Below are 144,179 nucleotides of genomic sequence, written 5' to 3' on the forward strand. Positions count from 1 at the left end.
ACACATCTGTATATGCAAACATGTGTGTTTAAGTGGACAAAATAGATAGTCTACAAGATTTATCTTTTGTTGTGTTTTAACTCAGAGATGGCTACAGAATAACAGCAATAACAATGGAGTCACTTTTATAGAGAATTGCCAGGCACTCTGTATTATGTTCTAATTAGACAGCTATAAAAATAACTTAAAATGGGAGATCCAGGAATAAAATATTACTGACAAATACTTTTCTTCTTCTCAATGCAAAATTCCAAGTGTAGAAAACTGGTAACTTACCTAAAATTCTATTGATGAAACACATTAGGAAAAGTTCAGGATCGAATGGTTGCCTGTGGAAGGCGAGATGGAATTTATCAAGTCAAACAGAAGCAGGGGTCACAGGGCCAAGAATTAAAAACAAATGCAAATCTGTGCACTGTTATTTTAAAACCAAAGAAAAGTAGGTTACACAAGCCACTTCCATTTTTAAATGCTGCCCCTCTGGTGGTACGGGAGAAACCTTTTGCCTACTTGTCCTTTTTGCTAAAGATGCTGTTTTTCCACAGAGGCAAAGGGTAATATTTGAGGAAAAGGTTTTACAGATGCATTTACAGCAAGATACTGGCGCTCAGCTCTGCACGTGGGTAAACACGTGCTATCTCACCCAGAGAAAAGTTTAGCTTGGCAGGCGTTGCTACAAAGCATGACTCTGATCCTAGAGAAAGCCAGAACTACAGAAACCCAAATCATCTCCAAAAATAACACCAAAATTAAGGCCTTGAAACTCCTCACACTTGTCATGCTGTGAAGGATGATACTTCAATGCTCAGGACCCACAGAGCTACTGAATCTTCCGGATTCTCTTTGTAAGTTCACTCCACTGACATCTCAGCCTTTAGATGAGGCTATATTCTGGGCTTGAGTTCTAGGCTGTCTGTTGTTAAATTTAAGACATACTTAGGAAAAAACATAGGACAGTATCTTTGAAATCTTAACTAGGGCAAGATTTCTCTAGGACAATCCATTGATAAAGTAAACTTCATCAAAATCTATAAAATTTTCTGCTTACAAAAAATACCTTTTAAAAGATTGAAATGCCAGACACAGAATGAGAGGAATACTTACAATTACATATATCTGAACTATAACTTATAGCTACAGAATATAAAGTACTCCTACAAATTCCATTATCAAACAGACAAACCAATATTTTAAATACTAAACAAAAGATTGAAGAGATACAAAGAGATACAAATACTCAGTAAACACATAAAAAATGTTCTGCATCACCAATCATCAGAGAAATGCCAATTAAAACAACAGTAAGATACCACAGTATACCTACTAAGATGGCAAATAAGCCCAAACACCAATTATTGGAGACCATGAGAAGCAATTAAACTCTAGAAATTGCTGATAAGATTGTAAAAATTGTGTAACCACTCTAGAAAATGTATTGGCATCTTCTTATAAATTTGAAAAATATACTTATTCTATGGCCCAGAAATTTCACTCATAACCCAGAATAAATTATAATATATATCCACATAAAGACTTGTATACAAATATTTATAATAGTTTTGCTCATAAAACAAAAAACTAGAAAACAACTAAAACATTAATTAGCAGAAAAATACATAAACAAAGAATGCTATATTCATAGAATGGTGTACTACTTAGTAATAAAAAGGAATCAACTGATAAGCAGATGAATCTCAGAAACATGCAGAGTGAAGGGTACATAGTATATGATTCCATTTATGTAAAGTTCATGAATAGGCAAAATTATTCGTGATGATTGAAATCAGAACAGTGGGCTGGAATAAGGCACAAGGGGCTTTCTGGAGTGATGAAATATTCTATATGTTGATTTGGGTATTGATTACACAGTTGTATATGTTTGTCATAATCATTAAACTTTTTACTTACAACTATACATTTTTCTATATTTGAATATTACTTCAATTAAAAATAGTAAATACATTGCTCTAATATCCAATTTAATCACACAGAAAAATCTCAGTATGCAATCAAGATTGTGGGGGTAGGAAGAATAAAAAGTATTATGGGTGCTATTTTCCTTACAAGACATTCATTCCATTTTTAGTGAAAATTTACGTATTTCTTTATTCTTTTTTAATTTAGACATAATTGTACATATTTACAGGGTACATGTGACATTTTGATACATGCTTACGATATGTAATGATCAAATTGGGGTATTTAGGATCTCCATCACGTTAAATATTTATCATTTCTTTGGGTTGGGAACATTTCAAATCTTCTCTTCTAGCTATTTTTCCAATATATCAAAGAAATGAAAGTAACAATATCCTAAAAACTTAAATGAAAACAAATTTTATATTTTCTGGCTTCATATAAGACAGCAACACGGGGAATCATTGGACACCTGGAAAATTGTTTATCATTTAGTCTAAGAATAATTTTTTATTTTTTTACTTTTAGTTTAGTTTCAGGGGTACATATTCAGGTTTGTGGATGAAGCTAGAGGCCATTACCCTTAGTCTTAGCTAACTAATAATGATTTAACAATAAATGTGGTATGGCAGTCTATATTAAGGGCCTAGTAATGTCATCAGACTGCACAAGGCTCCAGGGACACAGGCAGCCTTCCCATACAAGTATTCTTAAGACCTTGTTCTGCAAGGAGCATTGCAGTGGCAGATGAAGATATTGGTGTCAGTAAACTTTGGGCAGTCATCTGAGGTCATTCCTACAGGTTACCTCGTAGGCAGTAGGAGAGGAGAAAAAGGCTCTTCTGGGGTCACTCTTGAGCCTACTTTGCATGTACTGACTTTATGTTAACTTTTTAAAGTACTCTGAGATTGGCATGATAATGCCACTCTCAATGTGAACCTCCTTTTCCCCTGATACATTTTATTCCAAGTGATGTGAACCACTGACGAAAAGTTGACAAGAGATTTACTTAATTATGGCAGAAATAATCTGTTCATTCCAAAGACTAAAATGCTTGACCTCACAGGACCTGTTTCCTTCCATCTGTAACAAAGAGCTGAGCCATTGTATGAAATCCAGTAGAAGGGCAGGTGAGCTGCTTTCATGAGCACATATTCCGTGGCTAGAGCTCGCTCAGGTTTGTGGTGGGGCTGGGACCTGGGATGAGGTGAGGGCTGTTTTCTAGCCAGAGCGGCCACCCTGTTTGCCTCAGCCCTGCAATTTGAACCTGGACAAAATACCCACCCTATCCCCTTCTATACCACTCCCCCACGCTATTGACTGCTGCAAATGAAATGCTATTCACTTAGAGAGAAATTGTAGAATGGATGTTTGTGGACTTCTGAGGAAAAATTTCAAGCCAACTCCTTAGTTTACAGAAGCATCTCAGTTTCCTTAAATAGAACCCCCTGGCAGGCCCTGGAGAGTTAGTATTCAGTTCTGCAAACACATTTGTGTTGGAACTAAAAACAAAATTGGGAATGATGTGGCGTGTATGCAGCAAACAGGCTCATGACACCACCACAGTTTTTGACAGCTCTGGAAAATGTTGCCTGGGGAAGGTTTAGCACTATGGACTGAATGATCTGGATAGAACAGCAGCACAAGGTTAGACAGGCATGTTAAAGAAAGCTCTGAATATATGTCCTGTGGTAAGCAAACCGTTCTTTAGTCTGTCAAATAGAAAGCCTCCCTGCAAAACCAGCAGTTTAGAAATGCATGCATTAGCCTGTGCAATGTTTTCTGAAGGTCAGGTTCAATTTCCAGGGTAAAGGTTATAATTTTGAAATATTGACAATAACTTGAAGACCCTATTTCCACCTGTGTAAACACTTTGAGACTCTGAGACACAAAATTGAGAACTATCAATTTATCCACAAAGGCCATTAGCATTGTGAGGGGAAGGAGAGGCAGCTCATGTAGTCTCTGGCGACGTGAGCTACTTTTTAGGCTGAAGAAATCCAACACCAAGCACAGCTCTTGTTGTGAAGTGATGCTTCATCCATATATGCTGAGCTTAATTGAGCTGAGCCAGAATTTAAGCTAAGGCCTTTTAACTAGAAAGTCTTTTCTCTTTGCATTAAACCAGGGATAATAACAGTTGCTCTCCTCATCATGTGTATTTGGTCGTTCTTGCATTGTATAAGGAAATACACGAGACCTAGTAATTTTTTAAAGCAATTTTATTGGCTTACGGTTCTGCAAGCTATACAGGAAGCATGGCATCAACATCTCTCAGCTTCTGCAGAAGCCTCGGGGAGCTTTTACTAGTGGTGGAAGGCGAAGAGGGAGTAGGCACATCACATGGAGAAAGCAGGAACGAGAGAGAGAAGGGAGCAGGTGCTACACACTTTTAAACAACCAGATCTCTTGAGAACTCACTCACTATCACAAGAGCAGTACCGGCCGGGCACGGTGGCTCACACCTGTAATCCCAGCACTTTGGGAGACCGAGGCAGGCAGATCATCTGAGGTCAGGAGTTAAAGACCAGCCTGACCAACATGGTGAAACCCAGTCTCTACTAAAAAGACAACAACAACAACAAAAAATTAGCTGGGCTTGGTGTTGTACACCTATCATCCCAGCTATTCAGGAGGCTGAGACAGGAGAATCACTTGAACCGGGGAGACAGAGGTTGCAGTGAGCTGAGATTGCACCATTGCACTCCAGCCTGAGCAACGACAGTGAAACTCCATCTCAAAAAAAAAGAAGAACAGCACCAAGGGGTTGGTGCTAAACCATTCACGGGAAATCTATCTTCATCATCCAGTCATCTCCCACCAGGCCCCACGTCCAACACTGGGAATATTAATCTCAATACAATATGAGATTTGGGCAGGGACACGCATTCAAACTATACCACCATGCAAGCTTATTGTGAGCATTTCATGGAAAAAAACTGCAAACTACTGAGGACTGCTATATAAACATCAGAGATAATACTGGTGATGAGGGTGCTGGTGATGACAACAAGCACAACAGCAGTGATGATGCTATTAGAAAGATGTTCGTGACTAGCTCTGAGTCCCAGAGGTGTTAGCCACTCGGTTTGGTATATGTGAGACAAAGTGTATGCGCACATGGGTGGGTGTGTGGTTAGTGAAATGGGAGGGGAGAGAAGCCAGCTGGAGAGCTGGTTATTGAAACGGACTTGAGAGAGGAAAAAATGCATCTACTTAGACTTACACTGATATTACCATAATGTCCACAGTTTAGCCTCTGTCGAACTGATCAGAAATAAGACGTGACACCAGCAACCCATGGCCTGAAGAAGACACCAGTAGAGGATATTTCCCTCTTCTGGTGCAAATGAAGAGGAAAAACTACAGTTTTCAAGTTGCCAATCGATGACATTTTGATCATGTCCCAATTTGTTTTTCCTTCTGTCATTTGAAATTTTCTACTTTCATGTTATATTTGATAAAGGGAGACTCCACTCCTGAAAAAATTATCTACTGCTAGATGAGTTGCTGTAATCTAGTTGGTGGCAATGACAAATGTCAAATGATAATGTTGATTCTCATTGTACCAAGTCAGCACATTTGCATGCTAGGCTCTGAGCTCTAACGATTCACTATGATTTTTTCCCACCTCTGTGTAATGTCTCTACTTCCCAACTCACAAGAAATTATATGAACAATTATAAGGCATCGATCTTTGCATATATCAATGTAAGAATTAAAAATTTTTAAAAATTCTAGTAAAATACAATCTCTTATATTAATTTATCATTTTAAATTTTCAGGAGAGAGAGTTGAGGTCTCAGTATTTAAAGAACAACTTAAAATCAAAATGGTATTAAACCAGAAAAGCAAGACTACAGCTCATGTATTCTGACTAACATCACCATCAGCTTTCCTCTGAACCATGAAGCTTCTTTCAAAACATCAATCAAAGTTAAGCAAAATCTTGAAGGAAAGGCTATATTAATTCTTATTACCAGGCATCAATGGAAAGCAGCACGACTTTAATGGAATTTCAATAATATTTTTTAACTTTTAGGCTAGAATGTAAAGCTCATTCTGCTACATGCACAATAAAGGATCAAAGAGGGTTGAACACTTATCCAGATATGCCCATTGATTTTTGGGAGGCTGAGGTGGTTGGATCACCTGAGGTCAGGAGTTCGAGACCAGCCTGGCCAACATGGTGAAACTCCTTCTCTACTAAAAAAAAAAAAAAAAATTAAAAAAAAAATTAGCCGGGTGTGGTGGTGTGTGCCTGTAATCCCAGCTACTTGGGAGGCTGAGGCAGAAGAATTGCTTGAACCTGGGAGGCAGAAGTTACAGTGAGCTGAGATCACGCCACTGCACTCCAGCCTGGGCAACAAGAGCGAAACTCTGTCTCAAAAAACAAAACAAAACAAAACAAAATCAATATTAGGCTGTTGCTTTATGTCCAGAAAATAGGTACCAATTGCCAGCAACATGTTGTGGTGGAAGCTGGGAACACCTGGTAAACTCTCAGACTCTCCGGGCCACACAGCCAGGTCTGGACCCTAGCTCCTCCTCTTAGGTCTTGTGTAACATTAGGCAAGTTATATATCCTCTTAAATCTCAGATTACCTATTTGTCAAATGGGGAAGCCAATTGTATTTACTCTCTCAGGATTGCTGAAATGGGTGATGGTTGTATACAATTGTGTGGTACATAAAGGGCACATAATGAAGGTTAGTTATCAATTTTAAAGGGAAAAGGACGTTTGACTAGAAGTCTGAAACTTGTGTTCCCATCTCCTAAATTAGCTGTCATTTTGAGCAAGTAACTTAAATTCTATGAGCCCCAGTTTCCTTATTTGCACATTGAACGGCTTGGGTTGGTGGCGTCTGTCTGTCCTTTAGGACTTTTTTAGTTACAAGTGACATAAAAATCAGTCAAAACATGCCTACATGAAAAACTATTTATTTTCTCATGTAATGGAAAATTCTAAGTGCTAGCTTAAGGAATGGCTAACTGCGGAGCCCACATGATGGCATCAAGACTCGGTTTCTATCTGTGTGTTCTTCTTGTCATCACACAGGCTTCACAAAGCAAGCAGAACCTGAGAGCAGGAGGCATGAAATAGCAGCAGCATACAAATACTTCACAGGTTGTCATGAAGATTGAATGAGTTAAAAAACATAAAGCCCTTAGAACCCTGCCCTAGCACCTACCATGTGCTCAGTAAGAGTTAGCTGTTAGTATTATTTGCCCACAAGCTCCACCTGAGGGCAAGATGATGAATGCAGCTCCAGAATTTACATTCTTTCAGATGTATGCCTAAGGGAGAAGAATACTTACCTGAGTCCCAGAAGTCTCAGCAAATTTTTATGTCTTCTAATGACTTTGAGAGAACTTTTACATTCCTGAATATTAGATTTTGATTGAACAGACCAGAGCCATAGTGTGTAAATGCGCCCAGTTCACCCATCATTGGCTCCACTGACAATGACAGTATTATTCTCTAGCATTTTTGAAAAAGAGATGCAGTTTGCGAGAAATGACACAAGTTGTAAAAGCCTAAGATTTTGGCATCACACACATACACACACACGCACACACACACACATGAGTAACACATACATATACTCAAATGTCAATATAAAGGGATTTATTTTTCTTAAAGTCCTATGTCAGATTAAGTTATTGTTTATAGAAATATCTATGGCAGGTATAGGATTTCTCTGATCCTCTACAGTCAGGAATTAGTTTGGTTATTTTTATTTTTTGACTTTCAGATTTCAGTCTCAAATAACTACCCACACTGCCACTCCTCTGCATAAAACCCTGGTAAACAAAGCCAGGGTTGTTTGGGAAATGCATAGCATGAATCGTGTGGAGCCACTGTCTTTTATGCAGTTAGCTTTTTAATTGACTTTGCATGCATCAACTGTGCCTTCCAGTAAGCAGATACAGTTCCCAGGGATTGTCAAAAGATTCCTATCTCAAGAGCAGATCTAATCCAGTTGGTGCCATTGAGAAACCTTAAATGACAGCTTTCATCTTATTTACAAAAATTCTCTGGGTTCAGGTTACATTTTAATCCCAGTTGCTCTATCAGCTTTATGGCAGCAGAGGTGGGGGATGGGCTTGAGTGGCTGTTTTTGGCTAAGTTTTAGTTTTCTTTCCTTTTATGTAAATTATTCCTTTAAGCAGAATTCTATAACAGAGGGCACTTTCCAGGTCTAGGGGGCAGGCCGACTTTGGACTCAAACATTACCATTTCTTCTTTGATGGACAGAGAAGGCTGCAGCCTTGTGATAGAGAAACAAGTTTATCTGTGCATCTTTTTTTCAACATTACTAGGGAACATTCGATCCATTGGATACATCAGCAGATCTCCATAACCCAAAGTAAAGCTATAACCATAGTGGTGACTCATTAGCCATCGTGACTCTCCAAAATAAAGAGGGTAGCATTGTCACCATTTTTTTGGGGGAGGGGCATCCAAACCCACACTGAGCTTGTTATCCTTGGATAAAATCTCATCTAGATTCTCTACTTCCCATCCTGTCACATAGTCTGTGTGTTTGTCTGTGTATGTTTAAGAAAATGAGGCCCATCCCTTGAGTTTGGTTCTCATTTATTTCTCACATAGGATTTGGTCCATCCATTTTTACCTTTAAATACGAATAAAAGAATGTTGAGTAAGAGGGAACTACCTAATATGTACAGAACATATGCCATGCTCCATAAACACTACCTAATTGAATCCTCAACATAATCCAGGGAGTTGGTGGCTGTTATTTTTCTCATTTTACAGATGAGACCTGAGGCTCAGATGCTGGAAGTGATTCTGTCAAGATCTGACTTCTAAAAGATGACCTGAGGCCGAGCATGGTGGCTCACACCTGTAATCCCAGCACTTTGGGAAGTTGAGGTGGGTGAATCACAAGATCAGGAGATCAAGACCACCTTGGCTAACATGGTGAAACCCCGTCTTTACTAAAAAATACAAAAAAATTAGCTGGGGGTGGCAGGCACCTGTAGTTTCAGCTACTTGGGAGGCTGAGGCAGGAGAATGGCATGATCCCAGTAGGCGGACCTTGCAGTGAGCCGAGATTGTGCCACTGCACTCCAGCCTGAGTGACAGAGCAAGACTCTGTCAAAAAAAAAAAAAAAAAAAAAAAAAAAAAAAAAAAAAAAGAAAGAAAAAAAGAAAAAGAAAAAGGATGACCTGGCTGAGATTTGGACACAGATTGCCTTCTCCATCAGACCACATGGCTTCAGAGTTGGACTCTGCATAGCTCTTGCTTGTCCACCTCCCCTGCCTCTCAGCATCCTCTGTGCCTTGTCCTATCTGAGCCTAGTACATGCAGGACAGTCATTGGAGAGTTTAAAGATCAGCTATAAAAATCTTACTCACATGACATAACCGATTCAACTTTTACCCAAATCCTACTTTCACTCTTCTTGAGGAGAAGTGTAATGAAAAGTCTGGGTAACAAGGTGAGTTGCAATACTGTGGATAACAAGGTGATCAATATCAGATTATGATAGATTATGTGCTGTCCCAACAACTGATTGAAATTTCTTCCATTAGAGCTTTAACTCCAGTAACAAGTTGCCATCTAGATAGTCTGAGAATATGGTCATAGAGGGATAATGAGATAAAAGTCAAATGAGGCCAGGCGCGGTGGCTCAAGCCTGTAATCCCAGCATTTTGGGAGACTGAGACAGGCAGATCACGAGGTCAGGAGATCGAGACCATCCGGGCTAACACGGTGAAACCCCGTCTCTACTAAAAATACAAAAAACTAGCCAGGCGAGGTAGCGGGCGCCTGTAGTCCCATCTACTCAGGAGGCTGAGGCAGGAGAATGGCGTAAACCCGGGAGGCGGAGCTGGCAGTGAGCTGAGATCTGGCCACTGTACACCAGCCTGGGTGACAGAGCGAGACTCTGTCTCAAAAAAAAAAAAAAAAACAAAGTCAAATGAGCATCACACTGATCACACTGGGAGATAAGAGAAACTGCCATCTGTCCTGGGATGACTTATGTAGCCTCTCAACTCAATTTTCTCATCTGTGAAGCAGAAATAACAGTATCTTTCATCACAAGTGTAATGTAAGATTAAATGAAGAGACAGAGCCCTGGCTTTTATATATATTCAATAACAGCCATCTCTGATCAATGTTACTCCTCTGCCCAGTGCTCTCTGGGGAGAGAATGGTGAACTATGTCCAGCCTAGGCAGAATGCATGGGCCACTCTGTCAGTCACCAACCCTGATGGCTAAGGGCAATTGGAGCCCTGAGGAAGCCTCATGCTCCCAATCCTAAGGAGTTTGCAACATAACAGGTGAAAAAACTCAAGCACATGAAAGATTTAGGAAACAATAAAAAGGATATACAATCAAGTAGAGCAATGGATTAGAGCTTTGTGGATCTAAACACACAGGCACCAAGAGGAAGATGGGAGTAATGGAGTAATCTGAACCAAGTGGAATTTGTTTAAAATGGGCAAAACTTTAAGACACAGGAGGAAGGATGATAGGACTGTCCTGTAAATCCCTTTTGATACCATGGCTTGTCCTACGCAGTGCTGAGGCACCTAGGTGTTGCACACCCCAACTCTCTGATGATTGGTACATTTTGAACAGAAAAAAACCAATATCCTTAAAACTACCCTGTGAGCTTTATGTGATTCCCATTTTATATATGTGGTCCTCAGCATAGCCCAGATCCAGGCATTTCCTTTGTTTAGATGAATTAGGTTTATACTCTGCTTCCCGAACCCCTGTCCACACCCAAGGAAACCTGAAAGGCTTTCCTTCTTCTTCAGGGACAATATTGAAAGTAGTTAACAACAGTACAGGCTAAAAAATAACAGTGGTGGGAGGGTCAGGATACCTAGAGAAGGCACTTGGAGGGCCCAGTATAGAAACTATGTACTAGATGTAACAGGAGCACTTCAATATTCTCACAAACCTCTTGGTTATCCACTAATGTGCAGGAGCTGAATTCATTGGTACCCTTCTCTCTGCTTTACCTATTATCTCAGAAATGCCCATGCTGCTGATGGGCACTGTGGAAGTTTGGGAATACCAGTTACTGTTAGCATTGCTTTTACCATAATCATGCCTGGGTTTTGCCTTTGTGTGAAGAATTTCACAGTTTTCCTCAAGCTGCTAGTAATGGGTAGAGTTTTGATAATAAGCAAAAAAAGGGTCTTGGTTCTCTCACCTTCTTCAGTCTCTCATTTTCAGAGCTGCCTTGCACTTTCAGACATCATTAGCTAAAGTCCATTCCTACAATCCCCACTGCAACAAAAGCCAATAATACTTCTTAAAACTATACAATCAGTATAGATTTCTGAGAAAACTCTTGTCGTGGAGGCCTCTAAAAAGCGTTTCCTGTTCAGGATCCTCATCTGCAGAAATGACCTGGAGTTTGTCAGCCTCACTTCTTATCATGGCCCCCACATAAACAGAAAGACAAATGTAAGATGGCGCCCTAACTACGCAGCCAGAGATTGTGCAGTAAACCAGGACGCCCTGCACTCACATAGCTCTTCTGTGAAAAATGGGGTATTTTTTAATAGACTGACAGAAATAAGCCAGGTTGTATAACCACCAAAACAAACAAATAAAAAACATGCAGTTGAAGGGTAGAGACAGGCAATGTGACAGAGTTGGGGCCCCCTCCCCCTCGTTAGTGCAATCCCTTCAATTTTAGGTTAAGAGGAGTTACTGGAGTGAAGTTATTTGTATAAACCACAAGAAGGCCTCCCACCCCCACATCCTTTAACTGGATTAGGTCTGGAAAAGTTAAAATGATTTTTAAGTGTTCCATCAAAATCAGGATGCTTATCAGTCTGGTTTGGCTACCAGCCTGCATTTAGCTCCCAGTTAATCTCTGGTGCTGTTGCTTCTCTCTAGGGGAAAGAGGAGGGGTGTGCTGAGGGAGGGGTGCACATGCCCATGCTCACTGTCATAAGGGAAGATTTGCAAACAGAGTAAAAGTGGATTAACCCCTAGTGTTCCAAAGGTGTCCAGGAAAATCACTCAATTGAAATCATATCTTCAAATTCATTGGGACAGAAAAAGAAGTTTAAAACCTTAGGAGTGCCTTAGAGGCCCATGTCTCAGGAACTAGCTAAGTAAGAAAAAATCTGCTATAATCAGTTCACTTATCAGTTATGCATGAGAGGAAGAACGTCTTTAATGACTTCTTTACCTAAAGCTTGAGTTCGCTCTAATATTGCTGATGAAAGGGTGCCAGGCAATCATACAGCCATTTACAGGTCTGGGTTCAAATCACCACCCCAATTCCATTTGATATTTATGTGACTTTGGATAAGACATTGATCCCGTCTGTATCTCAATTTCACTATAAGGAAATTAAAAATACATTTCTTATTGCTTCATAGGATTGTTTTAAAACCTAAATGAAGTTCCATAATGTATGTTAACAACACATGACATATAGCATGTTCTATGTAATCATTAGTACCATTTCCTAATGGTATTTGCAGTGGGCCAAGCCCAGGGGAATCTCAACTTGAGCATAGATGGGACGTCCCTAGCTTTCAGTGTAGGAACAGGTAAAGGGAAGTTATATAAGTATGAACAATGAAAATGTCAAAACCTAGATCCCAAACAATTGTCCATTCTATGCAGGGCTTCCGCCATGGGGAGAAGGACAAGGGGAAGATAAAGCCTAGGAGATCACAGTTTGAGAAAACTCCTCAAAATTGGCAAATTCCTGGCCCTTAGCTTGTTGCGTGTCATCTCCACCAAAAACCAATCCACATGAGGGTCACCACGTATTGATTCAGTTGTATTTTTCACCTAGGCACACTCATATATTTTGAAACTTACAAGAGTTGAGGGCAGAACTGATCAGGATATATGAATTTCCTTTCCATAATCTTCAAATCCAGTTTATATTTTCTTAGTCTTCAACCTAATACCCACTTCCAGGTCCAAAAGCGACACCAAAAAAATCACTCTTTGTAAAAAATTATAAATATACTCTTAAACGAATACGAGTCACTTACTAAGGCCTCAGACTCTTCTATTGGTTGAAATTCCTCTTAAGCCTTGGAAAAGTAAGCCGGATAGGTCTTAACGTAGTATTTTTCAAAAAGTATTATTAACAAAAAGCACTATCAAATTATTTAGATTTCAGGAATGCACGTGCTAACTAACTGAACTCCTATCTCTCAAAACATCTTCATGAGAATTTCCCCAGGACTCTCAGAGTCACCAGTTTACCTAGTTGATATTTTTTTTCTGGGCAATTAAATTTGTAGCAGAAGAAAACATTCCATTTTTCTCAAGTCTTCCTGATGCCCACATTACTAACAGAAAAAGCAAAACCCCTTCTGCTCAGTTCGGCGGAATAACACTCCCCTCAAAACTTCCACTCCCTAATCCCGGAAATGAATATATTATCTCCCATGGCCAAGTGACTTTGCCAGTGATTAAGGTATGGATCTTAAAACAGGATAATTATCTCGGATTATCTAGGTGGGCCTAAGCAGTTACATAAGCCCCCATAAACAGAAATTTGTCCTGTGTAGTCAGAAAAATGCAGCAGCAGAAGAGGTAGAAGAGATGGGGATGGGGGGAGAACCAGGGATTTAAAGTATGACACCTCTATTGCATTTCTGGCTTTAAAGATGGAAGAAGGGGACCATAAGCCAAGGAACATAGTGGTTTTCCAGAATGATTCCTGGGTGACAATCAGCAAGAAAATAGGGACCTCAGTCTTTCAATCGCATGAAACTAAATTCTGCCAACAACCTGAATGATCTTGGAGAAGGATTATTCTCCCCACCTAATAAGTGTTTGCTCGGCTAACACCTTGATTCTGACCTTGTGAGACCGTGAGCAAAGAGCCCAGCCAAGGCCACCCAGACTTTTGACCTACAGATTTATGAAATAATGTTTATATTGGTTTAAAATGCTGAATTTATGGTAGTTTCTTACAGCAGTAATAGACTAATTTTCCACTAAGCATTTTCTTCTTTCCATAAAGTGGCATAAGTGAAGTCACTTATGTCCTCGTGTTTGGGGAAATTTCAGTTTTGTGTAGAACCAGAATCATTTAAGGGTAGAAAGTAGAAAGAAGAAAGAGAAAATACAGGCCTACCTCTTATTGGAAGCTCTCTCAAACAAGAATTTTCATTAAGTAGGTAAAGGATCAATACTAAAGAAAAAAGAATTCCTAAAAATCTGCTTCAGGAATTGTTAAATAATTCCAAAACAAATTAAATAAACAATTCTTTTTCTTTGGTTCCAAATTATGAAGGGTGGCTACTGTTAGAGATTTAAATAGTAACCTGGTATCTACAGCATGGAAATATATTTCAATTGAATTGCAAACCAGTATCTTATCTGACATCAGAGAAGATTTTACTAGAATGAATTTAGAATGCTTTCTTTGCCCATAGCATTTAACAGTTTGGGGAGATAAGAACTCCCTCTAAAAAAATAAAGCAGAGAGGTTTTCATAATACAGGGATTGAAAAGGAATACATTTTCTTCCTGGAAAGGGAAAATATAGCTGTGGTGTAAAAGCAAATGACTATGGTCATGCAGAGTAACTATGAGCCATACCAGTGCGAGGTTATGTAAAAATTACATCCAGTGGGTTTTATAAAGCTGGGAAATTTCACTAACACAGAAAACTCACATTGCAATAACATGGTTTTGATTATGACTTTTTGATGATGCAGCCAGTGGTAAATATTACTCATCACTTATGAGGTGTAGAAATGGGTGAACCAAGAAGTTAACTTGTGGAAGAAAAGAAGAGAAGAATTACAGTAAACAAGTTGCTATAAATTGTCAGTAAAGTAACACACAAAAATACCTACGTAAGACAGTGAAAATCTTGGTTGGAGTTGGAGTCGTGTTAGGAAAAGAGCATTGACTAAGTACAGACTATGAGTTCCTCCCTCCTAAATCTCTTGAGAAAACTAGAGATGACAATACAACAAGAATCCAGTTGAGTAGAAATGATGCTACTAATGATATCTGGTGCAAACTTGGTCTTGCCTAGGCGTGTTACATGCAAACATGCAGGCACAAACCATTTGAGGTAGACATGTCTGAGGTTTATTTGAGTTCACTGTGGTCATATTTCTTGGTGCAACTTAAACATATGTTATACATTTTTAGACCTTGTGTATCCACAAGAAACAGATGCTTCTTGGAATTACAGACATGTAGATTTATTTTGTTCAAGTCAACAAGGTGAAATAAAAGAATAGAGCATTTTAGGTGAAGCCTTTAAAATTTTTCCATCACACCATCTGCATTCCCATTCAGTCCCCAGATTACTTGAGAAAGCAGTATGGCTTCACTTTGAGGCCAAAGTTACTCAAAATCAATTACTTAAACACTGCCCCAGTGGGATTATCTGAACTTATAAGACCATGTGTGTCTATAATGTTTACAATTCCTTTTCTTATTTTTTATTTAAAAACATCTGAAGTATTTTAAGCTTTTAGAAAAGTATAGAGAATAATTTATTGAATAGCATTGTGATCATAAGAGAGCATCATTAAAATGCACTTTTTGTAAACCTTATAATCAGATCAAGTGTAATAATTGCTGAAGGTATCTGATTTGTTCCAGACCATGAATAGACACTTTAATTTTACATATTTTTTAAAGTATAGAGTTTATAGTTTGAGTTTAGCAATACCTTTGTCCCCTCTGTATACCGCTTTCTACAGAATCACCATCAGCTCATTCAACTTTCTAAACAGGAAGAAAGGAAGGCTTTGCTGGGGATTTTTAAAATATGGTTTCTTTGAGTGAAATACTTAGTATTACATCTTCGTCTCTGTGATCCTCCCTACATGAAACACTATCTTCTTTTACTTAAAATGAGTCACTCACCTTCTCCCCACACTGTAATGAGATAGTTACTACTAAGACTACTAAAGAGCTATAATACCTCCCCGCCCATCTTGACGCCTACCAAAGGATACTTCCGTGGCCTTCTTGGCTTTCCTCTGCTGTCTCCTTTAACAGGCAGTCAGTTATGCTCTCCTCCCTCCAACTGTAACCCACAGACAATACTCCTTGTCAGTGAACCCACTAATTCCTAAAGAGTATCTCCCTTCCATTCCCTGGCTCCATTTTTCTTCTTCTCACTGCCATTCCTGAGCACCCTTTAAATTATTTGCTGCCAAAGAATATACAAAATAGGTCTTTAAAAACAATCAGAGAATTAAGACCTTTCTTGAATTAAGCTTAAGTAGCCTCTTAAAAAGGTACACTACTTACTGTGTGGTAATTGTTGCTTGTTTCTGCCAATGTCTGATTAGCTTAGAATATCAGAACTTGGTAGAGCTAGCTACTCCATTTAACAGTACCTATTATGTGTAGGCATTTTACAAAGGAATGAAGTACTTTTCTGCTGCTTTTATGAATTAAAAAAAGGAGAGTTCGTTTAAAAATTAAGTAGCTTGTCCAGATTCACATAAGCGTAGCCAGGAATTGACTCCCAGTTTGTCTGTCGGAATGTGCTTTCTACTGTGTGGCATGACCTCCTAAGTAACTGGCAGTTCTGTAGTCTTTGCCTCAATGAAGAGTTGAATAGTTGAATATATAGGTTCACTCTTCATAAAAGCAAGTAACATTTCCTTTCTTCTATACCCATAATACCCATAGAATTATCCAGGTCAGTTGTCTTATAGTTCAGGCTATTGCTCAGAGATCAGACTGCAGAGATGATAAAAAATAAATTAATCACTCACTATTTGAAAAAGTTTGGAAGCATAACTTACATACTTTTTCATTCATTCGTTTTGATAAAAGAATTTCTTATATCATCCTATGTCATCAATTCTAATTCATATATGGTCAATTCCAATAGCTTGAAGAATTATCTTATAGACTAAAAGAAATTATAAGATGAATTGATGTTAAGTTAGCTTAATTCAGAACATATCTTTGGATCCATTGAGATAAATGGCTTAAAAACTGCCATGAAGATTCATCTTTAACCATTGAGTGCTTACGAATAGCTTGCATAAACTTTCCAGAGTGACTGGTTGCAAGGAGAACATGACCCCTGTCTCTTTGTTGGTGTTCCTGGCTGTTTCCCTGTACTGGTAGGAGGAAAGGAATCCATCCTTTCTTTCCATTTCAATTCAGGTCTTCTACTTCTAGGCACAATTGGAATTGGATAGTGTACACTGTAAAATCAGTATTTCTTTTTAAGAAAGTTTCTATTACATAGTATTGAACTTTCTAAAAAGTTCAATTTGGAGTCATTTTTGTTTAGGTGAAGGGTTGGGTCATGTCTCACTTCCCCCAAACTAGTTCATCCATCTCAGCCTCTGAAGCTGAAGGAATTGAATCCTGAAACATGTTTTATTGCTGTTTCTTTAGGATAGTGAAGGAGTCTTGGAATTTAACATCCCCCTGAAGCTGAAGAAGTTAAAGGCCCACTGTGTACTCTGAAATCAAAATCATCTGTTCAGGGAGGATTGAGACTTCCTGTGGAAAGTACAAACTTTAAAGGTTTCCATTTTCACTGCTCATCTAAATAATGCAGGATTTATGATTTCATACTATGTACAAGTAGGAAAGCCTCCTCTTCGATGGTAGGTTATCCCTGCAGCTTTTGTGAGTGTCGGTCAATGGGTGGAGGGGCAGGCAGCATAGATCCAGATGTGTGGGGAAACAAATGTCCTTGCCTCTCTTGTGGAACCAGGGATTTGGAGCCATGGGTATAGAGTTTGGTTTTGCACTCCAGTTCCCTTCAATTATTTTAAATGCTTCCATAAATGGCTGCTATTCTTTTAAGAGTCTTTACCTATTTCAATTTATGGAGGTCGCTTTTCTCTTATTTTGGATTATGCGTCACTGTAATACCAATGAATTAACATTTTATTTCAGGGGTCATATAAAATCTGCTTCCATACTGTTGTTTGTTTGTAGTTTTCTCTTTAAGTACTTTTTCCCTTTGTGTGTGGGGGTGGGGTAGGGTGGGGAACTAAAGCCATAATTATGTCTACCCCAAAAAATGTCAAATATATTGCACAGTACTTGTCAACAGGCATACAAGGAAGCTTCAGCAGCTAAGTTGTTTCCCACTTCTCATTTCAACAAGAAGCAAGACATCTGCAGAGCAAACTGAGGAAGCTGATAAAATCATTTCTGTCCATCTCATACAAAAATCTACATTAGCAATCAAACTCAACCTAGTTCCTTAGGTAATATCCCTATTTCTTGTACCTTTTAGACTATGTAATCAAAACAGTTTTCAGAGACACCAGAGAAGAAAATATATAAATTTGGGATCAAAACTGTGCCCTCTCAATCATTTTTCCATTTCCAAGAGGGAATAGTAACCTACAAAAATGGATTAATACATAGATGGGAATAAAGAAGAGATAGATATGGAATTCTATAATATCTTTCTCAAGAATTCGTACAGAAACATGAGGTATTGTGGCTCACGCCTGTAATCCCAGCACTTTGGGAGGCCGAGACAGGCGGATCACGAGGTCAGGAGATCGAGACCATCCTGGCTAACATGGAGAAACCCCGACTCTATTAAAAAAATGCAAAAAGTTAGCCTGGCGTGGTGGCAGGCGCCTGTAGTCACAGCTACTCAGGAGGCTGAGGCAGGAGAATGGCGTGAAACCTGGAGGCGGAGCTTGCAGTGAGCCGAGATGGCACCACTGCACTCCAGCCTGGGCGACAGAGCGAGACTCTATGTCAAAAAAAAAAAAAAAAGTAAAGAAACATGAGGTATCCTTCCAGAGAATATGCTGATATTCACACATTTATTCTATCTCTACATAATTATTTTTAAAAATCACATAAAATTACATTAATAATAACTTGGACTAAAAGAATGAAATAACACTAAACCCATCATCCTAATAATATAACCATTTTTTCTTTCTCCTTCCTAGACTATCACAATTTGTGTCTGTAATTTTAAAATGTCATTAACCATTAGGTATACATAATGCCATAGTTGAATTTTTCATTAGACTTTAAAGAACTTTTTAATGTTTCTTTAGTCAGTATTATGGTCATTTTAATGATTTTAAATAGTTCGCCTGTGTTGATGTAACATAATTTGCTTAACTATTGTTGAACATTTACCAGCTCTGTGACCTTGTTCATGTTATGGTAATGTTATAGCCCCAGTTTTGTCATCTGTTAAATGGTAGTAATAATACTTACATCATAAAGGTATCATTAAATGTCTGACATTTAAGAAGACCTCAACATATATTATGTGGTCTTTTTTTTTTTTGAGATGGAGTCTTGCTCTGCCACCCAGGCTGGAGTGCAGTGGCACGTATCTCAGCTCATTGCAACCTCCACCTCCTGGGTTCAAGCAGTTCTCCTGCCTCAGACTTCTAAGTATCTGGGATTACAGGCTTGCCCCACCACCCCGGCTAATTTTTGTGTTTTTAGTACAGACGGGGTTTCGTCATGTTGGCCAGGCTGGTCTCGAACTCCTGACCTCCTGATCTGCCCACCTTGGCCTCCCAAAGTGCTGGGATTACGGGTGTGAGCCACCACGCCCAGCCTATATTAGCTTTTAAAAGTAATTTTGATTGGAAATTTAAAACTTTTTCAGTGAATGCCTTCATTCAAGACACTTTACTTTTTCATAAAACTAATTATATTTAGAAGAGTTCTTTTTCATGGAACTAAAGGTTCTTTTTTTTTTTTTTTTTTTTTTTTTTTGAGACGGAGTCTAGCTCTGTCGCCCAGGCTGGAGTGCAGTGGTGCGATCTCCACTCACTGCAAGGTCCGCCTCCCGGGTTCACGCCATTCTCCTGCCTCAGCCTCCCATGTAGCTGGAACTACAGGTGCCCGCCACCACGCCTGGCTAATTTTTGTATTTTTAGTAGAGACGGGGTTTCACCGTGTTAGCCAGGATGGTCTTGATCTCCTCACCTCGTTATCGGCCCGTCTCGGCCTCCCAGAGTGCTGAGATTACAGGCGTGAGCCACCGCGCCCAGTTGGAACTAAAGGTTCTTTATGAACATTGTATCATCAATATCATATTTGTCAAAAGGCATCTATGAAGTATCCATTTCTGCATAACTCTGTGTAGAATATTGTTCCAAGCAAATTAAACTGGTTTGGCCATTGTAAAGAATACTATACCAAACAAATTAAATGGACTTGGTCTTTGACTATTACATTCCAAAACAGTACAATAGGAGGTACATGTATGAGCCCTGCCGGTTCAAGTATGGACTAAAATAAGCCAAGTAAGTACAACATAAAGCCATAAATGCTGTCTCACTGGAGTCCCACTAGCTCCAGGTATATAAAATTGTGAGTAAAAGACCAAACCATAAAAAAGACACATTACATGAGCAAACAACTCTAAACACTGAGCATCAGAATAAACTCTGATGGCTAATAAGCATTCAGAAGAAGAACTCAGCTCTTGTCTGAATAGCCAGCAGGGAAAGACTGGGATTTTTCCCTTGACGGCCTCAGACACTCAGAAGTGAGAAAAATAACCAGTGTGTAAATGAAGCACAAATGGACCAGGAAGCTTCATTTGTCCAGGAAGGTACCTGGAGATACAGAAGCAAGAAAAGAAACATGGAGGTGTGACAGAAAAATGAAAGTATTGTTTATTAGTATTTCCAAGGATCAATGAACAATTTTCCTATCAAACTAGCAGTCTCCCTCACAGACCCATAACTTCTCTACCTCTCTGTGCTTTAGTTAGTATGGATTCCCTTATCTGAGAGCCTTTTCCCCTGCACACGGTTTCCTAACTGAATTTCATCACCTCTCAGAAAGCCTGCCTCCTCTATAAAACCTTCCCTGATTTTCCCAGGACTAATCACATCTAATCAATTTGACAATTACTTGTGCAGGTGTGAAGGCAGAAGAGGAGGTGAGTTCTCTGTAAGGTGAGATACAGAATTAGAGGACTGAAGAGAGGGTCTTGGGACATGCTGCCATGTGAGAGATGGGGCAAAAAGAAGAAACAAGTGGAAAAGAAAGGGTGGCCAGATTAATGTCATGCCTGGAAATCTAAGGTAACATACATTTCTAAACAAGGGATGTATAAAGGGAACTGCTTCAAAGTCAAACTCAGTCTAGAACCTTTACTCATTGCCCTTTTCTCAATTGAGAATTGCTTTTGACCCTAAGACACAAAGTCAAATACCACACCACAACTGCAGTAAAGCAATCACAAGCCCTTCATGCACTACAAACGTATCTCTAAGTAGTTTCTTAGCTACTGCCCCCAACTTAAGTATCCAAGTCAAAAAGCAATGGTTCTATTATTTTAGAGTTGAGAAAATTAAAAACTGTTTTCAGAGTATTGTAAAGAGTCAGTGACAAGGATACTTTTTGTGCCTTGAAAAACTTCCATTGTGGGCATTTCATAAGAAAATGGGCTTTTGTGCCTTTCATAGATTACAGTTCCTTTATACAATGGGCTTGTCTAAGTTTCTTCCTGTTTTCCAATCAGTTAAATTTAGAACGATTGTTTCCATCTCTTATGAGATATGATGTCTAGGAAAAATGAATGCCTAGATGTGATACCAGGGCCCAGTAAGTCTGTGAAATTCTGTTGTAGCCAGGGATATCACCCAATTCCTGGGTCTTTCTCTAGGGTTTCCCATGGGCACATAGAGTATTTTCCTTCTTCGTTGCTAGTTTGCCATTTCACAATATAAAGTCCAAGTTTCTTGCTGCCTTATCACAAAATAACTCCATTTTTTAATACAAAACCGGTTATTTTTAGAGGCTCCCTTTTAATTTTTACTTTATATAACTTTAAATCAAACAATCTGATTTACTACAATATGATTATTATAGTAAAAATGGGAAAATAAATTTAAACAAAAAGGGAAAAAATACCCATTCTCCTACCATCCACAAAGAACCACTGTTAACTTTTTCATATAAGTTCTTCTAGATTTGATATATTTATAAATTAGCTATACATTATATGTTCATTTAAATATATATTACACAATTTTATTTACCTTTCCGATAAAAATTGCATGCTATTATAGGGTTCTAAAACCTGCCTTTATTTTTCCATATCAATGAGAAAACTTTTCCTACATGAATATGTGTCTACGTGACTTTCAATTGTGTAGATGGATATAGTTTATATTCTCATCTTCTATTGTTGGAGGGCTGGAAAGTCATAAATCTTATAAATAATGCCACTTTGAATTATTAGCATAATTATTAGTCCGAGCCCTGGAGACTATTTTTGCCGCTTATTCACTGTGTAACTTCAGGCAATTTACTTAAGCTATTTGACCTCATCTGTAGAATGGGGTTTCATTGGGTTTCATTGGGTTCATTCTGAAGCTTGAGTGAGTTAGCATATGCAAAGTGTTTAAAGGGTGCCTTGCCTTGTTAAAGGGTGAAGCAAAAGCTCATAAGTTAGATGTCATTCAGTCTGGTGCTAAATTTTGAGTAAAAGCTGTTATAATACAATACGACATCCCAAGTTTAAGTTCTGGGCATCCAAAAGAAAAAAAAATGCAAAAGAACCTTTGATTTTCATTAACCAGAAATTAACAGCTCTATGGTGACAGTTAAAACAGGTTCCTTTGTAGGCCACTTGAAATGCAACTATTTGTTTGGTTTCAGGCCTGTGGGATGGAAACAAATATCAGTACTTCATATGGGCCCTGGATTTTTCGAGACATTGATTGGTATGGGTGCCTTGGCATGGCTGGAAGATTGGGTCTTTTCTTGTTTCTGTGCCTGAATCAATATAGTGCAGGGATATGAACTTGTTCTGCCTTCCTATAGGCCATGCTGATTCTCCTGTGAGTACAAAAATCTCTCCCAGTTGTGGTGACCATTTCTCCAATGACTAGAAAAATGTCACATGAAAAATACAAAACAGATTTTAGAGGCAAAGAAACAACATTATCTCTATAACCTCAGTGGGCTGCTACATGGCATCCTCACAAAGATTTTTGCTGATTAATTTGAATTTGACTCTTTTAGACATTGGCTAGAAAATTCTAGCGAACAATAATCTAATCTTGAAGAAAGTCTTAGATTTAAACCTAGCTTTATTTGATTTTGGCTCTCCTTGCTCCAGTCCCAATGAATTTAATCGGAAATACTGATAACTCTTATAAGTTGATAATCCTGTTGATAAAAGAAAAGGTTAACAAGTAGGAGTGGATTTATTGACTGTCTCCCTTATACCTTCTTGGCTATATGGAAAATTATCCCACGTTGTCTAGAAAAAAAGTACAGAAACTTGTTTCGTTGCTTGTTGAATAACTTGTCTTAAAAAATACTTTGGCAGCACTTGAAATTCTAATGAAAAGCTTATAATTGTTCTCAGGCATGAACCTAGAAAAGGGCTACCTTGTCCAGTTTTTGATTTACTAGTGCACACTGTTTGATTTGCAGCGCTGAAGAATTGTTGATGCCCTTAAACAAGATGCAAGCAATACAGTAGGCAGAGAACAGAACAGCCACGCTCTGCAGGGTTTAAAGCATTGCAGCCCAAAAATGATAGGTAGAAAAATTCTCACAAATATTTTAGATGCAGGACCTTATGGTACAAGCGTAAGTTTCTTGAAATGCATCAGTGGCAGGCTGAATTGCAGCAGACCTTATGGTACAAGCGTAAGTTTCTTGAAATGCATCGGTGGCAGGCTGAATTGCAGCAGGAAATACATTTGCCAATGGGACAAAAGTAACTGCTCCAGGACCCAAAACCTAAAAGGGGAAATAGCATCCTAGAATGACCACCTACAAAGGCTATTTTGGTCTCAGTGGCTGTCATGGTCAGCTACCAACAGGTGAGGTTGTGATGTTATCACCCTATTCACTATAGGTCTAAGATATGGGTCAATACTCTCTAACTCCATTTTCATTAAAGGCCTATGATTAAATGCTGATGGCTTAGAGCTTTCATCTGTTAGTTCACTCACTTGTAACCAACTCTTCTAAGTAACTTTGGAAATGTAAAGATAAGATAGACATCCCAGCCCTGTTAGGGAGACAGACGAATAACAGATAAACTAAATAAAGTGCCATGAGTCCGCAATAAAAGTGTACACAAAGTGATACTGAGATCAAAAGAGAGTGAAAAATTCTGTCTAGAAATATACAGGTAGATTCAATAGTTGAGGTGACAATTTGGCCAGGTACTGCAAGAAAACAGGGGTTTTCTGAGAGGCGTCATTTGCAACTCTATGCAAAGTCCTGAAAGAGCCTGTTGTAGTCTGAAATGGTAAGAATTCTGAGAAAGATGAGGTTGGAGAGAATGGGGTCAGAGGATAATGGAGCTTTTAAGTCAGTTCAGAAGGATTATTCTATAGTCAACGTAGCTTTTATGCAAAAGAATGCAAAAAAAATTCTTTATTTGGTCAATAAAGGGCAGAAGTTTTGGATTCTTAGACATTCAATATTGTTGAGGTTGGAAAACATCAGATCCTACCTTCAGCATGAAATGGGAAACGTGGTTTTGTTTCTTGACCTCCCTTTCTCACCTCTCTCCTTGGGGCTCTATCTCTCTCACATTGCCTCTATGCTGCCAGTCTGCCAGGTGTAACCAAAATGTGCCAAAATATGCTGGCAAGTTTTTTGTTTGTTTTGGTTTGGTTTTATTCAGAAATATGCATTACCCTAGCTAATTTACTAAGCATTTTGTGCTTGAAGAAGATTTAATAGCAAATCTTCTCAGCTAATGTATTTTGCATTTTATTTTGGACTGTCAGTCACAGAGCTAGACAGCAGGATGAAGGTAGACATTCCAGGCCTTGTAACATGCTGCAAGAGGAGGTACTTCTCGGATGGGAGGATTTCAAGATTCCTCCAATCACAAATAGATGAATGTCTTCCTCCAGCTACTAATAAAGCTAATCTTGGGGAGGAAATTATGTTAAGGAGGTTCAAGCACAGGAAAAAGGAGCGAGCTTTGTTCTTAGGATGACTTGGTTTTGATTTGTTGTTTTTGTCACTAAGAGAATAAGTGTCCTAATTGCTTACTCTCAGTGGCATGGTAAGCTCATATATTAAAAGGGTACAATGATATAGTAGAATAGCTTTTACTAAATGATCAGAATTTCCTCTATCAACTACACTCACTGGTAAACTGAATGCCTAGCTCCAGAAGGCTAATTTCTCACATATTTCCACTACCACCAGTTTAGTTGTCTAGAGTTCATTGTGTTTGCCCCAAATTTTTTTACGCCAGTTGTTTTTTAAAGTATTTATGTACTTTAATTAAATATTATATAAATTGATAAAATGTAAGTACACATTAAGATAATACATTTTTGAAATTTAAATAGAATATGCAGGTAAGACTCCATGAAGGCGAGTCAGTAAAAAATAAATAAATAAATAAATAACAACAAAAAAAAAGATTGTTAAATTAGATATGTACAAAACCATGACAGAGATTAGGAGATAAATTATAAAATTCTTACACAATGAACATAGTTTGAAGACAGCTCTGCATTTATGCCAATACCTATGATCCACCCTCTTTCCAGTATTTTTAATTTGATTTGAAACATTCAAGAGAATTTGAATATTTCTATGTTTTATTTAAAATTTAATCTGAACCTGAACAAAAAGTTTCCCAACATAATTTTTATAAGACTTTTCACTCATAAATTTAGGGCATAAAAAAATCATCCGTTGATCTTGTTTAAAATGTAGATTATTGAGTCTTGAACCCCTAGAGATTCTGACTGGAGGTCTGGGTTGAAGCCCAGGAATATGAACTTTTAAAAAGCTCCTGAAATGATTCTGATACAGGGGTTAGAAACCCAGGATTTGACACTCTGTCTGGTGATAAAGTCCAATCTTTTTCAGCTTTGTTTTTCCTAACCACATACCTGGAGGAACATACTACACACCACCCTCCCAAAAAAGACAAAGTAAATTTTTGTTGGACAAGCATTTCACTCTCTCAAGTCATCTTGCTTTTGGATATCAGCTCTTAAAGTTTTTGCCCTATCATAATTTTCTACAATAAAAGAAAGGAAGTTTTAGAGTTAAGATTTGAAAGGTCTTACGATAGTGAGTAAAAACGTTAGCATCTAAATTATTTTAAAGTTACTTGGTATTTATTTAGTGAAAAGATCAATAAGTTTCATTGATGAAAACATAGGCAAACATTGCACATATTTTCAGAATATTTGGCTTTATCTTATAATCAGATGCTGAAGACAGGAAGGACTTCACAGGTTCACCAGGTCATTGGCTTCTTTCCATTAAGGCTGGCCCAGAACATCACAGACTAGATCTTCTATCAGGGAAATTGTGAAGTCTTAGACCCTTGTGTTATTTGTTCAATTTCTCTTCTTCCAGTAATAATTATTTTCCAATAACCCTAAACAGTTTTCTATTTAACATTTTCTCAGTATCAGTTTAATTTTAATATTTTTGTTACCATCTCAAGGATTTACCTTCTTGGGAATTCTCATGACCTCTATTGATAAACACCTTCCAGGGTTTTACAAATTGTCCTAAAGTTTATTATAAAGTTCTCCTCCTACAATCTAATCCCATGTCTGTATTCCTGCTTCATGATGCAATTAGAAAATAACATTTTGTTACTCACATAATAACTTACTTTATACTCAGAGAGAGTTTAAATAATATACAACATTATTATAAGTTTACATCCTGTTCTCCATACTATTAAAATGAAGTAGTGGCCCAGGTAATCTGATACACAAGATTTTTTTTTTTTAAGAAACAACTTCCTATTTCTCCTTGGAATGCACTAGGTTTTTTTCTCCCTCCTTTGGCAATAGGTTTACATTCCAAATTACACATTTCTGAGGTTAATATTAAACAAGTTTTCCTTTGTGTTCAATGACTGATAGTGTAGGGCCCAGCTGTATAGATTTACAAGACCTAATCCTATTTAATACTTTTTGAAATAAAAAAAAAATATCTTCAATTTTTAGTTAAAGTCCAGCACAAAAATAAACTCCCAGTTGCCTTCACTGGAAGACTAATTATGTATTCTCCTAAATTCAAAGAACTGCTTCTAATTGACCCATTAACTGTCCTCTTAGGCAATTTTCTTCTTTAAGAAAAAAACGTTTTTATTGCCTTCTGTTGGCCTACCTCTATTAAACCTAGAAACCCAGATATGAGTCCTTCTGTCTTTGTTTAGAAGCAGTGAAGCCTCTTTAGGAGTAAGTCCTGGACTGGGTACTCACATGTAAATGTAAATATCAATTGTACAATTGCTGGCCACAAAAGCCACTTGTCTTGAAAGTGAAAAAAGGTAGGTAAGTGTCCAGATGGAATGAATGGAAATTTCCAATTGCGTTTACCTTTTCATTAGCTCCTCATTCCAACCTGGGTGTGGGAGTGAGGGAGGGTTGGGGAGGGGAGCTGCACACGTTTAATCAAATATACCATCAGTTTTAGAGCTCTAAAAATTTCAGAAAGCTTGAGTTCGGTTTTTCTTTAGAAAGTGTGAGGATGGTTTTCTGCCACCCAGTTGATTTTGAAATCTCATAGATAACTGTGGAATTCTTGTTGAAATACACAGCATCCCTCCATATCATCGGTTTTCATGGGTTGCTGATATAATCAGGCTTCATCTGTCTCCAGTCATGAGTCTACAGTAGTTGCTGCTGGGTCATTGACTCACCCGACTTAGTTGATTCTGCGCTTATGTGGGGCATGTAGACAACATTCGCCACTGTCTCAGGCCACAGTCTTTTGAAGGAAACTAAATCATGCTGCCTAGATCATAAATCCTCCCTGGCTAGGCCCACCATAGATATTTACTCCTCCTGAGCCATTGTGGACAAGGAGAATACTTGTTGTCTTTTGGAATTTTACCTGAACATGAAACAGAGTCACACCTCTATTTTCACTTCCTCAAGGCTGGGGACTGCTGGAGGAGAAGGAAGGGCAGGACACGAGGCTACCTCTCAGGGACCTACCCCAACTTCTAACTCTTTATCAAACTTCTGCTTCCTTTTTTGTTCTTCTCATGCTAAGAGCCAAAAACATGGCTGATTTTTAAAATCTCATCATTGTATACCTGTTTCCTTTGAGTAAATACTTTAGAAATTCCTCAAACCCAAACGTTAGGGACTTTTAAACTACACATTTTGCCAAGGATTTGAAATTTTTGTTTTGAAGCTCAGAAGTCACAGAAGGTCTTTTTTTCTGCATTTGTTCTGCATCATGTCTTTGCTAAAGAAATGAAAGCAGAATGCTTAATTACCTGACATGGGGTAGTTAAGAGTGAAGGGGTTGCAGGTCAGTGGGGTGAGCTGGGAAGGTATAGGTGTGAGAAAATACTGGAGATAAATCACATTCTTTAGGAAAAAGACAAAAAAATTAAAATTGAATTTAAATTAAATATTTATTCCACTGCATTTACATGAAAAGAACTCATGACCTACTTCTAAGCATACTGTCATGACATTTTTATGTAATTTATAAAACAACAGTAAATATAGACTAAGGCATCACATAGATGCTACAAACATTTCACTTGACCATAAGTTGTGCCCTAAACCCATGACACACAGGTTCTAAAAAACATTACTGGAACTTTACTTTTGCATCTGACCTCTGTAAATAAAAGCTCACTCGTTTCTGAAATACTTCTTATTTTCCTCTGACAAAAATATTTTTTTAATAGGCAAACCATGAAATGCAAACAGAAGTCAAAATGAGTCCAGCAGGATGGCAAGCCTCTTTATACATAGCTTTGAAGCCTCTTGCAATAATATTAGAGGAACTAATGAAATGGGAAATGGGAAAGCTTGCAAAGTGCACCTGGTGAGCTAGCACACAGTCTCCTTCTCGTTCTCTCTCTTATATTATAAAAATGAACATGCTTAGTTCTCTTGCCAAGGGCAGCGTCCCCCCACTTATCCTGTTACATTAACATTTGTGCTGGCATTCATTTTCTGCCTGTTCTCCAGGGCTGGGTTGCCACAGTGAAACTTTGAGGTGGTCTTTCCTTGATCAGACTTCCTGCTTTCAGCTTCTGCTGGACTGCCCCCTCCTTACCTTATTCCCACATGCATGGAAGCTACATTTGAGCTAATCCTTTGGCCCAACATAGTTTGATATTTTCAACTGACCATTTCTTTGGGGAACAAAAGTAAAATAATTGAGACAAGGAGGGAGAAAATGTTACAGCACTCTCTCTACAGTATGGGTGTTTCTTTTTCACTGTCAGTTGGAAAACCACAGTTCTGGCTGCCTTTTTGTCATGGAGCAGACTATTATAGGTAAAGAACTGGCCCCCACCTCCTCCTTCCCTCCCTGCACTGCAATTTCTCTGGTTCTTTTTCTTCCCACGCTGTCATTCCAGTGACTAGCAGAGAGTGTGGAACAAGTAGCCACCATCTATGGCATTTTGAACAAAATCAATGCCTGGCACCTCACAAGGAAAGACAAGTGTTCAATAGGTTTATTAGCTCTTGATGCTACAATGCTTCAGGGGAAGGAGACAATGGGGAGTGGGATGAGTAGAGAAAGGAAAGGAAAACCCAGATGATTTTCTAAGGCATCTCAGAACTTTTGATGACTTTGCCCTGGCATGGGAAATTATTCACTGGGGTATTATGGTCTGCTTTGAAATAAATGCCTTTTATGTCCTATGGTAAAATAAATAAATAAATAACGGGGAAAACTAAACCTGCCATTTGTTCTTCTGGTACTTCAGTGCTGTTGTTTTCATGAGTCAAAATGGCCTACTAGTGAAAAAGGAGATGGTGAGGGCTGAGTGCAGGGGAAACAATAAAAATACCCCAAGTCACTTCATTTATTCTTATATCAGGGTGATGCTTCTCCTGTCCCTTTCCCAATACCTAGCTATGAAGTAAACATTCTCACCACTTGATAGAGTAGAAATTTCCTATCGATGACTTTTGGCCAAATTCCACCACAATATCAAAACAATCTTATTCTCTCCTTTGTAAGCATAATTGTATATTTCACACTCCTGCATTCTCCTGAGTAGAAGATAAACTGATCATTGAGATCAAAATGGACTCTAAAGTAAGTAGATTATAGTTAATAAAGATCCAAATGGACTATAAAGCAAGTAGATTATAGTTAATAATTGTCCTCTGTCTAGCTTTTATAAATTTGCAATAGAATAGATTATGTGCACAGTGATATTGCTAGTTTAACCTAATTGCAGGTTATAAAAAGAATCTCAGGATTTCTAAATGCTTTAAAAGGATACTTTTCAACTTTTAACATTTTATTGTTACCTTGTTTTGTCATTTCCTGAAAAGAAAAGTGATAAAGGGAAAGAATTAAGCATTTATTCTGTTTTTTCTTCTAATTTTTAATCTTTATGGGTACATAGTAGGTGTGTACATTTATGGGGCACATAAATCATTTTGATACAGGCATACAACGTGTAGTAATCACATCAGGATAAATGGAGTATTCCAATACCTCAAGCCTTCATCCTTTCTTTGTGTTACAAACATTCCAATTATACCTTTTAGTTACTTTAAAATGTGCAATACATTATTGTTGACTGTAATCATCCTATTGTGCTATCAAATACTAGATCTTATTTATTCCATCTAACTAGATTTTTGTGCCCATTAACCATCCTCATTTCCCACCCCCATCCCCCACCACAGCACAAACTCTGGTAACCATCTTTCTACTCTCCATCTCCATTAGTTCAATTATTTTAATTTTTAACTACCACAAACAAGTGACAACATGCAAAATTTATCTTTCTGTGCCTAATTTATGTCACTTAACAGAACGTCCTCCAGTTCCATCTATATTGTTGCAAATGATAGAATCTCATTCTTTTTATGGTTGAACAGTACTCCATTGTGTATACATACCACATTTTCTTTATCCATTTGTCTGTTGATGGAAACTTAGGTTGCTTCCAAGTCTTGGCTATTGTGAATAGTGCTGCCATAAACATGAGAGTGTAGATACCTCTTTGATAAACTAATTTCCTTTATTTGGGGTATATATCTAGTAGTGGGATGGCTGGATTGTAGTTCTGGTAGTTCAATTTTCAGTGTTCAGAGTAACCTTCACACTGATATCCATAGTGGCTGTACTAGTTACATCCCATAACAGTGTATGAGGGTTCCCTTTTCTCCACATTCTCACCAGCATTTGTTATTTCCTGTCTTTTGGATAAATCCATTGCAACTGGAGTAAGATATATCTCATTGTAGTTTTGATTTGCATTTCTCTGATGATCAATGATGTTGAGCATCTTTTCATATGCCTGTTTGCCATTCGTATGTCTTCAGAAATGTCTATTCAGATCTTTTGCCCATTTTTTAATCAGGTTATTAGATTTTTTCCTATAGAGTTGTTTGAGCACCTTATATATTCTGGTTTTTAATCTCTTGTAAGATGGATAGTTTTCAAGAGTTTTTCCCATTCTACCAGTTGTCTCTTCACTTTGTTAATTGTTTCCTTTACTGTGCAGAAACTTTTTAACTTGATGTGACCCCATTAGTCCATTTCTGCTTTGATTGGCTGTACTTTCGCAGTATTACTCAATAAATATTTGCCCAGATCAATGTGCTGAATCGTTTCCCCAGTGTTTTCTTTTAGAAGTTTCATAGCTTGACGTCTTATATTTAAGCCTTTAATCCATTTTAATTTCATTTTTTTATACGGTGAGAGATAGAGGTCTAGTTTCATTCTTCTGCCTATGGATATTCAGTTTTTCCAGCACCATTTATTAAAAAGACTGTCTTTTCCCAAATATGTGTTCTTGACACCCTTGTCAAAAAATGATTTCACTGTAGATGTATCAACTTATTTCTGGGTTCTCTATTTTGTTCCATTAGTCTATGTGTCTGTTTTTATGCCAGTACCATGCTGTTTTGGTTACTATTGCTCTGTAGTATAATTTGAAATAAGGCAATATGATTCCTCCAGTTTTGTTCTTTCAGACTAGGATCATTTTAGCTATTCTGGATCTTTAGTGGTTCCATATAAATTTTGGAATTATTTTTTCAATTTCTGTGAAGAATATCATTTGATAGACATTGCATTGAATCAGCAGATTTCTTTGGCTGGTATGGACATTTTAACAACACCAATTCTTCCAATCCATTAAAGAAGGAGACCACCACTCCCATTGTCTCCTTTTTCAAAAAAGCAAAAAATTAAGAAGAAGTAGAAGTGAGATCAATAGCCAGATGTCTTGGCACCAAGAACCAGGCCTGGTAGTTAAAGATCAACTGCTGACCTAACCACTAGTGTTATTTATAGATTCCAGACATTGTATGAAGAACCATTGTGAAACTTTCTGTTCTGTTCTGCTAGCCCCCATCACTGATGCGTGTAGCCTTCAGTCACATAGCCCCCACTTGCACAATGTATCACGACCCTTTCACATGGACCCCTTAGAGTTGTAAGCCTTAAAAGGGACAGGAATCTTTCAGATCTTGAGATGTGAGTCTACTGATGCTCACAGCTGATTAAAGCCTCTTCCTTCCTAAAACCAGTGTCTGAGAGGTTTTGTCTGAGACTGGTCCTGCTACGTTTCTTGGTTTCCTGACCAGGAAGCCAAGTGATTAACGGACAGCTGAGGCAGCCCCTTAGGTGGCTTAGGTCTGCCCTGTGGAGCCTCCCTGCAGGGGACTCAGGCCAGCTTAAGCAAAGCAGATCCTGAGAGCAGTCCCAGTAGGCAATTGCTCCATGGAACTCCTCACCAGAGCAATGCCTGGTAGACCCCCATGGAGGATTAACACAGCAGCTGAACACCGGGAAGGAATCGGTGCTTGGAGTCCTGACATCTGGAACACAGTAAGACCCATCTTGGAACTTGCCCACTCCACCTGAGTGGAAGCGTGGCCTGATCACCCACAGCATGCCTTTATCAACACTTTGGTTTTGGTTTTGATTTTGACTGGATTTGAACTGTTTTGGTTTTTATTTTGACTGGATTTGAACTGTTTTGGTTTTGATTTTGGTTCTGATTTTTAGATTTGAACTGTTTTGGCTTTGATTTCAGTTCTGACTGTGCTCAAATTGCTTGATGAATGAGTAACTCCTTATCCGTCCTTTGGTTTTAGTTTTAATTTTGATCTGGTGTAAATTGCTTGGTGAGTAAGTGACTTTTTGCCCCTTTTCCCTTCCCTCTTTGTAGTAAAAGTGTTGTTTTGTCCACTGAGAGAGGAAAATGGGTAAAACACAGAGTAAGCCTACCCTGTTTGGAACTATGTTAAAGAATTTCAAGAAAGGATTTAATGGGGACTATGGAACTGCTATGACACCTGGAAAGCTTAAGGCTTTGTGTGAGATAGATTGACTGGTATTAGAGGTGGGATAGCCACCAGAAGGAAGCCTAGATAGGTCCCTAGTTTCAAAGGTATGGCACAAAGTAACTGGTAAATCAGGACACCCAGATCAGTTTCCATACATAGATACTTGGTTGCAGCTAGTTTTAGACCCCCCACAGTAACTAAAAGGACAGTCAGCAGCAGTACTAGTAGCAAAGGGACAGACAGCCAAGGAAAAATCTTACTCCACCCTCCAAAGGAAGTCAGCTCCTAAGGATCTGTCCAACCCAACATCAGAGGATGCATGGTAGGAAATGGCACCAGTGATGCCCCCTCCATACCAAGAAGAGAGGCCCCCCACATTGGAGTCCACAGCACCAGAGCCTCTACAAGGTACACACACCCCAAGGCCACCTAGAATAGACAGAAGAGGATGTGAAGTCTCGGGAGAAACCCCTCCCTTGGCAGCTTGCTTGAAACCTAAAACTGGAATACAAATGCCTGTGAGAAAGCAATGGTATACTGGTACACTGGGGTAAACGGGGAGGGACATATGGTATAAAGGCGTGCCTTTGTGTGCCAACATTTTACCTCTGCTGATCTCCTCAGTTGGAAAAATAACACCCCATCCTATACCAAAAAGCCACAAGCTCTGATTGACTTTCTTCAAACTATTATCCAAACTCATAACCCCACTTAGGCTGATTGCCACTAGTTGCTCATGTACCTCTTTAACACGGATGAAAGGTGGAGAGTGCTCCAGGCAGCAACTAAGTGGCTGGAAGAGCATGTTTCAGCTGATTATCAGAACCACCAAGAGTATGTAAGGATCCAGCTACCAGGAACTGACCCTCAGTGGGATCCAAATGAGACGGAGGGCATGCAAAGGCTAAATCGATATAGGGAAGCACTCTTAGATGGGTTGAGGAGAGGAGCCCAAAAGTCCACAAACATAAACAAGGTATCTGAGGTTATCCAAGGAAAGGAAGAAAGTCCAGTGCACTTTTATGAGAGGCCTATTGTATGTACACTCCCTGTGACCCAGACAGCCCTGAAAATCAGCACATGATTAACATGGCCTTAGTAAGTCAAAGTGCAGAGGATATTAGGAGAAAGCTGCAGAAACAGACTGGGTTTGCAGATGTGAATAAGTCGTAATTACTAGAAATAGCCAACCAAGTGTTTGTAAATAGAGATGCAACGAGCTGCAGAGAGAGCCACAAAGAAGGCCAATGCCAAGCCCGGTGAAACGCTGACCTACTAGCTGCAGCTATTAGAGGGGTCTCCCAGAACGAACAAGGAAAGGGGGGGGCTCCGGGAAAAATACCCAGTCTGACCGTCCACACTTGCAACATAATCAGTGTGTCTATTGTAAAGAGATAGGACATTGGAAAGATAAGTGCTCTCAGCTGAAAGAAAAGCAAGGTGGTTTGGAGCAAAAGATCCCAGATAAGGATGAAGGAGCCTTGTTCAATCTGGCTGAGGGGTTGCTGGACTGAAGGGGACAGGGCTCAAGTGTTTCCAAGGAGCTCATGGTCAGAATGACAGCTGGGGACAAGGACACTAAGTTTCTGTTCGATACTGGTGCTGAACATTCAGTAGTGACCACCCGGGTCTCCCCTTTATCTAAAAAGACTCTTGATATAATCGGAGCAACAGGAGTTTCGACAAAGCAGGCTTTCTTTTTGCCCCAGACCTGCTCAATGGGGAGACATGAAGTGATTCACCAGTTCCTGTACCTGTCTGACTGCCCCTTGCCTTTGTTAGGAAGGGACCTGCTTAGCAAGCTGAGAGCTACTATCTGCTTTGCAAAGCAAGGCTCTTTACAACGGAAGTTGCCCGGAACAGGAGTTATCATGGCCCTGATGGTTCCCCGAGAGGAAGAATCGCGACTCTTCCTAACCGAAACAGGCAAAGAGATAGGGCCAGCTCTGGCCCAGTGGTGGCCAAAAGTCTGGGCAGAAGACAGTCCCCCCAGATTGGCAGTCAATCAAGCTCCCGTACTCACGGAAGTTAAACCAGGGGCCCAACCAGTCAGCCAAAAACAGTATCCAGTCCCCAGAGAAGCCCTGGAAGGTATCCAGGTTCATTTTAAGCACCTAAGGACTTTTGCAATTACAGTGCCTTGTCAGTCTCCATGGAACATCCCCCTCCTACCTGTTCCCAAGCCAGGGACCAAGGACTACAGGCCAGTATAGGACTTGTGCTTTGTCAATCAAGCCACGGTGACTTTACATCCAACAGTACCTAACCTGTACACATTGTTGGGGTTATTGCTAGCTGAGGACAGGCGGTTCATCTGCCTAGAACTGAAGGATACCTTCTTTAGCATCAGATTAGCTCCAGAGAGCCAGAAACTGTTTGCCTTTCAGTCGGAGGATCTGGGGTCAGGTGTCACCACTCAGTACACTTGGACCCGGCTTCCCCAAGGGTTCAAGAACTCCCCCACTTGAGGCACTGGCTCGAGACCTCCAGAAGTTCCCCACTAGAGACCTAGGCTGTGTCTTTCTCCAGTACATTGACAACCTCCTGCTGGGACACCCCACGGCAATCAGGTGCGCTAAAGTGATGGACGCCCTGCTTCAGCACCTGGAGGACTTTGGGTATAACGTGTCCAAGAAGAAAGCTCAGATCTGCAGATGGCAGGTGTGCTCCTGGGATTCACTATTCCACGGGGAGCACAGCCTGGGATCAGAAAGAAAGCAGGTCATTTGCAGCCTACTGGAGCCTAAGACCAGGAGGCAGGTGAGAGAATTCTTAGGAGCTGTGGGGTTCTGCAGGTTATGGATCCCAGGCTTTGCAGTACTGGCCAAACCTCTGTATCAAGTTACAAAGAGAGAGGCGACACGGAACTTTTTGAATGGGGATCCCAACAACAGCCAGTTTTTCATGAGTTAAAGGAAAGACTTATGTCAGCCCCAGTCTTGGGGCTACCGGAATTGACAAAGCCTTTTACACTATATGTGTCAGAGAGAGAAAAAATGACAGTCGGAGTTTTAACCCAGACTGTAGGGCACTGGCCAAGGCTGGTGACATGTCTCTCCAAGCAACTAGACGGGGTTTCTAAAGGGTGGCCCCCATGTTGCAGAGCCTTGGCAGCAACTGCCCTGCTAGCACAAGAAGCAGATAAACTAACCCTTGGGCAAAACTTGAACATAAAGACCCCCCATGCCATGGTGACTTTAATGAATACCAAAGGACATAATTGACTAACAAATGCTAGGCTAAGTACCAAAGCTTGCTCTGTGAAAACCCCCTCAAAACCATTGAAGTTTGCAACACTTTGAACCCCGCCACCTTGCTCCCAGTTTCAGAGAGCCCGGTGAAATGTGACTGTGTAGAGGCGTTGGACTCAGTTTATTCTAGCAGACCCAACTTCCGGGACCAACCTTGGACATCTATAGACTGGGAGCTGTATGTGGACGGAAGCAGCTTCATTAACCCACAGGGAGAGGGGTGGGCTGGATATGCCGTGGTAACCTTGGACACTGTTATTGAAGCCAAACTGTTGCCCCAGGGAACTTCACCCCAGAAGACCGAATTCATTGCTTTAACTCAGGCCTTGGAGCTAAGTGAAGGAAATTCTCGAGCAGACTCGGAAGCTTGCAAAGCAGCATCCAACCCCTACCGAGCATCAGTCCCAGCCCCCCTGCTCCTTCAGGCACCCCATCTAGTGCCTACTTATTCTAAAGAGGAAAGAGACTTTTTCCAGGCAGGAGGAGTACAAGCAATAAAGGAAGGATGGATCCGGTTACCAGATGGAAGAGTAGCCATGCCATAGCTAATGGGGGCTGCAATTGTGCTAGCTGTGCATGAGACCACCCATCTAGGCCAAGAGTCACTTGAAAAGTTGTTAGGCTGGTACTTCTATGTTTCACATCTGTCAACCCTTGCCAAAATAGCACAGCAATGTGTCACCTGCCAGCAGCACAAGACTAGGCAGGGTCCAACCGTCCTGCCCTGCATACAAGCTTATGGAGCAGCCCCCTTTGAAGATCTCCAAGTAGACTTCACTGAGATGCCCAAATGTGGAGGTAACAAGTATCTGCTTGTTCTAGTATGTACATATTCTGGGTGGGTAGAGGCCTATCCAACACAAACTGAAAAAGCTCATGAAGTAACCTGTGTGCTTCTCTGAGATCTCATCCCTAGGTTTGGACTGCCCTTACGGATCGACTTGGACAATGGGCTGGCATTTGTGGCTGACTTGGTACAGAAGACAACAAAAGTATTGGGGATCACATGGAAACTGCATGCCACCTACCGACCTCAGAGTTCCAGAAAGGTGGAGCAGATGAATCAGACCATCAAAAATAGTTTAGGGTAAGTGTGTCAAGAAACAGGTTTAAAGTGGGTACAGGCTCTCCCCATGGTACTGTTTAAGATCAGGTGCACCTCTTTTAAAAGAACAGGATATTCCTCTTATGAGATGTTGTGTCATAGATCCCTTCCCGTATTACGGGAGCTTCCAGGCACTCCTTGTGAGCTAGGAGAAATTGAATTATAGCAGTCTTTAGGAAAAGTTACACAAACAATTTTGACCTGAGTAAATGAAAGATGCACCATTAGCTTATTCTCCCTAGTTCACCCTTTCTCCCCAGGTGATCGAGTGTGGATCAAAAACTGGAACATAGCCCCTTTGAGGCCACAGTGTAAAGGACCCCAGACCATCATCCTGACCATCCCCACTGCTGTGAAGGTAGAAGGAATTCTGGCCTGGATCCACCACAGCTGTGTGAAACCTGTAGCACCTGAGACCTGGGAGGTGAGACCAAGCCCGGACAATTCCTGCAACGTGACTCTGAAAAAGATGACAAACCCTGTTCCAGTCACACCCAGAAGCTAACTTGTCTATGCATGCCAAAGTATGAGGAAACTCACCATGGGACTCATTTTTCTCAAAATTTGGACTTGTACAATAAGAACTTCAGCTGATTTTCCCCACGTGGAGGACCATACCCAGTGTATTCATCAGGTTACTGAGGTAGGGCAATGGGTTAAAAGAATCTTTCTGTTTTATAGTTATTAAGAATGTCTAGGAATTTTGAAAAGGACTTACTTATATAATGCCACTCAGCGTAAAGTGTGTAGACCAGGGAATGACCAACATGGTGTGTGTTACAACCCATCTGAGCCTCCTATGACCACAGTTTTTGAAATAAGATTAAAAACTGAGGACTGGGGACTCATGAAAGACACAAGTAAAGTAATAACCAAAACAGAAGAAAAACGAGTTCCCAAAAAAGTCACCTTAAGATCTGATACCCATGCAGTCATTAATAGTAACAAGCTAGGGATGGGATGTGGTTCTCTCAGTTGGGAAAAAAAGCTACAGGACAGAAAATAAGTACATTTGTCATGAATTAGGACTGTGTGGTATTGAATATAGTTATTGGTCCTGTGTCATTTGGGCCATCTGGAAAAAAGATGAAGAAGGCCCTGTTCATCTCCAAAAAGGAACTGTAATCCATTAGAATTAATAATTACTAATCCCCTAGACCCCCGCTGAAAGACAAGGGAAAATGTAAACCTAGGAATTGATGTAACTGGGCTTGATCCCTAAGTCAACATTTTAGGCCAAGGAGACATCCGCAGGCACTCTCCCAAACCAGTGTTTCAGACCTTTTATGATAAACTAAATGTGCCAGTACCAGAACTGCCAGGGAAGACAAAAAATTCGTTCCTGTAGTTAGCAGAAAATGTAGCCCATTCCCTCAACGTTACTTCCTGTTATGTATGTGGGGGAACCACTATGGGAGACCAATAACCTTGGGAGGCCCAAGAATTAGTGCCCATGGATTCAGTTCCTGATATAATTCCAGTCCATTAGACCTACACTGGTAACTTTTGGGTCTAAAAACCTCAATTATTCGGCTATACTGCACAGCTAGAGAAGGAAAAGACTTCACTATCCCTGTAGGAAGGCTCAATTACCTAGGGCCGAAGCTGTATAACAGCACAATAAGAACAGTCACCTGGTGAGGTCTAAACCATACTGAGAAGAATCCATTTTGTCAATTTACTAAGCCTCAAACTGTTTGGGCCCATCCAGAGTCTCACCAGAACTGAACGGCTCCAGCTGGACTATACTGAATATGTGGACATAGAGCCTATGCCAAGCTACCTCAGCAATGGGCAGGCAGTTGTGTCATTGGCACCATTAAGCCATCCTTTTTCCTGCTGCCCATAAAAACAGGTGAGCTCCTAGGTTTCCCTGTCTGTGCTTCCCAAGAAAAGAGGAGCACAGCCATAGACAATTGAAAAGATGACGAGTGGCTCCCTGAAAGAATCATACAGTACTATGGGTCTGCCACATGGGTACAAGACAGTTCATGGGGATACTGAACCCCCATTTACATGCTCAACCAGATTATACAGTTACAAGCTGTCTTAGAAATAATCACTAATGAAACTGGCAGAGCTTTGACTGTTCTAGCTCAGCAAGAAACCCAGATGAGAAATGCTATTTATCAAAATAGGTTAGCCCTAGACTATTTGCTAGCAGCTCAGGGAGGAGTCTGTGGAAAATTCAACCTGACCATTTGTTGTCTGCATATAGATGACCAAGGGCAAGTAGTTGAAAACATACTCAGAGACATGACAAAGCTAGCACATGTGTCTGTGCAGATTTGGCATGGATTTGATCCTGGGTCTGTATTTGGAAAATGGTTCCCAGCATTAGGAGGATTTATAACTCTTATAATAGGAGAAATAATAGTAATAGGAACCTGCTTGTTGCTCCCCTGCTTGCTGCCATTGCTCCTTCAAATAATGAAAAGCTTTGTCACGACCTTGGTTCACCAAAACACTTCACCACATGAATCACTATCGATCTGTCTTGCAGAAAGACCTAGATAGCGAGGATGAAAGTGAGAATTCCCACTAATAAGTGAGATTCTCAAAGGGGGGAATAAGGAAGGAGACCACCTCTCCCATTGTCTCCTATTTGAAAAAGGAAGCAAAGTTAAAAAGAAGCAGAAGTGAGATCAATAGTCAGATGTCTTGGTGCCAAGAACCAGGCCTGGTAGTTAAAGATCAACTCCTGACCTAACCACTAGTGTTATTTATAGATTCCAGACATTGTATGAAGAAGCATTGTGAAACTTCCTGTTCTGTTCTGCTAGCCCCCATCACTGATGCATGTAGCCCTCAGTCACGTAGTCTGCACTTGCACAATGTATCATGATCCTTTCATGTGGACCCCTTAGAGTTGTAAGCCCTTAAAAGGGACAGAAATCTTTACTTCAGGGAGCTTGGATCTTGAGACCCGAGTCTACTGATGCTGTCAGCTGATTAAAGCCCCTTCCTTCCTAAAACCCGTGTCCTAGAGGTTTTGTCTGCAACCGGTCCTGCTACATGTGAGCATGGAATTCTTTCCGTTTTTTGTATCTTCTTCAATTTCTTGCAGCAATTTTTTATAGTTTTCATTGTAGAAATCTTTCACTCCTTTGTTTAAGTTTATTCCTAGGTATTTAATTTTGTTTGAAGCTATTATAAATGGGATTACTTTCTTGATTTCTTCTTCAGATTGTTTGCTGTTAGCTTACAGAAACACTACTAACTTTTATATTTTGTATCCTGCAAGTTGACTGAATTTATCTGTTCTCATAATTCTTTGGTGGAGTCTTTAGGTGTATAAAAATCATATCATTGGCAAACAGGATAATTTTACTTCTTCCTTCCTACTTTGGAGGCCCTTTATTTCTTTCTCTTATCTGGTTGCTCTACCTAGGAATTCCAGTACTATGTTAAATAACAGTTGTGAAAGTGGGTACTTGTCATGTTCAGCATCATAGAGGAAAGACTTTCAGGTTTTCTTCATTCAGTATGATACTGACTATGGGTCTGCCATAGATGACTTTTATTGTGTTGAAATATGATCCTTCTATGCCCAGTTTTCTGAGGATTTTTATCATTTAGGGATGTTGAATTTTATCTAATGCTTTTTCAGCTTCAATGGAAATGATTATATGGTTTTTGTCTTTCATTCTGTCGATACGATGAATCACATTGATTTGCATATGTTGAACCATGTTTGCATTCCAGGGATAAATACCACTTGGTCATAATGAATGATCATTTTAGTAAGTTACTAAATTCAGCTTGCTAGCATTTTGTTGAGGAGTTTTGCATGAATGTTCACCAGAGAGATTGGGCTATAGTTTTCCTTTTTTGATGTGTCTTTTTCTGGATTTAGCATGAGGGTGGTACTGGCTCCTATACTTAGTTTGAAAGTATTCCTTCTTCCTCTATTTTTTGGAATAGTTTGAGTAGGATTGGTATTAGCTCTCCTTTAAATGTTTGCAAAATTCAGCAGTGAACCATTGGGTCCTGGACTTTTTTTTTGCTGGGATACATTTTATTACAGCTTCAGTCTCATTTTTTATTATTGGTTTATTCAGGTTTTGGATTTCTTGACTGTTCAATATTGGTAGGTTGCATTTGCCTAGGAATTCATCTATTTTTTTCTAGGTTCTCCAATTTATTGGCATATGGTTGTTCATAGTAGTCTCTAACGATCTTTTAAATTTCTGTGATACTAGTTTTAATGTCTCCTTTTTAATCTCTGATTTTATTTATTTGGGTATTCTCTCATTTTTTACTAGTAAGTCTGGTTAAATGTTTGTCAATTTTGTTTATCTTTTCAAAAAACCAACTTTTTGTTTTGTTAATATTTTGTGGGTTTCTTGTCTCAATCTCATTTATTTCTATTCTGGTCTTTATTATATCTTTTCTTCTACTAAACCCTTTTATTTTGGGTTTTGCTTACTCTTGGTTTCCTAATTCTTTAAGATTCATAGTTGGGTTGTTTATTTGAAGTTTTTCTACTTTTTGACGTAGGTACTTATTGCTATAAACTTTCATCTTAGTACTGCTTTCACTTTATCCTACAGGTTTTGGTATGTTTTGTTTGGTATTTTCAATAGTTTCAAGGAATTTTTAAATTTTCTTCTTAATTTCTTCATTGACCTACTTGTCATTCAGGAACATGTTTAATTCTCATGTGTTTGTATGGTTTCCAAACATTGTTTTATTATTGATTTCTAATTTTGTTCCATTGTGGACAGAGAAGATACTTGATATGATTTTAATTTTTTTAAATGTGTTCAGACTTGTTTTGTGACGTAACATATGGTCTGTCCTTGAAAATGGTCCATGGGCTGAGGAGAAGAATGTGTATTCTACAGCCATCGAATAAAATGTTCTGTAAATATCTTTTAGGTACATTTGGTCTGTAGTGCAGATTAAGTCTCATGTTTCTTTGTTGATTATCTGTCTGAATGATTAATCCAATGCTGAAAGCAGGATGTGGAAATCTCCACCTATTATTGTACTGGGGGTCTATCTCTTTAGTTCTAATACTAGTTGCTTTATATGTCTGAGAGGACCAGTATTGGGTGCATATATATTTACAATTGCTATGTCCTCTAGCTGAATTGATTCCTTTATCATTATATAAATGAACTTCTTTGTCTCTTTTTTATAGTTTTGTCTTGGAATCTATCTTATCTAGTATAAAATAGCTACTTTTTCTCTTTTTTGGTTTCTATTTGCATGAAATATCTTTTTCTATCCCCTTATTTTTAGTCTATGCATTTTTTTGTTGTTGCTGTTTTCTTAGGAGGTTTCATTTTTGTTTTTGTTTTTTGAGACAGAGTCTCACTCCAAAACTCAGGCTGGAGTGCAGTGGTGTGCTCTCGGCTCACTGCAATCTCTGCCTCCTGTATTCAAGCAATTCTCCTGCCTCAGCTTCCTGAATAACTGGGATTACATGTGCCCACCACCACACCCAGCTATTTTTTTTTTTTTTTTTGTATTTTTAGTAGAGACAGGGTTTTGCCTTCTTGGCCAGCCTGGTCTTGACCTCCTGGCCTGGCCACAGGAGATCTACCCACCTTGGAATCCCAAAATGCTAAGATACAGGCATGAGTCGCCACGCCCAGCCTTTGTGTGTGTTTTTATAGATAAAGTGTGTTTCTTGTAGGTAACATGTCACAGGGTCTTTTTAAAAATGTATTCAGCACCTCTATGTCGTTTGATTGAAGAACTTAGTCCATTTACATTCAATGTTAATGATAAATAAGAATTACTCCTGCTATTTTATGGTTGGTTTGTAAGCTGTTTTGTAGTCTTCTCATTCTTCCTGTCTTTTTTTGTGAAGGTGATTTTTCTCTGGTGGTATATTTTAATATCTTTCTTTTTATTTTTTTGTGTATCTGTTTTAGTTTTTTTTTGATTTGAGGTTAATATGAGGCTTGCAAATAATATCTTATAACCCATTATTTTAAACTGAGGACAACTTAACTCTGATTGCAGAAACAAACAAAAAAGCACAGAAAAAGCTAACAGAAATTCTACACTTTAGCTTCATCCTCCCACTTTTTAACTCTTTGGTGTTCCTTTTTATATATAATTATACAGTTTCTGTCTTGAAGAGTTGTTGTAGTTAGTATTTTTGATAGATTCATCTTTTAATACTTCTACTCAAGACATAAGTAGTTTAAACACCACAATTACAGTGTTACAATGTTCTGTGTTTGACTGTGTACTTACTATTACAGTGAATTTTGTACCTCCAGATATTTTCTTATTGCTCATTGACATCCTTTTTTTTTTTCAGATAGAAGAACTGCCTTTGGCATTTCTTGTAGGACAGATATGATTGTGATAAAATCCCTCAGTTTTTGTTTGTCTGGGAAGTCTATTTCTCCTTCATGTTTGAAAGATATTTTCACTGGATATACTCTTCTAGAATACAAGTTTTTTTCCTTCAGCACTTTAAATATGCCTTGCCACTCTCTCCTGGCCTGTAAAGCTTCCACTGAGGAGTCTGCTTCCAGGTGTATTGGAGCTCTTTTGTATGTGATTTGTTTCTTTTCTCTGCTGCTTTTAGAATCCTTTCTTTATCCTTGGCTTTTGGTAGTTTGATTATTAAATGCCTTGAGGTAGTCTTCCCTTGGTTAAATCTGCTTGATGTTCTGTAACCTCGCACTTGAATATTGATGTCTTTCTCTAGGTTTGGAAAATTCTCGTTATTATCTTTAAATGAACTTTCTACCCTGATCTCTCCATCTTTCTACCTCCTCATTAAGGCCAATAAGTCTTAGATTTGATTTTTTTAGGCTATTTTCTAAATCTTGTAGGAAGGCTTCTTTCTTTTTTATGCTATTTTCTTTTGTCTCCTCTGAGGATAAATTTTCAAGTAGACTGTCTTCAAGTTCACTAATTCTTTCTTCTGCTTGATCAATTCTGCTGTTAGAGACTCTGATACATTCCTTATATGTCTGTTGAGTTTTTCAACTCCAGAATTTATGCTTCCTTTTTTAAAATTTGAATCTTTTTGTTAAATTTATCTGATAGGATCTGAATTCCTTCTCTGTCTTATTTTGAATTTCATTGAACTTCCTCAAAATAGCTATTTTGAATTGTCTGTCTAAAAGGTATAATATCCCTGTCACTCTGAGGTTGATCCCTGGTGACTTATTTAGTTCCTTTGGTGAGATCATGTTTTCCTGGATGACCTTGGTGCTTGTGGATGTTTGCCAATGTCTGGGCATTGAAGAGTTAGATATTTATTGTAGTTATTATAGTCTGGGCTTATTTGTACCTGTCTGTTTTGGGAAGGCTTTTCAAGAAAATTGTGTGTTTTGATCTACATCTTTGGTCACTGTTTCCCTATCTGCCTTAGGGGGCACCCTAAGGGCAGTAATGTTGTGACTCTTGTAGACTCATAGAGGTACCTCCATACTCTTTGGTGAGATTCAGGAAATTTCTCTGGATTACTAGGCAAAGACTCTTGTTTCCTTCTCTTACTTTTCCCCAAACAAATGGAGTCTCTCTTCCTTCATGTTGAGCTGCCTAGAGCTGGGGGAGGGGTGACACAAGCATATGGAACTGTGCTGGGTCAGATCTGAAGCCAGCACAGCACTGAGTCTTGCCCAAGGTAACCAATTCCTGGCTACCACCAATGTTCCTTCAAGGCCCCAGAGTTCTACAATCAGCAGGTATTGAAAACATCCATACTTGTGTCTTTCCCTTTAGAGCAGCAAGCTCCCCACAGGTCTGAGGTAGGTCCGGAAATGCTGTCCAAGGGTCAGGACCTGGAGTCTGGAACCTTAGGAATCTACTTGAAATTCTATTTTACTGCGCCTGAGCTGGCACTCAAGCAACAAGACAAAGTTCTTCCCACTTTCCTTTCTCCTTTCCTTAAGAAGAGGAGTCTCTTACCATGGCTACCACTGCCTTGGACCCATGGCTAAGTACTGCCTGGCTACTACTAATGTTCACTCAAGGTCCAAGGACTCTTCAGTCAGCTAGTGGTGAATGCTGCCAGGCCTAAATCTCTCCCTTCAAGGAAGTGGACTCCCCTCTGATGTAGGACAGGTTAATAAAAGTTATCCAGGAGTCAAGGCCTGAAACTGGTTACCCCAGGAGCCCACTTGGTGCTCTGTCTCACTGCAGCAGAACTGGAACCCAAACTGCAAAACAAAGTTCCTGTACTTTTCCTTTTTTTTCTTTTTCTTTTTTTTTTTTTTTTTTTTTTTTTTGAGACGGAGACTCGCTCCAATACCCAGACTGGAGTGCGGTGGCACAGTCTCAGCTCACTGCAAGCTCCACCTCCTAGGTTCACGCCATTCTCCTGCCTCAGCCTCCTGAGTAGCTGGGACCACAGGCGTCCACCACCACACCCCAGCTAATTTTTTGTATTTTCAGTAGAGACGAGATTTCACCACGTTAGCCAGGATAGTCTCAATCTCCTGATCTCGTGATCTGCCCCCCTTGCCTTCCCAAAGTGCTGGGATTACAGGTGTGAGCCACCACTTCCATTCTTTTTTTTTTTCCCCTCAGGCAGAAGGAAACCCTCCTCATAGCCACCACAGATGGGAATGTGGTGGGTCACACCTGAAGTGAAGACTGGGTCTCACTCAAGGCTCATGGTGAATGCTGCCTGGCAACCGTTGATGTTTATTGATGTTTATTCAAAGTGCTCTTGAGTCAGCAGATGATTAATCCTGCCAGGACTATGTCCTTCCTTTCAAAGCAGCAGGTCTCTTTCTGGTCCGGGGTATGTCTAGAAAAGTCTGGGACTTAGGACCTGGAACGGGGGGCCTCAGGAATCTGCCTGTGGCTGAGCTACAGGTATCCAATTTGTAAGAAAAAATCCAGTTTACTTTTCCCTCTCCTCTTCTCTGCCCACGATGACAGGGTTAGTTGGAACTCAGGTTTTGATCACTGGCCTGGACAACTCCTGTTTGCCTAAGGCTGGTCTAAATGCTCCCTCTGTGGACCTGGGCTGAATTCTGCCCCATGTTGCTTTCTGCTGTGACAGGGCAGCAGCGAGTTAAATGCCAAGTCCCACAATCACTGCACTCTCTCTTCCCGAGATGTGCAGATATTCTCTTCACACCATATGGCCACTGCTACTGCCAGGAATCAGGGAGGGCAGGTACTGGCAATCCAAGACTGTCTTTCCTTTCCTCTTCAGTGACTCTTTTCCTGATATGATGTTAAAACTGCGTGTTGTTATCATTCACCTGCTTTTTGGTTTTCATGAAGGTGCTTTCTTATGTGAATAGTTTTTCAATTTGGAGTTCCTGCAGGAGGACAATCAGTGGAGGGTTCTGTTTGGCCATCTTGCTCCACCTCCCCTCTTTATTTTGTTTTTTAAAAATAAACGATGTTTATTTACACATGGTAGAAGAAAGTCCTTCTTCATAAAGAGTAACGTGAGCTTATAAACAGATAGAAATCACCATTGTGCCATTCCCCCAAGATAATTAAATTAGACAAGGATCAAGAAAGCCTACTAAGACCATTAGATTAAATGTTGGTGGAAAATAAAGCATTATTATGATGCCAAATGGCATCTTACACACGACTTACCAATCCAAAGGAAAAACATAACTTTACTATAGAAATATCCTGTGGTCCCACTTTGATCATATGACCAAATTTAGCATTGTTATAGTGGGATCCTTTGATATTGTGCAATATGAAGTATGTAACATCATCTGTGGAATACTTTTGCCAAAACAATTTAACCAAAATCTAAACAAGCTCTTGTTTAAATATTTCCAATGGAAATATACAGGATAGTCATAAGTTAAATCTTACCACAAGGAAACAAACAAACAAATCTAACATGTGGAACATTATATGAGAAAACTGATGTGGTATGTTTTTTAAAAGTCAAAGTTAAGGGGAAAAAATGGTTGAGGACTGTTCTTGCATAAAACAGCTAAAGAAACAAAAGAATCAAATCCAATGTGTGAAGTTCTGCTAGATTGTTTCAGAAAAAAAGCTACAAACAATATTTCATTGATAATTTAGAAATTTTGAATATGGATTGAATATTGGATGCTATTAAGGAAACACATAGGAAATACACTTAATTTTATTTATTTATTTATTTATTTTTGAGATGGAGTCTCGCTGTGTTGCCCAGGCTGGAGTGTGCTGTGGTGCGATCTCGGCTCACTACAACCTCCACCACCCAGGTTCAAGTGATTCTCCTGCTTCAGTCTCCTGAGTAGCTGGGACTACAGGTGTGCACCACCATGCCTGGCTAATTTTTGTACTTTTAGTAGAGAGAGGGTTCCACCATGTTGGCCAGGATTTTCTCAATCTCCTGACCTCATGATCCACCCACCTCAGCCTCCCAAAGTGTTGGGATTACAGGCATGAGCCACTGCGCCCGGTCGCAGTTAATTTTCTTAAATTTAAAAAGAGTATTAAGGTTATGCGTTCTTTTATTAAGGTTATGCCTTCTTTTTTGGAGATACAAGTAGACATGTTCAGGAGTGAAATGTCATGTCTTCAATTATCTTAGAAGTAGTTCAACTGGCACATGGCTGGTGAGGCATTGGGAAACTTTCAATCATGGCAGAAGGGGAAGTAGGCACGTCCTACATGGCCAGAGCAGGAGGAAGAGAGTGAAAGTGAAGTGCTACATGCTTCTAAACAATCAGATCTTGTGAGAACTCACTCACTACCACAAGAACAGCAAGGGGGAAATCCACTTCCACGATCAAAGCACTTCCTCTTAGGCCTCTCCTCCAACATTGGGGATTACAGTTCAACAGGGGATTTGGGTGGGGATACAAATCCATAGCTTATCACAGCTTCTCTGCATGTTTGAAAATGATTTCAGAGTGAAATATTTGGAAGTGGAGATAAGGCAAAGACTGCCATCAACAAATGAATGTTCCTTCTTCACTGGAGGCATGGCATAGCTTTAGTTTCACCTTACCTAAATTCCCCTGGAGAAACCACTTAGCATCTTTATAGCTTCCGTTTCTTTGGTTCTTTTTAAGTGTATATTCTTATGAAGTTTATGTTTGTACACATATTTGTCATCCTGACTTTTTAAGAAGCATTGTAAGGAGCAATGACCAATCATGAAATGAGCCTCCTTTCTTGGGGTTACTTACAGGTTCATCTTGGTGAAATGCCAGTAAAAACCTTCAAGAATATTCCTTAGGGTAAAAATCTATCCTCAAAGTCACTCCCCTAGTCACACCTTTCATGCTTTAACTCTAAATCTCGTACTCCTGGGCTGTGTCACACCACCAAGACTCTCTGAACCTCAGTGTTTTCATTTACAAGGTGGTGGTTATGCTGGCTGCGCAGCTCACTACAAGTGACTTCTGTGCACCCAATGAGAGATGCATGAGAATGTGATCTGAAATCTGCCAAGCACATACAGATTTAATGATTATTTAATCAGGTGCCTCAATAAGAATAAGCAGAGTTTCTCATTTTACATGGTCACATTTCTAGCACCACATTCATCCTATAAAACTTTGTTTTAAATGTTTCCTGGAATTCAAAATATCTCACTACGAAGTATTTATAACTTTTATTATTTTTCATTTTTTTCTCCATGACAATGGCAATGTCTAATGTGTTCCTACCTACTTCATATTCCTGGAGTGTTCTCACAGCGTCCTCTAGAAATGGGAATAATCGTGTCCTTTTTTGGTGGGGGACGGTCTATTTTTGAGTTAAAGAGCAGAAAGAGTTTCATAACTTGCATCACAGAACACTGTAGTGGAGGAGCTGGTCTTAACACCTAATGGTTTCCTCTTTTTGCTACAGGCTGTGCTGCCTACATTGGATACATCTGCACAAACAGGCAAGTTGATCTTGTAATGTTTCCAAGATCACTGCGATTTTGTCAGGGGCAGGGTGGGGACATCAAGAGATGCCTTTTAAAGCAGCTGGTTTGAATCTCTGGGGTCCCCGTTGCCAAAGTCTGTCCCTTTCTTGCTGTGTGGTGTTGTGCAACAGTCTCCCCTCAGCCCCACACCCAGACACCAGCTGGGCAAGGGGAAGAGTGGAAAGAGGGTGGGGAGCATGGAATCCAAGCCAAGGGGGTGTCAAATAACAAAACCAAGTGACCCAACCACTACATCACAGAAAAGAACTTTCTGGACTTCCTTTAACATGACTGAATAGTATACATCACTTTAAAAGAAGTATTTCAATGAATTCGCTATCGGGCTAACGTTTGTTTGAGGGTTATGACATTTCTTCCCTTCCTATTATTTCCAAACTGATTTATTTTAGTAATACATGTTTGCCATTTTATAAACTAGGCACTTATGAATATAGGCTCTTGTTTATCTGAGTGCTAATAGAGATTCTTGACCATTATAGATGATCAATAAATGTTTCATGATGATGATGATAAATTTTATGAAATATTTTCTTATTCTATGTGATTGTGATGAAAATTTCCCAATTTAGTATTGCTTATGGAGTGGAATCCAAGAATCATATTACTACAATGACCACACCTGAGACCTGTGGTTGAATTATTAGAATAGATACATGTCCTTTATTAATCAAATATTTACAACTTGAACCAAAAGTAACGAAGGATTATTTTATTTTTGTAAAGATCTTTTTACCTAATTTCTGATTGATTTCAATGTGTATAATATCCTTTCACTCTTTCTCATCCAAAATCCTGTATCAAGAAAATAATCATTGAAATGTAACTTAACCTTCAAAGAAGAAAATATCTTTTCTGTAAAAATTTATAGTTTTCATCATATGAGTCTCCAATTCCAATCAGTCTGCTTTAAAAAGATTTATAAGATGTTTAATATTGGTGTTTTTTAAAGTTAAACACATTTTTATCATTGACTACTTACATCTGGACACATGCAGTTTCATTTAAACTATAAGATTTATGTGGTGACCTCAGAATTCTAAAGTATAAACCAGAGTATCTATCAAAATAACAACGAATGGGCAGGAAAATCTTTATATGCCTTACAAATCCAAGTCAAATGGTAATACTGCTATGTACACTATGCTATGTATAGTACTTTGAAATTTGTTAAGTAGATATTTTGAATTTCAGGGACAGTCTCAATTTCATATCATGTATTTTCATAAGTAAATGAAACTTATTAACTATAGTTTTATAAAATGTTAATATAATTGAATTTTTTAACTTACAAAAAAATCCTTGTTATATAGTTTCTCCACTTGTTGGTTTAGAAAAAATGATCATCATATTAAAAATCCATTTGCAAAGCAATTCCATTTTCATTTAAATCTCCAAGATAATGATTCTGTTTTCCTCTTTAGACCCCTGGATCTTATCCTCTGCCCCTCACACACACAGCAGAGGAGAATGTAAGTTCTTTATGCTTTAGAAGAATTAGTTCAACTTTAAGATCTCTTGGGATTATTTGAATGGACCTTTGGAAACACTAGGGCTTTCCTGAGACCTACTACTGTATTATGAAGAAAATCATTCTTTACCTAGTGTAAGTGTAGCCCTGCTACCTGAGTCCCTGAATCAGAGTGGCATCTCCCCACCTGTGGATGTTGCTCCTAATCAATCACGACTCTTTCCCACTGAGCCCAGACAGACTCTTACAATTCTTCTTACCTCAGTGCCCTAGTAAGTCAATACTGACTGATTAAGGATCACAAGCATAACAAAATTTATTTTCCTCTTCATTGGCACACTAAAGACTTGTAAGAATATTTGGCCTAAATTTCTGATACCTGGCCAAGAAAAGCTAAGTTAGTTAAATCCAAAGAGATTTAGCAGTTTTGCTGAATATATTTTTGAATGGCAGAAGGAAAGAGCAATAAAGCATAGCAAAAGGTAAATAAATCCTCATTGCCCAAATGTAAATGGCAGGAATTGGTGTATTGGGCTGGCTTGGCATTTACTGTGGCAGCTAGGATTTATCTGTGACTCAATGCAGGCCAAGTAAAACTGATTATTTAGATCCTAACCCATTAGGATCTTTAATTAAATGAAAAGTTCCTATAATCTCCTTGGAGAAGCAATGGGAGCCATTAGAAAACTAATTGATGCCAGGAACATGGTAACGAAACAAGTGGCAATCAAAAAATATATCATGGGGTTATAATATTTTGTCTCCAAAATTTTATCCATAGTTCTCAACTATCTTTACCTTTAGTTTCTCAAGCTTTCATCTCCTGTATCCCACCCTAGATTGGCCTTTCTATGCATCATTTCACCACATTTCTTCTATACTCCGTCAAGACCCTGGTTGGTAAAACTGAAACCCCTTAGCTGGATTTTCAAGGTTCTCCACCATCCAACTGAAACATACTTTCATTGTCTTAAACACTGTCCTCCAGATGTGCCTTGTGCTTTTCTACCTGAATGCCTTAACTCATCTCATTTCTCATGCCTGAAAGGCCTTTCCACTTCATTCTTTTCGAAATGCTATTCCTCATCCAAAGTCCAAAGCAAATCCCATCTTGTCCACAAAACCTTTCTAGGATACCATAGGCTATAGTGTTCTCTCTCACTGAGCCCGATATATTTAATACTGTTGCCCCCAATTTCTTCATACTAATTGTTAAGAATTCAGGAAGTTCCACAATTATGTCAGGCTCTGACTCTGGGGGACGACAAAAGCTAAGTAGTTAGAGATCCAGGCATGATAATTCATGTCCATTGTAGCTGGAGCTTGTTTGTATCTCAAAGAAACTTTTTGAAACTTTTCTTCTTTCAGAAGTAAGCTTGTTGTTTCCACCCTTGAAAGAGGCCAGACTTAGAACTGGAATCACACTTAGTACCAGTCTATATAGAATTCTATTTTCCAGCAAGAACCACGAGTGTAGCTAGAGGGAAGTTTTAACTGCTGCAGTCATAACACCGAAAGATTTGTAACGGTACAGGACTGTGGAGTAAGCAGTTTTAACTAGAATGCTAGTGTTTAGTTCTAGACTCTTTTGCCTGCTCCATCCTGTTGTCTGAGAACTTATCATAAACCTATGTTATCAGTCATCATATATTTCCTTGAAAGAACACCACATAAGAATAAATTGGGTATTTGTCTCCTATAGTTTCTTTGTGACAAGCTATGGAGACTAACTCTAAGTTAAAAGCAAAAGAGAATTTGTTGGAAGGATAGTTCTCTCCATCTACTGGAGAGAACACCAAAAAAACAAACTCAGAAAAGACAAAAAAAAAAAGTCCAGCTCTGAGATTCTATGTAGCAAGAACTATTGCTAAAGTTCTCTGGGCAACACCACTGTGTTGAGATAGCATCAATCATTTTTATTTCGTTTTTGTTTCACTCCGTGTTCAAAGCCCTAAGAGGAAAAGTCCAGTAGTATCACTGTCAGTCACTTGCTCAGTCTTGCATATCCTGATTCAGAGTCTCATCAACATGCACTCACTGGCAGAGAAATCATTCTCCACATTCAAATATGGGCGATCTTGTGAGAATAAGAGAGAATGGGTGCTGGAAAGGAAACACTAACACATGATCGTCACAATTTGGAAGAATTTTCCAGGAGAAGTTGGCAAGCTACTGGAATGTATTGAAAGTATGTATTGGCTCTTTGGGAAATTTCAATATATAAAATATATGTCTATATTTAAATTTTCCAAGACAATAACTTTACTTAGGGCTGATAGAATGACCAGCTGACCTGTTGAATGCCTTTTCCTAAATCCATTTCTAAGCTCTTTAAAGTCTTTTACAGCTATCTCTGCTTGCATATAATCCAGCTAAATTTCCAGTGGCCTTTTCTTTCTTTAGATCAGGCTGGACTTACAATTCCCCTTCCATTAACCTTTCAGTTCATCTGCTCCTTGTGTCTGTCATCAGCTGTAGGAGACGCTGATTATGTTGGGAGCCTGTGGAAAAGGGGATGAGACAGAGAAGCACCATAAGATAAGGAGACGAACAAGAAAAAGATTAAAAACCTCTCAGCACTAAGTAGTTAGGGCAGAGTACTGTTGTAAACCTCTGCAATTGTTGGCTTTGGATGGGGGAGGATGAATCAGTTTAGATAACTCAGGAATGGGCTTGAACCTTTGCCCAGACCTCAGAATGAACCACCAAAAAAAACCTCAGAGTTTTCCCAAATTAAGACATTGAGAAAAATATTAAAAGTGAATTTCTCTTTCTTTCCCATCTTTGCATCCCTAGGGAATAGCTGGGACCACAAGGCAATTTATTAATAATAACGAATTAGATTTTTCAGTACGAATTCCCCTCTGGCCATTTTGATGTGTCAGAAATACTTTACAAATGTTAAGTACAGCAATTAATCTCCTGAAAAAGGGAGGGAGAAGAGCTTTGCCAGCTGTAGATTTTAGTAATTTCATTTAGTTAGGATTTTGCTATTATTTTCTGCTTTAGTATGTGTTTTCCTGGAAAGTCAGTCATCAAATATTTATTGATTGCCTACAATTTGCCAAGCATGTGCTTGGTGCTAGGAATGAAGAGTGAGGCCTGTAAACCATGGTGCTCCTCTCCTGTAGCTTCTAGAGAAGTTCACCAGCTAATTTAATGTATAAATTTCATTTGCTCAAACACCTAGTCACGGAATATAATGCAGAATGTTTTTTTTCCTCCTTTCATATTTTGTGTTCCATTAGGCAGGATGGGCAATAGGGGAATTATAAAATCTGAATAGTTATTTTTTATTTGCTTTTTTTTGCATTTGACCTACTTATGGTCCAATTATCCTTTAACCTCAGTATCAGGAAGCATCATTACCACTAGTATTTCCATGATTAGAATTAGTGTGAGTTAATAAGATGACTCCTTCAACTTTTCGTTCTTGTTTGAGTGGGCGAATCAGCATACTGAATGTATCCATCTTGACCTGTCTTCATAGAGCTAAAATAGCTTTGAATGCTATCTGGAGGAGCTTGAAACATGTCCAGATCCCAGATGATGGCTTTTGGCAGTCAGCACTTACACCTCTCATTTTCTAGTCCAAATGTGGGATGCAAACAATTCTCTTTTGTTCCGATTAAATCCAACTACTCACATTCTTCCTGACTCTCCTCAGACGCTATTCCTATCACCACCTACCTCATCTCATTGAAAAGGGGAAATGTCTCTATAAACTGCTACCAAATGTGAGGTAGCTTACATTCCTAGCTCGAGAAGCTTTTTTCTGTTGTTTGTATTCTTGGGAAATTATGCCTTGTGGCATAATTCGAGGGATTTTTAGTGATGACTAAATCAGTCCCTGACTCTGTGAAGACTATGTAGTTCATTCTAGAAAGTTGGTTGTGTTTTTCTAAGAAACTTCTACAAGCTCCTAGAACTCTATCATAATTAATATGATGTGTTCCTTGTTTAGATCTTACCTGTAATGCTTGAAAGAGTGGCCAAAAAATCCCAAAGATAAAGCTACCATTTGATCTGATTCAATTTCCTGAGTGTGATTTAGGAAATATTTGTTATCTTTATGATCAACTCAACTTCCTAATTCGAGGAGCACCTGCTGTGCTTCATTCACTGTGGTAGAGCTCCAGGAGACAGAGATAATTTTAGCTAAGTGTCTAGTGGAAAATAAACAAATACATAATAATACAACATAAATGCAACAACATAAATATGTACTCTTCATAGTAGTGGTGCAGAAGGAAGAGTAACTAATTCCATTTAGGGAGAAAAATAAATCAAAGAAGATCTCAGAAGAGAGAAATTTTAAGAAAGTGGGTCAATCTTCTATTGTTGCAAAATAAATTGCCCTGGACAGTTCGATATTTCAGAAATCCAGGCATGGCTTAGCTATATCCTCTGTTCAAGGCATCACAAGGCTATAGTCAAGGTGTTGGCCAGGGCAGCAATCTTATCTGAGGCTTTGTTGGCAGAATTCAGTTCCTTCTGATTATGAGATTGAGACCTTTAGCCACATAAGTCTTGCCAAATGGTGCTCTCCTAAACAGGCAGTTTGCTTCTTTAAGACCAGGGGTGAAACATTCACTGCTGCTGCTTCCATCTCTGACTTTTCGACCTTGATTTCAGGGTTCATCTGATTAGGTCAGGCCAGACCCGGAAAATCTTCATTTCCACTAACTTAAAATCAGCTGAGTAGAGACTTTAATTACATCTATAAAGCCCCCCATTTTGCCATATGAAATAATCTAATCACAGGAGTAACGTCCTCTCACAGTCACAGGTCTCACCAGCACTCAGTGGGAGGGGATGTGACTCTTTGAGATCATTTTGGAATTCTGTTTACTGCAAGTAGGTTTTGATAGCTAAATAGGATTTTTCCAACTGAACAATGGGTGGAAACACATAATAGGCTGATACGGCAGAGGTATATGAACATCATGATTTCTTACTTATATTGATTGCTGCAGGAGCCACCTGTGTTTAATTTATCAGTTTCTGATTTATCTCCCTCCTCTTCTGAAGGTCCCCCTCTGCTGTAACCCTTATCATTACTTCATTCCGTCCTCTACTCTTTTAGCAGAACTATTTTTCATAGTTGTAGATCTGCCCAAGTGACTCCCTTGCTTAAACTCTTTGATGATTCCATCTGACCTCAAAATCAAAGTCCAAATTCCCAAGCACGGCATTGATGATCTGGCCTTTCTTACCTTGAGTTCAGTTTTATCCCTGTGGTGGTTAATTTTATATGTCAATTTGACTTAGCACACTTGGTAAAACATTATTCTGGTCATTTCTGGGAGGAATGCTTTGGAATGAGATTTACATTTAAATGGGCAGAACAAAGCAGATTACCCTCCATAATGTGAGTGGGTCCCATTCAATCAGTTAAAGTCATCACTAGAACAAAAGATTGACCTTCCTCAAGCAAGAAGGAGTTCTGCCAAGAGATGGCCTTCAGACTTCAATTCCAACATTGACTCTTCTCTGGATCTCCATGTGCCAGTCTGCCTTGCAGATTTTTGGACTTTCCAGTCACTATAATCACATTAGCCAGTTCCTTAAAATAAATATTTTTTTAAATATGCATCCCATTGGTTCTGATTTTCTGAAGAACTGTGACTTACACAATTGCTCACTTCCTCCATATTCATCAGCAACCTGAGCTCTAAAACTCCTTGCTCTCTCTGGCCTCACTAACTTTGTATATTCTTCTTTCTCTATCTGGAGTTTGTTTCCTTATTCTTTCCTCCCTTTGTCTTCATTGAGTCACCTGGTACTCACCACTCAAGACTCAGCTTAGGTGTCACAATGTGAGAAAACTTTTTCTGACCCTATCCAGCAATCTTGTATAGATAAATTATTATTACACTACACTGTAGTCCTCTGTTTACTATAAATTGTAAGAGTAAACTTCTTGGAGACAATTGCCAAGCAATACTAGCCTTCATCTCCCTGACTATATTAGATATTTTATAAATATGAGATATTTAATAAATCGATGAATAGATAGATTGATGGCAGACATTTTCAATGTGGCTACAATTATTTCAGAAAGACTGAGTGCAAAGCATAAGGAAGAATAAGCATCAGAGAATGAATCTGGAAAAGGACTCAGGCACTGGTTGAGGAAGCGAGACATGTTCCTTGCTGGAAACATAGACATGCAATTATTTCAGGAAAGATGTAAATGATCACATTGGCATTCAGAGAGATTTCTTTGGCTGCAGAGTAGGTTTTTTACTTGAAAACTAGATGTACCTTAGTGCCATTAACTAAGGTAGAACAAAGGAGGAAAACACTATATGAAAAGAAAAATAATGAGTTTAGATTTCTAATGTCATCTGAGGTAAGCATCTCAGACGTTACAGTGGATGTGGCAAATTGGACTTAGCATCCATTTCCAGCCCCCACCACCCCGCTTTTTTTTCTTTTTAATCAGCTTTTCTATACTTCGGAAGGTATACAACCAGAAGTAACATAATGCATACCCCCTTGCATCTGGGATGTTAGCTGGAGATGTAGACTAGGCTCTACCAAAAATTTGCAGTGACACAGAATCTGCCATGTACAAGTAAGGCCAATATCATCTTCTTGCTGCTTTGGTTGATTTCTGTGAGTAAGCAAGATCATAGAGTTGTGAGTATATCCTGCAGCAGGGTTTCAGTGTCCAGATCCTAGTCTCATGCCTTTCAAGAGGCCATTAATATAGTAGTTAATGGTCAATGTTCCAAACTGTTTGGTCACCAGTTTCATGGCTACCAAGAACTAGTTGTGGAAGTGGTAACCATAACTTCCTGATGCCTAGCTCACAGTTAGTGTTGTTAGGTAAACAAATTCAGTAGTTCTTGTGGTGACTTCTTAACTCTCCACTTTCTCAATTATCAAAAAAGCAACAATTTTCCTGTGGAGAATTCTTTTGTGTTCTAGAAGTCATTTCTGGAGGGTCATCTTGGAGTCTATTTTATAACCATTGTAAAAAATTTTGCAAACTGAATCCCCTATATCAAGTTATTTCTCCTTAAAATATCTAAGGCTGTTTCTTTGTTTGTTAGTTTGTTTTCTCTTCTGAACCCACACTGATATAAACATATATTTTTAGAGATCAACAGAAAAAAAGATGTCAGGCTTGTTTGGATGATCATTCAGATGGCACTTCAACTCAAGAGGTGTCAATTCAATTTGTCTTATGTAGCAGTCAGCTGATTTAGATTGAGGCCAACCAGAATAATAACAATGTCAGCAAAGGGAAACTTGAGGTTATACTGCATTCTTGAATTTCATATTTCTTTAGTGTGGGAGGGGGCATATTAAGATACTGTGACAGTATCATCGTGCTAATAATTGACCAAAAACTTAACTGGAAGGAAAGCCCAAACGACAAGACATTTAATCTCTTCCTATAAAGTAAACTGTTATATCTGTATTTTTAAATTTGATTGTATTGAAAACAAGCTGTAGCTCAGCATTTGAGATATGCGTAGCTGCTGGTCATTAGGATCCAAAAAAACCTCAGTTTCTTCACTTGTAAAATGAATAGGTTGCAGATGATATTCAAAATTGCTGCTGAATCTGAATTCTATGATGGTAGAAAATCTTCAATTTGATGGTCAATTCCAATGCTACACAGATATTATAGACTAAGTTGCTTTTTTTGTTTTTTCTTTTATTTAATAAAGAAGTTACCTTTGTGCCAGCAGAATTTGTTACTATGTTCATAGGTCTTTTTCTTTCTTCTTCTTCTTTTTTTTTTTAACCTTCCCTGTCGTACCTCAGTTAATGTGCTTGTTTTCTGTGTTCAACATTGGTTTAGTGGGAAGTGCCGGGGGAAAAGACAGGCAGAACAATCAAGGCAAATCTTACCCTTGTAGAATTTGTGACTAACCTTGATTCAATCACTTTGGGAATTTACAAAAGATAGAAGGAGCTGCAGACTTCGTATAACTCCTACTTTCTATCCTGTAAAAATCCTGGATGCAGAGAAATAATAAGAGACTAGATATAAACTTGGAAGGTAAAGACAAAGAAAACAATAAAACCAATAAAATACAATCAGTAAAATTTGTAATAGCTCATAAAACATCCTGTCACAGTAGCAGATGACAGAGTATGCACAAACTCCTGTCTTCTGATTTTAAGTCCAGTGGTCTTTTTACTACATGACTCTTTTACAGCAAAATATTCTTTCTTAGGTAAAACAAAAGTAAACTTCTGTCACTCCTTGGTCTGAATTTCTAATCAGTGGACTCCAAGACAGAGATGTTTTACTCTTTGGGGAAAATTATCCTGGAAAGACCCAGATTCTGACTAACGTACCATCAAGAATGTCAGATGTCTTAATGTAGGATTTGGTAAATGGATTTTCCTTAACTCCACCTCACTAAATATGTTCGTGTTAACTCACTGTTTCTCCTTGCTGACAGTTGAGGTTCCTATTGCCAAGATCTCTGCAAATGGCCTGGATCTTTGGCTGAAGGATCAATTCAAATGAGAGAGCCCCAGGCTATTTTCAAAGACAAATGTGATAGGATATCTTTGATTCACTTTGGGTTGTTTGGGTTCAGTCTAAGGGTGAGGGGATTGTTCAGCTCCCACATTGAATGATCAAGTGGCTGCAGCTCTTGTTAAGGCTTTCTTGTTTGAGTAGCCCAGGTTTAGTAAGTGGCCTTCAGTCTCATTGGTAACACACAGAGCTGGGCCTGGGAGAGGGGGATATACATGAGAAGGAAAAATGACTGGCTGCATATAATTCCCTCTAGGAAAGGAAGCAGAGCTCCAGATGCTGGAGAAGTTCTCTGTTTCACAGAGAACTTACTGATATTTTAAACTGGGGGTAAATAGATGCAGACTTTAAATTTATCAAGTTAAGCAAAATCATGTTGCCTGTCAGTTTTCACCTGTTTGAAATTGTACAGTGAGAAATAAGTACAACTTCAATAAAATAAATAAAGAGCCACATGATCAGCTTCCCTTCTTAGGTGCTATGCTAAAACTCAGTCAGAGATTGCCCATGTAGGTGTCATGGGAAAGCATTACGGACATCATTGGATTGTGTTATAATATTAACTCTAGCTTACTGTAAACAATAAGAGCACTCCTCCTTTTTTTTTCCTGTTCTTTGCTCAATGGTTGGGAGGTATGTAATAGACCTACCTTAGGCAATAATTCTTTGAAGAATTGAATGGCATAAAGCCTGGTCGTGCTTCCATGTATGGTTACCAAAATGATGTTAGCTCTACTTCAGTGTAAGTACCTGTAGGCTGGATATCCAATAGGCACTCAGGTTACTAGAAATGAACTCAAGGCCTTCTCTCTGAAAATCTGCCCTTCTCCCTCTATTAAAAAAAAAAAAAAAAAAGTAAATTGACCTTTGTTTGTCGTTCATTCCCTGCTCAGACTCTTCCACCCACCATGCAGCCAAATCAATGCAATATCCTGAGCCTCTCTAACCTGGCACCTTCTCTTCATCACCCCTACATTTAATCTAGCTCAGGTGCTCACCGTTTCTCACAATAATTTTGCAGCCAGCTCCTAACAAGTTTGCCCCCTTCTAGACCATTCTCTCTAATTGCTATCAGAGAGAGATTTTTTACAAATCTATCAATCAGTTCTTTCCTTGAAATGCATCAATGACTTGTCATTAGCCTCTCAATAATAATGTCCTAACTTTCCAGCTTGGCAGTGGTACATTCTACCTCCCTCTGTAACTTAATTTAACACCATTCTTTGCCTCAAATGCATATTCAGTACAGCCATACAGGTATTCTCTCTCTCTCTGCTGGCTCTCGTTCTTTAATTCTTTGAGATAGTCACCTTATTATCTCTTGGGAGAATCTTTGATAATCCACCAAAGCTACATTAGAAAACCTATGTTTTCCCAAAGCATTCTGTTCACTGCTATCATAGTAATGTTTCTTAAAGACTATTGGCAATCTGTATTTCTGCCACTCACTCCCATAAGGTTGTAAGCTCCTTGAAGACAGAGGGAAGATCTTATGTGCAAAACTACTTCCAAACCAAAGAATGGACCTAGTGTTTGGTATGTATTCATTTCATGTTAGTTCAATGAATAAATGCACCTTAGGACAGCAGCCTGTGCTGGAATTTAAACAAGTAGACAGCCATGCAAAAAAATAAGAAAGAGAAAGAGATTGCCCATTTTTCAATGACAGGTAATTTGTATAACTTTTAACAATTTCATGTGACTTTTGAGAAGCATATAATTGAACTAATACATTGGTTCTCAAACTGGAGTCTGTGGATCCCTGAGAGTTCCTGAGACCTTTTTAGGGACCCTCCAAGCTCAAATTATTTTTTCATGATAATACAAAGACAAAGGTTTCCAAAAGTTCTCAATTCATGGCACCCTTAGAGTCTCAATATTTTTTCCTCACAGCATTTCTAGGCTAAAGGAAATACTTAGAAATCTGTTTATTATGTAGTTCAGTCAAAAGAACTCAAGTATTTATGTCCTAAAATCTTAATAGCCATTTGAAATAATAATACAAGTAAATTGTGTATTTTTACTTTATTCTTAAATAACCACAACTATTTATTAATAGGATGTGTATATCTGTGGGCACAACTTCTCAAACCTTGGAATCAGATGGAATACTGAAACTCTCATTTACTATTCCACATTGCTTTTTATCATAGAAAGCACTGAAAAGCAAGCTTTAAAAGATATTTTATCATAAACAACATAGAGAAATCTACCTTAAAACTGAACTGCCTTGAACTAGTACTTTGTACAACATGCAGCAGATGTTGAGTATTGCTGAGTTTCCCTGGAAATTTTAAAATATCTGGAGGTACCCTGTGAGTTTATTGGGGCACTCCAGAGGACCTAGGTGCACAGTTGGGGAAGAAGGTGCCTTCTTCACTGAGTTCAAATTTGCACTGGTGGTGCAAAATCAAGGGTAGGTAAACATTTGGCACCTTAACACAAATCAAGGCAGTGGCAGTAAATTATGCTAATTGTTATTTTCTTTACTGCTATGGACTGCAGTTTTTTAAAAATCCAATTTTATTTCACAACATCCTTGATGAAGCAGTAAAAATTATTAATTATATTAAATTCCAACAGTTGTGCACATGTCTTTTTAGTATTCTGTGTGACAAAATGGGAAGTGTGTAGAAGCACTTCTGTTGCACACTAAAGTGCAATGGGAGTCTTCAGGGGAAGTACATGTGCTATTCCATTCTTTGAGTGGAACTAGCCACTTTTTCATAGAACATTTTTGTGTACAAGAACAACTCACAAATTATGATCATTCAGGTTTGAGTATTTGGATGATATCATCTTGAAATTAAACAAAGTGAACCAGTTGCTTCAAGGAGAACAACTGATGTTATTTGTTGTCTGATAAAATTTGAGCATTCAAGCAAAAATTAGATTTTGAGAACCCTGTATTCACCACTGTAAACTTGATAGTCACCCATGACTTAAAGACTATTCTGAGATTGGCGGTAAAATTAACAAGTATGATTATTTTGATGTTAAATAACAATTTGTGTCAACATTTGGAAATTCTGCATAATTCAGTGAAACAATATTTTCCAAAGGCCAATGAATCATATTACAAAATCATGCATGAGTGAAAGATCCATTCAAAGTGTAAGATTGAGGGAACAAAGAATAGATGGAACAAATAGAAACAAATAACAAGATGATAGATTTAAACCTAATCTTACCAATAATATCAAATATAAATAGTCTAAAAACCTCAATTATAAGGAAGAGATTATCCTCTTCTAAACTTGTCTTGGTATTATCTATCTAATTTTTGTCCATTGATGAGTATAAATAGATTACTCATTGTTTTTAGTTTGTATTTCCTAATTAGTAGTAAGATTGAGATGCCTTCCAAATACATGTTAGTTGTTGTCTTAGATTCGACTTTCAAGAAAGATATTTTGACACAGAAATTCACATGAATAACTTTTACCTGTAAGAAAATAAATAAGACAGCTGGGCACGGTGACTCACACCTGTAATTACAGCATGTTGGGAGGCTGAGGCAGGTGGGTCACCTGAGGTCAGGAGTTCAAGACCAACCTGACCAACATGGAGAAACTCCATCTCTACTAAAAATCCCAAATTAGTTGGGCATGGTGGCATACGCCTGTAATCCCAGCTACTTGGGAGGCTGAGGCAGGAGAATCACTTGAACCCAAGAGGTGGAGGTTGCGGTGAGCCGAGATCACACCATAGCACTCCAGCCTGGGCAACAAGAGCAAAACTCTGTCAAAAAAAAGAAAGAAAGAGAGAAAGACAGAAAGAGAGAGAAAGAAAAGAAAAGAAAAGAAAGAAAAGTAAAGAAAATAAAGAAAAGAAAAGAAAAGAAAAGAAAAAAAAAAGAAAAGGAAAGAAAAGAAAAAAGAAAATAAAAGAAATAAGATAGGACTGGGCATAAGAAGCTGACCTTCAATGCATTGGTAATTGATGCCTCAGCTGATTCTATGGGGAGTTATGAAAGTGAGGTAATAGTTCACTGTCTTCCTAACTAAATGAAAGTGGGTCAGGCCTTTGTATTTCCATACCAGTCAGTTATTGATCACTGGCCACTTGAAGAGGCCACAGTCTTGGGCAGGGAAGTTTCCTAAAGCCGAGGGCAATTTCCAACAAGAAAATCAGCTGTGAGCCATCAGTAGACACTATTTGCCTCAGCTAGGGGATGAATGTGTTAGCTGCTTAGTTTAGGCACTGCGTTAATCTATTTATTTCTTTCTGCACATACATATAATACAGAAAATAAAACAATTCTGTGAAGTAGAATTTCCCTTATGCTGCCCATTTCACCCAGCTAAATATTTTCAATTCCTTTAGCTGGTTATTGTTATATTTATGTTCAGTTATCCAAAAGAGTTCTTCCCGACCTTTTTCATATGGAGAGCGCCATTAGGCCCTGCTCTATTTTCTGCATAGCCCTGTCCTCTAGGAGATAAAAACCAGGACTTTGACTATTCTGGGCTTTGCTCAGCTACCCCATATATTTAGGAAATCAATATCTTGAGGTTTATCTATAACCAATTATTTGTCTTTTGCTCCGTTTTTTGTTTGTTTTGTGTTGGAGGAAAAATAGCCCCAGTGTTATCTTTCAACTCCTTTATTAAGTATTTTATTTCTGTTATAATGTTTGTAATTTCTATGGACCCTTTTTGTTTTGTTGTTTGTGTTCTATGTGTATTGCATCATCCTTCTGTCTTATGAAAGCAATATTTCATCTCTTTAGCAATATGATAGTTTATGTGAAACCTTCTTCTCCCTGAATAATCTTAGGTCCCCCTAAATTGCTGTTTTATGTTGTTTTTTAACCTCTACATTTAATTTTAGAAATTTTCAAATATCTGTTCATTGTTAACTTTCTGGTATATTTTGAAATGGCCATTAAAAAGTTACTTGAAATATGGATAGGCTTGTTGATCATGTACTTAAGGATATATCATCACAGATATGTTGATATACCTGGGATGTTGTGTTATAGAATCCACAATGAAGTGCTATTAGTGTTTCCTATTGGGCTAGTCATTTTCACCAATGAAGATTCTGCTTAAAGAATATAATCCTGGCCGCCAGTTTCGAGATTTGAGTGGGAAAAAAAGCTTGAAATTCTCAACATTTTAAGTGTAGCCTTCGAATTGGCTCCTTTTTTAAAATTTATTTATTTATTCTTTTTTTGAGAGGGAGTCTCGCTCTGTCGCCCAGGCTGGAGTACAGTGGTGCGATCTCGGCTCACTGCAAGCTCCGCCTCCCGGGTTCACGCCGTTCTCCTGCCTCAGCCTCCGAGTCGCTGGGACTACAGGAGCCCGCCACCTGGCCTGGCTAATTTTTTGTATTTTTAGTGGAGATGGGGTTTCACCATGTTAGCCAGGATGGTCTCGATCTCCTGACCTCGTGACCCACACATCTCGACCTCCCAAAGTGCTGGGATTACAGGCGTGAGCCACCGCGCCCCGGCCTAGTTCCCATTTTTTTTTTTTTCTCCCGAGACGGAGTCTTGCTCTGTCGCCCAGGCTGGAGTGCAGGGGCCGGATCTCAGCTCACTGCAAGCTCCACCTCCCAGGTTCATGCCATTCTCCTGCCTCAGCCTCCCGAGTAGCTGGGATTACAGGCGCCCGCCACCACCCCCTGCTAATTTTTGTATTTTTAGTAGAGACGGGGTTTCACCGTGTTGGCCAGGATGGTCTCGATCTCCTGACCTTGTGATCCGCCCGCCTCGGCCTCCCAAAGTGCTGGGATTACAGGCTTGAGCTGCCGCGCCCGGCCTAGTTCTCATTTTTTAATGCGTGGTATGCTATCTTTCTACTAGGCTAGTGCTAGTGTCACTGATTCTATTTTCCCTCTTCAGATCTTCAATCTCTTGCTCTTCTTGGTTGAGGAGAACCAGTCACTTTATGGCACAAAGGGACATATGGTCTTGGTGAATCTACCTGTTTTTAAACATAGCCCCACCTTCAATTGACTTTCAGAGGTATCTAATGCCAGTGATTTATGTGTTTTGGGGGTTCTGTTTACTGTAGCCTTCTGTGTCCTTTTTTTGTTCTGGTAGGTTTAGATATTAGACATAACATACACACACACGCACAATCCACAATAATACAATCTTTACTGCTAATGTAGTGGGCCTGGGAATACATCCAACATTTATTTTAGACAGAAGTCCTCCAAGCTTTTATATTGTTTTTTAATTTTAATGCAAATCTAATATATTATGTTTAGGTAGCATAATGTTTATCAAGTTGGACCTTGGAATTTGTTGGTTTCATTTGTGATTTGTACATGGCTATTTTGTTGGTGTTTACATTTAAAAGAATATTTGTCATTTGTTATGTGTAATTTTTATCTATCTCTCTTAATGAGTTTATTAATACTATTCAAATGTTTTATATCTTTACTCATTTACTAATCATTTAATTACAAGGTGGTTACATTTAAATCTCCAACTACAATCATGAAATTATCTCTCTCTCACTATAATTCTACCAGCTGCTACTTTATATTGATGCTACATTGTGGGGTACATATTTGGTTCCTAATCGTTATGACCTCTTAAGTTATTATTTTGACTTTATGAGCAAATATAGTTCATACTTGCCCTTTGTTAATTTTTCAAGTTAAATTCTATTTTTTTCTGATATTAAAATTATCTGGTTTTCTTTTGATTCATTTTTGCCTAGATACAGTTTCTCTTTCCTTTATTTCTGGTCTTTTCATGCTTTTTTGTTTTAAGCACGTGTTTTGTAATCAAAATATTGTAATCCAATATTATATTATAATTGCAAGGTATTATAATTTAGCTTTGGATTAGTTATTTTCATTGACTTACATGTATTAGAATAGACATCATATTATTTCTGCATTTTTAGTATTTTTCATTTACCACACATTTTATGTTATGTTTTCTTCTTTCCTGCCTTCCTTTGGAAATATAAATTTTTTTACATGGTCAGAATATTTTATTAAACCTAGTTTCTTTCTTCTTATGGTTACTACAAATACATTACAATTCTTACTTACTATTATTTTATTTCCTCATTTCTTAATCTTTATAAATATTTTATAAATAATCTTATAAATATTTTTGTCTTCCCCCTAAAGAGGACAAGTACCTTAGAATAATATACCACATTCCCTCAATTCCCAAGCATTTTAGTTTCAAATTAAGGTAGCCAGCATTAAATTTTACTAATTTTACTCATATTTTTGTGCTTTTTCTTATGGTGTCATTCTAGATTTATTTCTGTCAGATTACTTTCTTTATAATATTTTCAAAGAGAATCTTTTTGCAGCAAACTCTCTGGAATTTATAGGTGTTTGAGTAGCTCTTTATTTCATGCCTGTATTAAAACATTAATTAGTTATATATAAAATTATAGTTTTAGAATTCTTTTTCTTAAATACTTTTAAATATAATTTATTATCTTCTTACAGCAAGAGTTATAAGAAAAATCTGTACATCAGTAAGAGAAGTTCGATGCTGATCTGATCTTGTTCCTTTGTAATCTTATTTTTATTCAGTAGATTAATTTTTTTAATTTTGTATTTGATGGTGCTAAGTTTCATTATGTAGTTATTGGCTTTACGTTATCCATCTTTTTGCCCTCTTTTCAATCTTAAATCTTTTATTCTGGGAGCTTCTTAGAATATTTCTCTCTCTGCTAGTTTTCCTTTTTTGGACTACTATACAGATGATAATAACTCTGTTTCAAGTCTTCATAGCTCTTAAATTTGGTTTTGTAATTTTCCAATTTGTACCTCTTCCTGATACATTATGGATTAGTTTCTCAACCTACTTTCTAGAATACAATTTTTTTCTTCAGCCACATCTCTAATATGCTATTTAATTTAGCTATTACACACTTTATTTCAATTATGTTTTTTCTCATCCAGGATTTTCAAATAGTTATTTTTTAAAAAAAATTTTTTTTGCCTTTATTTCAAATTGCTATGTGGTTTCATATCTCTTTGAAAATATATATTATATTTGGATTAAATTGGTTTTCTGTCTAATACTTTTATTCTGATCCTCTACTATACATTGTTCAAAGTATTACCTTTATTTTATAGCAGGTAACTCATAAAATTTCTTGTTATTCATTGTAACCTCATATTTCTCTGGAGGCATTATTACATTGGTTAATAGGGTGTCCAATGAGAGAAGTTAAACTCCAAGTCCTAACTTTTGATGTCACACAGACTTAATGGGTGTGGAGAAATACGCCTTAGAGGCTGGATGTAGTGGCTTGGTTGAGCATGGTGGCTCCTACCTGTAATCCTAGCACATTGGGAGGCCGAAGTGGGCAGATTACTTGAGGTCAGGAGTTCAAGACTAGCCTGGTCAACATGGTGTAACGCCATCTCTACTAAAAATACGAAAATTAGCTGGGCGTGGTGGCAGGCACCTGTAATCCCAACTATTTGAGAGGCTGAGACAGGAGAATCACTTGAACCCAGGAGGCAGAGGTTGCAGTGAGCTGAGATCGTGCCATTGGACTTTAGCCTGGGCAGCAGAGTGAGACTTCATCTCAATATATATATACACACACACATATATACACACATATATACATATATACACATATATCCATATATATACACATATATATCATATATACATATATGTATCTATACATACATATATACATATATCCATATATAGGTACATATCCACACATGTGTATGTATCCATATATATATCCATATATGCATATATCCGTATATACATGTATATATTTCCATCTCAAAAAATACACAAATATATATGTGCATTACAACGGAGAATATTGGTGTTTAATCTAGACCCACTTAACACCCTCCTAATCAGTTAATCCTGTCCCTCAGTAAAACTTCATGTTCCATCAACCTTAGCCTGTTCTTATCTAAGAGTTGTTTTCCTCAATTGTAATAACTGAGTTCATGAATAATAGGAGTGGGAAGAAGAAATCTTCTAGCGCATCTGCAGTTCTTTGCTTCCCACTTCATGCACCTATAGTTGTGCTGGAGTGCCACCTTTCAACCTGGCAGACCTGGTAAGAAGCTGCTCAATTTTTGCTTTGCAGAAATGTTGCAATGAGCAGTGATCCTGTCAGGGCAATGTTGTGGTGAGAGAAGAGCAGATAGAAAGACTTTTTCCCAACCCAACCCCTATTGTACCTAACCCTCATCTTCTCTGAACTGCTGCTCCCAGCTCCATCAGATTTCATTTATCTTCTCTTTCCAGGGCTTTCTCAAAGTTGCAGCATTATTTTCTCAGACTAGTCAATCTCACCGCCCCTTCTTACACCAGTGTTATATTCAGAGTTGAATTTAGGAGAGGAAGAATTGAGTCTATGCTATTTTTACATCTTGGCAGAAATGGAAACTTCCATAACACTTAAATAAGAATATCTTAGAGATACCAGAGATCAGAGCTGCTAATTGTAATCATGAGAATTGAGAGTATCAAGTCTTTAAGGAAAACTAATTCTTTTATTTGTGATTGAAATGCCTTAGAAATCAAGTGGCAAATTTTAATTGAATGAATGACTGAAAGAATGCACTGTGTGTTTGCTTTTTTGCACTAGAATATGTATGTGTGATGGAGAGGGTGGGGTAAATGCTCATGCTCTTCTGCTTTCATGTGTTTAGGGATATATGACTGGTCAATTCCATGTGTGACTACAAGAGATGTTGAGAAAATCAGCCTAAGCCTTGCTTTGAAAACATTCAACTACAATAAAAAGTCATCTAACATTCTAATTTTTCATAAACATAAAAGAACAAAAAGAGAAAGTACATTCTCTTGTAACATGGAAAATGTTACACAGAGAAATTACGTTTCACTCATTTAATGATCATGTATTAAGTCACATGCTAACACTACACCAGACACTAAGATCACAAACATAAGTAAGCTATAGTGAATTCATAACCTAATATGTATCTATAATTTAAATACCATCCATACAATAATAAAGATACACAAAGAAGGTGATGGGAGCTAATTGAAGGGAATCCGCAATTCCAACTACTGAAGTCAAAAAGTGGCTGAAAAGATCTCTGGGAAGAGTCATGGAATCAGGTAAAACTCAGGGCATGTGGGGGACGATGAGTCACATGATGTGGCCAGAGTGCTGTGGCACAAAAACCAGGAAGATGGAGGACAGGAACTTCTTAGGAAGCCGGAGACATAGATGGAGTCATAGGACAAAGTTAGGTGCCATCACAAGGAATTCATATAAAACTTCTAACCTAAGTTATAGAAAGTCTTAAAATTTTTGTAAGATAACTTTTTCCAGATGACCTAAATAAGCTGGATTGTTTTTGTATTGCATTGAGGTCAATCTCTTTGAAAGCCTGTGAAAAACACTGAAGCTTTTGACGCATTCAAATAATCAGCATCTTTAAGAACTTAACATAACGGGGTGATATAAACATACACTATGCAGTTAGACATAGGATCTTGGCTGATTCATCTATTCAACAAGCTATGTGACGTTGAGCGTATGGTTTAAACCCTCTGAATATCAGTTATGAAATGGTATCTTATTTCATGTGACCTTTAGGTGGTTTAAATGAGGTAGCCCAGTAGATGTGCAATAAATGTAAAATTTTGAAGAGAGGACCATATAGAATATGGCTTATGTTATAAAATGATAACTTAAAATCAAAAGGTTGATTCTCTACTCAACAAAATTATTTATTTGTTATCATATGGCTATTATCATATGGAGGCAACTTACATCACATATTTTTAGAAATGAGTTTGACACATTGTAGATGTTCAGTAAACCCTTGTAGAACTAATGAATATATATTTTTTATAACTACCTAGTTGTTCTGGACTAGAAGGTCAATATGATGCTGCCAAGTTAAATAATATAACTTATACAATTATTTTTAAAAGTATTTTCAAGACAGTTGCGCTTCATTTTAATCCCTACAATATATTTGTTTTTGTTGTTGTTGTTGCCAGAGGATATAACGTCTTACCTTTTTGTATAACTGAGGCTGAAAGATAGAGTTTGAATTTAAATCAAGGTTTCCCTGCACCCAAGTGCATGTCCTTGCCAACAGTCTCTCACAGTGCTTCTTCCTTTTCAATATCTCAGGCCAAAGGGCCTTTTTGTGGAAACTTATTAGAATTCTTTTTGTGGTTAAGTGATCTAGCAATGAAAGCCGTGTTGTCCTGGTTTCCTAAATATCTGGGAGAGGAGTTATTCTGCGTGCAAAATGCATGCAGCTGTCAGAGCAATGGACTCTGGAATAGGCCAAGAATTTTACAGTTAAAGACCAGATGTGATTGAAAGTGTCGACGAAAAGCAGTGTCACAGGGTCAAGTGCTGATATTTCAGATCAATTTTTAAACCATCGCTGCTGATTAGGGCAACAGCAGTATCCATATATATTGTAGGTGAACAGAAGCTAACATAATTCATCTCAGCTTAGAAAAAATGTCTGTGAGGTATTCTTGATTCATCCCTTTTTTTCCCTGCACATTTTAAAACATTTTGGAGGGGAACTGTGGGAATCTTCTTCCCCAGAACACTGGCAGGTCTTTTTTAATTCCGTTAATGGAAGCTTGGTGCCAGTTCAAAATGCTTTGTTAAATATTATCCTAACTGGTGCCCCTGTTTCCAGCATTCCATTGGCAGAGTTTAGAACCCAGATCTCTGCAAACGTGTTAAAAGGTAGGAGTCATTTTTTTCTTTCATCTGGCTATTATCTGGGAATTTCTGAACTCTCAGTAGTTGCTGAATGGTGCTGTCCTGCATGAAAGAATACACGGAGGGAAGTTCCAGTTTGTTTTTCTTTCAGTCACAGGAAAGAGCTGCGGTTCTGGATAATTTCCCATGCTCATTCTTTTCAAAATGAGGAATCCTGAAATTCAGCTATAGTATAAAATTACTCAAATTCCAGTTTTCTTTCCAGAAAACAGACAAAGCAGAATATATTTTGCATTGATAAGCAGGCAAAAATAATTATTTCTTCCCAATCTTGAATTTACATTGGTGTCTATGTACTATCCAATAATCTCACACAGCTTTCATCTCAATTGTGTGCACCTGGACAGAATGATATGAAAAGCTGGATTCACTAGTCCTTGGAAAGCTGAATGAGACCTGAATGATTCTCAGGAGGAAAAATCAAGCACACTAAAGGTGAATTCCTTCTATTTGTTTTATGAAAGAAATATTTCACAAGGGAAAACATATTATATCCAGGCCATTCTTCCATTTAAGGCCACCAAAAGCTTTATTCCGTTGGACAAAGATGCAAAGTAATTGTTAAAACAGAAATTTTAGAAAATTACACCTATTCTTCAGTATTTGTCTAACCAATTTGCTGAGGATGTATTTTCATGTGATCTCGTCCTTTATAAGCAAATGTGAATACATAATGAACGTGAATAGCAGTTCTAATCTTACACTGGGTTCCTTGTATCAATGCCACTGGCCATGAAAAGCCTGAGCTATTGAATGTGTAATATTAATATGCAAGATAAGGGAGACTCATCCTTCACTTGACATTAAGCCCCCACCTTTATTTGGGAAAATATTCCTTACTTGGTAGCATGGCATACCTCCCTTTCAAACAATATTTAGACAGGCGTTTTAATACAGAGAACACAGTGTCAACAAACAAGGGATCTGGGTATGCAAAACAAAACTGAGAATTTCTCAATATTCTTTCTTACATTTTAATCAAATGACTACATATATTTAGGTCTAATATGAGACGTAAGTATAATTCTATTGGGATGAATGGGGATCCATGGTGAGCACAGAGCCAGCACCCCGGCCTGAGGATGTCAGGACTAATTAACATAGAAGACTCATATAAGCTAGATCCTACGTGATGAATAGCAGTTTCTCCAGCAGAGAAGAAAAGGAAAGTGTGGTGGACAGAATTTGAAGATGACTTCTATGACCTTGCCTTCGTATAATTCCCTCCAATTGAGAGTGCACGAAATCTGTGGATATAATGAGATATTACTCCTGTGATCGCATTTTATCTATGGCAAAAGAAATTTTGCAGATGTAAGTAAAGTCTCTAATCAGTTGAGTTAATAAAAAGGTGGATATCTGGGTGGGCCTTATCTAATCAGTTGAACATTTAAAAGAGTCTAAGCCCTTCCTGAAGTCACAGAGATTGAAAGTGTGAGATGGACTGTGGTGGGGACCATGTGTCAAGGACCTGAAAGTAGCCTCTGAGAGCTGAGTGCAGACCTTAGACAAGAGTTAGCAGTATCATGGGAACCTGGGTCCTACAGCTACAACAAGGGAGTTAATTCTGCTGAGCATCTGAAACTGCTTGGAAACAGATCTTTCCCTAGTCAAGTCTCCAGCTGACTCTGACACCTTGACTTCAGCTTTGTGGGATACCAATCAGGGAACCCAACTCTGCCTGGCCTGGACTTCTAATCTACGTAAAATAAATGGATGTTGTTTTAGTCACTTAGCCATTGAGTGTTTTGTTTTTTTTGTTTGTTTGTTTTTTTAAAGATTCTACAGCAATAGAGAACTAAAACTGAAGAGAATCCTACAGAGAAGTAATGGCATGGACTACCTTGTAGGTGAGAAGGTACACGAGGAATGTGGGATGGCTAATGTCCCTTGCTACCAGTCGGACATTTCATGTTGAGGAATGACAGGAGATGAGATGAAAATTCAAGTTAGAGCTACATTGTGAAAGGCCTATAAGAAGGAGCAAGACTGGTTGACGCCTGTAATTCCAGTACTTTGGAAGGCCGAGGCGGGTGAATCATGAGGTCAGAAGATCGAGACCATCCTGGCTAACATGGTGAAACCCCGTCTCTATTAAAAAATACAAAAAAAAAAAAAAAAAAAAAATTACCTGGGCGTGGTGGTGGGTTCCTGTAGTCCCAGCTACTTGGGAGGCTGAGGCAGGAGAATGACATGAACCCAGGAGGCAAAGCTTGCAGTGAGCCAAGATTGCGCCAGTGCACTCCAGCCTGGGCGACAGAGCAAGACTGTCTCAAAAAGAAGGAACATGACCAGATTTTAAGCAAAGAAGAAAAATAATTAGATCTACATTTAGAAAAATAAGGGGTAGAAAAATAATTGAATTGGAGGAAGATAGCGTGGAATACAGGGAGCCCAATAAGAAAGTTATGGTAATAATCAAGGCAGGAAGTGCTGAAGGCTTAAGGTCAGGCAGAGCTCTAAAAATGAGAAAGAAAGGGTACCTTCAAGGGATTCAAGGGACATTTTAGTGACCAACCTGACTTTTTGTTCTCAGTGTTATTTTAAATTCCTCTGAAAAACATAATAGAGCTGTAGGTCTTCTAGCTGGCGATGAAACCTCAAGGAATCATCTGCTGATATAAATAACTCATCATAAACTGAGAAAACATCAAGTCGCTCAAATGAAAACAAGCAGGTATAAGGAAAATTACATAAGCTATATCATAAGCTATATATATGTGTGTGTGTGTGTGTATATATATATAGAGAGAGAAAGAGAGAGAGTCTCACTCTGTCCCCCAGGCTGGAGTGCAGTGGTATGATCTCGGCTCACTGCAACCTCTGCCTCTCCCGGGTTCAAGCAGTTCTCCTGCCTCAGCCTCCTGAGTAGCTGGGGCTACAGGCATATACCACCACACCTGGCTAATGCGAGCATATACCACCACACCTGGCTAATGCGAGCAATAACAAGCATTTTCATTCTTAACTCTCTGCTATATTTAAATTGAGTGTATAGAGTCTACTGTATATTTTTAATCAAACAAGAAAACATCTCACTTTTTAACATGGAATCATTTGCCAGCTTTTATTCAATTCTAACAGCTTTACAAAATGGACTCAGATTCAAAATTAAAGAACTATGTTCAGTTGTTGTTTTTTTTTTTTTTTTTAGTTAACTTGGAGTTGAGATTTAATTGTGCCCAGGGCCTTAACAACACTGCTGTGCTTATTGTTGTTGGCATAATCAACATAATAATCTAGGGATTATTGTTGGCATAATCCCTAGAATCCAGATGCTGCATATACACACCATGATAACTCTACTGTTATGACTTCCTGCAGCATTTTCCTTTCTTATACCTAATCTTTTAAAAAGCCAAGCTTCATTATTTTAGGTCCTTACCTAGATTAAGCATTTGCTTTTGCATTTAAGTGCCGTCAGAAACACTATGGTTGGAACACAGCAGGGAAACCTGTTACGGGGCTCCTTCCAGGTTTCCTTTGAAGTCCCTAGGAGCAAGGTGTGAAGAAGGGACACTCTCTATGTGGAAGGGAGTGATAAGGATCAACATCCTATACTAGGGTGAAAATATGTTCACTTCCGAAAATAATATGTCTTTGGTTTCCATTTATATTCAATGTTTGTAAGGATCCTGGAGAAATAGCACAGGAGCTGTGCTTCGGTTCCCTGATGAATTGAGCATTTGTTGCCCTGGAGAAAGAATCCAGCCTCTGGGGGTGTCAGTGGCTGCTGAATGAAGACCAGAAAGGATGAAGAATTGCAGATCGAACCCTAGCCCCAGTTGGATGTGATTTCAACGAAGTCTGGTATTATTTTTCCTTTTTGTTTAATGGCCTCATGCTTTTCTTCCCTGTTAGGATGTGGGGCAGAGCACGTTCAACCCAGTCCTGTGCTCTCAGGACGTCTGAGAAGGGCGCAGCAGGCACACTAGTCTAGATAGGTGGCATTTTCCTGGGGCTCCCCAAGGGCCAGTTGTGTTGTTTGTGGTTTTTCCAGGTGTTGCTAAGAAATTTCTCATTGAAACTCTCTAGAAACTTTAGAAAGGCTTCTTTTTGGTGGATCATGCTATTCCTGGGGATGACTACAGGATTTATAAGAGGAATCAACATTTTGGACCAGGTTCCAATATGAAGCAACACAATCAGCTATAATCTGGCCTAACTCTAACAGAATATTACATCACCATTAACTTGGGAATTTCGTGTTTACATGTTTGGGCTTAATCATATTTAACCCCATCTATTTGGCCACACATGGGAAAAGCTTCCATTCACTTCCCTGCAAGTGCAGTCTGCAAAAAGAGCTGTGTTCAACGTCTGTGTTGCCTTTGAGTCCACGTGCCTTTAAGGCAATTACAACATCTTTCCTCAATTCTGACCTTAGCACTGAGACAGTTCTGCCAAGATCCCACAAGCTACAGTCCCTTGGGCTCTTGCTGAGATCCTGTAAAGTCATTCCCCTGGCACAGCTACAGAAAGAGCCACACAGCCACACCCAGGACACAGCAGGCCCAGAGTGTTCCCTCTCTGCCCATTGTCCCAAGCCATCAAAAGAGAACACATGAAATCTAGAATCCTCAAAGAGAAGAATAAGGGAGGAGAACCACGGCACAAATGGGCAATGTTCTGTTCATCCATTAATGTCCCACATTGTGTCATCTTTTGGAAACCTTATTCACTCCTCCCTCACCCCCACCCTCTGTTTGTTGACATATAGTTTTATGATTTCCTGTGTCACAGAATTTACTACACTGCATTGTGCTTACACATCTTTCTCCTCCACTGGACTTTCATCTTCTTGAAGACAGTGATTGTCCTCATTTATCTAATCAAGCCACATTAATTGAGTGCCTGCTGTATACCAGAAATTTTTCTAGGTATTGGAGGCACAGTTGTGAATAAGGCAGGCAGGGTATCCACTCTAGAAGAACTCAATTCTGGTGAGGGGGACAAATATATAGGCATTTTTTTCTAAATAATTTCATATTCCCAGATTCTAACACAACACTGATCATATAGTCAGAGTATAAATATATATATTTATTTTAAAATAAGTGAATGAACTTATAATACAAGATGTTTACAAGATAAGGTGCCTTTTAACTATGGACTAAGTGCTTTCAATTTCTTCTGCAATACTATATGGAAGTATTAGCCTCTTCACACCTCTCTGCAGGCTACTGGAGGACCCACTAAACTGGTTCATAGAAGCGTCACAAGGTTTAGGACAATCCATAGGGATGGCTGTGGTGCTTACCTTTCACCCTGCCCAGCAGGCATATCTGAGAGGGTTGTATGCCCCTATGACCAGGCTGAAGCAAGTGGCATATGAGTGTCACCATGAATGACATGGGAATGACAAAGCCCACAGGGAAACCCCATCTATCACTGTTTCACCTTGCTGGGTTTCTAGCATTCGAGATCTGAGTCCCAACAGAATGTTTCCATATTCTGTATGCCAGCCCACCTAACAGAACTTGAGGTTCTGCATTAATTGAGTCCTTTCATTAGGCGTGATTCATCTTACAGTCTTTCAGAATCCACATGCCATCACTTCCTGTCACAGTGGATATCTACGTGCTGCCAGTGTCTTCTTTTGAAATCTACCTCTTGCTTTCTCCAAGTGACCCAGGTGGGGCTGTTAATAGCCATATGGCTTCCTTGTCACAGGTTTGGTGGGCATGGAGGGGAACCTGACTTAAGAAGTCTTTTTCAGGACTCGCGTAGCCTATGAGCCAGGTCAACCAGACCCATCTCTGACTTCTGAATGTACCCCATGCTTTCCTCTCTCCACTTTTTTGTTTCAATGTTTCCTTTTCAGGGAATACTCACTCCCTTCACTCCACTGCATGCAGTCCCTTATGCAGCAGAGAGGAATAATTACTACTTTCATGCTTGTACATGAATGGGGAAGTCACGTGCACACACCAAGCAAAATAATGGGTTGATGACTGCCTTTAGGAACAGGGAATACTTACCTCGGTGGTAGTTGATTCTTTGTATAGCAAAAGAGCTTACCAGGTTGTTCTTTTAAAAGTTGAGGCCACTAGCCAGGCCCAGTGGTTCACGCCTGTAATCCCAGCACTTTGGGAGGCTGAAGCAGGTGGATCACCTGAGGTCAGGAGTTCGAGACCAGCGTGGCCAACATGGCAAAACCCTGTCTCTACTAGAAATACAAAATTAGCAGAACATGGTGTCGTGCACCCATAATCTCAGCTACTGAGGAGGCTAAGGCAAGAGGATCGCTTGAACCTGGGAGGTGGAGGTTGCAGTGAGCCAAGATTGTGCCAGTGCACTCCAGCCTGGGTGACAGAGAGAGACTCCATCTCAAAAAAAAAAGAAAAAAAGAAAAAAAAATTGAGGCTACTGAATCTGGTCTAGGAGGAGAATATTAAAAACATGAGAAACCAAATCGTTTTGCATTTAAAATGGAATACAAATCTAGGACTTAGCTGCTGAGAAGTAGAGAAAAAAAGTTGAGTCCAAGGGAAGAAGTTTCTGAAAGACAAGAGAAAGATGTAGCAGGAATGCCTAGTTCTTCACCAACATTTATTCTCACCTTCCTTTGTAGTAAAGGAGATTGGGATAAACAAGTGGCCACCTGTGTTGGCACTACATTTCCCAGACTCCTTGAGGTTAGTTTGGTCTTATGACTGAATTCTCGCCCAGGGAATGTGAGCAAAAGTAGGGTGTGCCACTTCTAAGCCAGAGCCATAGACAGTAGGTATTATCTTCCCCTTTTATGTTGGATGTAACCACTGGGATGTGCCAGCCTTGGCCATGTAAACAATACAAGACCCAGAGACCAGCAAAGCAACAACTCACTGACAGCCAGGTCCCTGAATGATTATATAGAGCAGAGCCAAAACCTAGCCTGGAAAACTTAATTCAGACTGCTATGTGAAAAAGAAAGTTTTTTAGTTCTTTGAGTCATAACATCAGGAGATGTTTTATTGTTCATTACATCAGCCTTCTCTTACTCTAACTGTGGCCCCAGATTAATGGCCAGTGGAATCCTAAATAGAAAGGCTAGTAAGATATCTCCTGTGGCTGAGAGGACCAGAGAAATTGGATGAGGGATATATTTATTAGTCCATTTTCGCACGGATATAAAGAAATACCCGAAACTGGGTGATTTATAAAGAAAAGAAGTTCAATTGGCTCATGGTTCTGCTGGTTGTACAGGCTTCTGCCTCTGCGAGGCCTCGGGAAACTTATAATCATGGCAGAGGCTAAGGGGAAGTAAGCACGTCTTTGCATGGCCAGGAGGAGAGAAGGGGTAAAGGGGAGGTGCTACACACTATTAAAGAAGCAGATCTCAGAGAACTCTATCACAAGAAGAGCAAGGGGGAAGTCCACCCCCATGATTCAATCACTTCTCACCAGGCCCCTCCTTCAATGCTGGGAATTACAATTCGGCTTGAGATTTGGGTGGGGACATAGAACCAAACCATATCAATATATGGTATAAAATCTAAGATGTTGCCACTTCTGTGCCATGTTGCAACTCTTCTTAAAATCTGAATGTTGAACAGCTTTATATCAGTGGTCTCTTCAGAAACTGAGAACCACATTGATGTAGGGCTGGAAAAAAAATTGCTTGAGAAGATGAGACACAGAAGAGACTGAGAACTCAGTGGAAGCGAGACATTATAGGTAATGGTGATCAAAGGACACATAGACCCTTAAAGACCTCTGAGGTATGCTGAGGAAGGGTGCTAGACCTTGTACTGTATGCAAGATGGGGATTCGAGCCCGTTTTCTTAAATACTTGAAAAATAGCCTCAGAATGTTGGGAGATGAGATCAGACAGATGATAAGACACTTAAGTTACATCCTTCCCTGTCGTTTAAATCCTCTTTGCATTTCAGCATTCAATTCAAATATCACTTCCTTCATAAAGTGGTACAAAATGTGGCATCTGGACTCTTGGATCATCATGAAAGGGGATACTTTAGGGTTTTCTACCAAGTTCTATGGACAGGAGGCCTGGTCTCTAATGGGCAGTCCTACACAGCAAATACGACATTCAGCTTTACATCATTATAAATTAAAAATGCAATGTATAAAAAGAGTCTTTTGCTAAGGATAGGTCGGTTTATGAAGTACCATCATGGCCTATCATCAGAAGGTCTCAAAATGGCCACACCTTTATCTTATTATTTTTTCTCAGTAGAAATTTGAACTTCCATTGTACTAGTGGGTATGATAAGTACCTCCCATCTGAGGGTATACTAGCCTAAATCAATGTCAGAATAATGATCTCAAATTCCTAGAGCCTCTACCATAGATGTGAAATTCTAAATACAAAGTTTCTGGGTTTTTTCCCCCTTTTAGGAAAGAACTCCCATTTCACTTTCTTCAGCAGTGGAATAAGTGGCTCAATACAGCAACTACGATGAAAACTCAATTTCCAAATACATTCCATGGTTTATTTGTGGAGGGAAATGTTCTTTACCTTTTGAACTTTCAGATAGCTGGCAAAAGTAAATGGGCAAGCCTTTTTTGTTGTTGTTGTTGTTAATTAAACAGGAAAAAGTATCACACCCTGGCTTGGCTAGTAACCAAAGTCAGGGGTTTCTGAAGAATCACTTCACAGATGGGAGGCTGGGTGACAGATACAAAGACCAGGCATAGTGCTCATAAAGGTGACACTCTTGGTATCTTCCTAGAAACCAGCAGAAGCCAGGACTTCTGGAAGGGAGTGATGAGGAGGAGTGTAAACGATTCATTTACTCTGTGTATCATAACCTTGCACCTTATTGACTATAAATCAGAATCGTTTGAAAAATCACCACATCCCTTTTCTGTCTGGGCCTGTGAAATTACTTCCTTTAATCCAGCAGAGAGATGCCTGTGGTTTCAGAGCTCTGGGATGTTCCATTCCATGTGCCACATGCATGTGGTTAGTTAATGACCTGGGTGTCTACTGAGGTTTGTGACCACGGATTGTTGCAAAGCTCTACCTGACTCCATTCTTCTCCTGGAGAAGATGAGAACATTCTTACCATATTAGTCATGCCTAGCCCCCACTTTTTTTGAATACACAGGAAATATTTCTCTCCAACAGCACATAATTTGGCCAATAGCAGCTTCCTAGGTTCGGAGCAATTTCACCACCTATCACGAGTTCTCCAAGATAAAGTTTGTAGTAACACAGTTTTAGCGGTGGAAATGTCACCAAGTTGCATAAACTCAAGACATGCTTTGGCATTCAGTCCCTCTGCAAATATTTATTGAACAGAGTTCATTGGGGTCAATAGGATGAACTGGATAGCAGTTATTTCTCCTCCCTAGAATTTCCCCATGACACACACCAAGTCACACAGGCACTATTTTGTTCTTAAAGGAGTATTTTAATATTGAATTATGGGCAGCAGTGCAAGCAGAACCACTCTTCTTATGTTAAAGAGATGAAGATTAGAACGGCCACAAAGTTGGACATGAGATCCAGATGCCTGCTATTTGGGGGCTGAAACGTACCCCCTTGGCATCAGGACAAACAACTGCCGAAGCCAAGCTCCCAGTGCTAATGAATTTGCAAACAAGATCGTGTGCAGTCCTCCTAATTAATATTTTGTCATTTGGAACCTGACTATAGCCTGCCAGGCAGGAAATCCAAGTCTGAAGCCGTCTGCATAATTCAAAAGAGCCAGTTAAAAAAACAGAAGGTAGAGGAAAGAGTTGTCATAGTCTACACAAAGCCAGTCAGTTTGTTACTGGGTAAAAATTGGTGAGTCATCTGTGACGGTCAGTTTTAGGTGTCAACTTGGCCAGGCTATAGTACCCAGTTATTTAGGCAAACACTCATCGAGGTGATGCTATAAAGGTATTTGGTAGATGTGATGCTATAAAGTTATTTGGTAGTCATCTACACTCAAGTTGACGTTATGTGAATGAAATTATCCTGAATTTTCTGGGTGGAACTGATCCAGTCAGTTGAAAGGCCTTAAGAACAGCACTGAAGTCTCTCTGAAGAAGCAGTTCTACCTGTGGACTGGAGCATCAGCTCCTGCTCAGGAGTTTCAAGCTTGCTCTATGGATTTAGAACTTGGAAATTTGTTTTGTTCACTATTGTATCCCTAGTATAGGCCCAATAGGCAATCCATGAATATCTATTGAATGAGTGAATACATGAGCTTAATTCCATGGTAAAGTCAGCCAAGTATGTGAGTTAGTATTATTTAGATCAAATAGTTGACTTCGTAAATCTTAATTTTCTGTCAGGTTCCCCCTCACTTCCCCCCTCAACACACAGATACTCTCTCAAATGTACTCACTTGTGAGCAAACCTTGTTCAGTCTTTCTCCTCCTCCACTTTTCTGCACAGTGGTCATATTGGCCACATTTTCTCTATTGAGAACCTCTCTTCTTTCATAATTCTGTGCTGCTCGTCCAGCAAACTCCATCTCTACAGTTACCTTTTCTATGAATTATTCTAAGATTTCCTTAATAGAAGTTGTCTTGGTATCTCCTGAAAGCCTCAAAGCATGTGTCATCTCTGCTGTTCATGTGAACACGTAGCATTGGTTGCCTCCTTCTACAACTACATATCTAATAGATTGGTGCAAAAGTAATTGCAGCTTTTGCATTAAAAGTAGTGGCAAAACTGTAATGACTTTTGCACCAACCTAATAAATGCCAATGCATCCTGAGGAGATAATCTGCGCCTTATGCATTCCTGACTCCCTGCAGCAGCTGGCACAGTGCTCCATAATGGTAGATTTCTAATTCATATTTGTTGGAGAAATGAGTAGATATATATCCTTAGTTACCTGCTTTTTCAATGAAATGAAGGAAGAAGAGTAAAAAGAATCAAAATGCTGAAAAAACTGAGAAACAGAGAGAGGAGAGCAAAGCAACACAAGGCTTTCATACTGTGACCTGCTCAGCCTCATCTCCTTAGCCTATCACCTCGTGTACCAGAGTGAGGGCACAGCAAGGAATAAGATCCAATGTCTTTTTAGACAAATGGGGTTTCCATTCTAAGAAAGTATTCTGTTTTTGTCTCTAAAAATTATAAATGGGAAGAAATAGGAAAGAAAGAACCAAATTTGCTTTTACTTTTCTTATCCATACTTGTTTTGCATCATAGCATTTATCACCATCTATGGTATATGTATTGGTACATTGTCTTTCCTACTGGAAAAGATCTTTGGAAGTGAAGATTTAGTATATGCCTAGAACAATATCTAGAATAAATAAGGGCTTGCTAGATATTTTGAATGAATGAATAAAACTCTTTAATCAAAGCAGTTAGTCATATCAGTGTTTGTTTTGCCAAATTTGTTGGCTTTCTCAAAAGGGGTTAATATTCTCCAATAAGTCTGATTGAAAACTGTTACTCAGTCACAACCCATTTTTCTAAGTATACAGTCAAACCCCTTAGATACTTCAGTTGCAGGGCCATGAAGCAGGATCATACTGGCTCCTACATGTATAGACACAGATGTAGTGTCTTCCATATTTTCAGACTTTGACCAACTATTCCTAGGAAAATTTTTAAAGGTTTTTTTGTTTTGGAAAGCAATTAGCAAAATAACTTTAAGCCAAATTCTGGAGATGGATTGTGCTTGAAGTTTGCATAATGTGAAAGTACTTAATGCCACTGAACTGTGCACTTAAAAATGGCTAGAATGGTAAATTTTAATAATGTATATTTTACTGCCATTAAAAAATAAAAAATAAAATTAATTAAACAAATTTAAGCCCATTTGTATTATGACTTGAGCTGTTTTTCTCCTGTGTAAAGTAACTAGCTAAAAATCCAGACAGTAAGATTCTCTCATCAAAATGAGCAAGAAGCAAATCTCCCTTGCTTCCCTCTCCCTATGCTGGAATTCATGTGCCTTTCCCCAGTTTGACCCCAGCCTGAGATATAGACATGTTATTGAACAATGACTTGAATTTTCAAAACAACATAATAAGATTCTACAATTACAGCCCCTATATTGCACCCATTTATTTTCCAAAGCTTCTTGAACAGAGAGTACTGTTTCATATCATGTTTATGTTCAATAACACGAGTGTATAGTAGACTTTGAAGCAGTCCATAATTTTATACTGAAGGTTGCCATCTGAGGGAATCTCAGCATTCTTCTACTGTTATTTATTAGTTCCTACATTTATTGCTTTTTCAAAACTCAGAAATAATGGTGAAATTTAAAAGAGCTTAATTAAACTTCAGATGTGTGGTTCTGATAAGCCTGGCACAGAGCCATGGCATTCCAAGATTCTCAAATAGCATAATCTAATTAATTTTTTTTCTAGAACACAGAGGTCATAAACACAGAGTAATCTGAAACACTTAGTGTCCTGCCAGCTGGCGTCTTCTCATTTCCAGTTTCCCTGCACTGTAATTTTGCTGCCATTTGTGAAAAACTGTGGATTTCTCCACTTTGGTAGATTGTATTAAGTTACATCCTATTCAGTTGAGGTATTTTTTAATGAACTAATTACATGTTAGTTAATAACAGAACATTGCTTCAACAGTCAACTGTTGAATATCACTTTTAAAGAAATTACTTCAATCTTACAGTAGGAATGTCTGGGAACAGGATTGACCCATGAAAATAGCATGATTGCTAGTGGTGAATTATTGAGTTACAAATGCATGTATGAGTACTGGATATCATTATTATTAGCAATAACAGCATCAACAACAAAGACATCTATGAAATTCAAATTTTAGTTTTTCCTGCCAAAACAATGTTTTCCATTAATGTTGTCCATGCTTCATTTTAATCAGTGCATAATAACTGAAAGACAGTGATATATACTAGGTGGGCCCATTGCAAGACTCCAATCCAATGTTCTGGCTATAAGGGTGATAGAGGTGATTGCCCTCTACGCTGTTCACTTTTAAAGTTTGCTCCTAATTCTTCCACATCTAATTCTAGATCTGATGAATAACCATCTCTTCACTGTGTTCAGATGAGTGATGATTTCTTAGACACTGATCCTCTCCCCTTTATGGGCACATTGATCTTTCTCGATGTGCTGGTTCTGGATCTGTTTGTCTTCAGATCCATTTCTCACCCTCCCCTACTCTGCTTTGCTTTTCAGAGCCAGATTTCCCAGGCTCCTACATCACTGGCTTTTCCCTGGACTCATCCTATGAGAAAGAAACACTGGTAGGAAGTTGCAGGGTAGAAGAAATGGAAGGAAGGCCAGGCCACTTCTCTTCCCGCCTCTCATGACTTCTTTGGGCAGCACCTGTGTCTCTCCCACCCACCTAGCAGGCCCTCCCACACTTCATATGTCCAGCTCAGAGGTGGTAGCGTCTTCCTGCCACTGCTAATTTCTGAGTTGTTTCATTGTCCCATTAGGTTTCCTAGCTCTTCTATCACCAGTGTAGCCAATTCCCTGCATTAAAGTCCTACTGTTCTAGATATTCAATGGCTTTTATTTCCTGGCAGACTATGACAGAGATTTCAGACTAAAAAATCAGTCTCTTCAGGCTATATCCATTTTTCTTTCATTTCAGATGCTTATTTATCATTTCTTGGTTACATATTTTTGATGTAGAATTGCATAGAATATTTTTCTTCCTCTTTTAAAGAACACTTTGGATTTAGGAGGAGAGAGGAAAGTATAATGGGTAGATGAGCAGCTATTTATAAGGTACTATAATTTCTGCCTAACTTTCTGTACTGGGGTTCACTGTTCCCACACAGCAGGGCACGCATTTTTGTTGAGGTCGCATACACCCAGGGACATGATGTCATCTTGCACATTGTGTTACAAACAGGTTTAATAATGCATTGTTGCGTCTTAAACCCTGCAATGAAATGCTCTGCTCCTGCAGCCAAACTCAGGATGCATCTGGTAGACCTGTTAGTCAACGACCCCAAGAGCTCAGCATATTTCTCCCTGTTGAAATAGAACATAAATGACTCTTACAGACTTAAGGCTCAGTTTTAAAACACAGCCATGATGTCATCAGTGTCGTGAGGTTTTCTCTTTGTGTCTCTTCTTTCTCTACCTTTTTTTCTTTCTTTCTCCTCCTCCTCCTCCTTCCTCTGATTCTCAACCCTTACCTGAGATCAAGTAGCTTAAAAACATTACATATATATGCTAAAAAATATTGGCATTTTTTTGTAGACCAAGCAATTTGAAACTTTGTCTATTGCTGTCCACCTGTGAGGGCTTGGCAGTTACAGAGAAGGATGCATCATTGAGACAACTTGGCCCATTATGGGATACACACGAGTTTTAAAGTTTCAAAAATATACTCTTCATAAGTCTCATTAATTGCTGGTCACCACTTTTCCAATCTAAAAACTATATTGTTCTTGCTGCTGCCAACAATGTCTTAGCCATGGTTAACATTTCCTGAATTCTCCATAAAAGTGCTCACATCTCTTTTGCTGCTTGTGTTTTTCTTCCTCACTGGTTTCACTGAAAAATCTAACACTGTTCAAAGTCCTTCACAAATGTTACTTTCTCTGAAAGCATCCCAGATCCTCCAGCGAAAGAAAGTAGAATAATCACATGCATACAACTGACCCTAAATCAATAGTGTGTAGCTAGATGTATGTCATCTTAACGGAAAAGAAGCACAAGAGAGAAGAAACAAATATAGGACCTAGGAAGTAGATGAATTCGTGGTAAATGACCTAGATACCCAAGGAATGGAATGACTAGGACAGCAGTAGGTAAAACTAAAAATCAGCCCAGATTTATGACATATGATCCCCAAAGGCACAACATTTAGTCTTATCAGGTACCTTGAGAAGTGAGAGTGAAGGAGAGTAGATAAAGAAGATTAACTCAAAGTATTTTTTTAAGAAATGGACAGATCGTCAGTTCCCTAGTTCACTATGCCAGGCTGTCCTTCCCCAGTTTATTGTCTAAAACATACGAAACACCAGGCCTCAAGAGGCAGCAGGCATATTTGATAGTGTGGGTGTCTTAATGAAAAAAGTCATTTTATGCATACTGAAAGTAAACAGCCCTAGCTCTCTGTGTCCACTTTGCTCCCAGAACATTAGCTGCCAGGCAAGAAGTAAAAAAAAATCTTCCACGGGAAATATTTCTTTGCTAAAAGAAAGATATAAAGGTATTGACGGCAGAGATTTCCTATTAAAATTGTCCCGCCAAATCACTCTATAGTGAAATTGACAATTTACAGTCCCCATTCATGCACTCAGAACATTAAATCAGCTTAAGAGTGTCTTGCCTTTAAGTATAAAATTTGCCAGACCTTTGAGGAAAGCTTCCAAAGTGGTATATATAGAATAGAAAAGAAACCTTTTCCCCTTGTGCACACACATCACACAAAACAACTTGGTTGAGACAAAAATTTGCAGAGAGAAGAAAACTTCAGAAACTCCAGAAGCTTTTATTAATATCATCAGGGAGATAAAAATTAATGTAATCATGTGATAAGAACCAGAGATTTTGTTTGAACAAAAGAAGCAAAAGAGAAAGGAAGAAGTTGTAAATAGAAGAGAAAGATATGAACGTAAGAGGAACCATACAAGTGGTCTAAAATTCAAAAAGCAAGAGGTCTAAAAGGAAATGAGAAAAATAAAGCATCAGTGAAATTATTCGAGAAAAATTTCCGTAATGGAAAGATGGATTGAAACAGCTTACCAACTACCTAGAAAAATAAATAAGAGTAGACTCATACTAAGGCAACTCATTGTGAAATTTCAACAAAGAGACGATGCTGAAAGTTTCCAAAGATGAAAAAACAATTAGGTCACATACGAAGGACTGGGAATCAGAAAGACTCTGGACTTCCCAGCAACTCTGAAAAGAAGAAATAAATAAAACAACACCTTCAAAATTCTGAAGGAAAATTATTTTCGATCTAGATATACGAACCCTGACAAACTATCAATTAAGTGTGAGGGTAAAATAAAGAGATTGTCAGATCTGCAAATGTCTGAAAAATTTATCTCTCCATTTTTCTCTTGCAGAGAACTACTGGATCTTGTGGTCATTCAAAGAAGATGGGTCACTAATAGAAGATGTGTGATGCAAGCACTAGGGAACCGAAGACCAGACGAAGGCAAAAGGAACCCTCAGGTTGTCTGTGCAAAGAGACCCCAAGATAGGGCTATGTCCCAGGCAAGGAACAACCAGAAGTTTGAGCAGCTCAGAAGACTTTGGGAGAAAACCTGAAAGATGAAATTAAATGGCAATCTAATGATCCTGAATTTTTAAAGAAAAGATTGAGACAACTAATATAGCATTTTGGGTTGAATTAGTAATAAGTACATACATAATAAAGTAAATTTAAAGATAAAAATATATTAATTGTAGGGAAAATACAAAGATATACAGGAAAGGAAAAGTAACCATATTTTATATGACTCAGCAGGGAACACAGTTTTCATAGCCACAGTAGCAGAATATTAGCTTTAACCAAAAACACCACATTATTATATTGGGAGGATGAAGAATGAAAGGATACATGTACATGGAGAAAAAATGGCCCTAAATTGTCATCTTCCATAAGGGAAAGTCAATAGATAAAGCCTAAAACTGGAAAATTAACAAATAGCAATATAACGATGCCATGTAGAGACATGGAAATGAATAGTATGATAACCAGCTAAAAAGTTGACAATGACTGTGCTGGAGAAAGAAACACTGTAGAACAAGAGCTGCAAAATGCTAGGCTTTTAAAAAAAATTTATAAATCTTACAGAATTGTTTGATTTTATATGATGTATAACATTGCTCCAAAAAAACCACCGTCAGGCAAATTTGATTGTTCATTCCTCTTTCACCATAGTGCATTGCTCAATTAGGGGCCCGGCTATCATGTCTGGATAAGGCTGCCTGGGTGTCTATCTCCTAAAAGATTGTGGGCTTGTTTAGGGCAAGTGTGTTTCCTTGCCTAGCATGATGCCTGACACAGAGTTGGCATTCAAAAAATACTTATGAAAAGATTGTTGTGGAATTCTTGGCCCTAATTCTACCATATGGCATTATGGAAATCAAGTCTAATTCCTCTTTCAAATGAAAAAGTTCAAATATTTTAATGCAATTACCATACCTGCTCTTAAAGCTTCTCTTCGCTAAAACTTCCCAATATATCCATAATTTATGAGTCATTTTAAAAGTCCACTCACTATCTTGGCATAGACTTCCAGCTAGTTCTGATTAGTCTTCATCGCTTACAAGTACTCAAGAAACTATTTACATGTGTGGTCTGACCTGCGCAGAACAAGTGGACCTCCCACCTCCCTAAATCTAAATACTCTATGTCTTCTGATACAACCTGAAATCATGTTACATTTTCTGTAAACCATATTTCCTTGTTATCACATATTTAGCTTATAGTCACCTATAAATCCTCAAGTCTTTTTCTAATTGATTTCTGGCAAGCCTCCTTTCTGCCATTTTCTATGTGTACAGTTGATTCTAAGGTTCAGACATAAGACTGTGTATTTTTCCTCTTTATATAATTTTAGACCATCATGCCAATTCATAGAGAATCTTGTTCTTATTAAGATCTTGTGAATTCGTATAATAATCCTTCCCAACTTCCCATGACCTGCCAATTTGATTTTCACACCTTTATAAGCTAACTCAAGTCATTAGTAAATATTTTAACCAGGTTAAAGAGGAGGATTGAGGCCCTTGGCACAACATTAAAGACTTGCCATTGGGTTGGCAGCCTCTGTTAATGAGAATTTCCAAGACTGACCATTCAACCAGTTACAAAGTCACCTAACTCTTTATGCCATTCAGATAATAAGTATTCACTTTGGCTGTAAAGAAATTGTGAAAATCCTTGTCAAATACCTCTACCAAGTAACAACAACTATAACAAAAACAATTTATTGGGTATGTGCCAGGCATACACAAATAATGTCGATTTACATATTAAAGCTCATTAAGCCATTACAACAACTCCTATATTGTATTTCTCTGATGTGCCAAATTAGTAATATTGTCTTTTTGCTATGTGTATTTATCAAATGGTCTAAGTAAACAAGTATTGTGTCTTTATACCTTCTCTTGGAGAGAAGCTGTTAAATATTCCCATAAAATCTTGTAATTAAGAAACAATTTCAGTATTTTTCACACAAGGCTTCCTAAATTAATTTATTATATAACTTTTCTCAAGGATCACATGTTATTCAAAAGAATACAGTTGGGAAACATTATACTGATCCTTTTCCAGCTTTTCCAGACGTTTTCACAGACTTTCTGTGTACCTCATTTCTTCAGGGCTTTGGCTGTAATTGTTTTATTCCATCGGAATAGAAAGAGGAATGCCTCTATCTCTTCCCACCTTCATGGGTCTATAAACTCTACCCATTCTTCCTAACTTAAGTGCCATATTCTAAAAAGATCACGATTATTTTCAAAAGAGGAATTTATTTCTGATATGAAAAAAAAGTCTAGATTTTGATATCTTCCATGAGGTGCTGTCACACAGAACCTCATATATTGTTTCTGTCACAGAAGTCCCTCTGCGAGATTCAGAGCTCTTTAAAGTCAAAGACTGCCTCTTATTCCTATTTTTTATTGAGTTTTTCTATTATAATAACATATTTATAGTCAATGTTTAATAAAATCTGTGGATTAGTCCAGAACTCAAATCTACTGACACCTACGGCTGTCACTGTAGTTGCTCTGTAGGAGGTCTTATTGGGGATAAAATGGAATTGTGTACTTCCTAATACATCCATGCACATACAGAGTCCTGACTGGGAGAAATTACATATCTGAGGAGCAATCCATCCCAGTAGGATGTTAACCTTCTCAACTTCTGAATCTAGAAGTAGACTGAGAGACTTGAAAATTGGAGTCCGAGAGTTGAAGATATGTTGCTCTCATCTGACAAAAAGAAACAAAAAACAAAAACCATTCAATTGGCAATGATAGAGAATATCACATAACCTTGAACATAAAAACAAGTGAGCCAAGACATTGAGGTGCTTGGTCTTTCAAGTTATTTGTTCACTTCGATGGATGAGCTGAGAGCTCTGGTCCCATGATTGCTCATAAACATTATTACAATCACTTCATGGAGATTATTTTGGCTACAAGAGTCACAAGCCCAGAGATGGAAGAGGAATCACATCCGTGAGCTATTTTAATAATAAATTGTTTGCTTGCCTTTCAGCTGAGATTGGTTGGATTTGGCCTCATTTTAGAATTAGCAAACATCTCAAACTGGTTTTCAAATGCTTTTGATCTTCTATAACCAAAGTATGTTTAGCTAAGCACTACTCCTTTAATTTATAAAACCCACGCGTACTTTATAGGAAATGTTGCTCACATTGTTTTGACTCATTTACATATTAAATAATCAAAATATTGTTTGGGAAGGGAGTTTTGATGTCCAAGATTTTTCAAGCATTTTATAGGCTGGTTTTCTTAAAAACAGGAAGCTACATTTTGCCAAGAATAAACAAACTGAAAGCTCAAGAGGCAGGAGGTTGTTGGAAAACTCCAAACCCACACGGTTGAGTGGGTTCTAAACTTGGCAACACACCTTTCCCCATCTTTTTGTTTAATGTGGTTCCTTGTCTTCCTCCCAAAACCAAATCCCTAAAGCCACACTGGGATGCAGGATAAAAGCACAAACAGGAAGAGAAAATAAACAACAAATGGAGGGAAATTTTAACCCAGGGGCTTCCTTCAGAGAGGCAGTGGCATCATGCACCAGGAAACTGAGGCACCACACGTTAGTTTTTTCAAGATCCCCATGCAAATTTAGGTCAAAACCAAGCAAAAAAGAGGTAACTCTTCTTGCTCACTGTCTTATCCCTTGACCCTCACCCATCACCCCTCCCAATTGCAGAAAGCATACACAGTTTATACCCCTCATTCAAAAGATGAGCCTCTTCTAAATCTTACATCAGTTGTGAATCATCAAGCTATGCTGCTTCCAGAAGCCAGAAAGCACCTCAGCTTATGTTTTTGCCTCTGCCAAAGCCAAGGGCCCAGCCCAGTTTTGAATCTGCTCAAGTCCTGAGAAAGTTTGCAATGGTGTGTGTGGGAGATGGCAGTGTGGGTGGGCAACACTGAACAACCCTGTACCATACCACAGGAAAAATGTTTTTGGCTCCACTCATCATCTTTTCCAAGCACTGGCGGATTCCTTTGCCTGGTGCTTTGGTTCCCAGAGGTAGGCATCTCTGAAATTTAGGTTCACTTCCAAATCTTCTGAACAAAATGCAAAGCACTCCCTGGCCTGCATTTCTGAGGCAGCTGATGCCAGGAACTTATCTGCATTTTTTCCCTTTTATATCCTAATTCTGAATTTAGTTTTGTTTTTACATTTGGCCCTAGAAGCCAAAGAAAGCGGGAGGGCAGAATCCAACAAAAAAGCCATTTAGCCCAAGCTAACCCACATTAAAAAGAAATAATCATTTTGGTAAAGCTTTTAGATTCGCATTGCATGGCATTTCTGAGTAATATGACCATGACACTGAAAAACACTTAGTATTTTTCTTATCCTATCCTTTACTCCAAATCAAACTAATACTAATTTTTTTAAAAAAACATAAGACACGTAATTCATCTCTTCTCTCGAGTTGTCTCTGAGCCAGTCAAAAATTCCACCACATTTAAAATGATCAAATATGTATATGGAATTTTCATTGGAAATTTAAGGAACATGGTTATACTCAGTTTAATTACTAGAGCATGCTTTCCACCTGTTGCCACTTATGACAAACTCAATCCACCCCAGTACTAAAATTATTGGGTTATTTATACCCCACTTCTTGGGGAAACTAAAGAGTCAAGATAACAGCATGCAAATATATTTTGTTCTTTGTAGTTTTTCACAAACAAGGAATATATTCTCCTTTCTCTAAAAGCATTTAAGAGCTAAGGACAAAACTAAATGCTACACATGTATCAGAGAAACTCTAAAGACTTTTTAAAGGCTATTAAAATGCCTCTGAAATGGATAAAGTTTGTATTCCCTTCATCTTACTTTTCTTCCCTCCCTTTAAATGAGGCATAACCCTCTAAGTTAAGGCCATTTCTATATTGGAAAAGTAATAGCTTAACAGTTCACCAGGTATGTGCAGAGAGACAATTGCAGTCTGGGGAGTTTAGGCTAATAAAAAACTACAGTTTGGCAGAGCAGAAACAGACAAAGGCCATATACAGGGAGTAGAAACTACGCTGAAGGATAAGTCATAATTTGTTGAATGGGGATCTGTGTAGGAAGAGAATTCTGTGATTAGAACCCATCTAGACTAAAAACAAACAAATGAACAAGTAAAACAATATGAAAAAACAAAAAACAGGAAGATAGAACTTTAGCCGTGGCGGAGCAAGATGGCTGAATAGGAACAGCTCTAGTCTCCAGCTCCCAGCGCCAGCAACACAGAAGATGGATGATTTCTGCATTTTCAACTGAGGTACCGGGTTCATCTCACTAGGGAGTGCTGGACAATTGGTGCTGGTCAGCTGCTACAGTCCAACCAGCAAGAGCTGAAGCAGGGCAAGGCATTGCCTCACCTGGGAAGTGCAAGGGGGAACCCAATCCCTTTTCCTAGCCAGGGGAACTGAGACACACAACACCTGGAAAATCGGGTAACTCCTACCCCAATACTGTGCTTTACCAAGGGTCTTAGCAAAGGGCACAGCAGGAGATTATATCCCACACCTGGTCAGGAGAGTCCCACACCCACGGAGCCTTCCTCATTGCTAGCACAGCAGTCTGCCATCTAATGGCAAGGCAGCAGTGAGGCTGGGGGAGGGGCGCCCGCCATTGCTGAGGCTTAAGTAGGTAAATATAGCCCCTGGGAAGCTCGAACTGGGTGGAGCCCACAGCGGCTCAAGGAGGACTGCATCTCTCTGTAGACTCCACCTCTGGGGACAGGGCATAGCTAAACAACAACAACAAAAAGCAGCAGAAACCTCTGCAGATGCAAACAACTTTGTCTGACAGCTTTGAAGAGAGCAGTGGCTCTCCCAACACGGAGGTTGAGATCTGAGAACGGACAGATTGCCTGCTCAAGTGGGTCCCTGACCCCTGAGTAGCCTAACTGGGAGACATCCCCCACTAGGGGCAGACCGACACCCCACACCTCACATGGTGGGGTACACCCCTGAGATGAAGCTTCCAAAGCAAGAATCAGACAGGTATACTCGCTGTTCAGCAATATTCTATCTTCTGCAGCCTCTGCTGCTGATACCCAGGCAAACAGCGTCTGGAGTGGACCACAAGCAATCTCCAACAGACCTACAGCTGAGGGTCCTGACTGTTAGAAGGAAAACTAACAAACAAGAAGGACACCCACACCAAAACCCCGTCAGTACGTCAGCATCATCAGAGACCAAAGGCAGATAAAACCACAAAGATGGGGAAAAAGCAGGGCAGAAAAGCTGGAAATTCAAAAAATAAGAGTGCATCTCCCCCTTCAAAGGAACGCAGCTCATTGCCAGCAACGGATCAAAGCTGGATGGAGAATGACTTTGATGAGTTGAGAGAAGAAGGCTTCAGTGCATCAAACTTCTCAGAGCTAAAGGAGGAATTACGTGCCCAGCACAAAGAAACTAAAAATCTTGAAAAAAGAATGGAAGAATGGATAACTAGAATAATCAATGCAGAGAAGGTCATAAACGAACTGACAGAGATAAAAACCATGACACGAGAAATACATGACAAATGCACAAGCTTCAGTAACCGACTCGATCAACTGGAAGAAAGAGTATCAGCAATTGAGGATCAAATGAATGAAATGAAGCGAGAAGAGAAGTCTAAAGAAAAAAGAGGAAAAAGAAATGAACAAAGCCTTCAAGAAGTATGGGATTATGTGAAAAGACCAAATCTACGTCTGATTGGGGTGCCTGAAAATGAGGGGGAAAATGGAACCAAGTAGGAAAACATTCTTCAGGATATCATCCAGGAGAACTTCCCCAACCTAGTAAGGCAGGCCAACATTCAAATTCAGGAAATACAGAGAATGCCACAAAGATACTCCTTGGGAAGAGCAACTCCAAGACTCATAATTGTCAGATTCACCAAAGTTGAAATGAAGGAAAAACTGTTAAGGGCAGCCAGAGAGAAAGGTCGGGTTACCCACAAAGGGAAGCCCATCAGACTAACAGCAGATCTCCCGGCAGAAACTCTACAAGTCAGAAGAGAGTGCGGGCCAATATTCAACATCCTTAAAGAAAAGAATTTTCAACTGAGAATTTCATATCCAGCCAAACTAAATTTCATAAGTGAAGGAGAAATAAAATCCTTTACAGATTAGCAAATGTTTAGAGATTTTGTCACCACCAGGCCTGCCTTACAAGACCTCCTGAAGGAAGCACTAAACATGGAAAGGAACAACCGGTACCAGCCATTGCAAAAACATGCCAAAATGTAAAGACCATCAATGCTAGGAAGAAACTGCATCAACTAATGAGCAAAATAACCAGTTAATATCACAATGACAGGATCAAGTTCACACATAACAATATTAACCTCAAATGTAAATGGACTAAATGGTCCAATTAAAAGACACAGCTGGGAAATTGGATAAAGAGTCAAGACCCATCAGTTTGCTGTATTCAGGAGACCCCTCTCACATGCAGAGACACACATAGGCTCAAAATAAAGGGATGGAGGAAGATCTACCAAGCAAATGGAGAACAAAAAACAGCAGGGGTTGCAATCCTAGTCTCGGATAGAACAGACTTTAAACCATCAAAGATCAAAAGAGACAAAGAAGGCCATTACATAATGGTAAAGGGATCAATTCAAGAGGAAGAGCTAACTATCCTAAATATATATGCACCCAATACAGGAACACCCAGATTCATAAAGCAAGTCCTTAGAGACTTACAAAGAGACTTAGACTCCCATACAATAATAATGGGAGACTTCAATACCACACTGTCAACATTAGACAGAACAATGAGACAGAAAGTTAACAAGGATATTCAGGAATTGAACTCATCTCTGCACCAAGCAGACCTAATAGACATCTACAGAACTGTACACCCCAAATCAACAGAATATACATTCTTCTCAGCACCACATTGCACCTATTCCAAAATTGACCACATAATTGGAAGTAAAGCACTCCTCAGCAAATGTACAAGAACAGAAATTATAACAAACTGTCTCTCAGACCACAGTGCAATCAAACTAGAACTCAGGACTAGGAAACTCAATCAAAACTGCTCAACTACATGGAAACTCAACAACCTGCTCCTGAATGACTACTGGGTACATAACGAAATGAAGGCAGAAATAAAGATGTTCTTTGAAACCAATGAGAACAAAGATACAACATACCAGAATCTCTGGGACACATTTAAAGCAGTGTGTAGAGAGAAATTTATAGCACTAAATGACCACAAGAGAAAGTTGGAAAGATCTAAATTGACACTCTAACATCACAATTAAAAGAATTAGAGAAGCAAGAGCAAACACATTCAAAAGCCAGCAGAAGGCAAGAAATAACTAAGATCACAGCAGAACTGAAGGAGATAGAGACACAAAAAACCCTCCAAAAAATGTATGAATCCAGGAGTTGGTTTTTTGAAAAGATCAACAAAATTGATAGAATGCTAGCAAGACTAATAAAGAAGAAAAGAGAGAAGAATCAAATAGATGCAATAAAAAATGATAAAGGGGATATCACCACCAACCCCACAGAAATACAAACTACCATCAGAGAATACTATAAACACTTCTACGCAAATAAACTAGAAAATCTAGAAGAATTGGATAATTTCCTGGCCACTTACCCTCTCCCAAGACTAAACCAGGAAGAAGTTGAATCCCTTAATAGACCAATAGCAGGCTCTGAAATTGAGGCAATAATTAATAGCCTACCAACCAAAAAAAGTCCAGGACCGGATGGAATCACAGCTGAATTCTACCAGAGGTACAAGGAGGAGCTGCTACCATTCCTTCTGAAGCTATTCCAATCAATAGAAAAAGAGGGAATCCCCCCTGACTCATTTTATGAGGCCAACATCATCCTGATACCAAAGCCTGGCAGAGACACAACAAAAAAAGAGAATTTTAGACCAATATCCCTGATGAGCATTGATGTAAAAATCCTCAATAAAATACTGGCAAACTGAATCCAGCAGCACATCAAAAAGCTTAACCACCAAGATCAAGTGGGCTTCATCCCTGGAATGCAAGGCTGGTTCAACATATGCAAATCAATAAACATAATCCAGCATATAAACAGAACAAAAGACAAAAAACACATGATTATCTCAATAGATGCAGAAAAGGCCTTTGACAAAATTCAACAGCCCTTCATGATAAAAACTCTCAATAAATTCGGTATTGATGGAACGTATCTCAAAATAATAAGAGCTGTTTATGACAAACCCACAGCCAATATCATACTGAATGGGCAAAAACTGGAAGCATTCCCTTTGAAAACTGGCACAAGACAGGGATACCCTCTCTCACCACTCCTATTCAACATAGTGTTGGAAGTTCTGGCTAGGGCAATTAGGCAAGAGAAAGAAATAAAGAGTATTCAGTTAGGAAAAGAAGAAGTCAAATTGTCCCTGTTTACAGATGACATGATTGCATATTTAGAAAACCCCATCATCTCAGTCCAAAATCTCCTTAAGCTAATAAGCAACTTCAGGAAAGTCTCAGGACACAAAATTAATGTGCAAAAATCACAAGCATTCTTATACACCGGTAACAGACAAACAGAGAGCCAAATCATGAGTGAACTTGCATTCACAATTGCTTCAAAGAGAATAAAATATCTAAGAATCCAACTCACAAGAGATGTAAAGACCTCTTCAAAGAGAACTACAAACCACTGCTCAGTGAAATAAAAGAGGATACAAACAAATGGAAGAACATACCATGCTCATGGATAGGAAGAATCAATATCGTGAAAATGGCCATACTGCCCAAGGTAATTTATAGATTCAATGCCATCCCCATCAAGCTACTAATAACTTTCTTCACACAATTGGAAAAAACTGCTTTAAAGTTCATATGGAACCAAAAAAGAGCCCGTATTGCCAAGACAATCCTAAGTCAAAAGAACAAAGATGGAGGCATCACACTACCTGACTTCAAACTGTACTACAAGGCTACACTAACCAAAACAGCATGGTACTGGTACCAAAACAGAGATATAGACCAATGGAACAGAATAGAGTCCTCAGAAATAGTACCACACATCTACAGTCATCTGATCTTTGACAAACCTGAGAAAAACAAGAAATGGGGAAAGGATTCTCTATTTAATAAATGGGGCTGGGAAAATTGGCTAGCCATAAGTAGAAAGCTGAAATAGATCCTTTCCTTACTCTTTATACAAAAATTAATTCAAGATGGATTAGAGACATAAATTTTAGACCTAATACCATAAAAACCCTAGAAGAAAACCTAGGTAATACCATTCAGGACATAGGCATGGGCAAGGACTTCATGTCTAAAACACCAAAAGCAATGGCAACAAAAGCCAAAATTGACAAATGGGATCTAATTAAACTAAAGAGCTTCTGCACAGCACAAGAAACTACCATCAGAGTGAACAGGCAACCTACAGAATGGGAGAACATTTTTGCAATCTACTCATCTGATACAAAGGGCTAATATCCAGAACCTAGAAAGAACTCAAACAAATTTACAAGAAAAAAACAAATAACCTCATCAAAAAGTGGGCAAGGGATATGAACAGACATTTCTCAAAAGAAGACATGCATACAGCCAGCAGACACATGACAAAATGCTCATCATCACTGGCCATCAGAGAAATGCAAATCAAAACCACAATGAGATACAATCTCACACCAGTTAGAATGGCAATCATTAAAAAGTCAGGAAACAACAGGTGCTGGAGAGGATGTGGAGAAATAGGAACACTTTTACACTGTTGATGGGATTGTAAACTAGTTCAATCATTATGGAAAACAGTATAGCGATTCCTCAAGGATCTAGAACTAGATGTACCATATGACCCAGCCATCCCATTGCTGGGTATATACCCAAAGGATTATAAATCATGCTGCTATAAAGACACATGCACATGTATGTTCACTGTGGCACTATTCACAATAGCAAAGACTTGGAATCAACCCAAATGTCCATCAGTGACAGACTGGGTTAAGAAAATGTGGCACATATACCATGGAATACTATGCAGCCATAAAAAAGGATGAGTTTGTGTCCTTTGTAGGGACATGAATGCAGCTGGAAACCATCATTTTCAGCAAACTATCACAAGAACAGAAAACCAAACACCACATGTTCTCACTCATAGGTGGGAACTGAACAGTGAGAACACTTGGACTCAGGAAGGGGAACATCACACACCGGGGCCTATTATGGGGAGGGGCACAGGGGAGGGATGGCATTGGGAGTTATACCTGATGTAAATGACGAGTTGATGGGTGCTGACGAGATGATGGGTGCAGCACACCAACATGTCACAAGTATACATATGTAACAAACCTGCACATTATGCACATGTACCCTAGAACTTAAATTATAATAATAAAAAAAAAAAAGAAAGAAAGAAAAAACAAAAAACAAAGCTGCCGGTATGGACCAGCACTTGATAATCACTAAGATCCCCTCTAACTCTCACATGATTCTCAGATTCCTTTTCTAGGGATTTTTATTTTGTAATTAAATGTCTGATGTTTACACCAAGTGTGTATCTGTCTGGGCAGATCTGTAATGTAGAGGTTGTGGTGAGCAGGAGGGACTATCAATTTTGCAGTGGCACTTCCAAGACCATATTAATCATCATCTATGATTATCAGGATTAGCTAGATTATTTGGGTGAAAATGTGCTCTGAACATAAAATGTGTTCTTTTAAAATCACAAATTTTAGTGATAAATCCAAATCTTAACACATAAGCAAAATTGTGAATATGGCACATGTACATTTTTTTGTTAATGTATGAAACCATACTTTCTTATCTTACTGAAAACATTCTGTGTGTAGATAAAAATAAAACCCTTTCTCCTCTAATTATTATCTACTACAGAAAGCTATCACCTCAGAAAGAGTTTATCTCTCTGCGCCAATTTTTCCTAAGTTCTCTTTTTCTGTCTACAGTATGATTCTATCAATCACTAAAGCTAAATACCTTGAAATTGTCTATGACACCCTTCTTCCGCTTTCTCTTCCAGCACATCCATTCACCCTACAAGTGCTGTCAGCTTGTGTTTTTCAGTGTGTCTGACAACTATTCTTTCCTTCCTAATTGCTACTCCTGGCCTCCTCACTCAGCCCTAATCATCTCAAGCCTCACCTCTTGTGTGTGTTTCCTGACTGGGATCCCTATTTTCACTTTGTCTCCATCCAGTCAAACCGAAATATCATAGCCAAATGAAACTTTTCTGATGTCTCTTTGTATGATTAATGCAGAGTTCTGAACCCTTCATAGTTAATTCATAAATATGTTCTGTAAGTGATTATCTTGACTCAAGAGCCTTTAATAACTACTCTATTTCCCATTAAGGAAAATCTGAAGCCTTCATCCAGTGTTAAATGCCGTCAATTATCTGGTCCCTTTTATTATTTCTAAACCTCATGTCCCATGCTCCCTTCTTTGAAAATGCCACTCTGGTCAAATCAGTCTATCCATCACTCCCCAAACAAATCGTCCACAATCCCCTCTCCACATCTTGGTTTACTCAATATCCTATGCCTAAAAGCTCTTCACTTTCTCTTCCTGTACTTCCCACACTACAGCCTGATGGGTGCTTTCTTCTCCAGACCATAGCATTTAACAGTCACTTAACATATGGTTTTTGAACTGTTATCTATCTTTTGTTTCTCAAACTGTATTTAATTAATAAGAATGTTGATAATTCATTTTCTAGAATCACTTTTTTATTAATTAAACATGTTATCTACTTCATTTAAGAAACACAAACTTTGCCACAAATAAACTAGAGAACTACCATGCAAGAAGCATGTAATGTCAGATTCTCTGCTGAGGACTTTAGCAGAGAATCACTTATCATTCTCACAGCAACCCTGAGGGAATCAAGATACCTTCCATTTAACAATCAAGGGAGTAGAGACTTAGCAAACTTAGGAAAACTTATAAAAAGCACAATATAGGAAGTGCCACTACCAGAATTTATTCAAAGAGTTGCAGAGACAATTGCATGAAATAACGCACAGGTCTGAAATGGAATACACTCTTAATACATGCTGTGTAATATTACTGTGGCTGGAGAATATTTTGAGTGGTGTACTTCATTTTCTCCAGGGGAATAAAAGGCAGGGTGCTAGCCAAAGTAACCAAAAGTCTTTCTGGACTGTTTCCCCAAAAGTTTATGGTCTTAAGAGACCTTAGATAATTTGTGAGAAGATAATGTGGGAAATTCCTGAGGAGAGGAAGAACACATCAAAGGAGTAGAAGAGAGAGTAGACTTTTTGTTCCCCACCTTCCCGCATTAGAAGATGATAGCTGAGCCAGAGGAATAAGGGGATGGGAAGATCTAAAAGAATGACCATAAAAATTTTGGTAAATGCTGAGGCTGTGAAGACCCAGAATCTGTCTTCTAGAAGCACTGGAAAAGACCATTAGACACCCAAAATTAATAACCCATAAATTACCTCTTGATTTCCCTCCCAACTAGTTCTCCCTCTAGCCTTTTTCCCAGGAAAATATTTCTTTCCTTGAAGACATTTCGACTCCTCTTTTTAGCTCCCATCCCACATCCAATCAATTGCATCATCCTTTCAATTCTACCTTCAGAATCGGGCTAGCTTTTGCTGACTTCAAACAGTGATCCAAGCCTGCATCATTTCAATAGCCTGCTTTTGTCCCTTTCTTTATTTATTTCAGTAGCCTCCTTTCATTTCTTTCCTTAATTATTTCTGTAGCTTGCTGGGAGGCTTCCTTGCTCCTTCCCTTGTCTTGTCTCTCTATGACTTATTCTCTGCCCAGCAATCAGAAGGAATCTGTTAAAACATGAGTGAGACCACACCATCCCCCTCCTCGAAACGCCCGAGAGGCTACCATATCGCCCTGAATAAAAGTCTGTGTAATGGCCTTGGAGGCACCATGTCATCATCTCCTACACTGGCTCCTCAACCTCATCTTTTAATGTCAACCTCCTTTACTGACCCCTGGCTATTTTGGCCTTCTCATCATTCTTCAGGCACACCAGTGCACTCCTATCTCCAGTCCTTTCTATGTGTTCCCTTTACCTGGAACTTTCACCCCCAGACATAAGCAAAACTCACTCCTTCGTTCATCCAGTGATGTCTTGAGTGTTACTTTGTGATAGAGCCCTGTGAATCCAATCTATTGGAAATAGTGACTCCTTCTCCCACCCATTGCTAAGGTGATTGTATAAATTTATTGTCCACACTGAGAACTTTCAAGAATAAATTGAGTGTTATTAATATTCATACCAGGGCAGCAAATATAGACTATTTTTTAGCTTCCCTATTGTTGCTTTCCACTTCACTTACTGTATCACCACCTGGTTTATTAAGCATTTAGTTGTTGATTTTCTGTTTTTTGCCTTTGGATTGTGTGCTGTATGAAAAAGAAGGCTTCATTTCACTCACTGATTTACCCCTAGAGCCTCAATAATAGCCACTTAATAAATATATATTGAAGGAATGAATGAGTGGACTGATTAGTAGTAAGTCTCTAGAGAGAAAGGGTTGAGTGGACAGATAGAAAGATGGATAGCCTGAAGAATGATTCTCAAAAGGTGACATAGAAACACAAAAAGTTAAGAGTCTAAGTAGGCCACATTATACAGGGCTATAAATATCTGTGGCAGCTTAAAGGACGCCACAGATTATTTTACACTCCTCCCATGGAGGCTCCTCCCTTTGAATCTGAATGTAGTGAACAGTCTTTATGATGGCCTTCCTATGCTTACCTCTTGGCATTCACACACCTGGGTAACACCCTTCCCTTAAGAGTGAGACTGATCAGTGATGTTCTTCCAACCATTAGAACACAGCAAAAATGATTCCATTTTGTAGGATTGCAACACTGGACTTGCTAGCAGACACCTTCCTTTGCTATCTTTGATGAAGTAAGCAGTCATGTTGGGGAGGTTTATAGGATAGACAACTGAGGATGACTTCTGGTCAATAGCCAGCAAGAAATCTAGTTCTTCTATCCAGCAGCCCACAAGAACCTGAATTCTGCCAACTACAATATGAGCTTGGAAACAACTCCTTCCCTGGTCTGACCTTTAGATGAGCACTCAGCCTTGGACAAGACTTGGGTGGCAAGCTTGCAGAGGACAGCCAAGCCACGCCTGGAATCATGATGCACAAAACCTGTGAGACAATAATTCTCTGTTATCTGAAGCTGCTAAATTTGTGATGATACTGTTAGACAGCAATAGATAACTAAGATAGTCAGTGACCTCTGTGACTATTCCGACACACAGAATATAAAAGTAATTCTGAGCCAGTTTCTCAAGCCAGGCTTTCAGAGACTGGAAGCCCTTACTTTATGTCTCTGGAATCTCTCTCTCTCTCTCTCTCTCTCTCTCTCTGTCTCTGTCTCTCTCTCTCTCTCTCACACACACACACACACACACACACATATCCCTGAGCCACTGTGTACAAGACATCTCCCACTGAAACTTCTATGCTGGAGAAGCTACATGTGGATTAACAGTTACAGCTTAGCCATCACCTCCTTGAAGTTCAAACATCCTTATATAGCTATTCTTACTTCCTGAGATTTTTTATGTTCATGAACTTCATCTTCAAAAGTGGGACTACACTAGATCTTTAAAGTGAGAATGCTAATGCTGGTTCAAATGTATTTTACTTATAATTTTAGCAAATATTGGCAATTCCAGTGTGGCTGAAGCAACTTGTATTTCTAATAGCATTGCGTGAAAGATATCACCATCACTAGCATTTATCACTTTTTTTAGTTCTTTCTAGACTGGTTGGTAAAAAGTTATATTTTCTTTGTTCCCTTAAATTTTATTTCCCTGTTTACCAGAAGGCTTGAAAATCATTTTGTTGATCACTAGGGTTTTCTTTTCTATAAAATTCTTATTAATATCTTTTGGTTTTTTTAAAAAAAGAATCAGTTTATGAGACTATGCATTATAGCTATTAAATTTTTTATTATTAATTTTTTGTGTTGTATTGTTTTTCTAAATCTATCATGATTTATATACTTTGCTCTACATGATTTTAATATTATAAAGTCAAAATATTACCCTAATTCTTTCATAACTTCTGAGTTTTCTGTCATGGTCTCAATTATTTCCATATCTTAAAGTGAACAAGTCATCTCCTATATTTTCTCCTAACATCTTTTATTGTTCTATTTGTTTAAATTTAGATATTTCTTCCATCTGGACTTATTCTTGTATGAAGTAGGGGTCCAGCATGATTTTATTATAGAAAAAGCCAGTTATACTAGCTCTGTTTCTTAAATAAAGCACGATTTTTCTATTGTACTGAAAATGCCATCCTTCTCACATGTTAAAATCACATATATAGTCTGGGATCTATCACTGGACTTTCCATTTGGTTCTCTAATTTATTTTTCTATTTATGTGTAAATATAATGGTAATTTGATTAAAGTATATACAAAAATTAAATGTAGCTTAAACTGTTGAGTTATTCAATCAAACTTTAAAGTTCCTTTTTTATCCTTCTGATACTCTTATTACTTCTGTATTTAGGTCTCTCAACCAAACTTCAAGTTCTCTTACTTTTTCCTTTAATATTTCCACCCCTGTGTATTTTTTCAGACTACATATTTAAGTCACAGTAGTGATCATTCTCATTTTCATGGACTATATTATTTGAGTTTAAAAATCACTAGGTTTTGGATTTTTGTTGTTGTAATCTGCTTTGAACTTTCTGAATATTCTCCTTTATTTGTCCATTTTCTGTTTTCTCCAGCAGTTCTGATCTAGCTGTGTTTTTCATGTTGATTGTTCCCCCTCTCTCTGGTCTCCAAATTACTTCAGGAACAGTTCCTTTTTCAGACCAACAGGGTTTGACTCAGAGGTGGCAATAACCACTCCTCCCATGGGTAGGTACCATGGTATCACACAAGTCATTGACCCCTGTGGAGAGACTGAGTGAAATCCTGTGTGCTGTCCAGCCTCCTCAGCCAAAGAGACTCATACTCACATACCTCACAGGCAGCAAGAACTTCACCTTCCTTTCAGATGTTCCTCAGTTCTTCAGCAGCTGGAGTAAATACCACACTCCTGTAAGCCATTGTTACCTTTCCTCCCAACACCTCTGTGTCCGAAATCTCACCATAATTCACACCAATTGCTTCTGATCCTCACTGCAGAGCTCTCTGATGAAAGGCCCTAACTTCTGTCAAAACCAAACAGAAGAAAGTATCAGATCTGTTCTTCAAGACTCTATGAACCTCAGAAACCATTCTCTCCCCAACTGTCTGCCAGCCTACTACATGCAGAAGTTAATTAGGTATGGACATGTGGATTAGCTGGTGGTATAAGTAGAGAAGAGTTGAGGTCCTTAAGCCCCAACCTTCCCTGAATCCTAACTAGGAAGTTAGGTTTAGATGGTTGAATTTAAATGGCCTGAGAGACATCCTAGTGGAAATTTTGAGTAGGAAATTAGATATACTACGTGTTTTTCACTGAATGTTTACATCCCCTCAAAATTCATATGTTGAAGCCATAATCCCCAAAGTGATAGTATTGGAAGATGGAACTTTTGGAGATAATAAGATCAGGAGGGAGACTCCGTTAAGGGGTTAGTGCCTTTATAGGAAAATATACTATAGAGCTTTTTTTCTCTCTCTCTCTTTCTCTCTCCCGTGTGAGGATACAGTGAGAAGGCAGCCATTGACAAGCCAGGAGGCAGGCCCTCACCAGACACAGGATCTTCTGGCACCTTGATCTCAGACTTCCCAGCAGCCGTAACTGTGAGAAATAAGTGATTGTTGTTCAAGACACCCAGTCTGTAGTATTTGTAATAGCAGCCCACACAAAGACATCAGGACTCAGTTGAGGGATCTAAACTTGAGAAAATTCATGATAATTGAAGTCATAGATTCATCTACAGAGTACAGCATAGAGTAAGAAGAAGAGACCCTGAATTTGGTTTTGAGTAATACCAATGTTTAAAAATCCAATAAGGGCCTGTTGCTTAAAATAGGATGTCAAGAAAGAACAGCCAGAATAGGATGAAAAATGAAAGCATGATGAGTTACAGAAGCCAGGGAAGATGAGTGTTTCCAGAAGGAGGACATGTTCAACTGTGTCAATGACAGTGTCAAGCTCTGTGGAGAGGTCAGCTAACGAGAAAAGTAAAAAATGTGCGTCAGATTTAATAACAGTTCATACAGGTGACCTTACCAAGAATTGTTTCAAAGGACCCAAAAAGAGTGAAAACAGATAATAAATTTAAACGACTTCAAATATTTTATAGAAATGTATGTCTGAGATAAGCTATGATTAGAGGCTACATAAAATCACAAGTCAATGAAGTCATAAATGGGTTATTAAAACTGGAGCCAGAGGTTTGACCTGTCATTTAGCTCTTTTCTTTTCCAGTTGCTCACATATTTAATTATCTCAAGCATGACCCTATGATGTACATTAGCTTTGTCCAATTCTTTTTTTCTAAATTTGGGACTTTGGATAGAATGACTTGGGCAAAAACATAATTTGATTATTTGACTATTTTTAGTTAGGCAAAGTAAGCAATTTTAAGAGCTTTGTTTTTTCTCATTTTCTCCCTTTAAGCTCTTTTATTTCTTTACCCTCTCAATAAACCTCCTTGTGTTTATGGTTAAGGGAATGAGTCACTCCCACAGTAGAAGTGGGTGCTGAAAGATTTCACATTGTTTTTCTCTACACAGGACTAAAACAACCAACAAATTTCAGACAGTTTATTGGAACAGTTGGTCAACACACAGATAAAATTCATCAAACCAGTCATATGTAGATTCATGCAAGTCATTTGAATAAAAGAATAATCAGTCAGAATGGTTCAAGAAGATGGCACTGCTTCCTCTAAAAGGATAACACTCTAGTATTTAAAGAAAAGCAACAACTGAAGTTTCATAATATTCAGAGATTAACATAGGCCCAGTATGTGGAGATTAATCAGTCTAACAGATAGACTCTAATGTCTTCCTTTTCCAGTGAAATCAAAATATGCAGCTCTATGTTGGTGTTGAATTTATTTTGCTGAAGTTTCTGACAGAAATTATGTTTATTTAATACTTTAGAATAATAATAACCACAGACCCAAGTCTTTACTTCATGTTTCTCAACGGAAGCACATCAACACTGTAGGGATGTCAGAAAGCAAAAAGAAAAAAAAAATTCACAGGCAGGAAAGTCATTCAGTGTTAGTAACAATAGTTTAATGAATAATGATAGACCAGCACCATTGCTTTGTCTACTGGGTTTTTGCATAATGGCACTAACAACAGCAATAGCGAGCAAAGAAGGGTGATTCTGCTGCTGCAGAGGCTTACCTGGAGATGAGTCCAGGAAAGGCAAAATCAACTTTGCAAGATGATAGGATTGACTCAGCACCAATTTGAGAATAAAAAATGCAAGTAGCTAAGCTTTGAGCTCTCCGTCAGAAGCACAGGTTTTGTCTGAACCACTAAAGGAATTGGTGATCTTTTACTGTGTCTGTATGCCATCAGAAAAAGCAGTTTTAGAAATGCATACTATGAAATTGAATAGGAGTATGTGAAAGCAGAATGGAATCAAATGATAGGAGTCACTTGGAAATCAAAATGGCCAGAATGAGAGCCACTGGAGACCATTTGACTTTCAGTACCCAGTAATTTGCTGAAGTAATGGTTTGAGGTGATTGTCCAGCTCTCTACCATTGCCTTCCCTGAGAAAGAAAAAGTCTCGGACAAGGTTTGAGTTTCAGTGTCTGTGCTGGGACCTTGGGATCATCCAACTGTTTCTGATTGGTCTAAGACTAGAGTCTATTGGATGCTGAAAAACAACGGAATTCTCACATTGAAGAGCTCAATTTAGAAGCATTGAGAAATCACAGTCAGACAATGGTGAGTACTTAAATTAAAGGAATACATGTATATTTATACAGAAAAGAACATACAGAGGTAAGAGACTGACATCTTGGTCATTTGCTACTGATGAGTGGGGAGAGAGATTCTGCAGATAAAAGCAATGGGTTGGGCATACAGAGAGAAACAAAATTAAAGAACTTGTGACCATAAACAGAGATAGATGCAAAAGATCCCCAATGGCCTTTTTATTTCGGGTTCACTGTATTTCCACAAGATGCCATTTTAGTTTTCATTATATTCCTCTTAGTTTTTCTTGATTAGGACATTACCTTGTGACAAAAACAACACTAATAGCTACCATTTATTTACTTAATGTTTACCACATCCCTATGCATTTGCATGAATTGTTTCATTTAACTCCCCCAACATCATTATTGTTACCCATTTATAGATGAGACAGCCGTGGCATTGGTCCAATTAGTAAGTGAAGCAATTAAGATTCAATGCCAGTCATCTGACTCTAAGGTTAACCCTCTTAATCACTAGCTGTGTGGTTCTGTGAACCTCAAGTTTCACTTTCATCTATAATGTGGGAATAATGTTACTGACCATACAAGTTATACAGATTCAATATGATAATACATGTAAAGGCTTTTGGTAAATTTTATAATTCTACAAGATCTTGTTTTGCTTTCGTTTATTCCAGGTTTAACAATTCATTTATTTTTACCATTCACCTGTTAAGCCACCTCTCCAAAATGTTTACAGATATTTATTAAGCACACATATGCAGTATATTGAAATGTGATATAGATACGTTTGAGGCACTTATCATAGACATATATAATGGAGAAGATAACTGTGTACGTCTTATTTATCATCAATATTACTACTCTTCCAGCTTTAAGATGATGATGATGACAAAGAAGGATACACTCATTACCAAATCAAAGTTGCAACAATATGGGTTCCATTTATTACACACTATTAAAATTGTTGAAGTTTAAATTTCACAGTGATATGATAAATCTCTAGGAATACTAGCTTTTGAATTGATGCCAAAATATTACCATTCCTCCAGTGCGTTGGAACTAATTAGTATATGTGAAACTACACAATTAAAAAGATATTCTGTCTTTGTTTTGAATTGCCTAAGTTTTAGCTTTAATTTTATAGCTGCTCTGTCAAAAAAACACTACACTGAAAGATATTTCTTTCCAATAAGTTTGTACTTTATTTTCCTGAAATCTATTTTAAAAGCATAGAGTCTGAGCAAAGAGAAATGGATTAGTGTAATGACTCTTTGAAAGTCCTGATATACCATTCTGGGGATGAGAGTGCTCATGACCCAGTATTTCATTTCTATGGTCAGTACTGGGTAAACACTAAAAATCATTTTTCCTTGGAAACTACCATTTCTAGGTCCCATGCTGCTCCTATCCCTTCTGACAACACATTGTTTATATGGTTACAATTTTGCTGACTTAGTTATACCACATGTAGTTAGAGTATATTCTGGTGTTGTAGCTTTGCAACTATATCAAGAGCCTATATGCTAGTCTCCCTGATTGAATCTGGTTTGCAAAGGTCCTCCACCACACACTTACAGTTACCTAAGTTACTATTATGACTCCATAGATACACTATTTAGAAATGTATAACCCAGGCTAAATTGTCCTCAGCTTTGACCCACCAGCGAATACATCAGCTAGAATGTTTTTGGTTACAAGGAAAAGGAAAATTCAAACTATTTTAACAATATAATTATTGCTTCGTGTAAGCTGTAGCCTAGTTTTCAGGCACAGTGTGTTTCAGACATTAACCATGTTTTTCTGTTATATCTTCATTTATGTGCTTCTCTGATAGCTGACTTCATCCTTAGACTGGCTTCCTTTATGGTTAACAAAGTGCTACAGCAGCTCCAGGTCTCACCTCTGCAAAACATACAGTTCAGAACAATTCCTTTATAACCAAAGTCTTGACCATTTGTTGTTAAGTTGAATTGTGTTGGCCTTGGATTCCTGAACATTTATGAGCCAATCATTGTGGTCCCAAAGGGGTTGAGACAATATTGATCAGGCTACTGTAATTGAGCTCACCCCTGGAAAAGGAAGTGGGAATCAAGGCTACAAAAATTACAATGGAGGGTGCAGGTGTAATCATTGTTGGGAAGTCAGTTACAGTCTAGTCTTTGGTTATACCACATTCACTTATATCATGTTTCTGTACATATGCTTCCAAAAAATGTATTACGTAAATTACATGAGCCCCCTCCAAAAACACAGACAAGCCAAATTCTCACCTAGTGAATCCATAACTAGACAAAACAGTAATCCTAGACTCCAAGAGTCTAGTAGTCTAGGATTACTTGGAGTCTGGGATTACTATACTATCTATTACTACATAATAGGTAGTCTCCTTCATCAGACCCAGCTAGTCTCCTCACCAGACCCTTCTTATAGACTGCTTCAAATACTCTCAGTCTCACTTGCCTCTTCTTTTCTGCTACTATCACCATATCATATGTAAGTAGGATTCAACCAACTTCATGTAGGTGGCACCTGGCACCAACTCACATCACTTCCTGCCTTGTGGCATCTCTTTTGATCCTGGGGTGTCAGATACCAGAGAGCTTCACTTGGTGCCAATATTTGCACAGGCCAGAGGTACAAAAGTATAAAATCCCAAAGGGTAAACTTTCAAGTGTTGGAACACAAGAGTTAATAAAAAACTCTTTCTTCTGTCTCCCTCCACCCTTCTACCTCACCTATGTACTATCCTAAGGCATACTTTATCTGGCTCCACAAAGGATGATCCTGTGAGATAAGCACTTAGCACTTAAGCACTTGGCAGCAGCCAACCCAATAATGTAACCTTATTACTGGCTCTTTCTTCTTACCTGATGCAATTCCCTTGCCTCTCAATCTAGCTTCTGTTGTTTGCACACCTTCATAAAGTACTAGCACATATGCTTTTGCCTCATTTTCTCCCTTCTGGGAAACACAGGCCAAGATAATATATAATAAATCCCCAACACATCCATTAACAAACGTTAGTAGAGAACTGGATAAATGAAACAAAATTTTCACTTGGAAAAGAGATCAGAGAGAAACACACAGAAATCACTAGTACATGGCACATATTATAATCTTCTGGCCATAAATAACAAGGACAACCTGCCCTGGCAATGGAAGGCATTCCTTGGTCGACTAATAAGAAGGCCCCTGGTTCTATGCAATGAATGGATTTTCCTTGTCCATTGTCTCCCATGGAGATAAACTTTGGAAATGATGCAATTTCTGGAGCTGACCACTTGAGCAGCCCACTTCCTGTTGATGTGATTCCTGGATTCTTGGGATTATCTTAAGGTTTGAGAAATACAGGCTCTTTTTGGCCAGTCATAGGGATTTTTGGCAGTACAGCTCACTTAAAAATTTGGTAGGCTGCTGGTATATTTGCTTTGGGTCTACGTGCTTGTGATCAATTCCATGGGCTAGCATCAAGGCCAACTCCCTTGTCGGTTCAGAGTTTCATGAATCTGGGCATTTTTGTCTTTCTTGAGTATATCTCCGTCCTCAGCCTACCTCACAGCCCCTTATTTGATGGTTTCAACCATATTCTTGGACTGTGCCTTGAAGAAACTTGAAAAAAATACTTTTATGGACAGAGATCCTAATATTATTTAGGATACCCCTAAGCACTATACCCTTATCTTTGTTTTCCCAGTATGACTGTTTCCTTTGTTTGGCAAAAATACACTTAGCAAGAGAAGCTTGGAAGAAGCCTGGTCTCATTCATTTCCTGCTTAATTCCCCAACTCCTTGCATCTATTGTTGCCAATCTTGGCTTGAGGTGGAGAATATGACATTTCTATCCCTACAAGATTCCATATTGGATTAGTGAACGCTCTAGCAATATGTATCTTTAACTAGTCTTTTTCTCTTACACTTCATACCTAATCCATAAGGCAGTCTGTCAACTCTACCTTAAAAATATTTCCTACATTGGAAAACTTCTTGCCCCATCTATTGCCAGTCCGTAGATGGTCCAATCAATCCACCATTATCTCTGCTGTTAATACCATAGTAGTCTCCTAACTTGGTCTTGCATTTCCTCTCTTATCCTCTCTCAAATGATTGTGTGCCAATCATCAACCAGAGCCATCTTTTCTAAGATTTCAATGAAATTATGTCATTCCTCTGCTTGAACCTCTCCAGTGGACCCCATCACAATATAAACAAATTCTAATATCCATAACTTCATTTAAATTCCCATGTGGTCTGGTGCATCTCCTCTGATCCTATACCCCAAAGCTCACTGTGCTTCTGCCATCCTAAACATCTAGTTTGTTATTCTTTGAAATACCGGGCACACTCCAGCCTTGAGGAATTTATGCTTGCTGAAATCTCTGCCCAGAAAATTTCCCTCAGATGTCCTAGTCATCCTATCTATAATAGCAGCACACATCATTTTCTATCCCCCTTTTCTGCTTTATTTATCCTTAACGACTTGTCACTACCTATTTTGGGTAATATTTTTTAGTAGCATATGTGTATGAATTAGAATGAAAGATCCATGGATGGGTATGTCCACTGATGAGGACAGTGCTTGGCAAAGTAGACGCTCAACACATACTTTGTCAGACATGCCACCTTAAGCTTAGACTTGTCTCTTTTTTACAGGATCTTTCTGCAGGTGGAGGAAATGACCTATCAAGTTGTCTAAAGCTACACCTTCATCAAGTCTGAATAGCAACACATAAAAGCCACAACCTAGACACCTTTCTTGCTTTCACATAACAAAGATTGCCAACTTCCTACTCTGGAATAAAAGGGGCCCTCACTGCTCTCCTTCCTATCTCCCCTACTCAGCAAATTCCACATTGAAATGTCTGGTCTCGCATTTCATTGAAATGTGGTGAGTGCCCGTTTCTGGCATCAATCAACTGATCAATCAATAGATCGATAGATATCTGTTAGAATGCTTTGGGAGGCAACCAACAGAAAGTCTAACTCAAACTGGATTAAATAAGGAAATTTATTCATAGAAGTTTTACTAGAAAAGAAGAAAGAAAATCTTCCAAACATATATAAGCTCTAGAAATAATTTGCTCTGAGCTTCTACTCCACTTCCTCCATCATATTCTGTAGTCTCTACACCCACCCCAGGTGTTACTTCTATTTCAGACTGACTGCTCTTAAATTAGTAGTTACTGATTAGTTACAGCAATAAATTAGCTGCAGTAGTTCCAGGCTCCAAATATGCACATTATGCAATCTGGTATTTTTAATCCTACAGAAATTCTTAAAGAAAATATAATAAATTATTTACTCAGTACTCTGCACAAGATATGACATGATTTGGCTACCGCTATTGCTGTAAGTTCCTTGTTTTCTGCCAGGACAATTTGTTAGCTTGGTGTAAAATTTCAGACCTTTCAAGTTGTTTAAAATCTTTCCCCTCAAATCTGTTCTATTCCCAGTCTTCCTTATTTTGCTTAATATCTTTTCAATTGTTCAGGTCAAAGACTTCATGTCATACTTTCTTTGTCTCTCTGTCTCTGTCTCTCTGTCTCTCTCATCCCCCCACCACCACTTCATCATCTACTTGTTTGACCTCCAGCTATACAGCATCTGAGCACTTCCAAATACTTTTTTACTGCTACCACCCCAACTAAAACACTACTATTTCTCTTATAACACATTATTTTAGTGGTTTCCCATTTAGCATCCCAGCTTCTGCTCTTGTCCCACTATTATCTATTCTTAACAGAGCAGTTAGAATGATGCTGTTAAAATATGAGTCAGTCTAGGTCACTCCTTTACTAGAAAACTTCTAATGGCTCCCACCTCAGCACTTTTGCATCAGGTGCTCTGCCTGCCTGAAAAGCTCTTTCCACAGACAGCCGCATGGCTTGCTTTCTTTATCTCCTTTAATGTGAGGCCTTTTCTGACCACCCTATTTAAAATTTGAGTCTCCTCAACTCCAGCATTTCCTATCTGTTTCCCCTGCTTTACTTCTTCCCTTAACACTTACTACTTTCTAACTTACCAAAGAATTTATTTTATTTTCTGAATTCTCCAAATAGACAAAAAGATTGACAAAAGAAGGGGCTACACACACACACACTTTCACATACATGACATACATGGATCACGGTATCCTAGTATCAGGGAAGTCAACAGAAGAAGGAATTTCAAGTAAGAATAAATTATCAATGGTGTCAGATATTTTGGAGAAAGCGAGTATGATAGGCTGATAAATGTCCAAAAAGAAGGTGTTGGTGACCTTATAGTAAACAGCTTCTGTAAAGTGAATGAGGAATAAAAAGGAGAAAGGTGTCTGTAAGAAGGCAAGAGAGAATGAGATCCAGGACAAACCATGAGATATTTGTCTTTAAAAGAAGTTATCTCTCTTCCATTACAATGGGAGAGACAGACAGAGAGAGAGAGAGAGAGAGAGAGAGAGAGAGAGAGAGAGAGAGGATAGGAGTGGTCTATTAAACCCCGAGATTGGTGGGTAGAGATTGAGGGAGAGCCCACCCTAGTTCACCCACCTTCCCTGGAAAGTAGGAAATTGGGAAGTCAGGTTATCTTTTGGAAAGGGGAGATAATAGGAGGTAAATAAATTTGAGGAACGTGTATATTTTAAATGGCCACTATGCAGAATGAAAGAGGAATTTGAAGGAAAACATAAGGATGGATGAATTATTCTGTGCGGCATTGCTTTATTGTTTTGTTTTCCTTTTGAAAAAAGGCTATTGTTGAAGATGAGTTAATCTTTAGTAATGGTGGCTCAGTCTTCCCCATGCACATTGTGGGAAACAGGGTCTTGAGAAGTGAATTATGAAACTAATTTTGTGAGCACCCATGGAGCCATTGGTATATGTGTAGATAGAGGTGTAGATGGGCATATGTGTATGTGTGATGTGTAGGTATTCTTTCATACATCTAACCTTGCACATCCCACACTTTCCTATGAACACCCTTAACTAGTCTTTGCTACGCCCAACATGTACTTTCATTCATCCATCAGCAAACAAACATTTCAAGCTCTTACATAGAACTATCTGTCTTTACCATCTATCTGAGGAAAAGCTCCATTTTGGCTGCCTACACAGCAGTTTGTGCAATTCTCCAATATGTTATAGAATATTGGTCCTATGATTACATTCATATGCATGGAAATGGAAAAGAGGTGGTGATAATTAAAAAGATGACTGAGACAAATGGAAACTTTTAGGTGTTCTGAGGCTGCGGGTCTCTACCTGTATATGCTCATTAGCAAATGCATGTGGTCAAATGCAAAAAAAAAAAAAAAAAAAGATGAAACGAAGCCTCTGAAAATGTGTCCCATTAGGAATAAGGAAGGGGTAGTCATGCAGGCTTAGAGGATTTCAGATTCAGGTTTATAGTCTGAATAAGAAATGAGAAAAGGGCAGCAGGTTTTTCTTTCTTCCTTAGAACACTTTGATTCTGATCCCTTACATTTTTGAAATTCTCCAAAACTTATCTGAGCTGCTTCTGACATTGTCTGTTTCCTCTCCATGTACCAGACAAATCCTCCAGCTGCCTGACAAAGCCTTAGGGTTCTCAATTCAATGGCAGACTATTGCCCGTGAAAGGGGAAAACCCTGCGTCTTCAACTTGAGGATTTCGCAGGAGCATTTGTACACGTGCACTGAACCGAAAGAGCTCGATTTAGCTGCTGAGTTTACAGCCACTGTGGCTATCCTTTCCCCAACCTCAGCCCAAACCATGTATGAGGCCAACCACAATTAGTTGTTTCTTTAAACTGGGAAGACTCAACTTGTAATTTAGACAGGAACGTCCATCTAAAAGGAATTATTCTATGCTACTTTTTGTGCCTATCCTGATTCTGCTGCGCTTTTCCTCTAAATTTACAGGTACTTAAATTTTGGAAGGTCAAGCAGGAAGAACTTTTCTCTGGGAAGAGTCTGCATGCTTCCACTTCACCTCTAAGTTGTTTGAACAAAATGACTAAAAATAAGGACAACAAATTCCATGGTTAGATTTCAGTCAAATTACCATTAATTTTACTCACATAATTTAATGTATGAAATGGTATAGTTTATTCCAAGTTATTTTATAAAGACAAAGGATAGAAGTAATATTAGACCAGATAAAAATGAAATAACTACCCACTGATGCAAAATGGTCTGGTTAGTGCAGTGTCAGAGTTGTTCTTCCTTGGTAGACAAGGGACAAGAAATAAGATGAGAGCACTCATGAGCAGATAAATCTATCTTTTCTACCCTCATAACTACTTTCCAACCTGGAACACCTTTAAGAGAGAAACAGAGTGCTACAAATAATTATGCTCAAGCAGCCTATATAAACGGGGACAATCACGGGCACACTAAGGCATATTGTTTCCCTACCTCTCTAGGTCTGGGCCCTCTGTATCCAAGGCTTTGCTCCTGGTCCATGGTGGCATTCTTCCCACCCTGTCTTCCATGGCAGAACCTCTTTCCTGGTGGTTAAACTAACTTGCGCTACTGTTCAGCTTCCTAAAAGGAATAAATTTATCTGCTTTGGCAAATGTAATGTTGGTCACCTTAACACATTTATCAACCCATGAAGATCTGGTGATACTAGCAGGTTACTTTCAAATTTATTACTTATATATTTTTACACAAAATAGGGAGTTCAGTCCACAGACATAGTATGCAAAAAAGTTTCCTACATTCTTCCACGTCAACGCTTCCAAACGGTATTGAGAAGGATCTGATGAATAGATCTTTCTCCCATGTGCTCTAAAGTATCAATAATTTTTAGAAAAAAAAAATGAAATTAGGCAGGTATTTAGAATCAAATGGTGCACAAAATACTTCACTTATTTTATTAATTTGACTGGTTGACTCAATGGGCATTTAATAAGCACTTCCTATGCGTCAAGTACTCACTCTGCCAGAACTTTCAGTATTAAATATATATATATAGTGTTATATATATATATATTTATTTATTTATTTATTAAATATATATATATATATATATAGTGTTATAAATAAGATCAGGTCAGGCATGTAAATCAGAAATTACAGTTCAACATAAGTGCCATGCAATGGTATGTACAGAATGCGTGGAGGGTCCTTGAAATTAATGGAAGATGGAAGGAGTGTAACACCTGGTGGGGCTGGTGGGGCTCTCAGGGACCCTAGAGTTGGTGATATTTAAACTGACCTTTAAAGTTACCGAGGCAGTTAATCAGCTTGAGGAAAGGGATCATTCCAAGGGATAGTGAAAGCGGGAGGCTAGGTAATACTGTTAGAATCTTAACAAGAGTGACTATGGAAAAAGTACTCCGGGGAAGTGGTGGAAAATTGGGGTGGGGTGGAGACATAAATTTGGAAAAAAAAAAAAAAAAGAAAAGAAAATACAAACTTCTGAGAAAACAAATCCAGAGAACATGTTAGTACATCTTGGCTATGCTTCTATAATACCTGCAGATAAACAGGATGAGACAGGCTATATAAGTAGTAGTATTACATCATTTTGTAGATATAAAAACTGAAAGTTAGAGGGGGAGGGGTTTTCTAACTTCATGAAGTAAAAATTATGCTCATGTTCATGAGCTAAATTATGCTCTATAGGAAAACTGAGGAATAAAGAAGATAAGTTCATTTTGGTTTACACAACCAAAAACAACTATTTTCTAAGTAGTCAGCCTCTGCAATTATATATATATCATTTATATATATATATATAATATATATATATATCTTATTTGGGGAGCATATCATCTGTCTTGACTTTCTCTAGCCTAATAAAACCTGAATAACTGACAAAACTCTACTTCATTTTGCAACATCTAGATTCAGAATAAATGCACATACCACTGCAGTTTAAAACGTTTTACCTCCCAAATGCAAACATGTTCAGTATCTCCTGTAAAAATATGACCTTGAGTTTTTAATTGTTGACTTGAAGACTTAGGATATTTCATATCGGCAGCAATTGAAAGAATGCTATTCATGTTAACCACAAGAGGCTTAAGAGAGTGAGCTAACTACTGCATCCGCATTCTTGGAGCTGTCTGATAACAAAAGAGGCTGTTCCGCTGCTTGATGGCAGCAGGGATCTGAGGGCTCTGGCTGTTTCACAGAGACTGTCAGGCAGAGAGGTGGGTCATGGGGCAGGGCTGGAGCTTCTGGACTCATCCACATCTTCTGACTTCGAGAACGAGGAACTCAGCGCCCACAGAGAATGAGATCAGCTGCTTTTAAGGACAGTCTGGTTGTCAGGCTCAATGAACACCCACATTAGACATCGCTGGACAGGCAAGGAAAAGGACATGTGGTTCCTATGTTGTCTCTGAAATACTGACTCCACAGGGACACTCGTAGACATATTTTCCCAAAGGCCTTCCAAGGGAAAGAAGGGCTGCTTGTTTTCCACAAGTTCGGTTAGTTTCAGGACACTATAACTTCCAAATAAAGTTACCTTCCCTCTGAATTCGAATTTGTTCTAAGGCACTGGGTTTCATATGTTCTTCAGACATTAAAAGTGTCTCCTCTAAGAGCACCACACTTTTTGTTCAGACAATTAAAGAAAAATACTTCAATGAATTATTAATGGATTATTTTATTGTCTTTAAAGACCTCTAGGCTTTCAGAAATTATATCTTTGAACATAATCTGTGTGTCCTGAGTTCCATACTATTCATGTACTCATGAGTATCCATGATTCTTCAGATTTTGAGATACAGTATTCTTGTTGTGGCTGCAAAATGAAAGAAAAGCATAGCCTATCTTTTTTTTTTTTTTTTTTTTTTGCTCTATACTACATCAAAAAGCTTAGTTTATAGAGTCCCCCATATTTTATTGAACACCATTTTAATTAAAGTGGTCAAAGCAATTTGTATCATGAGGACACAACAAAAATTTAGATGACCATGAATCATGTCACTTATCTGTGACATTACCTTTAACCATAGATTTAAATCTATCTTTGGAGGTTGATCTTCAAAAATCCAACATAGAAACCATATACCCTTAACCTCGCTGACTGAACACTCACTAATGTTATAACCAAGTTTAATAATTTTATGAAGATAAAGTCTATCTTTGTGAAAGTGTCATGAAATTTATCATCATTAATATTAGACTGTCATTAATGCAAAATGAAAAGTTTTCATTTTAGGGCAATTTCACAGAAAAAGGAAAGAAATTAAACCTCTTTATCTTCTGTCTGAATTTGTATGTCCAGAATCCCTGCTCTGTTTTTGGTGATCCTAATTTTATTGACTCTGACTAGCACCTGGGATGATTCACACCTACCTTTTGCCTCAGCAGGCTTTTGAACACCTTTGTACTGAAGATCAGTCCTTGGAAAGTAGCCTGTCTCCCAAACCACTGGTAGTTATGGAAACCTGACTTACATGCACACTTTGGGGCTTACTTGCTCTTGCTCTCAACCCACTTGGCCTGAGATACCAGCAGATGTTCAATTGACAGTTGCAGTTTACATGTCTCAAGACTAATATTATTAATATATAGATGGAATTATTAATCCCATCTGTATTACAAATAGCATTTAGTTGATTTGTATTTGAATCTCTGACTAATGACATAGATGAATTACATACCTCACCGTTATGATAAAAATTTTTAACTTACTTCTTATCAATAAAGCGATATCTTTTAATGGTTATGTTAAGGATTAAATTAAACTATATATTTTTTACACATGATGTTAGAGTTAGGGTGAGGGTTAAAGGATCTATTTAATAACAGGAAACTTTATGGCACATTAGATGCAAGATACACAAATTATAAAAGATAGATATCTCATCTGAACTTAAATACTTAATGCAAGTACCTTGTATTTTTAATTAATTCCCTTTTAATTATTTGCCTATATTGTCTCAAATATATTGTCAGCTGCTAGAAGACAGAGACTGTACCCTATACTTCTTGTTCTTCACCTTGCACTTAACCAAGTACCTGCTCAGAGTGTGCACTCAGCATCTTGTATATGATGTGCTTTATATTTACAGTTTCTGATTATAACAAAAGTCCGCTGGGAAAGCAGGTGTTATGATCTTTTTAGAGACTCAGTGGGAGAGGTTACGTGATTGCCTGGAGTCACATAATGTGTGTGTGATGAAGCCAGGATTCAAAAAGGTCTGTGTATATCTCAGGGACTGACAGACCTCATGTGCCTCAGTAGGCACTCTTACCCCCAGTAACTTGAATCACCAGTTGGGATGAGGCTGGAATACTGAGAAATTTGTTTAAATACTTTCAACTTTAAATATTGAATTTTCTTTCATTATGAATTCCTCGAGACTATGGATACAGTTCAATCCTTGTGCATCTGGTTTATGATTAAATGAACTAAAATCTTAAAAAGTCATTAATACAATTTCTATCAATTAATCAGCATAGCAGAGATTATATTAAACTTCTTAAACAGCTACGTTAAAATGTTAAAAAGAAATCAGAAAGCACTTGCTATGTATATTATTAGCACCTCTTATAAACACTGTGTATAAACATGTTAAGAGAGATAGATTGGAAAGCAATTAAAATTATAATTTACTCAGCTTCAGAATCTTGCTCTACACACTAATGCAAAGATCAAATCCATTTTCTTAATGTTGGATTTGGAGTTGACAACTGCAGTAGCATATGTACATTCACATGTGTAGGTTAAAAACTATATCGCTATACACCAGCACTTTTATTCTTTTCTAAACAGTCAAGCTTCTGTTTCTTTTGTTCTTAAAGCTTTGACACTCATTCTATCTTGAACTGCCATCTGCACAAACGGAATTTTTCTGTTTAGCCATGGTTAGGGATTCCTAGTGCCAAGTCCAAAACTCTATAGCATGTTTGTCTAAACAACAGCTGTGCACGATGCCATCTTTCAGCAATAGTTTGTTCGCCATAAACTTATAATTATCTGCAGGTTATCAAATGTCCTCTTGGAGCAGGGCTGCCCTGGAAGCATAGGCACTAGCTAATTGCTTCTGAATTCTCTGCTCACTGTTTCCTTTACCCATCTGGAGGATCTTGTGGGAGTACAAAAACAAAGCCCCTGGCTTCCCAGCAAGACCGTCAACACACCCTCTAGTTGGAGGTCACACACTGGTCACCCTAGTGTGAATCTGGCTCCCAGATGGTTTTTGTTTAGTGGGTACAGCATTAGAATTTTCTTGGCCCTCACTGAAGACAATTGGTTCTGTCCCCTAGATACTCAGGAAAATCAACTGGAAGCTTTTCATAAATATTTATGACTGATCTGGAATAGGATCTGGGCATCTGAATATTTTTCAATGTTTCCAGGAGATTTTTTTTTTTAACCATTTCACCTTTTATTTTAGATTCAGAGGGTACACATGTAAGTTTGTGATATGGTTATATTGCTTGATGCGGAGGTTTGAGATACAAAAGATCCCATCACACAGGTAGTGAGCATGGTACACAACAGCTAGTTTTCTATGCTCACTCTCCTCCCATCCCCTCTAGTAGTCCTCAGTGTTTATTGTTCTTATCTTCATGTCCATGAGTGCCAAATATTAAACCCCTACTTATAAGTGAGAAGATGCAGTATTTGGTTTCCCCTTCGTGAGTTAATTTGCTTAGGATGACAACCTCTAACTGAATTTGTTTTGCTGGAAAGGACATGATTTCATTCTTTATATGGCTGCATGGTATTCCATGATGTACATGTACCACATGTTTTTTATCCAGTCCCATCGATGGACACATAGGTTGATTTCATATCTTTGCTATGGTGAATAGTGCTGCAATGAATGTACAAGTGCATGTGTGTTTTTTCAGAGAATGACTTATTTTCTTTGGATATACACCCGGTAAAGGGATTGCTGGATCAAATGGTAGTTCTGTTTTTAGTTCTTAGAGAAATCTCCAAACTGCTTTCCACAGTGGATGAACTAATTTACATTCCCACCAATAGTACAGAAGCACTCTCTTTCCTTCTCCAGGAGTTTTTAATGCCAGTCATGATTGAGAACCATTGAAGTCTACATTTAGAAATGGATATCATCATCAACAAGGGATTCTGATATAAACAACAAGATAAAGCTGAAAAATCTAAGGATGAAGACAGGTGCAGAAGCCACCCTGGCCCAGACTAATGATAGCTGAATAATTCCACAAGGGGCATCTGGAAGAATCAAGAGAGAGAGACAGGGCTTTATTTAGAACCAGATACTCAGAGGCAATGTCTTAAAGGTGAGAACAAACAACAGAGCTAGACTTTCTCTGAATCTGACTGACAGTGTCAAGGAACATATGGCCAGTTCTCTACATTGGAGATAGCACCAGGAAAGAAAGATCCCAGAACCAAGTGAAATGGAGTAGGACATTTACTGAAGAATAGAAAACCAGAATTAGGGAAGCAGAGACAAGACAAGGACCCAGTGGCAAGAAAAAAAGGCCAAAAATGTAAGGAATCGGGTTGATGGAAGAAGTGACTCAGGACTGAGGTGTGAATGATAACGGTTTGATCATGCCATGTATGTATTCTAGGAGTGGTTGTTGCCACTTAAAAATGGGTATAATTTGTGTAAAAAATCTACAATCAGAATCAAGGCAACAAATCTGTTGCAGTGGTTTAATATAAGCAGCAACAAAGATGAACAGAACATCTGCTTCTATCAGAGACCTTTGTCTTCTGAATAGCTGCTCTTGAGACTCGTGTACTATGTATCAGTAGTGGCAATTAATGAAGGCAACATGGAATAAGCAGCAAGATTGCCAGTCAATGGACAACATAGTATCAGAAGTTAGATGCTGAGTCGGAAGGAGGAAGTCACTCCATTGGAATCACCATACCCAAGTTTAGACCTGAGCAATATCATGAAGTCTTTCTGATGAAGAAAAGGGACCTGATTTGTTGGTTATTATTCCTATTGTTATATGGTCACATTAGTTATCTATTGCAGCACAGCAAATCACCCCCAAAGCTTTGTACTTAAAATTTTTAAAAAAGTATATGGCACAGAATCTTTCAGGATTAAGGATCTAGGAGTGGCTTAGCCAGTGCTTCTGACTTGGGGGTATCTCATATGGTTGCTTTCAAAGGTTTTGGCTAAGTCTGAAGTCATCCAAAGGCTTGAATGGGATAAAAGATCTGCTCCTCAGCTTATTGCTGGCAGAGGCCTCAGTGCCCATCATGAGGGTCTCTCCATAGGGTTGCTCAAGACATGGCAGCTGGTTTCCCCTAGAGAGAGAGACGGATAAAGAAAAAGCATAACTAAGACAGATCTTTTGTAACTTAACCTCTAAAGTAACCTACCATCACCCTTGCCATATTATGTTTGTCATAGGCCAACATTGGTACAATGAGGGAGGAGTGATATACATACCAGGGTATAAATAACAGGAGGTGGGAGTCCATCTCAGAGACTGGCTACCACATTGGTTATTGCTGTTATCTTTATTTTACAATTTCCTTGGTGTCTCAAAAACATCCACATTATAGAAATGAAGATACTGGGATTCTGAAAGACTTTGGACAAGGTCATGTTGCTGGTAAGTTGTTCTTAGTTGCTGGGGTTTTCTTGGTCATGGTGGCTTGGAACTCACTGACCATTCATAAATCTTCCTTTATTGCTCAGTGGAAGTTCTGCAAAACTGCAGTAGAATAAGAAAGACATGGACTGGAAGGTTTTCTCAATCTGCTTTAGCCTGGCCAGCATACCTGGCTTCAGCCCATTTACTTATAAGAAAATTTCCTTGGGCAATAAGGAAGCAGCTTGATTAAATCTTTTGTCCATGCCATAAATCAAAACTATTCTGTTGTCTCTACTGATTCTCAGAATAAGGTCTCCGGGTTTAAAACCTCACACAGTCTTCTATCTGAATGAAATTTACAAATATGATTTAATGCTGTTTAAGCTCTGAGGAGGCTAAATTATGCATGTATAGGTCATTAGAATTATAAAGACATAATTATAGGATGACAAAATTTAGGAGCAGAAATGTATTTAGAAAATTGATGAGAGGTGGAGAGAGGAAAATGGCAAGAAAAGGAAATATAAAATATAAGAAAAGGCATGCTTAAGGGGAATAATGATGCAAACAATTGCTTCAAGTGACACATGTTAGCGACCACCCCCCACATACACACCCCCTGCACTTTGGAGTGAAGCCTCAGGCTGCTTCTGCCAGTCTTCTGTATTTGATCCTTATTTTATGAACACGTTCTTTACAAATAACCTCTTTGATTCCATTTTTTAAATTAAATGAGACACAGCATAAAATTTTTTAAATGCCCTCAGTCATTTTAATCCCTTCTCATGGGAATTTGTGTGCATCCTGCCTCTAGATATTTTATACAAATATAAGAGATTTTGTATTTCTTGTTTTGATATTCTGTATCAGAAAATAATTTTTCTTTCATTTTCTGCAAATGATAATCTATTATACATATAATTCTACATGTTAACTTTTTAAATCAATATTTCTTGGAGATCTTTATGTGAGTACAAGACAAAAAGTTTCCTTGTTCTTTTAAAACAGATGAATAGTATTCCATTTGGGTCGTTTAAAATCTTTTGCTATATAACCACTGACTCAAGGTATGACCTTATACACATGCCATTTTATAAACAATGGTGAGTGGAAGCGTAGGGTAAATTCTTAGAAGCAGAATTGTGGGTCAAGTGGTATGTGCATTTATAATCTTGGTATATTTTGCCAGATTGTTTTCTTAGAGTAGGCACTACTTTCTGTGTCCACCAGCACTGTGTGAAAGTGTCTATCCATTTACAATCTTTCCAGCACAGCATGTTCTCAAACATTTGAGTCCTTTCCATGCTGATAAGTAAAAATGGTATCTCAATTTTTATGTAGTGTTTACTTATATATATTGCCATTTTTTCACTGAGTTGCTGATCTTTTTCTTGCTGATTTGTTGGAACATTTAATATATAAAAAAATTAGGTAGGGCATGGTGGCTCACACCTGTAATCCCAGCACTTTGGGAGGCCAAGGCAAGTGGATCACTTGGGGTCAGGAGTTCAAGGCCAGCCTGGCCAACATGGTGAAATCCCATATCTACTAAAAATACAAAAATTAGCCTGGAGTGGTGGCGTGCACCTGTATTCCCAGCTACTTGGGAGGCAGAGGCACGAGAATCACTCGAACTCAGGAGACGGAGGTTGCAGTGAGTTGAGATCACACCACTGCATTCCAGCCTGGGTAACAGAGAGAAGTTGTCTCAAAAAAAAAAAAAAATAATAATAATAATAATTAATAATAATAAATTAGCCCTTTGCCTGTGAAATGAGTTTTAGTCATTTTCCCTTCATTTATACGTCTTCTGACTAATGACTTCTGAGGTCTGTGACTGCCTTAGTCAGCTCTGGTTGCTATAACAAAATATCATAAACTAGGTGACTTATAAAGAACAGAAATTTATTTCTCACAGCTCTGGAGGCTGGGAAGTCCAAGATCAATGCTTCAGCAGATTCTGTGTCTGGTGAGGATCTGCTTCTTGGTTCATTGATGGTTATGACATGGCAATAGAGGCAAGAGAGCTTTCTAGTTTATCTTTTTTAAGGGCACTAATCTCATTCATTAGGATTTTACCCTCATGACCTAATCACCTCCTGAAGACCCTACCTCCAAATACAATCACACTAGGGATTAAGTTTCAACATATGAACAGTGTGGGAGACCATTCCCCTATAGTATGGTGTGCTACTTCTATCTATAGCAATAGCACACCATTTATTAGCCATTTGCAAATTGCCTTTCTTGCAACTACATAGAATCGAGAAAGATAAATCCTCAAATCAAACCCACAAAAAGCAAACCCTTGCTCAAACTACAAGGTGCTCTCAAAAAAAGTGATGGAAATGTTTTAAAACCCAAAAACTATTTGAAATAAGTAACAGTCACTTTTCTTGTTTCGTCTGTTGGTGATCCATGACTGCAGATGCCTTCTTTAATCCATTTTTGGCTGATCACTTGCCCATAAGGAAGAAAATAAGAAAGTAAGCAAAGCAAGAAAGCAAGAAAAGTAAGAAGAAAGGAAGGAAGGAAGGGAAAGAAAGAAAGAAGAAAAAAGAGAGAGAGAGAAAGAAAGAAGGAGAGAAAGAAGAAAGAAAGAAAAGAAAGAAAGAAAGAAAGAAAGAAAGAAAGAAAGAAAGAAAGAAAGAAAGAAAGAAAGAGAAAAGAAAGAAAGAAAAAAGGAAAGGAAAGAAAGAGAGGGAGGGAAAGAAGGAAGGAAAGAGAGAAAGAAAGAAGAAAGAAAAAAGAAAGAAAGCAAAACAAAGAAAAAGAAAGAAGGAAAAGAAGGAAGGAAAGAGAGAGAGAAAGAAAGAAAAAAAAGAAGAAAGAAAGACAGAAAGAAACAGAAAGAAAGAAAAGAAAAGAAAGAAAAGGAAAAGCGAGCAATCATACCTTCCACTCTGAAGGTGTGGTGTGAACAAATGAATCAGTCAGATTTGGGGGTAAGAGAGTGCCAGGATTTATGGCCAAGGCTCTCCTCACCTAGGCAACAGTTGGTAGGCAGCATTTGTGGCAGTGGCTAAAAGCTGTTCCAGGGCTTGGCTGGGACAGTATCTGCTGAATAACTAGGCCAGTCCTAGAGCCAAGATCCACAGCTCAGCTGCTGTTGCTGCTGCTGAAGAAGGCTCAGAGATCGTTTTTGCTGAGTCAAATCTCTCTTTGGGGATTTAGAAAACAAATGAGGCTCACAAAAGTAGAAATTCTTCTGGGCAATTTTTTGGGAAACAATGTGGTTGATCTTTTTGCTATTTTGTTTTTATATAATTCAGTTAGAGGTAGAGACCCCATCTTCATGATAAACACAAAACTAACTCACCCTGGAAGCAACTTCCCTAGTTTTAGGCAAAATAAGTGAGACTAGAGAAATGACAAATTGAGAGAAAAAAATAGTAAGGAAGAACAAATACATATAGACATATATTTTAAAATGAAAGACAGATGCACACAATTTTCTATGCCAGCTAGTCTGTGTGTATAAATAGGAGGAGCTCAAGGTAAACTACCGAGAAAATGACTCATCTGGGCAAGAATAAGGGAAGAGATCAAGTGTTCCCGAATTATTAGTAACTTGAAATTGCACCCTTATTCAGAGAAGTTTCAAAGCAGCATTCTCCAAGCATTGACCTCTGATGAATGCATGAACCAGCAATGACTTTAGGTAATAGAACCAGGATATTCCATGGAATGTTTAATATGTCTAGCCCACATACATTTGTTCATTTGTTTTAAGATGTAGAAAATAGCTTAACTATTTCATCAACTGCCTTAACTTTATGAAATATGTGTATTTGAAATAAGAACTATATGTATTTGAAAAAGAAATTCTCACTACCCGAACAAATATTCATTGAGTACCTACTATGTGTGAGGCACCATGCCAGGCTGTTGGCAGGAATGCTAATGGTGTCACTAATGGCTAGTCTCTTTCAGATATTCCTAGTCTAAAAAGCCATATGTAAGGCACAAACATGGAGAAAGAGGAAGAGGAGGAGCTGGAGGAGGAAGAAAGGCAGAAGGAGAAGGAAGGGAAATAAGAGGGGATATTGAAGTTCTGTTACCACCCAGAGATGACACTACATTTTAACTAACACAATTCAGACTTCACCATCCTTGAGGCCAGAGCCAAAGTAAAGGCATAGTATAGAGACACAGTCTGAGACACTGGATCAAACTTGCTCATAGGTGTATAAGTACGATTTGTCTACAATAATGAACAAAAGTTCGTTATTGTCTTCTCCTAGTCTTTAACTCTTATTAATCCGATGAACAGAAAACCATGATGACTTTCCAATCTAAAAAAATTGACGTTTATGATAATATATGTGTCTGTCTAAGGGTAGCTTTTTTCTGAATATGTGACTGGTGGCCAGACATTTTGTACAAAGCACTAGCTGGCACCTCAGGGTTTCTGCTTACTTGAATTAGAAGTCACCTTGGGCCTTTGTTGCCCCATGGCTTCTGTTTTCATATAGTTTCTGATGCCTCATCTCTTCTATTTATTGCCTTTGACCTATGATTCTCTTGGTTTCTCCGTGACTCTACCACCTGCTGACTTCTGCTCCTACCAAACTTCTCAAGGAGGGTTGGCTCAGCCATTTACTTTATAGTATAGAAGAGATATTTCAGGGAATATGGGGGCCACTGGCCAAAATATGTATTGCTGCCTTTGTGTCAGGTGCATCGTTGGCCCAATCATCTAATTACCTGTGATCAAGACAGTAAAGTCATGGGGCAATAAGACTATCAGCATATGTGGAAGGAGCCCAGTGGCAGTTTCTCAAAACAGAGCTATGAGCATGACAGATTTCACGGATCACAGGTGCCTTCTTGGTATTTTTGCTAAGAAACAGCTTCCTTTACTATTATAATCAAGTGGCTGCCTGGGCTCTAACTTTAATTATAGACCTTTCTATGTAATGTCACTTACTTGGAATAAAGTGTTACTTTGACCAAATTGTAGAATTATAGCATTAAAAAGGGACCACGAAGTTCAGTTCTTTCATTTTTATAAATGAGTCATTGGACACTTTGAAGGACTAAGTGAACTTATCTAGTTCGCCTCTGGGAGTAAAACCATAATCTGTACATTCCCTTGACAATGCCCTTTCTCGTGCACACTCTCCATTGTGCATGCTCTCCAGCTAACTTGTCAGTTACAATAAAGGGCAGTTCATTTAATATCATAAGGACATGCTGCTATTGCAGACATTTTACAAAACAATTTCATCTCCAGTGCCCAACCATTCTTGAATGGATAAGTAAAATGTGATATTACAATGGATACTTTTCATTAATGAAAAAGGAATGGAGTGATGATACATGCAGCAACATAGATGATCCTCAAAATCAATACACTAATGGAAAGAAGCCAGACATTTAAAAAACTATGCAGTGTATGATTCCAGTTCTCTGAACTGGAAAATGCAAATCTATAGAGACAGAGAGTAGATGAGTGGTTGCCTGGGACTGGTGGTAGGAAGAAGTGACTGCAATGAGCACCAGGGCTCTCGTGAGGATGATGGAAAGGTTATAAAATTGGATTGTAGTGATGCTTGCCCAACTTTGTATATGTATTAAATATCACTGAATCAGTCATTTACAAGAGAATTGTATAATATGTAAATTATATCTCAATAAAGCTGCTAAAATAACAAAAAATAAAAGTAGCTTTATACATATTTTACACTAAGCTTTCCTAATTTTTTTCTAGTTTTAATCAATCAGTCAATTACAACACAAAAATTTTAGTACCAATAAAAGTTGGATCTAAACAGAGCAACATGCCAACACAAGCAAAATAATCTCTCATTGCCAAGGATAGAATAATATGTGGCTGAGAACTTTTTGGTTTGCCATGAACCATAAACATAGACTTCAAATGACAGAGGTCTGGACTCATTTATTTCCCTGATTATGAAACTGCCTCATTTAGTTGTGGTGAATTGAGTGGCCTATTGTTCCTGGGGACATCAAAACAAAATTCATCAAAAGCAAATTATGACAGATACATTTAGAACAGGGGAAGGGAACAAGTAGGAGAATAACCCTGAAAACACTACATACATGTGGGTAGTAACATATACTACAAATTGTTATTAGTTGATGAATGTGACTACACGTAAATGTAGATCTCTAAATTGAAACCAGGTTTTTTTTTGCAATTTGACAGAGGAAGATTATACTTCCCTAAAAGAAAAGTGAATTTTAGATATTTAAAAGATGTGTGGTTAAAACAGAATACTTTTACTGAATTAACAGGGAAATTCAGTAAATTTCCTGAATTTACTGGGAAAGTTTTAATTTTAAATTCAATAAAAATTAGCCTTTTTATCTTTTTTAGTGAATATTATTTTTGTAAGCCTTGAATCTGGCATTCTTCAAACCTGGCATCGGACATCCCCTGGATTTGCAAAAGAGCAGCTAGTCTGTAGACAGGCCGGTTTCTACACTTACCCAAGCTACTGAAAGCTCCTCAATCGGTGAAAATATCAACTTCTTATGGAGATGAATTTAGTTTGGAAAATTCTCTTTTAGTCATAGCAGTGGTATTAAATCATCTAAACTGTTTCTAATTTATATTTAATCTCTAGGATTTAAGGCATTCATTTACCATCAGAAGGATTTAACTAATTCCTCTATCTGTCCTTTACCCATTACGTGGCTTCATGACCTCTTCAAAAGCACATTGATTTCACAAGTCCAGAATCTATCAGAACCACCAACAATGCTGGGTTCAAAATGCAGTAGACACTAGAAATTGTTCCTGGAATAAATGAGGCATGGAGAAAAATTTAATAGGTTTGTTTCTTTGAATGTCCTCTGTGATAGCTTTTCAGACCAAACAATAGTCCCTAAAGCTTTTATTCTAAACCAGAGTCTCTCAATCTCTGCACTATCCACATTTTAGTCCAGATAATTCTTTGTTGTAGGGGACTGCCTTCTACACAATAGAATGTTTTGCAACATCCGTGGCTTGTACCCACTAGATGCCAGACACATCCACTGCCCTGAAGCGATGACAGCAAAATATGTTTCTAGATGTTGGCAATTATCTCTTGGGGGAGCAAAATTTGTCCCTATTTGAGAACCACTGGTCTCAACAGTTTGGATGATAGTAGTGTCTGGAAATCAGGAGAGAACTGGGACAATATTCCTAATCATACCGAGAGCATTTTTACCCATGGAATTACGTAATCTTTCTATAGTTACTTAGTTAAATTGATTAGAAATGAGAATAAGGTTAAGGCCTTCTCCTTAAAATAACCTCAGCACTCTGTTAAATACACCTGATGCATTATTGCATTTAATCCTTGCAATAACTTTATGTACCCCACTTACAAGATGAAGGAGAGATTTGTCAATAAAATGTCTACCAAAGATCCAAAGGCAATCCACAAATTTAACACCAGTTCTTCTTAAGTAAAGCAGATGCTCTTGATCACTTCATTACCCTTTTAAAAGCCTATTAGACAGACTCTATTGCAGTCATAGACTACTCCTAATTCTAGATGCAATTCCTGGTCATAAGGGACCCTGATTAAGAGTATGGATGACTCAGCGTCAATGCATTCCCATTACAGGAAAAACATTTCAAGGGCTGTGATTTACTGAAGGTGAGTCATTAGAGTCATAAAAAAAGAACAAAATCTGTATTTTACAAAGACACAAAATGAGTGTCTACGATTACTCCATCTCAGATGACACTCCAGTTTTCCAGTTTATGGAGCCTATCAGAAGAGTAACATTGGAAGAGGATGGTAGGGTAACAGCGGGAATTTCTCCAGGAAAAGGTGAAACAGAATGAAAAGGAAAGGGAGTGCTGTCACCTTCACATTTGACACTCATAGGCTGTGCTAAAGAAAACATTTCTGGAATATTTTTAACCTTATTAAGGAAAGTGGACCCTGCTGGGTCACATGGACAAGCTTCCAATCCAATAAGAGTCAGAAATGCAAAAGAAAAATACCCTGGGAAAATTTTCTCCTGCTTATATGTAACAGAGACTATAGTGCATTCCCCTGTCCAGCCTATAATTAAGATGAAAGGCATGTGCCCCTCCAGTTTGCCATCCAGTGGCATGGTTAACATTCCATCCTGGCTGCAGTGGCCTGATTCGTCTAATGCAACACATTTTTTCAGGAAAGAAAAAAAAAGTAAAACACACATTTTACTCTTAAGTGTTTCATAGGATGAGCTATTTCAGTTTCAACTATTTTAAACTATGTTAAAAGAAAACATTTTTGAATTGACCATTTCTTACAAGAACGCAAATATAAGGCTGCCTGTCTTCAAAGTCTAGCTGTCTTGTTTGCTTAAGATGCTGCCTGTTTTGTTGCTGCCATTGCCTGTGACAGGTCAGGCTAAAAAGGTTTGGACAGTATGGTATGTGCCCAGAAGGCCAGATATTTTCCTCAGCCTCTTGGGGTATCAAAACTTGGCCAAAAACCTTTGAGAAGAAGGCTGTTTGTGAAAACTCTAATACTTTTGAATTCCACCCAGACTGAAAATGGCATGAGAACAGTCTTTTTTCATAGAAAAGCCTCTTTTCCTACCTCTCCTTAAGCCCTTATAGCCCAAGCAGTCAAAGAATAATAAAGCATATCTGGACTGTGATCTCAACCTTGATCTACATAAACACATACAGAATGTTTTCAAAAATGTATATAAATTCTACACAATTATATATATGCATTCATAATTTATATATTTCTGGAATTTATACAGATACATATATTCATACATATATAAATGTCTGGATTCTGCTTTTGATCTTCTAGAAAGACTATCAGTGAATGGTCACTTATAATGTAACATTTTTGAATAGATTTCATTTCACTTAGAGGCTGATATTATTTGAAATATAATTATACCATAATTCCTCACATGACAGTGATATGGAATGAAAGCACACACTCATAGACCATTTTGCGTCTATAGAAGTCACCTTTTGGAAGGTTCAGAAACTATTGGTCTGACCAAATTAAGTCATTTCCTCAGTAGCCACATTTTATCACCCCAAGGAGAATTCACATCAATGAATAAATGAATCATTTCATGTCTTCCCAGCTGAAAAATTCAGACCCAAGTTTTAAAGTTTGGACTCTCATCGAAGGTGTGGAATAAGTAGATGAATCTGCTTCATGCATGTTAACATCATTTTCACTAATTGCAGGCCCACTAAGACATCTTGCAGATGTGTCCAATCCTGCACCTAAACTTAGTATCTAGGGCCTTTTTACCAAACTCCTATTTTTTTTCAGGTCAATATGCAAGTTTCCTAGCACAATATATGAGTTTCCTAGCACCACCCAGTTAGCTAGTCATTCAGCTACATTTTAGCCTCTCTTTAAAAGTTCTCTCCTGCCAGCACTGGATCACCCCACTCAGCTCACCCCCGAATGAGTCAGGAGGCTTTTGATCACTCACATCATCTAAGGTTCTGCAAAGCCTGTGGTTCTGTGGTCCTGCTCAAAGACCACCAAACAGAATTACTCTGCCATGAGTTGCTAAGAGTTCCCAGACCCAATTCTTCCAAAGACGTATCCAGTGGCTGTTCATTAATCAGTGTTCTCACTGCTCAATCCTACCTCTTTATAATTCTGACTGGTGAAATATAAAACAGGAAGGAGAGAAAGAAGGATTTATTTCACATCAAGATATGTTTTATAAATGCAACATATTATTCCCAAAATGACTACAGTCCTGATACAGGTGAGGTCTGCTTTTATAAAGTTAATTATTTAAGAAATAAGAGAGAATAAAAGAAAATACAAGAAAGTTATCCATTCCTTTTAGTGATCAGTAAACTAGAATAGTTATTTGTCATGGCAGTTATTAAGCGTGAGCCATTGCTGAAGAAAGGAAAGAAGTTATACCTTGCCTAATGTTTAACGTTAGTCAGAGTTAGTACTGGGACAATAGAGGGGCTCAGGCTAATGCAATAAACAATAAGCAACAAGGAGACTCGTTCTGAAATCCAGTAAATCCCTTCTGCACATGGTGTGCACTACTACTCCTACTGGCTCTACCACAAACTACTGAAAGATAATTCTTTTTTGTTTAGGTGTATCACTTCTAAAGTATGCAAAGCTGTTAACTTACAACAAGAGGCGATTGATGTTCTCACTGCCTCATGTAGATAAGATTCAAACTCAAAAAGATTCCTATTAAGATGAGTGGTGTCTATGCTGGTTTAATTCCAGGATAGCAAACTGCTTTTATGCAATTGGACTCGGGTGGCCTGTCTTAGAATTCTTACCCCCAATCCCCTTGGAGCGTACAGTCACCCAACCACAGTAAAAGTACAATTGCAACAGGAATGAGAAGAAAGATGATCAATGATCAAAGAGAGGACTTCCTAATGCTTCAGAGAACAGACCTTCCTCTAAGTATTCCATCAGCGGCCAAACCCTCCTCTTGGCAGGAATGCTAGAGAGGACACCAGAACAATTGATGGTGCCTGTATGTGATAAACTTTAAGATTTCTTTCAACCTTGCAATGTTATGAAATGGCCTTATTCCAAATGACTGTTCAACTTTAGGAGAAAATTATGGTCTCTGAATTAATTCAAAAGAAAGTTCCAAAATTGTGCCAGGCACAGCTGGATGTTATTCTAAAAAATAAAGAGTGGAATCTGTCTTGAAATGTCATTTGACCAACTCATCATTATCATCATCATCATTACATCATTGTTACCACCACAACTATAAAAGTGAAGGGTCTGAGATTTTTCCTCCCTTTTCCATGTGTTTCTCTGAAATTTATTTTTCTGTAATCTACCTGCTTAATATTAGAATTTATTTTCACTGTTGAAATAAAAATTAACCAGACTGAAGCAGTTGATAGCATTTAGAGATGTTGAGTTTTGGAGCAGGAAATCCAGAAAAAAACAAACAGCAAAAAAATCCAAACAAAGATAATTAAAAGCTGATTTTCCTCAGTAGAAAATGCCATTGACTTTTATTCTGATGCTGGAAACACACACAAGGCACATTTTTCCACACTGTATACCACTGTACTTGGAATATTGTCTTAAGAAAAGAGACATTGGAGAGTTGGCAGAACAAAAAAATGAAAATACAAATAGGAACCACCTCTGGAATGTGACTATTGTGAAAATTAGAGGACATTCATAGCTGTTTATTGTTTATACTTGTTGCCGTTTATTGTCTCACTGGAATACAAGGATGACAACGCGGTTATCACAGTTTTGTGATACAATTCTTAGCACAGAGCAAGAGTATTGCAGGTAAGATGTGCTTGTCAAGGAGCAAAGAGACACTGGTGCTTGTCCTCAGAATGGCTGAATATATTTTGAAACAGGCAAGATTTTTGATGAAGCTAGAGATTTTTTAAAAAGGGGGGATAAATGAGGTTACCAAAAGAGGTATAAAAAAGCAAGAAGTTCAAGCAACCAAAGGAGTTCTAAGAACAAGATGAATTTAAAATAGATCATTCCAACCTGGGACAAGACCCATCAGGGCTGGCAGTTAGTAATTTGGGGGAGGGGAGAGACATGGGGGTGGAGTTGGGGTGGAGGATGAAATTTACCAGGGCATGCCAAGATGAGGTTGCTACCAGATATCTGTCCACAGAAGCTCAGTGCCAGGAAAGAGAACGCCTGTCAGAGTCTGGGAACCAGGAGAAAGGCACAGATCCTGGAAAGTAGGTCATACCATGACTCAGGCTGGAGGGGCTGAGCAGGAGATCAGTCATGGAATGAGCAAAGGTGGGTGACCAGAGAGTCAGGAATGAAACATGGTGTTGGTGGACCTGCACGAGCAAAATCAGGACCTCACTCTCCACCTGCCACCAGTGCTCAGTGCTGCTGTTTCTCTACCAGCCAGAGCCTGAGCAGACCCTCAGTTGAATGCATTTTGTATGATTTCACCAAATAGACATATGACCAAAATTATCTGAAATGTATTTCATATGCTGTGTTCATTATTCATTGAACAAATAAGCATTGAGTTCCCACTATGTGCTAAGAACTGTGCTGGGTGCTGAGACCAAAAACAGGAGAAAATTCTGGCTTTGATCCACTTAGTAATGCCTGTACATGTAAATCAATCTGCAAGCAGCAAGCTATGGAGAAAACTGTGTTGTAAATATTTTTAAAGGTTGTTTTTTTTAGTTGCTCAAGAACTAGTCAAATAATTTAGGAGATTAATTTGGCAGTGAATTTAGCAGCTTAGAAGTAGCAGAACTCAATAAAATGCAAAACATCACATGATCTATAGAAACCAGGGGATGAAAAGCAGTAGGAGCAAAATCATTCCTCCATTATTTGGGAGGGAAAAAAAGGATTAAAGAAACCCAACCTTCGCTGGTAGAAACTGGAAAGTGACATCTTCTTTACTGAGTCATTTACATAAGGGATAGATGAAGCTAGAAGCTGTTTGGGTTTTGTTATTATTCATCCATAATGACAGACTTTAGTCAAGTGAAAATTTTTTTTAAAGCATCATTTAGAGCTAAGCAGAGGATTAAGTACCATCATTATTGGTTCATATATAATTCTGAAGGCAAAACAAGATAGTGGTCAGGAACACAGACTTCGGAGAGAGGCTGCCTGGATGTACATCCTCATTTCATCTGTTCACTAGTTTTAGAACCTGAGCAAGTGCCTTTAATTCTTTATAACTTTCTCATCCACAAAAGGTGAATTGTAACAGACTCCACCTCTAATAACTGTCGGAAGGATTAAATAGATTAATGTATGTAATGTGCTTAGGATACTCTTTGTCATGTGTTTAGTACTTCAAAGTGTAGCTATTACTAGGTATTGGGTACCCTATGAGCTGGGAACATAACTAAGTACCCTGGGAGGATAACTATGAACAAGGAAGACATAGTCTTTGTCAAGAAGCTCACATTCTAGTGGAGACACAATTACACCCTATGATAATTGATAGGAAGTATGGGCAGGGATAGAGGAGAGCAAAAGAGTCTACATAATTCTCTAGGGAAGTCAGAGAGGATCTCTGAGGGGGTTACGTGTACCTTGAAACTGAAGGATGAGAAGACAACAGTGAGAACAGGGGAAGGTGGAGTGTTTGGTTCAAAGGAATGAGCTTGGTGGGCTCTGAGAGTTGATGGAAGGTTGAGAGTGACTGGTGTACATGAGCAAAGGGAAGACAGGGCTGTGCTGCCAAGATCCTCCCAGGGCTGGGAGACACATTTGAAACCTTTGAAGTTTGATGTGTCATAATGAAGGGTGCAGTAGGTTTCTAATCCAACACAATCGTTCTCAATCTTGCATCCAATCACTAAGGAAGTCTGACTGCCACCTCCTGAACTCAGGGCTACCCCTTGTCTAGAAACCTTCTGGAATATTTCCTTTGGCCCACATGCTTGTTCTCTTCCAAGGAAACAAGTCTACACACAGCAGCAAGAAGGATTTCTAAATATGCAAATCACTCCTATTTAAAACCCTCCAGTGGCTTCCCATCTCACTAAAAAAAAAAAAAAAAAAAAAAATGCAAACTCCTTCCCATGGTCTTTAAGGCACTACAGGATCTGGTCATTGCTTACCTCTCCTAAATCTTCCCTCACAATCTTCCCCTCATTTACTAAAGCTCAGCCACATTCTGTTGCCTGCAAAGCGAATGCTCATGTAAGGTCTATATACTTTGCTGTTCCTGCTGCCTGAAATATAATTCTCCTAGATATTGCGCATGGCTTGCACTTTCTCATTAATGTCCATGGTTAAGTGTAATCACCTAACCACTGAGCCCCAAGTGACCGCCCACCCCTACCGCCCAGTCACTCTCTACACTGTACCTTGATAATTTTCCCTTCATTGAATTTACAACTAACTGAGACAATCTTGTTTAATTAACTATTTTTGACCAGAAAACCCCTATTAGAATGTAAGCTCCAAGAGAGTTAGTGCTTTATATGTCATATTGACTGCTATACCTCCATTGTATTAGGGTATATGACATAGCAGCATATTTAAAGCATATGCTAAATGTCAAATGAAGGACACTGACCCAGCCTAGTTTTAGTTGCATGACTTCAACAAGTCATTCAACATCTTACAAACTTGCTTTCTTCCTTGTAAAACAGGAAAAACTGTAACTTTTCTCTCCAGCATAATGTATCAAATGTCATGCAGATTCACTAAGATTATATAGGCTAAAGTGATTTCTAAACTACAAAGCACTATGTAACTATTTGAAAACTGCAAACTATGCTCAGAAAACACTGTTACTTAATGTTACAGTATAAATGTTGCATTATAAATTGGGAAACATGACTGATATTAGGATGAATAGAATTAAGATTATTAGGAAAGCAGAGAATTTATATTATTTTGGCCTATATTTTAATAAGAATATTAAATATATTTAACTTAATATAATATATATTATATAATTTAATATAATATATAATATAAATATATATATTTAATATAATATAATATAAACTGGGTGACTGGTTTATTGAACTGTGTGAACTCACTATGAAATAATTTTGTTTTCTGCAACTGGTGGGTTTAGCTCTGCTTTGTTGAATCACAACACTCTGACTTGACTTCTTTAACTCTTCATGTTTTGCTTATATTGGTTGGAGAACCCAGGAACGTCAGTAAATTGGAGTGACATATGGGGAGGGACAAGAGCAGTTCTATCATTCCTAATAAGTCATGAGAGTTTATAGGGAGAAAATATATAACTCCCATTACTTTTACCTTCTGACAATGTGAGTGAGCTCCCATCTCCCACTGTCTTCAACACTGGAACTTAAGCCACAATCTCCAGAAAACAAGGGATTCAATTTCACTTATTGAGTGCTTTCTGTGTGCCAGACACCATAACAAATAATTTATATGTTACATTATGTAGTTTTCACCTATCTGGGAGGTAGGTAGTATTGCTCAAGTTCATGCCATTTATAAGTTGTAGAGTCATTTTATATAAAAGAATTTATTTTTATTGAAATTGTGAGATATATGGGTAAATTACAATAACATGAAACAGATTGCATTAGAGCATTGAAGATTCCTATGCAAACATCCCTAAAGCAAATATGACTAGGTATCCTCAAACTACCCATTTAAATCTAGTGCTATGAAAATAACCAAAATTATCATCTAATTATGATTTACCTAAGCTGTAGACACATGGTCCCTGATGCTTAGAAAGGATTTCAGGGGCTGTTCCAATTAGTACATCAATGACTCATCATGTTCTTCACTGAACCACTTTGATGAGAAATATACTAATTATTAATATAAAAACATAACAATAGTTCCTAGTCTTAGAAACCCATCATCTTATAGAGGATTTAAAACATAAGGTTATAAACATGATCTATTAAAAACATAAATCAAGATGTGCATCTGGTAATAACAAACTGACAGTTTAGGCCAATGTTTATTATTAAAAGATAGTTTTGCTGGGTAAAAAAAACCAAACAAACAAAAACCTATGTTAGAAGTTATTTTGTGCCAGCACATTTGAAGATATTCTTTCACGATATTCCTGATTCTGTAGTTGCTACCCAGACATCTCCTATAAGACTCTTCTGTTCCCTTTGTACACAGCTGACATTCATCTCTACCTGTTTTAAGATTTTCTTTTAATTGATTCCTGGGCAAGGTGGTCAAACAGAAACAACTCTGGTCTGCAACTCCCAGCAAGACCAATGCAGAAGGTGAGTGATTTCTGCATTTCCAACTGAGGTACCTGGTTCATCTCATTGGGACTGGTTAGACAATGGGTGCAGCCCACAGAGGGTGAGCAGAAGCAAGGTCGGCATCACCTCACCAAGGAAGTGCAAGGGGTCAGGGAACTCCCTCCCCTAGCCAAGGGAAACCTTGAGGGACTGTGCCATAAGGGACCGTGCTATCTAGCCCAGATACTATGCTTTGCCCATGGTCATTGCAACACATGGACCAGGAGATTCCCTCGGGTGCTTACACCACAAAGGCCCTGGGTTTCCAGCACAATACTGGGTGGCCATTTGGGCAGACACCGAACTAGCTGCAGGAGTTTTTTTTTTTTCATACCCCAGTGTGGCACCTGGAATGCCAGCGAGACAGAACCATTCACCCCCCTGGAAAGGAGGCTGAAGCCAGGGAGCCAAGTGGTCTTGCTCAGTGGATCCCACCCTCCACAGAGCTCTGCAAGCTAAGATCCACTGGCTTGAAATTCTCACTGCCAGCACAGTAGTCTGAAGTCGACCTGGGATGCTTGAGCTTGATGGGGGAAGTGGCATCACCACTACTGAGACTTGAGTGGGTGATTTTCCCCTCACAGTATAAACAAAGCTTCCAGGAAGTTTGGGCTGGGCAGAGCCCACTGCAGCACCACAAAGCAGCTGTAGCCAGACTGCCTTTCTAGATTCCTCCTCTCTGGGCAGGGTATCTCTGAAAGAAAGGCAAAAACCCCAGTCAGGGGCTTACAGATAAAACTCCCATCTCCCTGGGTCAAAGCACCTGGGGAAGGGGTGACTATGGGCTCAGCTTCAGCAGACTTAAATGTTCCTGTCTGCCAGCTCTGAAGACAGCAGTGGATCTCCCAGCACAGCCCTTGAGCTCGGCTAAGGGACAGACTGCCTCCTCAATTGGGTCCCTGACACCTGTGCCTCCTGATGAGGAGACATCTCCCAGCAGGGAGTCAACAGACACCTTATTCAGGAGAGCTCTGGCTGGCATCTGGCAGGTGCCCCTCTGGGACGAAGCTTCCAGAAGAAGGAGCAGGCAACAATCTTTGCTGTTCTGCAGCCTCCACTGGTGATACCCAGGCAAACAGGTTCTAGAGTGTACCCCCCAACAAACTCCAGCAGACCTGCAGAAGAGGGACTTGACTGTTAGAAGGAAAACTAACAAACAGAAAGCAATACCATCAACATTAACAAAAGAGACAACCATGCAAAAACCCCATCCAAAGGTCACCAACAGCAAAAACCAAGGATAGATAAATCCACGAAGATGAGGAAAAACCGGCACAAAAAGGCTGAAAGTTTCAAAACCAGAATACCTTTTCTACAAAGGATCACAACTCCTCACCAGCAAGGGAACAAAACTGGAGGGAGAATGAGTTTGACAAATTGACAGAAGTAGCTTCAGAAGGTAGGTAATAACAAACTCCTCTGAGCTAAAAGGGCATGTTCTAACCCAATGCAAGGAAGCTAAGAGACTTGATAAAAGGTTAGAGGAATTGCTAATGAGAATAATCAGTTTAGAGAAGAACATAAGTGAGCTGATGGAGCTGAAAAACACAGTATGAGGACTTTGTGAAGCATAAACAAATATCAATAGTCAAATCGATCAACTGAAAGAAGGGATATCAGAGATTGAAGATCAACTTAATGAAATAAAGCATGAAGGCAAGATTAGATAAAAAAGAATGAAAAGGAATAAACAAAGCCTCCAAGAAATATGGGACTATGAGAAAAGACTAAACCTACGTTTGATTGGAGTACCAGAAGGAGATGGGGGAAAATGGAAACAAGCTGGAAAACGTACTTCAGGATATTGTCCAGGAGAACTTCACCAACCTAACAAGGCAGGCCAACATGCAAATTCAGAAAATACAGAGAACACCACAAAGACACTCCTCAAGAACAGCAACCCCAAGACATAATCGTCAGATTCACCAAGGTTGAAATAAAGGAAAAAATGTTCAGAGAAGCCAAGGAGTAATGTCAAGTTACCCACAAAGGGAAACTTATCAGACTAACAGCAGATCTCTCTGCAGAAACCTTACAAGCCACAAGAGAATGAGAACCAAAATTCAACATTCTTAAAGAAAAGAGTTTCAACATATAATTTCATATCTAGACAAACTAAGCTTCATAAGTGAAGGAGAAATAAAATTCTTTACAGACAAGCAAATGCTGAGGGATTTTGTCACCACCAGGCCTGCCTTACAAGAGCTCCTGCAGGAAGCAGTAAGTATGGAAAGGAAAAACCAGTACCAGCCACTACAAAAACAAACCAAAATGTAAAGACCATTCACACTATGGAGAAATTGTATCAACTAATGGGCAAAGTAACTAGCTAGCATCATCATGACAGATTCAAATTCACACATAACAATATTAACCTTAAATGTAAGTGGGCTAAATGCCCCCGTTAAAAGTTACAGACTGGCAAATTGCATAAAGAGTCAAGACCCATCAGTGTGCTGTATTCAGGAGACCCATCTCATGTCCAAAGACATACATAGGTTCAAAATAAAGGGATTAAGGAAGATTTACCAATCAAATGGAAAGCAAAAAAAACAAAAACAAAAACAAACCAGGTGCTGCAACCTTAGTCTCACTTTAAACCAACAAAGATCAAAAAACACAAAGAAGGGCATTACATGACAGTAAAGGGATCAATGCAACAAGAAGAGCTAACTATCCTTAATATATATGCACCCAATACAGGAGCATCCAGATTCATAAAGCAAGTTCTTAGAGACCTACAAAAAGACTCAGACTACTACGTAATAATAATGGGAGATTTTTAGACAGTTCAATGAGACAGAAAATTAACAAGGATATTCAGGATGTGAACTCAGCTCTGGACCAAGTGGACCTAGTAGACATCTACAGAACTCTCTACCCCCAATCAACAGAATATACATTCTTCTCAGCACCACATCACACTTATTCTAAAATCAATCACATAATTGGAAGTAAAACACTCCTCAGCAAGTGCAGAAGAACAAAAATCATAACAAACAGTCTCTCAGACCACAATGCAAACAAATTAGAACTCAGGATTAAGAAACTCACTCAAAACCACACAATCACATGGAAACTGAACAACCTGCTCCTGGATGACTACTGGGTAAATAACAAAATTAGGGCAGAAATAAATAAGTTATTTGAAACCAATGAGAACAAAGACACAATGTACCAGAAGCTCTGGGACACAGCTAGAGCAGTGCTTAGAGGGAAATATATAGTACTAAATGCCCACAAGACAAATCGGCAAAGATCTAAAATCGACACCCTAACACCACAACTGAAAGAACTAGAGAGGCAAGAGCAAACAAATTCAAAAGTTAGCAGAGGACAAGACATAACTAAGATTAGAGCGGAACTGAAGGAGATAGAGACATGAAAAAATGCTGCAAAAAAATCAATGAATCCAGGAGCTGGTTTTTTGAAAAGATTAAAAAAATAGATACACAACTAGCTACACTAATAAAGAAGGAAGGAGAGAAGAATCAAATAGACACAATAACAAAATGATAAAAGGGAGATCACCACTGATCCCATAGAAATACAAACTACCATCAGAGAATACTATAAACAACTCTATGTGAATAAACTAGAAAGTCTAAAAGAAATGGATAAATTTCTGGATACATACACCCTCCCAAGACTAAACCAGGAATAAGTCAAATCCCCTAATAGACCAAAAACAAGCTCTGAAATTGAGGCAGTTTTTAATAGCCTACTAACCAAAAAAAAACCCAGGACCAGACAGGTTCACAGTCAAATTCTACCAGAGGTACAAAGAGGAGCTGGTACAATTCCTTCTGAAACTATTCCAAACAAGAGAAAAAGAGGGACCCCTCCCTAACTCATTTTATGAGGCCAGCATCATCAAGATACCAAAATCAGGAAGTGACACAACAAAGAAAGAAAATTTCAGGCCAATATCCCTGATGAACATTGATACAAAAATCCTCAATAAAATACTGCAAACTGAAACCAGCAGCACATCAAAAATCTTATCCACCACGATCAAGTCAGCTTCATTCCTGGGATGCAAGTCTGGTTGAACATATGCAGATCTATAAACGTCATCCATTACATAAACAAAACCAATGACAAGAACCACGTGATTATCTCAATAGATGCAGAAAAGGCCTTCAATAAAATTCAACATCCCTTCATACTAAAAATCACTGAATAAACTAGGTATTGATGGAACATATACTTATTGTTGGAAGTATTAATGGCACATAATACTTAGTTTATTATCTCAAAATAATAAAAGCTATTTATAACAAATCAACAGCCAATATCATAATGAATGGGCAAAAGCTGGAAGCATTCCCTTTGAAAATCAGCACAAGACAAGGATCACCTCTCTCACCACTCCTATTCAACATAGTTTTGGAAGTTATGGCCAGGGCAATCAGGCAAGAGAAAGAAATAAAGGTATTCAAATAGGAAGAGAGGAAGTCAAATTATCTCTGTTTGCAGATGACATGATTGTATATTTAGAAAACCCCATCATCTCACCCCAAAAACTCCTTAAGCTGATAAGCAACTTCAGCAAAGTCTCAGGATACAAAATCCGTGTGCAAAAATCACAAGCATTCCTATACACCAATAATAGACAGAGAGCCAAATCATGAGCAAACTCCCATTCACAACTGCTACAAAGAGAATAAAATACCTAGGAACACAACTTACAAGCAATGTGAAGGCCCTCTTCAAAGAGAACTACAAAGTACTGCTCAAGGAAATAAGAGAGGATACAAACAAATGGAAAAATATTCCATGCTCATGGATACGAAGAATTAATATTGTGAAAATGGCCATATTGCCCAAAGCAATTTATAGATTTAATGCTATTCCCATCAAGCTATCATTGACTTCCTTCACAGAATTAGAAAAAACTACTTTAAATTTCATATGGAACCAAAAAAGAGCCCATATAGCCAAGACAATCCTAAGCAAAAAGAACAAAGCTGGAGGCATCACGCTACCTGATTTCAAACTATACTACAAGGCTACAGTAACCAATACAGCATGGCACTGGTACCAAAACAGATATATAGACCAAGGAAACAGAACAGAGTCCTCAAAAATAACACCACACATCTACAACCACCTGATCTTTGACAAACCTGACAAAACAAGCAATGGGGAAAGGATTCCCTGTTTAATAAATGGTGCTGGGAAAACTGGCTAGCCATATGCAGAAAACTGAAACTGGACCCCTTCCTTACACCTTATACAAAAATCAACTCAGGATGGATTAAAGATTTAAATGTAAGACCTAAAACCATAAAAACCACAGAATAAAACCTAGGCAATACCATCTAGGTCATAGGCATGGCAATGACTTCATGACAAAAATGCAAAAAATAATTGCAACAAAAACCAAAAATGACAAATGGGATCTAAGTAAACTAAAGAGCTTCTGCACAGCAAAGGAAACTATCATCAGAGTGAACAGTCAACCTACAGAATGGGAGAAAATTTTTACAATCAATCCATCTGACAAAGGAATCTACAAGGAGCTTAAACAAATTTACAAGAAAGAAACAAACAACCCCATCAAAAAGTGGGCAAAGGATATGAACAGACCCTTCTCAAAAGAAGACATTTATGCAGCCAACAAACATATGAAAAAAAGCTCATCATCATTGGTCATTAAGGAAATGCAAATCAAAACCACAATGAGATACCATATCATGCCAGTTAGAATGGCAATCATTAAAAAGTCAGGAAGCAACAGCTGCTGGAGAGGATGTGGAGAAATAGTAACACTTTTACACTGTTGGTGGGAGTGTAAATTAGTTCAACCATTGTGGAGGACAGTGTGGCGATTCCTCAAGGATCTAGAACTAGAAATATCATTTGACCCAGCAATCTCATTACTGGGTATATATACCCAAAGGATTATAAATCATTCTACTGTAAAGACATATGCACAGGTACGTTTATTGTAGCACTATTCACAATAGCAAAGACTTGGAACCAACCTAAACGCCCATCAGTGTTAGACAGGATAAAGAAAATGTGGCACATATACACCATGGAATACTATGCAACCATAAAAAAGAATGAGTTTTATCTTTTGTAGGGACATGAATT

The 144,179-nt window shown here is 38.5% G+C and overlaps 1 long non-coding RNA gene across 3 annotated transcripts; it reads left to right on the plus strand.

The window, feature by feature from the left end:
* Window positions 1–40,282: 40,282 nt before the first annotated feature.
* LOC140710240 (uncharacterized) lies at window positions 40,283–88,867 on the plus strand. Of its 3 annotated transcripts, XR_012091187.1 has the most exons (5): window positions 71,311–71,428; window positions 72,149–72,307; window positions 72,773–72,843; window positions 74,625–74,803; window positions 86,923–88,867. It is a non-coding gene; the product is annotated as an uncharacterized lncRNA (long non-coding RNA). The 3 variants fall into 3 exon arrangements; XR_012091185.1 differs by lacking the exons at window positions 72,149–72,307; window positions 72,773–72,843 and adding an exon at window positions 40,283–40,489 and having other exon boundaries at window positions 71,341–71,428; XR_012091186.1 differs by lacking the exons at window positions 71,311–71,428; window positions 72,149–72,307; window positions 72,773–72,843 and adding an exon at window positions 73,530–73,670.
* Window positions 88,868–144,179: the final 55,312 nt, after the last annotated feature.

The sequence above is a fragment of the Chlorocebus sabaeus genome, chromosome 25, assembly GCF_047675955.1.
Source record: "Chlorocebus sabaeus isolate Y175 chromosome 25, mChlSab1.0.hap1, whole genome shotgun sequence".
NCBI lineage: Eukaryota > Metazoa > Chordata > Mammalia > Primates > Cercopithecidae > Chlorocebus > Chlorocebus sabaeus.